At 44.8% G+C, this 142,636-nt stretch overlaps 1 protein-coding gene across 2 annotated transcripts; it reads left to right on the top strand.

The window, feature by feature from the left end:
* The first annotated feature begins 50,835 nt into the window (after positions 1–50,835).
* Positions 50,836–142,366, top strand: SLC4A11 (solute carrier family 4 member 11). Of its 2 annotated transcripts, XM_086747132.1 has the most exons (21): positions 50,836–51,155; positions 63,884–63,934; positions 74,956–75,108; positions 85,714–85,760; positions 90,236–90,467; positions 91,140–91,202; positions 91,750–91,831; positions 100,768–100,891; positions 104,063–104,269; positions 109,184–109,268; positions 116,681–116,806; positions 117,553–117,666; positions 118,534–118,666; positions 118,978–119,051; positions 123,154–123,403; positions 124,162–124,268; positions 125,438–125,606; positions 128,073–128,246; positions 132,971–133,166; positions 135,330–135,499; positions 138,726–142,366. In XM_086747132.1, exons 1-21 carry the CDS (start codon positions 50,930–50,932, stop codon positions 138,787–138,789), a joined length of 2,847 nt encoding a protein of 948 aa, XP_086603258.1. In that variant the 5' UTR covers positions 50,836–50,929; the 3' UTR covers positions 138,790–142,366. The 2 variants fall into 2 exon arrangements, with proteins under 2 accessions (XP_086603258.1, XP_086603259.1); XM_086747133.1 differs by lacking the exon at positions 91,140–91,202.
* The last annotated feature ends 270 nt before the right edge of the window (positions 142,367–142,636 follow it).

Below are 142,636 nucleotides of genomic sequence, written 5' to 3'. Positions count from 1 at the left end.
TATTATGTGATTCAGTTATTGTAAATGTGCATTGCTCTTAAGTGCTCGAGTGCCTATCCTTAGTTAGCTCCCCAAATTTATTCATTCCAGCGCAGTATGGTGAAACTGAAGAAGAAAATGAGGAGCTCAGGGAACAACTGAAAGATTAACTCCTGTCCTTGTCTTATGGATTAGTGTCTTATGGTTGAGTTCTCATGTCTAACTAACGAAGAGATCCAGTGGAAGCTCTTCCTATGATTGACAGTAATGTAGCTCTGTGTGGCTTCTCGACTGTCTATAAAAGGCTCAAGCTCCCCAACATCCTGGTCACCCCTATTTGTCTGGAAGGAATGTTATTTTTTTGAAACCTACAAGTTTCAGCCAGCTTTGGCTCCATGCTGTCAGGCTGTGTCCCACAAGTCCTCAGCTGCAGAGGAGGGAAAGTGAGGCCTTGATTGTTCTCGTCCTCGGATCTTGACCGCATGCTTCACCTCAAAAATATGGCATATTGAGCAGATGGCACTCCCTCATGGTGTGACTGTCTGACCTCCCCCTCCACACACCGCTTCATGGAATAGGCCTAATTTCCTTAGGAAACTGGCTTCTAGGAAAAAAAAAATCCTCTACCTGTTTCTCTCTTTCCTTGGTAATAAAAAAACCCAGTGTATTGTTTCCCTGATCACAGGTTGGAGCTGAAGCAGACAAATCCTCTGGACTCTTCCAAATGAAAAAGAATAGTGACCATAAAGCCTGCTTTACTTTTGGATTAAATCATTGCAAGGATGATATCAGCCTCAGCAGAACGCGTTTCATGAAGGCAAAGTCCCTGCAGAGAGCAGGGCTGGACCAGAGCTGGGATTCACCTGTGTCTGAAGGCGCGAAGTCTGCCTCCACCTAACTCTCCTTTTTGTGCCTCAATGGTATTTATCCTCTGCACTACAGGAGCAAATAACAGTCGTTTCTAGGCATCTCCAGCAGGAAACTGGTGTTTATAGTGTCAAAAATGGAAAATAGGAAACATTATTAGCCTACTTTCCTAATGTAATTTGGTACATAGGAGCATCATGTGAAACATCCGTGCTATTCCTACCCTTTCCTCCCTGGTGTAACTTTTTGCCCCGTTGGCCAATTCCAATCAAACTGAGCCACGAAACTGTTGATTTCCTTCAAGTTCCATGAAAATAGACAACCAAGCAGAGGTGAGAGACCTCAGAAATGTCCTATCCACCCTCCCTTCACCACAATTCTCATCTCTGTGCAGACAGAAGTGCCCACTCGCCCAAAGCCTGTAGGAAAGCAGATATCTATGTTCAGTCACTGCCACAGCTATTACTTTTTCAGTCAGGTTTTATGTGAGAAAGTGGAATTAAGGATGCCAGACTCCGCTATGGGTATAGGTGCTCACACAAGAGCAGCTCAGGTACTCAGTCACTGAGATGCATGTGACGGTATCATCCCACCTTCTTGAGAAGCTATGTGTCCTCATTAAGGAGGCTCTTGAATGAAAGATGCTCCATCTTTCACACTAGGAACATTTATGTGAAGTTATTGATGTTCCTATCAAAAACTGGAAGACAGATCCCAATTAGTGCTTGTAAATGAGACCAGCCAGAGGAAATCCCGCTTGATGGGTGACCTGATCTCTGATCGGAATCCAATCAGGCTGCCGCAAAATGCTGGCACCGGTTGTGATGTATAGCATAACCTAGCTGTCAGGCACAACATGTTTGAGAGCTGAGGTAATTTCCATGCTGGGTGGAAACTATTTTCACAGCGGAATTCTTGCATTTCATTAATTATAAGTTATTTTGCAAAGCAAACGTGTTGGAGGATATCCCCTCTCCGTTCCTGGGAGGTGTGGTGGAGGTGCACAATCAGGGCACGGTGCCCGTGAAGGCAGGGATCAGTCCCTGCAGCAACTTGCCGCAAAATGAAGTCACCTGCAGAAAACGTTGAGCATCTCCCTCTTATCTCCCAGGCTCACTGCAGCAGCTGTACAAAGGAGACGATAACATTATCCCCTAATTTCAGAGCTTTTTGCAAGTCCGTGTATTCTACAATATAAAAAAAAAAAAAAACATGGGGTTTGCTCTCCAAGAAAAGTCATGCCATCTTCACAACAAAATTTGAATAATAGGCTTTAAATAAGACCAACAGCTTCACATCAAGGATATAAAGAAACAGCAAAAACTTTCCTTCTGGTGAAAGAAGAAGAAGAATTTGGGGAGGAACTCCCAATATCTGTAATCAAGCAGATCGAAGTGAAAAGACAGAATAAAATACAGTTGTGGTAAAGCTCATAGCTTTGCAACTTTACTGAAGCTTTTTGATTATTTTTTTCAGACCAAATATAAGCAGCAATTGGTGAACATTCGCACCTCTAACACGAGGGCTGTGTGACACAGCTCTGGGTCGTACAATACAGAAGAATGAGATAGTGTGTCATTTACCATCACTTGAGTGGGTGCTTGGGTGTATATTTTTTTTTTTATCTCCTCAGAAACTGGGATTAAAGCCTCTACCTGAGATGTGGAGTCTCTAATGATACTGACTAGTTGATTTTTTAATGTTTTTTTTATTATTATTTTTTTCTTGACATTTTCGACCTTAGTTATCAGAAGCCCACTATTGTGAGATAAAGTATGAAGAAAAATGCTCTGATACCAGGACAAGTAGTTATTCTGGAGACGTATCTGGAGTGTGGGATTGTGGGAACCCTAGTCACCACCCACAAAAAAAAAAACGTATCTCAGGTCTAACACTGAAAAAGCAAGGAAATATGTAAGAATAAAAACCAAACACAGCCAGGAGGTCTAAGCTCTCCACATCAAGTAGTCCCCTAAACATGTCACAGACACCAATCTCAATTCTTTTGGAGATCTTTCACTCTACTTGTCACTCACAGTGTCTTCTCTAACCCTACCCAATCCGTAGAGGGGATGCTACTGGAAGGAACTTTTGGGGAAGAGCCCTTTCCTGTCTCCCAGTGAACCAAAAGCTTCCCCATCAGGCTGCCCAGCATCACCTGTGCAACCTCCATCCCTCCCCAGTGACTTCTTCCACCCCAGCACCAGCTGTTTCCAAACCCCAGGAAGAATCTGGGAAGCAGCAGTTAAACGATCACTGCTGCTGCACCAACGGAATGCCAAGCAGAACATCTCTAGCTGCTCCTCATTGCCCCATCTCCCTGCCTGGAGGAGAAATATTGCCTGGCAACCTAAAAATTTGAGTGTTAACCTCCCCAGGTAGGTCAAGCCTGGGCTGTTGGACCACTGGGCTTTAACCCAGTCAGCTGAGGATCTTCTCCCCCCACCACAAAGTGCAAATGAGTTAATAGGAAATAGCTGAGGGTAAAGGCTAGGGTGGGTGGGAAGGTCTTCTTCCTCCCCACCCTCATTAAAGGACCTGGCCTGCTTATTGTGTGCCCTCTTCTCTTCTCCAGGGCTGGAGAGGAGCTGTTTCTCCAGGGCTTGTGGTGGGGGTGATGAATGGGGCAACCCTTCTGGGAGCTGGTGGAAAAGGAGAAGAGGGAGGGGGCTGTGCCCTGCATCCCCTGAGCCCTGGGAAGATGAGAACTGAGTTGAAGGAGGTCCTGACTGATGAAAATGGGCTCTCTGCCCAGCAAGGTAGGTTATGGTTTTTGTGTTTTGGTGCTTTCTTGTTTTTTTTTTTTTTGTGGCTGTTTGAAGCGGAGGTGATGCAGTGAGTGGTTAGGATTTGCATGAGGCTGGTAAAGCAAGTGAAGGGGAAAGCTGTTGAAGGCCTTTGTAAAAAGGCATCAGGTCTCTGGTTTGATTTTTTTGGGTTGTGTGGTTTTTTGTTTTGTCTTTATGGAATTGGGATTTATTTTTTTTTTTTTTTTTAAAAACTGTTCTGAAGAAGTCCTGTTTGTTTGTTGTGCCTTTCCTGACAAAAGCAATGCTTAGGGGTGATAACTGTGGAGACTTCATTGTGAGGGGAGGAGGGCGAGTGAGCAAAGCTGTGGGGCAACGTGAAACAATGGAAGGGACAGAGGTGAGGAAAAAATGTTTTTCCGCTTGAATACAAAAGTTGATGTGGGGTGGGTATCACTTGAAACGTCTTCCAATATTAAGTTGCTATTAAAAAACTCCCACCCTGTTATGCGTCCCACAACTAACTTGTACTTTTAGCCCATAAAAAGCTATGGGCAGAGAGACTACCCCACCGCCTGGGTAGTGGGGAAGCCAAGGTGATGAAGGGCTGTGTCTCCTTTCTTGAGCGGCGGCATCTCTAACTGTGCTCTTCAGGAGGAAAGGCGGCTACTGCCAGTAGCACCTGGGAGGAAATTTCCTTGCTGTTGTTCAGAGGAACAGCCGAGAAAGTTCCTTGTGCCTCCTGTGGTAGCGTGGGCTTGTGGTTAGGGTGAAGCTTGAGCTAATGCAGCAAGGTTCTCCTTCCCAGGAGAACCTAAGCGTATGAGTAGAAGACTGGGCAATGATGGTGTTGAGGGATTTCACCTAATTCCTAACAAGAGCCTGGGCTGGAATGGGGTGAAATAAACTGAGTGTGGATGGAGCCACAACTCCATTCTCAGCAGAGATGAGGCCACAAACTGCGTGATGTTGTGCTGAGCACCCTGGTATAGCTGCCTCGGGGGACTGTGTGAGAGAAACTGTGGGGTTGGACCTCATGCAATGATTATTCCTCCTTCCACTTATGAGAGCAGCCTTTGGGCTGTGCCCATTACTTCTGGCTGAAGAGCCACCTTTGAATGAACACTACTGGTGGGGCAATGGGGACACTTCTTGTGCTGTTCCAGGAGTGATTTATCTTCCTTTACTTGCTGTTTCTTCTGGATAGGTCTTGATGGACCAGGCTGCTCCTGAAGTAAAAGAATATGAGGGATGTAGGTAACCACCAGGTGGGAACTTGTACGTAGGAGACATGAAGGGCATTGAATGTTGGGTCCCTTTTTCAGTCAAAGTCCTGGGGTACAGGCAGCTGAGATGAGCTCAATGGAAAATATTCCCAGGTGTGCAGCTGGATGTCTAGGAAAATATCCCTGACCTCTGAGGATGATGTGGGATCCTCTCCTATCTAGAAGTGTGTGTGGTAGCTGGTGGTCTGCTGTTTGGGGGAGGCTCAGGTGTGTTTTATCAAATAGCAGGTAATTCGGTTATCTGCTGTACCCACCTGTGTGTCACTCTTGCTCTGGAGTTCAGATATTCTGTAAACTAGCCAGCTAACACATGTTCCTGCTGCTTAGGACTTGATTCAAGGATAACTGCTGTGAAAATTATATGATTCTGTGAAAAAAGGTGTTTTTCATTCTTCCCAAGGGACCTTGATCTGTCCCTCAGTCCCTTGCTCTTGCTTGGGAGAGGCTACAGAGGAGCAAACTGCCCTACTCCTCCCAAGAGCTAAAAACTTCTTTTTGCATGGCCCTGGGAGAAAACACGAAACTAAACTTCCTCCCAGTTTAATCTTCAAAGCAATAACCTAATTTGCTGAACAGCTGTGAGATACGCAACTGACCCAGAATACTAAATTTTCTCCCGCCCTGCAGTGTGTAGGAGCTACAGTTCAAAAGCCAAAGGCCTCTGTTATCTCCTGTGATGGATGCTCCCTCCTGATGAATGTCTCCTGTGATGCTGCGTACTGTCCCTGCGGATCAAGTTGGGGGGTGGGAGTCACATGAGAGCCCCAAGGGAGGCTCTGGGGAGCAGAGGAGATGCTTTCCTTTCATAAATCAATTGGTCGTGACAGAGGAGCTCCCCTGGGGGAAGTAGTGGTTGGGAATCTTCTAATTAAGTGTGCCCAGCTGGGCTCCCTGTCCTTGGTTCAAAGGGTGGCTTTCAGCTCTGAACTTTAGTTATCTGGTGTTTTGAGTGACTTTATCTAGAACTCCAGTCTACTGCAAGCCTTTTCTTCAAAGAAAGACTGGAATTGAAACTCGGGCCTTAAAATTATCCTTGCCCTCTTGATGGGATAAGGCCTGTGCATCACCTGCTTTGTTCGCAAGTTCCACTCTTGTTTTTGTGGTTGGCCACTGTCATCCACCCCCAAAAAGCCACATCCGAACTCCTCTGTTATTTAACCCACTGACCAATCTTAACTGTATTTAATGGGAACCCAAAGGCATTTGGGTTCTGCCATATCCAATGATTACTTATTCCAAGCACTTCTGTAATTATTCTTTCTGGTCAAGTGGAACTCTAATACTCAGGATTGAGGCTTTCTGCAAAACTCGTCAGTAAAGCGGAGGGAAAGTGGAGCTGGCTTCTCAATTCCTTTCTGGATTGCAAATCTCCAAGGAAGGATTTTCCCTGGCAGAACCAAGGGTGGGTGCTGTCTGTTTTATCATGTAATCAGGCTTTTGACCCTTCGTCCCAGTGACCGATCCAAAATACAGCTCCCTACTTAGACCATGCCTTAGAGAATTTGGCAGTACGGTCACCTGGCAAAAGCTTCCACTTCACACACATGCATGGTACAACTCGGCTAAAGCCTTGCTCAGGGAAAGCTGGAGTGAGCTGCTTGGCCAAGCCCTTCTTCCATCCCAGGACTTACTGGTGTTGATGTAGAACTGCTCAAATCTTGCTCTCCTGGCAGAGCACGAGGTCAAAAGCAAGTGAAGTAGAGTGTAACACAACTATCCCAGCTGCATGCTCATAGCAGGAATTGAGGTAAGGGACGTGCTGATATCCTCAACCATATGAGATATACACGCTAATGTAGGAGACTGGGATGGGGGGCACTCCAGCTTAGCCAAAGGCTACTCCTGGTCTGGGTAGGACACAGAATTGCATAATAGGAGGGCAGGAAGGGCTCCCATCAGGTGGAAATAGTGTCTGGGACTACTCTTATTTATTTCCTCGTGTCTGATTGATGTTTCTGGTGTTATCCCTTGACCTGATGTGTGGTATCTTGACATCAGCTGGAGGGAAATTAGGACAGGGTGTTTTGCCTTATGGGAGAAGAGGGAGAAACACTTAATAGCTTCTGGTCTGGGATATCTGTGGGTAAAAATGGAGGATGGTCTTCTCATGAGACCTCAGATAAATGGTTCTTGGTGGGAGAAACAAGCCACATCCTACTGTTTATCATTGAGTGAAGTGAGTTTGCAGATCTTTCTTCATTTTTCTTTTTTTTTTTTTTTTTAAATGAAGTATTCCCAAGAAGGGAGTTATTATTTTGTGGAAGGAAGGTTGCTGTGTTGTAGGTACCTGCTGACCCCCACCAACCTACTGAGTGGGGATGGAGGGACTGGGCATCGTGGCTGAGCAGCACCAGTGCTGTGTGGGCTGCTCCTCAGTGAGGAAGCTATGTGGGGGTGTGAGCCTCCAGCCACATACCTGGTGCATAGACAAGATGATGTAGCGCTGTTGGGAATTGCATCTGCTGTGTAAATTCTATGGTAGAGCAGCTTGAAAGGTCTGCTGGAGCTCGGAGGGAGCCCTTTGCACATCTCCGCCTCAGCCCTGGCAAGGGGCTGAGTCATTCTTGTGTCTGGGGTTTTCTGATCTATGTGTGGCTCTTTCTAAAAGTTCTGTGCAGTTGGAACTAATGGATGTATATTCCCAGAACAAACAAAAAATGACATCAGCCGTTCCCATAAATGGAATTAAGGCCAAAGCCTCCAGATGTCACACATTTATTTTTTTAATCTCCGTTTGACTATAGGAATTCCTCCTTAACAATTTGCAGCTAATGAATAGAACAAAATGCAGAAATCTGCACTGGGTTATAGAGAAATGAATGTGTTTTTAAAAACATAATGCATGTTGACATGGGTGTGTTGGGGCTTGGGGCTGTATCCATCTAGGCAAGGGGTCTATTAATAACACATGGTAGCTACGAGTGGTGCCTGTAAAACCCATCTCAAGTAGCCTATAGGTACTTCATCTCAAACATCCTTTCGCAGCCCGTGCAAAAGATTTTGATGGTAACTCTCCTCCTGTGGGTGGTACCCATGCTGTCGTGCTCTTGCCCCTGTGACGGCAACGCGATGTGTGTCTGAGCCTGTTAGCTGAAGGACGGGTCAGGATTTGCTGCTCCTGCTGTGAGAACGTCTTGATTGCTAGCTTCCTCGTGCTAATCGAATCAAGCTCACTGCTTAATTTAATTGAAACAAAGAGGGATCTGATATGTGGCATCTGTCAGCAACCTCAGAAGGAGGTAGGGATGCGATTCGTGTGGTAGGCAAGAGCATTTGAAGTATTTCCTAGAATGTCATATTTCATGGGAAATGCCTTTAATTAGGTTTGGACATTTCCATGCTTCCTCAGCACACAGGGAGTGGGTTGCTCAGCCTGATGCCAGTAAGAAATAACGCCTTTGTCAAGTTAAAAAAAAAAAAAAATTACCTGGCCAGGCTTTCCATGGTATCTTCTTTAAAATACAGTAATACATTTCTAATTGGTAATGAGAAAATCCCTATAGCTACTGCATCCATATTAATATGCTTTTTGAGGCAGAGAGGATGAAGGGTGATCTTCCTACCCAGAGTGCTGGCTGAAATCAGAGCCAGTGACATAGGGAGGCTGAAGGCTGTGAAACTTCAAATGTCCTAGTTGGTGAATGCCAGGTGAGGATCCAGCTTCCGACAGGTGAACATGATGCTGATCCATTGCCAAACTGCATGACAGCTGGCCCTGGACTGCCTTCCTGGTTTTGTCATAGGGCAGAAGGAAAACACAGGCTTTATCCTCCCTCAAAAGTCTTTTTGAGAAGCTCAAGTAAATGGGTAGCTGTGTCACAGCAAGAGAGATGCTGCTTGTGTACCCAAGTAACTTCTTCCTCTTGGATGGAGGGATGGGAGCTGAGCAACCTGCAGCTCTCACAGCTGGTAAATGTTACAGGATGTGGTGTCTGCCCCACTGGCCTGAACTTGTGTCAGCTGTGATGTGTGCTGGCTCTCCTGAGTCGTTACGTATCGGCTGAAATTGAACTTGTGTGAACCTGCTTTGAACTGGGAAGCTGGCGCCATGACGTGTGAATGCTTGACTGGACGCAGATTCTTCATAAGACTGTTCTGAGCATTGCTTCCCTAACGCTTCTGTGCTTGGTGGCTCCTGATGTGGGGCTCGGGGATTCTGCTCCTCTGCTGAGGATGGTAGAGCAAAAACGTGCCACAAACGCTGGTCTTGATCACCCAGCACAAAGCCCCAAGTTGCAGGGCAACTCCTGTAAACAGTGCAGGGGGAAGAGGCTGCTGTGATCTGAGCCTGGGAGGCTGCCAAAGGGCAAACCTGCAAGAAGTTTTTTTTTTTTTTGTTCCTCCATGCACTTATTTTATAGAATCGTAGAATGGTTAGGGTTGGAAGGGACCTTCAAAGCCCATCCAGTCCAACCCCCCTGCAAGAAGCAGTGACATCTCCAACCAGATCAGGTTGCTCAGAGCCCCGGCCAACCTGGCCTGGACTGTTTCCAGGGATGGGGCATCCACCACCTCTCTGGGCAACCTGGGCCAGTGTTCCACCACCCTCAGTGTAAAAAAATTTTTCTAATATCTGATCTAAATCTACCTCCCTCTATTTTAAAACCATCACCCCTTGTCCTGTCACAACAGGCCCTACTGAACAGTTTCTCCCCACCTTTCCTTTAGGCTCCCTTGAAGTACTGGGAGGCCACTCTCAGGTCTCCCCGGAGCCTCCTCTTCTCCAGGCTGAACAGCCCCAGCTCTCTCAGCCTGGCCTCACAGGAGAGCTGCTCCAGCCCTCTCATTTTTGTGGCCTCCTCTGGCCACAAAAGGCCAGAGGTCCATGTCCTCCTGATGTTGGGGCTCCAGAGATGGATTTCCTAATGTTTATATATCACTTTAATACTGTGCTAATGGCACAGGCTTTTTCCACACTGATTTAAGTTATCAAAAGGATGATGGCAGATAACTACACTTTCGTGGCTGAGCAGTAAGAAGCCCCGATGGGATAGCTCTGTTTTTCTTAAATTTTCCAAGAGCGTGTTGCAGCTTTAAAGCTCAGGCTGCCCAGTGTTAGAGACCACTTGCACGCTAGAACAATGCGTGAACTCATCTTTGTTTTAACTGAAATCCAGTCTGGGCTGTCGGGAGCTCCTGTTTCTCCTCTTATCCGTGTAAATGTTTTATGAAGTGAGTATAAAGTCAATAAACGCTTCCTGTTTAATGTCTGCCTTGCTGCCTTATGAAAGATGCTTTATAAAAACATCAGATCTCTCACCCGGCACACAGCTTATCTCTGGTTCCCTGCTAAGCACGACATCAGAACTCATCTCGTAGAAAAAAAATAATAATTGCAACCTAAAGAGAAAATAAACTTGTCTTCCTCTTAATGATGCTGCATAGATTACGTGGTAACACAGCATATTGAAATTGCTCTGAAATTGGATTTCAGAGCCAGTTGAGCTTCAGATCCTGATGGGAAGGCTCATGGTGCAGACCAGCTTTCCCTCTAGTACAGAGAACAAGCACCCAGCTTTTTTTCTTCCTGCTTTTCAGCATGACAAACGAAATTTGAATAATTGCTAGGTAAACTGAGAGGAGTTGTTGAATCTTGAGAGGGCTGAAAAATAAGTGCTTTTCAGCTTTGTTTGCGCTGTTGCTGATGTTGATTCACAGTGATCGTGGCCGGAATCTTAATACCGTGGAATACAGCGAGCATTTATATTGTAAATTAGAAGGTAAGGCAGACTCCTGTTTTGCATCACTTCGCAAAGTTGCAGTTGGCAGAATCAAACTGGGCACAGGCTCATGGTCGGGAATGGTCTGGTATTGGTATGAGCTTCATTGTGCCGATGTTTGCCCGCACTTGGGCAAGGCAGTCCATGGGCTGAAGATGGTTGCTGATATACACAACTGATGTGATGCAGCTCCTAACCTTGGATCTGCTCTTCCTTATGTGTGAACTGTTGGCAAGTCTGTCCAGCAGCTATCGGGCTTTGAGTTTGCTTTTCTTGGCCCCTTAGCTTGGGGGAGGGGAAATGAATATATACATATACACACACTCTTCTTTCTTTCTTGTTCTTGGATCTCTACAGTGCTTTCCTTCCTTTAGTTGAGGGATGCGGTCATGATGGGAGATGTTATTTAGACTCTTGCTCTGCTCCATCAGGTGAAGTGTCACCTAAAGGGTGCAGCTAACATGCGACCTAGGAAGCAAGGAAGACAGCTTGGTGAAGGAAAACACCAATATTCTTTTTTTATATGTAATGGTTGTCTGTATCACTTCTAAGGTACCAAAATCTAAATTGGTTTAGTAGAATAAACGTAAGGGAAGAAGTTACTTTTTGTCATCTGGGGAGCTGTTGCTGATCCCCTCAGTTTTGGGAGCCCTCGTGTAGGTGGCACTGTGGGCTGTGCATCCACTGAAGATCTAAAGGGAAAGCACCCATTGTGCTGAGTGGTGCCTGGGGAAATGGAGCTGGGAGATGGGTGCTCTGCCTACCTGTGCCTGATGAAGCTGCTCTGTGCTGTGCAGCATCAGCTCTGACTTCCAGGACTGCTGCACCATGGGCTGTCTCTGCTCAGCAATTCAGAAAACTCAACTTGATTTGCATCTTCACACAAAGTTAAAAAGGACTCCAGCTTTACAGCTTCCAGTAGCTCAGATACTACCAACTCATTTAGTGACTTAAAAAGTCCTGTTTATTCTACCATAAGATCGTGAGGCTTCTTTTCCCTTCTCCATCTAATGCTTGGAAACTGCAACTGAACCTCTCGTGCTCCTATTCTAGCCTGGACTGTTCAGTCACAATGATTGCTCTGAGACCTCCCAGGTAATGACCTCTGTGTTCTGCCCCATGTAGGAGAGACAAGATTAATTTAACAGGCGGCCTGTAGCAGAGATGCTGTTCTATTGCTCTCAAGGTCCTTTGTGCCACTACAGTTAAAATGAAGAGACAGACCTGAGACAATGCCTTCCACTCTGAATGCGCTGTGTCTTGTCAAAGTGAACAAGCTGTGAACAGACAAGGCAGCAAAGCTCTTGGAGATGGAGCTGTCAGGATGATATTACTGTGGATGTCTGACTGCTTGCTAGCTTATGCAAACATGGACTTGAGTTGGGCTGGGCTCCCTCGGTTCAGAGGATATCTGCTCATAGCCTCCCAAATCAGTTGGAGACGGCTCCATGTCCCTCAAGGGCAGGAGAGGAAGGCTGGAGGTAGGAGGTGCTGACAGCATCCCATCCCTTGCAAGGATGGTGACATGCAGCCGTGGTCTGAAAAGATACAATCTGACACCCATTTGGATGTGGTGAGGTCATGTTGACAACAGAGATGCCATGTTTCACAACTCCCATCTCACCAACTCCCAGTCTGAAGGAACTGGGATGCCTGATAGCTGGAGCCTGAAGAGAACTTGCTTTTGAACGGTGCTCTGTCTCAGTGCAGATACAATCTGCTGTTGCCTTTAGAAATGGCTTGCATCCTTCCTCTCTGGAGGAGGGATGAAGCTGACGTGCTTAATGCCGTACCTGGCTGTGGAGCCCATCTTCCCTGACGCCTTTAGGTGATAAGATCTGACAGGTAGGCTCCAGAAACCCTACGGCGAGCCCCAGCTAGCTGCTCTTGCTGGCATCCCGTTTGCAAACCGCAGCGCTGTAAATGCAATGCCCAAGAGACAGTCAAGTGTGGCTCCAGGACAGGCACCAAGCCGCAGTCTAGCCTTGGCTAACACTTTTCTATTTCATGTCTGCGTTCACAGCAGTCTGCAATCGGGCTGCTGTTTGTGGTCTTTTGATCTGGGGCTGTGACACTCCCAGTGTGACCATACCCATCTTCAGAGGCCAGCTCTTCTCTGGCTTCAGAAGGCTGCTGAAATAGCAACTGAATTATTTTTTTTTTTTTGAGTGACTGCTTTTACTTTATCATTTGGTGGCTGTGGGCTCTGTGGAATGCAGGTCAAAAAAAAAAAAACAAACAAAACAAACAAACCAGTTCAAATGAAAATACTAACGTGAGGGTGGCTTGGCTCTTTCTTTGAAAGACCTATCTGTTTTTCATTAGTGTTTTGGGGCTCTAATTTAAATTTCTTTCACTTGTTAAAATCCTTGAGGTTGAAGAGAGAGCTTGTTGGGAAAAGTATGGTGGTGATGGCAGTAGGAAAGTAAATGTTTTGCTTGCCCAAGGCATACAATACGGCAAGGGAAGCTGTTTGTGTGCTCCTCTACCCCTTTTTGGGAAGCCACTGCTGTGTAGCCAGCCTGTTCACGTGGTCTGCCTTGGCTTAAAGTACGCAGGTGCGCAAAAGCAATGTTTTCTTTTTCCTTTTCTTTTCCTCACCTACCCCCAAAGTTTCCTAGCCTTGGCAGACTAACCAATATTGACTGTTGGAGACTTTGCATCCTGGAGTGGAAAAAACCAAACAACAACAAAATACATTCCAAAACTGACAAACTGTCCTATAACTTTGCAGTGTTCTCTGCAAGTGGGCTGTGTTTTCTTCCTCTTGCCCTCCTGGAGGATTGTGTATTGGCTGTCTGCTGGCTGGCTGGGGTCCTCTGAAGAGAAAGGTCAGGAGAGGATATAAGACAAAACAGGGTGTTTGGCAGGGCTTTTCGTAGAAACTACAGATTCATAGAATGGTTAGGGTTGGAAGGGACCTTCAAAGCCCATCCAGTCCAACCCCCCTGCCAGGAGCAGGGACATCTCCAAACAGATCAGGTTGCTCAGAGCCCTGGCCAACCTGGCCTGGAATGTTTCCAGGGATGGGGCTTCCACCAGCTCTCTGGGCAACCTGGGCCAGTGCTCTGCCACCTTCAGCATAAAAGAAAATTATCCTTGTATCTAGTTTGAATTTAACTGCTTTCTCTGCAGGACCAGCGATTGGTATAAAGCTGGGGATGGAATGTTAAGTTGTGGGAGAAGACATGTGAAACTTGTAAATGTTGAGGGCAGCTCATGCTGATCCAGGCTGACAGGGCTGATGTGGTCCTGTGCTGTGGGTCTCTTCACCCCCCCCCACTTTTCTGTGTGTACCGACACCAGGTATCTCCCACAACAAATTCCTGGGGCTGTAGGTTGGACAACAGTACTCACAACAGGGAGTCAGGAGTGGCCCTGGTGGAGTCTAAGCTCTCCAAATTGTGGTGTGCCATACACTTGCATAGCTAAGATTTGTCCAGTGGACAGCCAGCATGTGCAAGCAATGTGATGTTCATGCTCTGTGGAACAGAAGGGCTGTTATGAAAGCTGGCACACAAGCAATCCTCTGCTCCAGCAGAGGTGACCTCTCTGGTGCTGAGACTCAGCCGAGATGCTTGAACGGCCTTAGAGGAACAAGGATATGCAATGCTTTCTTATTTCAGACTCTCCTCAAGAGCTACCAACCTCAGGACAGCTTCCCTGCAGTGCCCATACTGGGAAGCAAGTGTGTGAGATCTTTGCCCCAGCCACTTTGTAACTGAAAAGCAAAAAACCCAACAGCAGCATCCCTGTAGCCCTGTTCTGTACAAAAGTACTTGTCTTGAGGTCGCTTCAGGTAAACTTTCAGGCCTGTCCTTAAGTTTCAGGGAAAGGTACTTTTGTTTGGTCTCGTTCTGTGATGTGACTCACCGGTGCTTTCAGCAGCAAGAATGGCAGAAATAAGCAGCATTTCTTAGTGTGATTATTCTTAATTTGTGCTGGATTGAGAAGTCTGGAGTGGAATTGTACTTCAGCTATGTGGCTGCTGTCCTCAAGGGAAAGTGCCTTTTAATTTCTTGAGAAAAAAATTGACAGTTTTACACTAGTATAAAATTTTTAAACTTAAATTGTGGAATAGATGAGGCTGGAAGAGAGGTCTGGAGGTCTCCCATCCCTCAGTCCAAGACTGGTGTCCTTCAAAGCTAGGTCAGGTTTCCAGGAGCTCTGTCCAGTCAAGCTGAGAGTACTTCCAAGGATGGGAGGCTGCTTTACCTCCCTGAGATCCTGATTCGGAGCTTAATGACTCTTCTTAAGAAAGAGGGGGGGGGAGGAGGGGAAAACTAACCAAATGACCCCACAATGTCACTGAATTGGAATTTCCATTTTTACAGGTAGCATTTTCTTACTGTGCACCTCTGAAATGTCTTCTATATTGCCTTATAGTGGTTGTTTGCAGCAGTGAGATACCTCCTTGGCTATTTCTCCAAGCTGAACAGACCCGCTTCTGCTCTTCTCATACACTGTATGCTCCGGCTCCTACTTGTTCTGGTATTTCATTGCTGGTTTCGCTTCCATTTGTCTTCTCTGCTGGAGAGCCCAAGGCTGGGTGCAGCACTCCTGGTGTGGTCTCACCCCTGCTGAACAGGGGGAGGAATTGTCAGAAAGTTGTAGAAGAGCTTCCACAGCCATGATATCTAGCAGACAGTGCCATGGCCAAAGATGCAAGGTGGAAGTCCGCTGCTTCCTCAGGTCAGAGTTACCGTGTTGTCAAACAGGGGTTTTTTGAGGTGTTGTCAAATAGAAAAATCTGAATTTGGCTCTGTGTTGACTTCTAATGACTGTTTACCACTGTCTTAAAGCAAGCAGGTCTAAAAGCCTCGCAGTACTGTACAAGGGGAGCATAGCTTTACTGCTTGGTCACCTCTTCAAAAGTTCCTCCTGCTCTAGATAAGGCAGAACAAAAAAAAAAGCATAAGATCAGAAGAGCTTAAATCTTACTATGAATCTACAAAGGCATGGTAGTGATGCTACTTTGCCTTGACCTAGGGATAAACACCATGGTGTCTCGGTTGTTTGAAAGGAAAGTGTGCTTCTACGGCAGCCTGGTTCACATGTGTCTGTGCCAAAAGATGTCCCACTGAGATACTTCTCATCCATGACGAGCAAACCCACAGCTTTAGCTGTTTCTCCTGATCTTTCTAGAGCAAGAAAGTAGCTGATGGCATCCTCCAAGATATTTCAAGAATAACAATAACCATCCCACGTCGCTGGTATTGGTACATTCTTTCAATAGTTTTAAATACTGGCATTTCCCCAAATAACTCTCTTCTTCCTGTGTTCCTTTAGGAGAGATGACGCACTTGCTTGTGAGGGAGGTGAACTGATGCTCAGGCTCATTCTTGTCTTACATTTGAGGTGATAAACAAAAGGTTTAAGTCTACAGCAAACAGGCTGTAGCTTGATATCAGCTCTCAGATTAGTCATAATTGAAAGGCGTAAAACTTTATGCACCAGCTGTTGCTTTAGCACTGAAACAATTGGTTTCTCCAGGCAATTAGCCTGTTGACTTTTGAGTTGAAGGCTTTCACCTACACAGTGAGACCAGAGGACTCCTTGGGTGATTTCCTGGATTCCTTTGTAGGTGGCCAGGCTCATTAGTGTGGCAGCTCTGCCTTGGCCCTGCCTTGTTTCCCAATCTGGTGGTAACTTTGGCACAACAGATGCTTCTTTCAAGTACAAGTGTCAGTATCTGACATCTCATTAGGATTTCAGCAGTGTTATGCAAATGTTTGTTATTGTCCTAACACGATGTCTGAACTTGTGTCTATTCAAGTTTGCCTGTGCTTATTTTTGTTAGGAAGTCAGACTTCTTGCTCTGGGTCCAGCTCTGGTCTGATGGGAGCCATTCAAGTATTGATATATTTGCCTATATTCAGTGCTGGTTTTCAATGCATCTGTTTTGATGTCTGGTTGATTGCATGCCAAGGAACATGCCCGAGATCAGAACAGTTGGACAAGGCTGTACGTCTGCTGAAGCTGTCCTCAGGACTGTTTTTCTTACAAGCTAGATAGCTATGTCATCTTGTTTAAATCGCCTAAAATAAGTGAGTGCTGGGGCTTTACCTCTATGGAGTTTTTCCTCAATGTTTGTCCATAATGTTGCTACAGTCCCAAAGCTTCTTTTTCTTCCTGTCCCTCACTGATGCGATTTCCCTCAGCTTCTGAGAACAGGGCAAAGCACTGCAGCTGGTCCTTGGGGCAGAAGTGGTGGGAAGTACGAGTCCCCTCCCCGCCAACATGCCTGGGTTTGCTGGTGTGGATGACAATATCTGTTTGCAATAAGGTCTGGGACTGGAGTCTGATATCTGAGTAGTCGGAGCCTCCACGCATCTACACAGACGTGCTTGTACATAGATATCGTTGTATGTCTGCTTGCACAAAATGATCCTTGGACTAATCCTGGAGGCTGTTGGTTTATTAATCTCTGGATTCCTGTGTTCTTGCTGTTATAGCTTCCTTCAAATTAGCCATTCTTCTCTTGAAAAGCAGGAACGTATCTCCTATGAATAGGAGGGTTTGGCTGTTTGGGCCCCACCAGCCACTGGCTTCCCCCCACCCACGATAAGGGAATTAAGGAGTGAGTTTGTAATAACAAAAACTGCACAGTGATGCCCTGTGCAGCAGAGATGAAATGGCTGCTTTGTGTCCTGGAGGCTTGTAGCTGACAGCTTGCTCAGCCTGGGGATGCCTTTTATTCCAAATCAAAATAAAAATAAATGTCAAAGCCTTCGCAAGCTGTTGTTGTGACTGAACGAGGTACTTCGTCCTCAGAAATGTTCTCCTGGACTTGTGTGTGCCGTGAGCTGTCACAGTCTGTGAAGAATCAAGTTTGAGCCCCCAGCACTGTCTGCATCCAGATTTTGTCACTCCGAGATCTATCGTAGTCTCTGCACTGGGTATTTGAAGTAGGCTAATGACTACGTAGGAGGTGCTCTTAGCTGCTTTGCTAATGAGGACTCTGCCTAGGTTGGGGATCCCAAAAAAAAACCTCGCTTATGAAAGCAATCCCCTTGTAAACAAGCTTTTTAGTCTCCGGAAGGAGACACTAAGTGCTGTGAACTTGCAGATTGTGAAACAGAACTGCAAGGGGCAACATTTAGCTGTAGACTCCTGTTCTCGACAGGTTTCATTACCTTTCTGCAAGCCATTAATTCAATAAATCCATTTCTGCCCCATTTTCCAATGCTATCATATGCTTTTATTGTACCCTGAGTAAGGTATGAAAAACTGTGTGCATGGCAAGCTGACAAGGGCTAGTTAAACAAGATAAAAGCATATAAAACTGACCCTTTTAAGAGTGTGGGCTGATGGAAGAAAAGCGAGCTACTGGGGTCAGAATTGATGTTAAACTTGCATAATGTGTACCTCTACCTGCTTACATTTCTAACATAAACCTCAAAACACTTGACAAAATTCTTTGTCTTTAGCTCAAAAGTGAGATTGAATAAACTGAGGAAACACCATCTCTACAGAAAGAGATGGTACATTACTCTTGATCATGAGTAGATCTTCTGCTTTAAAGATCTGGTATGTTATTGGTTAGAAGCAGGTACACCTGTCTTTCACCAACCAATGGTGAAACTCTTAAATACTGTAATCAGCCTTGGCAGTTGCATTAGCAGAATTTAATTTTAAGTGTGAAATGTCATAGTTGGTTGCTACCAGACTTTGTATGCTTGAAGCTGCTTTGAAGGAAGATGACGAGATCGGAGTTCTGACCCTTCCTACAGCCTCTACCATGCTAGTAGACTGCTTGAAACTTGTGCGTATGTCATTGATGTTGATGTAGCTTAGGACTGGAGATGCATCCTTCATCTCGATGCTCTAGACATTAGATGCCAGGCACTCAGCTGTGTTGTTGTATTTATAACCTTTGCACTCTGCATGGCTAGCATGTGGCTGACTTGAGTCTTTTGGTACCATGTGGACCTCCTCACTAGAGCTGGGAATGTCTGGAGCAATCTATCCATGGTGGTATAACTGGCTGTGGTTAACTTCATGCAGGAAGGTGTGAAGCTTATGTTTTTCCATCTCTGTTCCAAAACATAAAGGCAAACTGAATAGTAATCAGACACGAGGTTATACAAATGTTGAATAAGGCTTAGCAAACACTACCGTTTCCGTTCGCTTTCCCTTTGAGCATAATGCCCAACACTCAACTTGGTGCCAAATTGTTAAAAACGCACAGGCCACAAAACCAGCACTGTAGAGCATAAAATAATGGAACGAAGGCTGTATGGCTTATGGTTGAATAATTAAAGACTGCCTTACACTTTCATTCACAAAATAACAACTTGCAGAAGTTAATTCCTGCCTTGCTACTGCGAAAGTGTTTCTCAGCCTGCCTCTGGTGCTGGTGTTGTCCATCAGCAGGCTTGCATTTCCAGGGCTGCTGGACAGACCCTGCTCCTTAAAACAACTGCAAAGGGCTTTTCCAGTTGAGCAGCATTAGAGACAGAAAATGTCAGTTTGGCCCACTGAGGTCTCCTCATGAAAATGGATGAAATAAGGATTCCTCCATGACACAGAAAGGCATGTTCTGTGGTGGAGCCAGTAGAGCATTTTGGACCGTTTCTGTCCTGACGCTGTCCCTTGTTATAACTCTTTGGTCTTCCCAAGCTGCTACTCTGGTCTACTGGCTTCAAACTTTGGGTTTTGAATGTCCTTCAGTCGCTGTTTCTCTTGGTATGTCTCCTGCTGCTGCATATTTTCTGTTCTTTTTTTTTTACTGGCTCCTATTCCTTGTTACCGCTTGCTTGCCCCATACCTGCTTTCAATTTTACTCGGCAAAGCCAAAACCCTTGAGTCTTAAATTCTGAAGTCTAAGGGTTGTTGAGCATATGCAATTTAGTTGCTCTTTCTCCTCCCCTCAAAAGGCTTATAATTTGCCTAGATTTTTGGCGATGACAAAAATTAAATTTGACACAAAAAGCTATCCCCTACTCATTAAAGTCCCAGTCCTAAATCATGGGTCCAAGGCTTTAAAAAAAAGTCACCAGAAATTGAACAAAACAATGTGTTTATTCCCATGCTGCTTTCTGAGAAGCAGTTGAATTCACATGTTCCAAAAGAGAGCTGCCTGAGGCAGACCCGGCTAGCATGCAAACTCCTATCTTGAACAGCCAGGACTTGGTGAATTTATAAGCAACTGAAAAGAGTACTGGGAAAGGTTAGGCGGCCTTAATAATATTGTCTGAAGATGCAGTCTTGGAAGGAAGATTACCTCTTTAAAAAGTATCCTAGAAAAAAAAAAAATGAAGTTCTGCTGAATTCCCTTAAGAACATGAAGGGTTTAACTCGGACTCTCCACGCTCTTGCGCAGACCTCCGCAGACCCCACATCATTCCTATTTAAATAGCCCAGTATTCTTGAATCTCCCACAATAGCACAAAAGACAAATGGAAGTGATTGTGTGCTTGTGAGTCTATTTTCTTTAATGGATGCATTTCAGGGGTCACGGGCCATGTGGCCCTCCCTTAGATATACAATCAGCCCCTGAAAGAACATTGTCTGCTGGAGGACTTCCTCTGACACACCACCCTGCTGAAACAGCATGACAACAGCCATGTTTCATTTTTCAAAGAGCTGCATTCAGCCAACTTTGTAATTAGGACAATGAGGAATACGTATCTCTAAAGCAGCGTGCCTTTTAATAGTTGATTTATTTTTAAGAATGGGTGTGATTCAACAACTTTTTTTTGAAACTTCATCTCCTACTGTCTGCATCTTAAGGAATAAGCCTGGTGTTGATCTAGTGATTCTTTAAATGGAAGGCTGGAGTTGGCTGACTTGGCTGTTTTGAAGGTATTTTTATCAATGTTACACCAGCATCTGGGTTCTCCAGACTTGCTCCTTGGCCTCTCTTACCGGCAGTCTCGCAGCGTGTTCGTCTGACCTATTCGAGCAAGCGCCTTGCCATGGCGTGTGAGAGGTTAGTGGCATTTGTCGCGTCTGACATCGGTGCGTGAGCTCTGCGATAGCCAGCACGAATGTGAGTGTTGGATAGCTGTGGTGCAAGGGGGCTGTATTCTCCCAAATTTGGGGGCTGAGGGGGAGAGAAGCAGAGTATTCTGGGGCTTTTGTTGCCTGGCTTCCCAGGTAGGGAGTTATGGTGAGAGGATGCTTTTGTATTTTTCATTGGTTTGTTTTTTTCCCCTCCGTTGATTTGGCCATCATTTGTGTAAGGATGGGTGTAGTGTGTTGGCTATTTCTGCAGTCCAAAGTCCTCACAGGCACCGGAGGATGTCTGCCTATCCCTCAGCCCGTATGAGAAAGGGAAGAATGAAGGAATAGAGTAGTTGTGATGCTCAACGGGTACTAGGGGTTCCTCTTCTGCCCTTGCTGGTTTTTTAATGCCAAATCTATAGTACAGGGGCATGAGGGACCTCTGCCCAGATCCTATTCTATGGTTGGACTTTTTGTCCTGTCTCCTTACTAGGAGGTACTGACATGTGAGTAATCCTTTCCATACAACATCTCTGGACTTCTTTTCCCAGGCCTGAATTGTGCTGGCTAATGGGGAAAGCAAGGCATGGAGCTGCCTCAGGTTTTTGGAATGGAGAAGATGAACTGCAGTGGGTCTTCAGTTTTCTGTCAATTCAGCTGCTTCCATGCCCATGAGAAGAACTGTCCTTCAATGCTTCCTGAAGCTTTGGCTACTTGGGTATGGTAGTCAAGCTGTTGTCGTGTACAACTACTGTCTTTAAAACCAAAGCCCTACATTGACGGTTGGACTAGATGATCTTATAGGTCCCATCCAACCATATGATTCTATGATTCTATCTCCTCTTAAGTGCATCAGTGTATCTTTTGCCTTTCTCATTGCTCTTCAAGCTTCTCATGCCCTGATCCATAAATGCAGTTGAGTATTTAATATACAACTTGGGACAAACATGTATGCCAAACTCTGAGAATGAACAAAGTTGACCACCAGCTTCCCCCATCCAGCCTGCTACCTGTTCACTTCAAATTCAAGCTATACTTTGCTGCTGGAAACTTGAGTTGTTCTTGACATCCTGGGTGGGCTGAGCTGTCTCCCAGATAAGTCCTTGAGGGGGTCTTGCTTGTAATAATGTTCCTCAGTGCTTGGCGTGGGCGAACAGCACTGAACTTGCAACAGAGCTCCATGGTAACAAGCTGATGGGATTAACAAGCAAAATAGCCGGTTCTCCTGCTTGCTAGCTCTTAAAAAATAGCCTTGCAGCTCAAGGAGCATGTGCCTGGATAGTATGTGACCTGGGTTCAAACTGGAGAAGCCACTACCACCACTCTGTGGACCCAAAACCCAAGTCTTGTTCCTCTAATACGTGCTCAGTCTGGGGTGAGGTCTACTCTGCAGGGCTCCTCTGGAACTGGAGCAAGTCCAGAAAAGTGACCGTGAAAGAGCAGGCTGTGCGCACAGCGATAAGCATCCATTTTGTGTTCACTCCAGGCATTGCTGACACCTTTGGCACTGGAGCAGTAGAAAAACACACTCTTCGGATTTGGATTTCAGCATGATTGTTTTAAGGAACATGCTATTAGTGTGGCATGGGGAGGAAGCAGGAGAAAGTATAAGGAAATCTTGTTTTCTCAAAGCCCAAGTATTTCAGTTTCTCATTAGAGTGTGGAAATGGCTGTCAAGTGTTGCTGAGAACTTCTTTAATCTCCTCTAAATTTCAGATGCTACTAATAGCATCCTGTACTCTGAAGCTAATTGCTTTCTCAGCAGCCCAGTTTCGTGTTTCTTGGTGCCATTGGGTTGCCTACCTAGAAAGGCTTTAACTTCTGTACTGGATTTAAGGATTTCCCTTGCATACAGGCAGATCTCTCCCTGTGAGTGAACACCTCCAGGTTGGAAGAGACCAGTTCCTGTCTCCTGAAGATGCTGTTCGGTACCTAGAACCTGGCCAGGGCTTCAACTTATTGGGTGGCACAAGAGCTGTATCTAGGTCACAGACTTGGAGATTTTCTACTAATAGTGCATTTGAAATGTTGCTTTACTTGAATCTTTAGCCTCCCAAGGGAAGAGAGTCCTCATGCCTATTGCAGACTAGAGTTGTAAGGATATAATCCAATGGCAAAACAATTGGGGCCACGAGGCACAGCAACCAGTGAGTTTAGGCCCTGAAATGTGAGCCTGGGTTTGGGGTAAACAGTGTAGGATCAGCTTGAGAGGGATTTGGGCACGGTTTTTGAGCAATGCTCTACCTTAAATATCAGAGCACACCCCGGACACAAGTGCTTGGATGCTGACAGCAAGGGGAACTGTTGAAAGTCATTCAACCCCTTGGTGGGCCTGACACGTGGGGGATGTCAGTGTGGCACATCTGGACACGTTTCCATGTTGTGTGGTAGTACGGGGAGAAGAAGGTCAAAAATCAGCATGGGCAAGGAAAGGAACTACTTAAGTGTCCTCTACACAGAAGCGGAGGAATCATTTTGCAATCTGGATTTCTATCAGCAGCAACGGAATGCAATTGCTGATTTTTCTTTAAACTTCAGTAATTTTATTCATGCAGAGTAGAGAAACAGTTAACCTAAATGGTGGAAGCTCTGCTGATGAAGCATTAAATACTCATTTCTGACAAGATTTTTTAATTGTTTCTGGTAATGAATACCTCCTAGGCTGACTGAAGAGCTATGACAAGCCACAGTACTGCTCCCCACTGCGCGTTGTTTAAATGTGTGTGTGACTCCCATCTTGACAATTAGGGCCCAAAAACTGTACAGGTAAGGTACCTCTGATAGAAAGACACTTGAAAGAGACCCTTTCTTTATAATAAACTGAAACCATTTTCCCTGCTTGGATTATCTTGCCTTTTTCTTAAAATGGCTTGCTCTTTTTTTGAGTACTTCATGATGACATTTAAATAACACTTTATGTCTCAAAGGTACTGACTGTGCGCTAAATTCTAACTACCAGGAAATAAAAAGTATGGCTATTGGCAGAAAATGGACGTGATGCTTCTGTATTCGAATCATTTACCACCTGAAATAGTAAACGGTGGGGATCTGGCAGGCAGTTATGCAGCCCAAGTGTGACACACATACATAGTAAGGAGACAAATACAGACAGGCACAGAAAGCTTGACATGATGAGCACCAGTTCTGAGACAGGTTTCTATTAATGTGACTATTTCTTGAGTAATTTTCAGCTGTAGCTCTTGTCTCTCTTCGATGTGGACATATTAAATAGTACACGGTGTACCAGACACTGAGAAATGTACAGGGAAGGGACGTAGCCACGCTGTGGTGTGGACTCTTCCCCCAGCAGATAAGGGTTTATAAAGCAGAACGGCCAAAATACAAAGTTAGAGATAAGCTGTCTGAGCATGTTACCTGTTTTGCTCGAGTTGCTTTTAAATAAGCAAAAAGCTTTTTTTTTTTTCTCAAGCAAACCTGCTTTGGCAGAGGGGAAGAATAGATTTATTGAAATAAGGAGGTTTTAGCTTAACGGGTGTCCTCATCAGTTCATCAGCGCCGCATGTTTGCGGGTGACAGCTCCTTTCTCCTGAAGGAATGATGATATGGGTAGAGATAACACTTTGGTTTTGGTTTTTGTTCATCCCTGTGACTTTGACCTCTTTTTGTCAGCTGGTGCTGATGTCTTGTTACCTTGGTTTATCTCTTTCCCTTTCTGAATACACTACAGTTTTCGCTCCTCTGTCAAGCTGATAAATAGATTCATCCTTAGTTTTTGCTGTATTTTTGTGTTGATATTTGCACATCAAGTGTACCTCATTCCTGTTGCTGATTTCTGTGGAGATACTACAGCACCATAAGTCCCTCTTTTCTTTTTTTTTTTGCTAGCTGCTATTAGTCAAAAGTAGGAATTCAGCTCTTTTCAGGTTGACAAATACATCAGTACATTGTCACTTCCCTGAAGAACTAAAAATCCACCTCTGATGTGTGAAGCAACTATCAACCTGAGCTCAGTGTAGCTTCATCTTCACCACTAGCACTCTTCCCATCATCAAATGCCCCAACCCTCCTGTTCAACTCTTCCAGGGTTTCATGTGCACCATACCTCTTCTATCTTGCTCACTGTCTCTGAGATATGAGCCTTTGCTTGCTCTGATTTCTACATCCTAGAATTGTGGAATGGTTTGAGTTGGAGGGGAATATTAAAGGCCATCCAGTCCAACCCCCCTGCAAGGAGCAGTGACATCTCCAACCAGATCAGGTTGCTCAGAGCCCCGGCCAACCTGGCCTGGAATGTTTCCAGGGATGGGGCATCCACTGCGTCTCTGGGCAACCTGGGCCAGTGTTCCATCACCCTCAGTGTAAAACATTTTTTCCTTATATCTAGTCTGAATAGATCTCCCTCTATTTTGAGACCATGACCCCTTGTCCTGTCACACCAGGCCCTGCTGAAGAGTCTCTCCCCATCTTTCCTGTAGGCCCCTTTAGGCACTGGAAGACCGCTCTAAGGTCTCCCTGGAGCAGGTGGATTGCTTACCAATCTAGATGTAGTGGTTTTTAGTTTTTTTATATATATTCAAGCATCTGTTTATGGTGTTTCTCTCTTGCTATACATGTACTTTACCTGAGAAGCTGGTTAATCGTGATGTCCCTGATGTAAGCCAATTCCTTTTAAGAGCTGGGATAGTGTTTGTTGACTCTGGAGGAAAAAAAAGCTTTTGGAAGGTGAGCCTCTTAAGAAAGCTTAGTTGCCTAGAAATAGGAGTAGCTTTGCTTTCACCTTCAAAAGGCAATAGTTGACATCTCTGTGGCAAATTAATCAGAGTCTGCATGGAATGTCAAGAAACCCAATGCCTTGATCCTGCAATGTCTTGACTACTTGGCATGAACCCTGTGCACTTGGTACCTGCCACATCCTTGATACTGTGTATTTAAAGTTCAGCAGAATCTCTTCAGAGGATTGGAGTCTTTGCGATGTAAGTATTTCCTTGTGAGGCAGAGGAAGTGGTGCCCCTTAGCAAACGTGTTTGCGAAACTCCTCCCAGAGCAAGGCTCGGGATCTCTAGTAGATGGGTGACTTTGTTCCTGGTCAAATTCCAGCTGAGCTCTGACTGCTGGCCAGCTCTGGTAGAATATGGCTGTCATCCTGCACCATATGAATAGTTAGGTGGGTCCTGACATGTTGATGCTGGACTGTTGCCCTCTGTCAAAAATGGTGGAAGGTGTGATGGAGGTCCTGTGTGAAGCAGTGCAAGGACTCTTGGAGGAGAAGAGGTCTGTGCGTGTAACTCTGACCGTGACTCAAAGTTCAGAGGCAGATAAAAATTAACTGGAGACTATTCAAATGTCACGAGTGCACCATGGTCACTTGGTCTCTCCGTCTTTGCAGATGAGAGAATGTGAGAATGACATGTTTTTGGTGGAGTCATAAAGGATAGATTGCTTTGATATTTAAATATGCATCCGGGGAGGGTTGGTCGTTGTGTGTCTTGGAGAAGAATGCAAGAAGTTTATTTGCTTGCTTGGATGATTGCTCGACCACCACTTGTAGCGTGAAATATGAGTTTGGAGAGCAACTAATAGAATGGCTCCAGTGACGGCCGGCAGATGTGGGGTGGGGTGTGCTGCTGCTGATGCCTATTTAACGAGCTCTGTTTTAAAGGTTGGCTATAGAAACACAGCTGCGCATGCACATCCCCTGTAACCCTTGCAAGGCCTTTGGCTGCCAGATCCTTACTTGATTGCAACTTTAGTTATGTGGAGCATGCTTGTGTGAAAGAATTGAGGGGAACCTTGAAAACAGTGTCTTGGGGAGCAGCACTGTAAGTTTAGACCTAGTTTTCCCTTCTGACCAGCTTTTGAGGTTTTTGAAGCCTTAGCTGTTGCTTCAGTGTATAGAAGAAAAATATTGCTTTTACCTTCATGAGGTAAGAAGGAGCAACCTTGTCCCCAGGGTGGCAAGTCAGCCAGCAGCTCTTCACACAGTTACTTCTGAGATGGGGTGACAGGATCTGGACTGTGTCAAAAGCAGCGTGGCCAGCAGGTCGAGGGAGGGGATTGTGCCCCTCTGCTCCGCTCTGGTGAGACCCCACCTGCAGTACTGCGTCCAGCCCTGGAGCCCCCAACATCAGAAGGACATGGACCAGTTGGAGAGGGTCCAGAGGAGGCCAGGAAGGTGATGAGAGGGCTGGAGCAGCTCTGCTGTGAGGCCAGGCTGAGAGAGCTGGGGCTGTTCAGCCTGGAGAAGAGGAGGCTCCAGGGAGACCTGAGAGCAGCTCCCAGTGCCTAAAGGGGGCTGCAGGAAAGGTGGGGAGAGGCTCTTCAGCAGGGCCTGCTGGGACAGGACGAGGGGTGATGGTTTCAAAATAGAGGGAGGTAGATTCAGATTAGATATTAGAAAAAACTTTTTACAATGCAAGTTGTGGAACACTGGCCCAGGTTGCCCAGAGAAGTGGTGGATGCCCCGTCCCTGGAAACATTCCAGGCCAGGTTGGCCGGGGCTCTGAGCAACCTGATCTGGGTGGAGATGTCCCTGCTCCTTGCAGGGGGGTTGGGCTGGGTGGGCTTTGAAGGTCCCTTCCAACCCAAACAATTCTGTGACCTGCTTTACCCGACATCAGGTAAAGATGACCACATAAAGGGCAGTGTGAAGTAACTCTGCACTACAACTTCAGATAAAACATACTGTGTGTATGCAGTTTTGGCTGCATCTAGAATTCAACTAAGAGCCAATCTGGCACTGACAGATTAAAAATGAATCTATGGTAGGATTTTTTTTGTATGCCATCTTACTGTGAATAAATACAGTTGGTCGTCTCTATCCAAGTGCTAGGAAAAGCAGAGCAGGAGATAAAAAACAAAAAGTCAACACCCACCTTATTTTGCCTGAAAACCTCTTAAAAAATGAATAGTGCTACATGATAGACCAAACTATTTTCACTGCACATAAGAGTGGATGGGAAGGAAAAAATATCTGTAATGCCTCTAATATCTTTTTGACCTCTGCTTCCAGGGTGCTCAGCTGCAGGTCCGTGCACGCTCTTAATGTGAAAAGGTAAATGATGTCCACCAGCTAGCCTGGCTGTCGGTCCAAAACAGACTCTGTCACTGCCTGTAGGTCCCTCCATAAGGGTGGGTTTAGAATTCTGAAGGTAAAACCTTTTTATTTGCTCTGGTCACTCATATCTGAGGTAACAACGCTTCCAAAATTAGGAAATAAATCTGCTGACAAGGTGACTTAGTGGGGTACTGTGGTGTTAGTAAGTTTTGTGCCAAATGGCCACTAGTGATGTACTTGGTGAATGTGTTGAGTGGAAAAGTATCAGGCAGTTGGAGTTTAAAACATTTGCATACCCACTTGTATTACCAGGCATTGTCTTAATATAGAAATTCTGGTATCATCTGAGCACTTAAAATTAAGTTTTACTTAAGGGCCCACGTAGGGTAAGGCCATATATCTATTATGTAGCACTCAAAATAACCTCTCTTAAGTGTTTGAAGTTCCCTGCAGATAGCTGAGCCTTTGGCTCATCCTGTTGTGGTGAGAATCTGCTAACCAAAACCTGCCTGACTTAAATCAGTTCTTCCCTCAAAGTCATCAACCATTTGGGTCTCTCCTTCTCCTGAATAATATGTGTGGCCTGCTGGTAGCTCATCTTTTGGGGAGGCTGGGGGAGAAGGGATCAGTGCTGTGGCTTGCGCACTGTAGGTGCTGTAACACTGACCTGAGATGTTCCCTGCTCTCCTCTCTGCTTGCACGTCTCCTCCCGCAGCGCCGGTGTGGCCTTGAGATGCTCTGTGCTGCCGATGAGCACACGTTGCCTGCAGAATGAGGGAGGATGACTGCATTAAGGAAGATTTCTCTGTAACAGGGCATCCCTTTCGCAGAGTAGAAGAGTGGTGAACTGTCTGTGGTTGCACATCTTGCGTGAGCCTTTGGTTAACTAACGCACCTGGACATGTTAGCCTAAAGTGCTCCTTCCATTTTCTGTGGTGGTGGTGTTTCTTTCAATCTCAGTGAACTCTGAGATGAAATGCAAAGCAACTCTTTGAAATTAGAGCTGCTTAAGCTTAAAGCGCTGCAAAAGTCATGCTGGATTGCAAGATAGGCCTGTGTCTGCAACCCTCCCCAAGAAGTCTCCCATGTGAGTAATTTCTGCCTATTAAAAAATTTAAAATTAACCCCTGGAATAAGCATCCCATGCTATGACTGGAGGACAAATGTATCTTTTTCTGAGCACTGAGTGTTTAATTCCCTACAAACTCTCTCCCTTGAGACACAGCTTGGCAACTTATAGCAGATCTGAGACTCTTTTGAACCGGGGCTCCAGAAACACTTTTTGGCTAAATGTTCAGTTTCACATCTGACAGACTTTTAACTTGGAGTGTGTGAAAACAAATTCAGAACTTAGCCATCCGCAATCCAAAAGGGCAAGAGTTCAGGCCCACTTCAGAGGGCTTTTTGTGGAGCAGTCCCACTTATGGGTTTGATGGCCAAATCGTACCACAAGCCTGTAGGCTAAGGTGGTGTTGTTGAGGCGGCATGAGAAGTGGCTGTGATAATGATGTGTGAGGTTGGCGAGGTTGCAGGGGCTAAGTCATGTGTGTAATCTCACAGGAGACTACGCTGTGAAACAACAGATGTCCTAGCAAGGCCAAGAGGGATGCTTGCCAGAACTGAGCGGAGCAGACCATACGTACCTATTCTGGACTGCGTCTTGTTGGCTTACAGAAGCGTGGTTGTTGCTTGGTGGTTGGGGTTCCTCCTCAGGCTGTCCTTGGCTCTTCTGGCTGTACAAACATGACGTCCCCAGAAAAGCCTCTGACACTCAAAGGCGCTCGTGCTGGGAGATGTCAGCTCTCGAAAATGTTCTTTTAGGAAAAAAAAAGCAGAACCCTGCAATTAAATTTAGTCAAATTCAAGATGTGCAGAACAGGAATCCTATGGTGCAGGACAAAGCAAGACATGCTGTGCTGTGTATTCTGCTGGTATTTCCTTTCTTATTAAATGACTTAACAGAAGGAAGTCATAACCACTCAGTGCTCCCTCTTTTGTCTGGAAGAGTTAACTTTTGCAGCATAAAAACAATCCGGTACAGCACAAGGATGGCATTGAGTGCAACGTAGAAATCCTTTTGTTAAATGGTGGCTTTCTCAGTGGTTTTGCAGAATGTTTCTTTCTAAAGAGAAGAGAGGCTTCTATGGGGGTCTACTATGCTACTGTTGGGGGTCTTTTAGATGTAGCAAAGCCTATTTTGACAAATTGAAGACGTTTAGTGTGTGACCTAGCTACAGGCTGCATGACAGTGCAGCTACTTACTGGAATGTCCTCAGTCACCAGCTTGGCTTTGACCACCCCAGGAGCAAGGCTGCATGTGCCAGGATTGAGTGGGCAGGGGGAGCTGGATGCGAAACGCTAGTCGCTAACAAAGTGAGCGAGCGTTGGTTCCTACCTCTAGAAGAAACTCTCAGGTTGTATAAGAGCCTTCTTGCTTCCCTTGGAGAAGACCCTACCAAGAGGAAAACCAGAGTTTATCCAACTCCAGCTGAGAAGCAAAACGCCAGTGGAGGTGGATGAGACCCGTCCAGAGGCAAGGATATAACCAGGAATCAAGAAAGGTGTTGGCAGCCATGATGGCTCTTGGAGATGAGAAGCCCATACGATTTCTCCAAGGTCAGCCAGTGCTGTGCTGTTGGGCTAAAGGCTGCAGAACTTGGGGAAATCTGGAGAGCAATTTTAAATGAAGATGAACTAGCTGTAGATGCTTTTCTGCAGATCACTTGCTTCTGTCTCCACCTGGTTAGACCTCTTTTGGATTTAGGAAAGATTCAGATATTGCCCAGACTGCTTTTGCTTGGTTCTTTTGGCACCTGACAGTTTGTTACAGACAACATACATGCTTAAAAGCAGAAGACAGATTTTCTTTGTGTGCCTCTGGATAGCTGAAAATCTAGAGAGCAGCCTTTGGAGGCCTGCAGCCTGCTCCTGTGCCTGCTACTTTAATATTTCCAAGAACTGAACGCTGTGAGCAGAGTGTCTTTGTGCTGGGAATATTGTGACACTCGGAAGTGACACCCTTAATTGGTATCTGCCCTATAGACAAAACTGTTCAGTAACAAAACACAGTGTTCATTACACACAATTCTTAACATTTTTTTTAATTATTATTATCATTTTTCCTCTTCACCCCCCTGAGTCAGGAAGCTTAAAGTGAATGTGCTGTTCTCAGCTGTAGCTTTTCCCCGTGCTCCTGGTAGGGACAGCCTCTGTCCAAGCAACAGCCCCTCTGTGGGCAATAAAGAAGCAGGGATGGGGATGCTGAGCTTATTCAAGCAAAGAATACAGGGCATTGAAGAGGAGGAAGGATCACCCAGCTGCATAACTGGGACCAAGGAGACTTAAACTTTGTTCCCATTGCTCTATTCTCCTCTTGAACTTAGACACACGGCTGTATTTCTGTCTCAATCTCCTCCAATCTGTTTTTCGTTCAAATCTGGGGGTAGGGGGAAGCCCATGCAGGAGCTGGGGAGCCTCATCAGGAGATGCTGAAAGGATGAGCCACTTCTGGACACTGTTATCTGCTCCGGTGGCTTTGTTCCCGATGCCCCAGCGCAGCCCTTGGGGCTGTCCCTGGACATGGGTAATTGTTTCAAGTGGAGACAAAACGCGGCAGCGTCCTTCGGTTGGGGCTGCCAGCACAAACAGCTTCCCTGGACGGCTGAGCCAGGAAGCCTCTGAGCGAGCACTTCCCCTTGGAGCTCCTTCCGGAGGCAGGGGGTCTTCCTGCACGGGGATGCCGGCCCTTTCCTGGCTATATTTGGAGGATCTGTGCGGCACAGCCCTGTGTAACTCTTGCAGCCTCAGTCCGGTCTTGGAATGCTGTGGTGGGCAGGAGGGGGGGGGGGACACAAAACACCTCCTGGGTTAGGATGAGGTGGTGGAGTGGCCCATGGCCATGGTCTGTCTTCCCTGGTAGAGGTGGTGATGGTAGGGTTGATAACTAGCACTGATTTGTCATGGTGAGGATGGAGGCAAGGATAGCCCTAGGGAATCTGCTCAGCTTGTGTCTTTGTCCTTCCCTCTTAGGATGAGAGGTCCTGAGCGGGCTGTGAAGCAGATGGTGAGAGCTTGTCCTAGTGTGAGTTTACTTTTGTTGCTTTGAAGCTCACTATTAGCTCGATGAAGATAAAATAGAAGATGAGGTGTATCTGCGTGGTGAGTGACCCATGGATCAGACAGATTGCCATGTGGTGGGGCACACGGTTGGGGAGGGGGTCTCTCTGCCCTGCAGAGCTGCAGGATGGGGTGGAGGAGGATGAGGGCTTTGGGAATACCCTGGATAGCTTCAGGAGCTGGCCCTGCAACTTCATTCATGCTCCTAGCGCAGGTATGCAGGCAGCAGCCAAAGTTGGTCACGACTGGGATTCCCAACCCTCATCCTCTCTTGGGAGTTTGGGTTGGCCAGGAGCTGTTTGAAAAGTACCTGGAACCCACCCAAAAAATTGCTGCTCTTAGACTTATGGAGAGCTTCCAGCTTGGAGGAGCTGGCTCCAAATGATGCAGGTAGAAAAGAGTTGCTTTCATGTTTTCCTGTGCCAACAAACCGTGTTCCAAGATTGTAATGGTGTTAAGAGGAGTTTTTTGGCAGCCTTTGGTTCTCCTGGATGTTAGGGGCTACCTGATCATCTTAGACAGATGTGGTGGCTGCAGCCACTTCCCAGCACCATGCTCTGGCAATAGGAATGCTTCCCTGAGGGCACTCTTTGCTCAGAGCACGTGCAAGTCCGTGCTGTAAAGTGTAGGAGTTGTACGGTGTGAGAAGACTTGCTTCTCCTGTCCTGATCCACCCCCTACTCAGCCTGTTCTCAGGGAGGGTTGACTTCGAGTATGTCTGTGTGTATCTCCCTCTAACAGGGAAGCGTTTACCTGCAGGAAGCCTGCTTCAAAGCATCTCAAATGCTTTCCCCGGAGCTCCTCATTCTGTTCTTCTGGGCTGCCATGCTTTGTGCCTTCCAAAAAAAAAAAAAACCACCTCTTCCAGATGGCCAAAATCGCCTCCCTTTGGAGGAGAGGTGCTACTGCTTCATCAAGCACCAAGCTTTTGGAAATCTTTCATGTTTAGCAGCAAGTGTTCTATTAAGGGTTAAATAATTGTCCAGTTATTTTCCTGACTTTGGTCCTGCAGTGCTCCCCCTTTGCACCGTTAATCAACTCTATCTTCATTAAACTGTGCCCTAGTGTCTTTACTGGGGCATAATTCACAGAGGGAAGTAGAACATGAATTTGTGTTACTGAGTCAGATTTGCTTAACCTACCTAAAATAGTCTGTCAAAGCGGATTCCTCCAGGCTACTGCTAATTCTGTTTGTGCTGCTGAAGATCTAAATGACTCTGTATGAGCTGATCTTTGATTTAGAGACTCTCGGTTATGGGAGAGAAGTTTCTCACTTAACCATGCTATAATGGAGAAAAAGCACTGTGACCTCTGGTAGGTAAGGAGAGATGTCCTTATGTGTCTTTGCCCACCTTGTCCCTTGAACCTGCTGGCTCTTGAGATGCTTTTGCTTTCTACCATACCCATAATCAACAATTCCCATTATGTTCAAACATTATGTTCTGATAGCAACCGTACCCCAGGCCTTAGCTCTTTCTGCAGAACCTAAAACCTTGATGGGATGTTTGTGTGGGAAGTGTGGCCAGGAAGACTTGCTCTGTGTGGCTGTTGTAAGGAGATGGGCTGTGTCTTTAGTTGTCTACATCGTGCTCTCTTCCCCAATTCTTACAAAACTCTTCCTTATGTTTTTCGTAGGACTTGCTAAACTCTTTCCTCATAGTTTCTATTGCTTGTTGATGATCCCAACTCTTCTTACAGAGGAAATGTACCAGGTGAACCTCTTAATCTTTCAGAAAGTCAGATAATAACCTTGAACCTGGCTAGGATGGTCCTCTCAGCACTTCAGTACGCTTTGTGGAATTGGGACACAGCTAGTTAGTGATCTCAACCTTTCATGAGTGAGGTTGAAAGCAGTCTGGTGACTCAACCCACACCAGATCTAGGCAGTGATAAGTTGGATATAGACTGTAATTAATTGCATGTGCTAAACTGCTCTGAACAGGAGCATGTACCTTGGGCAATAAGGGATAAGGATTTGATAAGGGTTTGAACTTCTCCAGGGCTGTCAGATCTCATTTACTTTACTCGGGGTACAGCTTGAAACCTGACTTGGTTTTGGTATTGAGATAGAACCAGCCTGTCTTTGGTGAAGACACAAATTTGTTTCTCCAGTCTGCTGCTGGGGGACAGATACCAGAGATGTGATGTCTAGGCAGACTGCCTGGGCAGAATTGCTCATGGTGAAGACATGCAAAGCTGGGTAGTGAGCTCAGGTCAAACCTTCGATGAAGACTGCTTGTTAAAACTAACAAGAGCACTTAATTTAGTGGTGTGGACCAAGATGGTCTGTTGGGCACTGGATGCTTCTATCCTGAGGAGGTGACGAAAGGCCCAGGGAGGTTGTGTTGCTTAATCAATATGACCACAACTGGCTCTCAATGCTTACTAGTCCCTGTGGCGTTGTTTCAGAGCACAGTAAAGTATTCTGACTGATCGTTCAGGTAGTGACCATCAAAATAGCCTGGCTAGGCTAGAGGGGGAGTCCTGGAGCATGTGTTGACAGAAGATGTCTGGCAGTTAACTGCTGTGGTGTTCTCGGTACACAGTCAATAAAATACTTGTAATGGCACATAAGGCCTCTATTCAAACACACCATGGGTATCTGCTTTGTATCTCCAGGCTGAAAACACAGCTCTGCGAGAGCAGCAGCCTGCCTGAGTCACTCTTCAAAAGCTGCCATGATTTCTTTTCTTCTGTTTTTGCCAACAGGCAGCAGCATAGCCTGTTACCAACAGCTCAGTCTGGCAGTGAAAAAAAGATGTGAAGGAATAAAGTTAATATCAACCATGACCTGGATGGGGAGAGATGGGCAGCCATCTTGAAATAGCAGCATGGCCAAGGAGATGAAGTGTGTGCAATTGAACTCCTCATGCAAACACTCTTGCATTGTTTTGGGGAAGAGCAGTGCTAGCTCCTCAATGTACAATATGAGTGCTTGGCATATTGGAGTATAGAAGTTTGTGGACTTCGTTTTTTTTTTTTTTTTAACAAGGTGTCTTCTGTGATCAGCATATTGTGTACCTGGAAGAGGATGGAAGGTCAACCTCCTACCTGGGAAAGGCATCATTGGACCTCTCCTCCCTTAAATTGTATAACTGTATGGGATTATGGTAAACTCGATCAATTAAGGACATCCTCCACTCAGCAGCATAGTGCATTAGTTGGTTTAATAATGTCAACCCTGTGACCCCAATTCTAGCTACTTATCTGGTTCCCAGCAGGACTCAAGTTCACAGCCTCAATGTTCAGAGACAAAACGATCAGAGGCTGGCACTGTCTCGGGGAAAGAAAGTGCTGTGAACAGAGGAGTTGCTCCTAGCTCTGAACTAAAATGTTCCCAATAGGGAAACAGCAAACTGCTGTCTAGCCTACCAGAGTGTAAAAATATTCTCTTGTGGGAATAGCAATTGCAGGCCAGTCTGAGCTGAATCTAGCTGCCTTTCTTCATGTCAGTCTGTTGGAGTTTCTTAGATGCTAGATGTTTTCAGAAGATTTAAGATGCGTGTTTTTTCAGAAGTCTTTTTTTTTATCAGAGGAGTGAGCAAAATTGGAAGACTACCAAGAACATTTCACTTAATTTCAACGGCAAATGGTTGTTCTGTAGTGGGTGTTAAACCAGTGCAAAGGAATGCTCCCTTTCTATTAGGGAAACCCCAGTTTTGGCTGCTCTGGTGCTGAGAGATTGGAAGTGGCATTGAGGCTCCTTCTGCAAACCCATCCTTCTGGCTACTTCAAACTGGTGGAGGACTCTGACCACCACAAAAAAAAAAAATTAAAAAGGAAGAACGTAGTGTTGTGATGGAGTTGTGCTCCTGACGTGCTTGGTCTTTGGGTGTAATTGTTTGCCACATCCTAGGACTTTATGACCTTCTTGCTCACTGGAAGACTGGTCAAAGGGCAGGGCATGTGGGAGCTCCCCAGAGAAGGAAATTACTGTCAAGTCATTCTGTGGCTTAATTTCAGTCTTTTCTACCTACTTCCTCAGGATTCCTAGCCAGGAGCCAGTCTGTCTGCATGAGGAAACCATCTGAATGGATGATAGCGTGCCAGCGTTTCTGTAGGTGGCTTTTTTGAAGCCTCATCCTTATCTTCAGCTAGGACACCCAAAAAATCTAAAGTGGAGGACAGAGGGTAGGTGTTGTAACTGCAGCTGTCTGCAGAACAGGATCTGCAGCTTGGCATACACAAGTCTGTCATGGCAAACAATTATGAATGCAGCTCTCAAACTGGCAAGTAAGGGTTGGGTTTTGTCAGTTTGGTGTATAAAACCCTCTTTCTGTTTGCTGTTGGGGTAAGAGCCCTGCTAACAACAGTACTTTAGGATATTTCATATTATTTGGTGATGTCGAGCAGAGAATGAGGGAAGGAGAGTATGGATGGGCTACAAAAAAAAATATTAAAAGTGGTGGAGTCTCAAACATTAAGCTGTAGCTGTCAAACTTGGCTGGACATTTTGTTGTGCACTGATGCTGAGTGTGCCCGTTCATATCCGTATGAGTTGAAACTGGATGGGTTAGGAACTCTTGCCTAGGTAAGAATGGCTCTTACCAAAGAGCTTGCAGGTGTCTTGAGGTGTCTGTCCATCTGAATGCAGTCATGTAGTCGTGTGCAGTTGCAAAGTTTCAGGAATTAATCCTAGACTGAATATTTTGTGTCCCCTTACATGTAGGGATCCTTCCTGTGATGAGGGAGTAATTTTAAATTCTTCTGGCACAGGACTGATGGTAAGACTGAATTCAGATATAAGAACCACTTATTTTAATTCCAACTCTCTGCTATTAAAAAAAAAAAACCCAAACACCAAAAAAACCCCTTGTTTGCTATATTGCAACCTTTGGGTTTTTCCAGTTTGTGCAGGAATAACACCCTCCTGGGAGAGGATGACTAGCCTGCAGTGTAGCTGGCTTAATTGCTGAAAACTTTCCTGCTAGTCAGCCAAAATTACCTTGCTTAGTTTTGTTCTGTTCCTTTCCAGTTCCTCTGTCGTGAAGCCTCTCCACAATTGCTTTCCTCGCAGGTCAGTTTTCTGAGAAACCGTAATCACTTTATTGTTTGCTGTCAGGATCCTGTTCAGCTCTGCCAACAACGTTGGAGTGAGTGATTCCAACTGCAGGCTTTAAACCCACCTGCCCAAGGCTCCATGCCAAGCAATGGAGCTGAAACTATTAAAACACTGACTATTAATGCTAAGCTGCTTAATTAGAGATATGAATAAGACAAATGTAAGCCCCAAAGCAGGAGCTGTAAAACGTGGGAACCTTACCGCTTACCTGGAAGTGTTAATGGAACAGTTTCTCCTTGAACCCTTTGCAGACTGGCGGGTGATTTCAAGTTTGTTACTGAGGTACCAAATGCTGAAGAGTTTCCCTTTCTGCCTTGCAAAGGCTGAAACAAAAGCTGAAAGCCTCCAGGTCACTCTGAAAGAGTTTCTCCCTGCTACAAAGGGTTGCAGAAAGCAGGATTCCTCATCCCATAGTTGGACTTAGATGATAGTTGTAGGTCCCTTCCAACTGAAAATATTCTATTTTATCTCAAGAATGGCTTGCCCAACTGCTTATTCTTTGCTCCCATGGAAAATTGGAGGTGTGTGGCTGGTGTTGGAGGGAGGGGGGGAAAAACCCAACCAGTGAGGTTGTGGGTGGTTGGTGGGAAAGATGCAGATGGATTTGGCCCAGCCCAGGTGGATCTGTGTGTCTGCAGACCCTCTGCGCTCTTCCTGAAGGTCTCTTCTGAAACCCAGCTTGGCCTTGCTGGAAAGAAACCTATTGCTTAACATCTAGGAAAGCCCTGGGTTGAAAGCAAACTAGCTGGTTCAGCACAGGCCATGGATAGCTCATGTTGGAATGGTGGACTGAAATTGCAAGGTCAAGAAGGAAGGTCCTGAGCTTTGAGTTAACTCTACCTACACTTAAGACAGAGCTTCATGGCATGACTATTTGCACTAACCAGCAGAAGAGAAATGCAAGTGGGTGCTTGAAGAAGAAAGATGCCTATTTGTAATGCTTTTGGACTGTCTTCCTGTGTGGCCTTATACTTTGTCACTATTCACAAGGGGAGCAGATAAGCCCCTGATGACATCAATAGTCTATGGCATTTAAAGCAAAAATATAACTATATGGGTACTGAGCTGCTTCACAATGGCATAAAGGGCTTGCTTTATCCCGTTCTCCAGGCACTGGGAATGCTGCTGGTCCAAACCAGTTTGAAAGAACAAGTGCTATCTAACAGCTTGCGTATTTGAGTCAGCTGGGCTTTTAACATCAAAAGATGTTGGTTTTGTTTAATCTGGCAGTAGGGAGTGTAACTCTTTCTCCTTGTCTGGGAGGTGGATTACAAAATCTTGAATTTGCTGTTGAGAGGTGCTACTAGTGTTTATCCTGGAGTGATGGTGAGGTCCGTGTACCAGCATCCTTAACCGTACTAGGTGATGGTTCCTCTGCAACCTGTGTGTGGAAATGAGGCAAAACTGGCTGTATCCTCAGGCGGTGGCTCCTGCGGTCTACTATGCCACTGATTGTCAAGAAGCTGATTAAGTTTTTTATTAATGGGAATGCTATCTTTAATGGTTCGTGCTTCAGTATGTGCATACCAGGCTACTGCTTTCATGTTCTAATTAGCTCTGAAAGGCTCCCTTGTATAAGGGAGAACTTCTATCTCATATCTGTAGGGCTGGAATAGGATGGGAATGTTTTTATAATTATAAAGACTTGGTTGATTTTAGTTTTTTAAGGAGGTAAATGCTGCCTGGTTGCTCTGTGCTAGAACGCTTCTTACTAAGAAAGATGATGAAGGTGGCTTACACCTCCTTAGATTTGTCCTGCAGATGACCAAAGTGTGTCCCTCCATTCCCTACTTGGGGGTAGGGGATTGCAAGCTAGACAGCTCCATACCTGTGCTTAGTGCCCCCAACCAACCTGAAACAGTTGTTGAGTTTTGTCCTATCTGTGCTATTGAGGTGCACTGGTAACTGCAGCCTGGAAATTGTGTTTGTGCTAATGGTGGGGAGGTGAAGCCATGAGTTGACTGTCCAGAGGTGAGATTTAACTCGCCAGTTAGCTTGGCTTAATCTGAGCATCCGTTCGTAAGCTTAGCATCTCGCATAGCCCCAACAGCTATGAACTTCTGTATCTGACTGGCCAGGAGGTCCTTCAGTCCCTGCAGGGAGCTGGTACGGCATCCACATTCCCTTCCTAACAGGCAAGCCAAGTCCCAAAGCGTAATTCCACTGTTGGGTTGTGCTGTTGCATTAGCTTTGACTGTCACTGCAGTCATTTCAGAGGGCAGGTGTCTCCCTAAAGCTGATGTTGCTTTGAAGTGATGGGTTCCCAAACCTGAGCAGACGTGATAACCCATGGGTATGTGGAGAACCTATGCTCCTGGTGAATCCATAAGGGATAACGATGCCCCTTCTCCACAAGGACCTGAGCAGGAATGCTGCATTTCTCACACTCAACTTAGTCTTTGCTGGCTACTTGGACTTGACATGTTTCTTAAAACGTCTACTGCATCCTTTTGCCAAATACTCAGTTCTGACCTCAGTCTGTGCAGTGTCAAAGCTAGAAGTGTCAACTTGTAATGACTTCAACTTGGAAAACCAGTGCATCCCTGCTACTTGTACCCTACTGCCCCATCACGGGGGGAGGGTGGCACTTCAAGGAGAAAAAAGCGAGAAGCTTTTCATGCTACTTAAGTTAAACAAGCATAGCAAACTGTGAATCTGTTTTATCAATGAGTAAAACGCTATTGGGCTTTGAAGCTTGTTCTGGAACTTGAGGGGGTTTTTCTGTTCTTGTGTGTTTGCTGCCAGCAATTGTATCTGCTCAATGAGATGAAAGCTGTCATCCCAAAGTGTGAAGAATCTTCAGAACCGCACACCAGCATATGATCCTTTTTTTTTTTCTGTTAAAAGTGGGGTTTTTAGCTTGTCTGGAAACTGTTAGTTCCTCCTGACTGCCAGCTTCTTCGTACCACAAGCTCTCATGAACCTGCTGCCGAGTTTGATTAAAAAACTACCTTTTCCCTGGAAAATGTTGGTCTTTGTTAGGCTTCTTTTCATCTCAGCTGCTTCCCGTGTGGAAGGTATGACACCCGTCTTGGTATGAAACTGCCCTGGCGCCCTCCTCTTCTTGGTCATGAAGATTTCAGGTAAATATTGACGTCCGTGGATGTGAGGTGATCTAACTGGAGGTGTTAGGCAAGGGGCTTTGCAAGTGCGTGCAGCTAAGATTTAAGGTTATTCCTCACTGCATGTTTAGATGTTGCTGAGTGTTTCTGTTTTTTATCTGTTGCCCTCAGTTGTGTAATCCTTTATTGCTCCATTACATGACATCATCGGGATCTGCTGCTCTAGTCTGTCCTCTGAGCTTCATAACACGTTTAGCTGAGTCTTGGGTAAGGACCATCATTTATTTCTAAATCCATTAGCGTTCTGAAAATAACTAAATAAACGTCACACTAAACTCCTTATCGCCAGCACGTTGCCTGCAGCAGCAGTGAAAATATTCACAGTTTGGGTCACTGCGAACTGCGGAGGGGAGGCTGGGGTTGCCAGTGGCTGGACTAGTTACTGAGTTGTTTTTTTTCTTTAAATTGTACTCTTGCACAAAAAAAAAAGTCTGGCAAGTGTGTTCTCTTCTGGAACCAACAATCTCTGAATGCTCTGAGGCTAAACTCAGGCTGAAGTCAGCTTTTCAGCTGGGGCTCTGTGTGAGCCTATTGTGTGTTTATCTCTGCCTGAGACCTGCTCATTAGGCTAGCAGGACTCTTAATAGCTGCATCATCATTTAAGCGTAGGCTTTTCGCATGGTCTTACTGATATCGGAACCAAAGTGATGGAGGGAGATGGAGCCCAGGCTCTCTGGTCATTGGTTGACTGAAACTATGGGGCTCAGGGAGCAATGATACAGGTGGAGACACTGTGTCCTGCTGTAATGAGCTATGAAATGGAGATGTGTTTTGATGAGCTCCATGGAGACGTCCTCTTTTTTTTTAATTTCTGCAGAAGGGTAAACTGACACTTGAGCATTAAAGTGGCAGGCGAGAGCTTAAGCTACTGGCTGAGAGATGGATTTCAATGCCACGCTCCCTTAGAAGTAGCTTCTTCCTTTATATGAAAATAACCATGAGCAATGTTCCCTCAAACTCTGGTTCAGATGTTGCCCTCAGGTGGATCATGTCCAGGAGCCTGAGGACAGACCGTAGCTGTAAGAGCAATGAAGTCCACGTGCTGTTGCTCCTCTCTTGAGCTGCTCTCTCTGCATCATCTCCAGCTCTCTTACCCTGTTTAAGTGTGGTGCAACTATCCGTGCCTACAAGAGATAGAAAGACTTGAGATGGCGTTTGGTGTGTTGTAGGACCCCAAGGTCTGGACAGGATTTAATAAGGCTTTGTGTTGGCACTTCCCTGGGGAAATATCTTTTTTTTTTTTTTTTTTTTTTTCTGCCTTCCGTAGCTATCTTGCAGGGAGGCTGGGAGGCCGTGCGACGTGCTGTACCATAGAGGATGTTTTAGTTGTTTGGCCGAGGTGAGTGCATGGAGCTGCACTGTCTAGTGGGAGCTTTTGGTGGCCCCTAGTCCATGCCAGACATACAGCTCACTGGTTGCAGTGTGGGGAGATCTCAAGACAAAAATCTTCCGCTAACTAAACTTTAGCAGACCACAGAATGTCCTTCTTGCTCCCTTTGCTTCCAAGTTAAGCCCAGCTAGTGGGGACTGAAGTCTAAGTCTTGTCTTAGTGTTGTGACTCCACCTTTCTAGTAAGGGATGAGTTTGGCCACTATCACACTGCCTGGTCTCAAAAGTTCCTTGTGAAATGTCTTCTGGAAATAGATGGCTGGATGAGAAGCAACTCTTTGAATGTCCCCACTGAGGAAAAGGCTTATTCGTGCTGCGATCCCCTGCCCCAAATGCGTGCTCCTTAGGAAGGCTGGAGTGGGGGGGGTCTTTGTAGTCAAATCTTCTCCAAGTTGCAGGTCCCTGTTGTGGCATTCAGTTCCCTTCCAAGAAGGCAATGGTTGGATGGGAGTTGCTCACCTTACATGCTTGCAAGGGACCCTTAAATACCTCCTGGAGGTGAGAGCATCGTTGTCCCAAGAGAAACAAAAATAATGCTTTGGGGCATGGGGAGGGGGCTGTGTTTGGGGTAAGGACTGTGCAGCAAACATAATTACGATGTTTGAGCCCTCAGTCCTCCTTGTGTCTCCCTCTTCTAGTTGGTGGTAACGCAAGTTGGCTGCGTGGTCCTGGCCTAATAAAACCTGCATGCTGGCGTGACTTTTGCCAGGGAGTTTCTGCCTCTAGCTCTGCCAGACGTGCTGGAGGGACTGGCTGCCTTCCCCAGGTCCTACCAGTGCCAGGAGGAAATCACCATCTGGGTGCAATCTGCATCTAAAGGAGCCTGCTCCAGCCAGCAGCCCTTGGTTTGAACACCAGCTCTGGTCCTTGCTGGCCCTGCGTAGCTCCAAGCATCTGCAGGAGAGAGCCAGTGGTGCTTGAGGAGCTGTGGGAAGCTGCAGGAAAAAAAAATCTGAGGGGGAGACAAAGGAATGAGTATTTACATACCTCTTAATCAAATCTCACTAATTTCTCCTTTTGTCAGACGTGACCAGCTCTCCCCTTAGTTGTAAATATGAGCAAGGAGAAGATGCAGTGTGGTGTCTGTCTTTCCTAAAGCATCAGGCTTCTGGGTCAACTCCTTGTGCTGCTGCTGCTTAAATTCCTCTGATCCCTTCTGAACTAAAGGGACTCCTGTGCCTCTCCTTGGAGTTGCTTTGTGACTGTTTCTGTGGTCTTCTCTCCTATTCAGATGAGTTTCTGTGGGGGAACTCTTAAAGGGTAACTTGATGGGCTGCTCCCTTGCAACTGGAGGCACTGGTAGGGCTCTGCCTCATGTTTGTTTGTGCCTTTGCTGTGTGCTGGGGGACAGGCATGGGAAAAAAGGTGATAGCTGCTAAACTCAGCCCAGTGTCTCAATCTGCAGGCTGCAGCTGCTCAAACTGCAAGGTCACTGGTTGTCTTGTCCTACGATACTGAGTTTCTTTGACTCTTAAAAGCAAATCTGGTGCCCTAAACCAGCCTGGATCTCTGCAGAGCACTTCAGACGCGCATCCTGAAATGGGATCCTGAGTGCTGTGCTTGAGACCTGCAGGATTCGGCTCCAGGGGTGAGACCTAAGAGCACGGAAGCAAATGATGGTGGGATAAACACATAAAACCCTTCCAAGAGACAAGAACTCGAAAAAGGAGCTGTGATCTGGTGGTTCCCCTCCTGGAGGGGGGTTCCCAGCAGGACATTGTGCTCCCTCTGCTGTGCTGCAGCATTTATTGCACTGTCCTGCAGGCTGAGCTGGCCTCCTGCAGCTGATGCTTCAGAGCAGGCGTGCAACAGGAGCTCGCTTTGCGAAGCAAAGTGATGTTCCACTTGAGTTGTGGTCCAAGCAGCAAGAGGTAGGAGGGGGTTTAAGGAGTTCAGGGCATGATTAAAAAAAAATTTCAAATAATTAAGTACTACCATACCTGCAGTCACAGTTTTATTATGGTTTAATCTCATGAGCAACTTCTTTGCTGTAGTTTAAAGCTTGGCTGTGTCACAGGCATGGCCATCCCAGCAGCACTTCATGCATTGAGTACTGGGGAGGAGTATCTCTGCAACGCTTGGGTCCACCTAGTGTTTCCTGGGCTCCAGACTCTTGCAGTCTCTGATGCTTGCCCACTAGAAAAACCATTGTCTTCACAAAAGCATCCTCCTAAGAAGCAAATATACCTGGTATCCATTCCTGGGTTGGAGAAAACCAACCATCTTCTCTCTGTTGGACCAGGCAATGAGGTCCTATATTGATCTGGTAAAAGGCAAGTAAAATCCCACTGGATTCCCAAACCAGCCTAGGTACAGAGAACTACTTGATGTCAGTCAGAGTCAAGAAGAAATAACTTGCCAAGAGAGGATAATGAACAGCTGCCTTGTAGGGAGGTTGTCCTTGTGCACAAAGTGACCTGCTGGAGGGGAATATTCGGGTGAGGCTCTGCGGAAGGTGAAGGGCGCTCAGAGTAGGGTGAAACTCCTGCTCCTTGGATCTGGCTCCCTCTAGGTCACCATGCTCAGCCAGGCCAGAGCAGACTGGTTGCAAAGAGCAGGTCTGGAGACGCTGGGATAGACCTGATAGCGCCAGACAGAAGGTATCTGATATCTTCTCTGGTGCCCGGCATCATGTGGGATAAGCTGATACCTTCCAGAAAGCTGTACTGGTGGTGGGGCTAATATTTCTAGCAAGGGACACCTGATGCTATAATAATCCTTTATAATCATAGGGAAATGTGGTTTGGGGTATAAAAGGAAATTGAATATGGGGCCCAGTTTTCCACTGTTGGCTGTGTGCGCCTGTAGGATGTATGTCTTGGAGGAACCCTACAAACCCCTCCAGGAGACTTCTGTCAAATACAGCTGGCAAAGCTGTCCTTTTCCATGTGTATTCCCATTGTCCTTTCCCATCTATATCCCCGTATATTCCTGTAGTCCTCTCCTTCCTGGTTGCCTTCTTCCAGGAGGAGCTGGCAAGGTCGCCGCTTGGGAGACTGGGCTCCCAATCACCTGACCTAACTGGAAGCCACACGTTCAACTTGTGCAAGGAGTTAAATGTGTTAAATCCGTAGTTCAGACCAACAAAACAACTATTGACCGTCGGAGGGTCAGTGCAGAACTTCAGCAAACCCACAAACTGTTACTTTAAAATATAACCATCTTCCAAACCAGCGTAGTGGGATTAAAACAGTCTCACTCTTCTTCCCACGATGACTTTTGGGTGGGAATGGGTTTGTCTCAGGAGCCGAAGGAGCTGGCACTTAACATTTGAGACTGGAAAATGAGTTGATTCCTTGAAATCAATCTAGGTGCTAAATGAGCATGAATGCTCTTTTCCTCAGTATTTGCTGGATCTATACGGTTCCTTGAGCCTTCAAATCTTGGCAGGGGGTTTCCAGCCTCCAGCTGAAATGGTGTCAAATGGTTTTCTGGGTGTGGTTTTTTTTTTTTTTCCTGAATGTGATTTGCTGATTTAGAAGATGGGGAAAGGCTCATTCTGGATGCGTTGCCTTGAGACCAAATTCTGGAGCAATCAAAAGCCAAGATATCTTTAATACTACTTTAAACCCCCTTCCCCCAAATGTCCAGATCTCCCAAATTGCTTGCTGCAGCTAGATTAGCACAGACTCTTCTGGAAGAAGGAAAGATTGGGAGATGGAGGAACAAAACAGAGTCCAGCCTTTATGGTAGCGTTGCTATTCATCCTAACATGATACTGCGTACACACTGGAGATGAGGCAAATGTCCTCTTGCCAGTCTCCAATTGCCACTTTCCTTTTATTTCAATTTTTTAAAACTTAATTTTATTTTCCCCAACTGCTTTGGGTTTGGTGCTCCTGGTGCTGGCACCTACCTCCTCCTGGGGAGAGTGATTTGAGCAGGAAGGCAAAAAACCACCAAGGTTTGCTCAGGTTGTGAGCAAACAAGGTAGCAGCAGCTGGGGAAAGCTCACCCCCCACCCCCAAAAAAAAAAAAGCAGCAAAGTCTGTAATAACTTAAATGTGCCTGTGGTGTGTGTGGTTTTTTCCTTTTTTGTGTGTGTGGGTTTTTTTTGGGGGGAAGCAAAGGCTGCAGGTTGAGGAGCATCACTCTGGACCTGCTTTTAAAAACTTTGTTGTTGCTGCTGCTTGGCTTGGTAAAGAAATTTAAGGTACATCACTGCTGTGCCCAGGGACTTATTTTGAAACCCAGCTGGCTGATTTTTGGCTCCAATGTGTCTGCACCAGGTTATTTGGGAAGAAATTTTGAAAGGGCAAAGAAAACTGGTCCAGATGATGTGACCTGGTGCTGTACATCAGCACACTTTTATGGGAGAAGCAAGGTTTGTCAGCTTGATGCTTTTTTTTCCCAGCTCTGAAGTTACTGGCAGAATTTCACCTGCTAATGAAGGACGTGGACGAGTTGGAGAGGGTCCAGAGGAGGCCACTCAGATGCTGAGAGGGCTGGAGCAGCTCTCCTGTGAGGCCAGGCTGAGAGAGCTGGGGCTGTTCAGCCTGGAGAAGAGGAGGCTCTGGGGAGACCTTAGAGCGGCTCCCAGTGCCTAAAGGGGGCTGCAGGAAAGATGAGGGGGAAAGTGTTCAGCAGGACCTGTTGTGATAGGACGAGGGGTGATGGTTTTAAACTAAAAGAGAGTAAACTTAGATTAGATAGAAGGAAGAAATGTTTTATGATGAGGGTGGTGGGACACTGGCCCAGGTTGCCCAGAGAAGCTGTGGATGCCCCATCCCTGGAAGTGTTCGAGGCCAGGCTGGACCGGGCTTTGAGCGACCTGGTCTGGTGGAAGGTGTCCCTGCCCAGAGGTGGGGGTTGGACTGGGTGATCTTTTAAGGTCCCTTCCAACCCAAACCATTCTGTGATTCTAAAAGTGAAAATGGATATTATTATTTTTTTTGTAATTGGAGTGACAAGCCGCAATACGGGAGATGTGTATGGGGGGAGAACTGACTCGAGATCTCCCCTTCCGAGTGCACCCGGGGCTGTGCCGAGGGGCCGGAGCGGGGAGCCCCGAGCGCCTGGGACCGCGATGCGATGGGGCCGGGCCGGAGGGCGGGCGCTAGGACCCGGGCGGGGCCGTGGCACCGCTCCGTCCCTTCCCCTCCCGCCCGCTCCCGCACCGGGAGTTTCTGTGGGGATTTCTTTTTTTTTTTTAAATTATTTTTATTTTTTTACCAAGCTCTCTTTTTTTTTTTACTTTAATGGGGAAAAATAAATAAATAAATAGGAACCTCTCGAAGCCGAGTGTCGAGATGGTGAAGACGTGATGACAGGAAAGGAGAAGGAAAAAAAAAAATAATTACAAAAAACCGAAGCAGCCATGGCAGCGAGACGGGTGTTTCACCTCCAGCCCTGCGGTGAGAGGCAAAGCTGGCACAAGCCCGGGATGGGACGGGGACGTGCCACAAGTGTGATGAGTTTCGCTGGTAGTTTGCGGGGTGTCCTCTCCTCTTTCACCCCGGGGAGGGGTCGGGGCTGGGGATATGGGATGCGATGGGGTGGGGAAGGGTGATCTGATGGGGATGGAGCCTGCTTTTTTCTTTTCTTCGGTGTTTTGTTTTTTTTTTTTTACCCTCTCCTGGAAGGGTGCAAGGGAAAGTGGGCAGAAATGTGTGAAACCTATTTGCATCATTACTCAAGGCTTTTTTGGGGGGTGACACCTCCTAAATCTTGGGCAGCAGCGGGATGTTCCAGCCCAGGGAGCAAAGATGTGGGTGTGGGACAAGTACCGGGGGCTGAAGGAGCGGCGTAAACTTCGGGACTTGTTGGTTTTTGGGGTGGTTTATCCCCTCCCTTCCTGGGACTTGTTTATACCGAACGGGGGGAGGAGGGCACGGGGTGGTGTTCAGCTGCGCTCCGGCGCTTTGCTTGCGGATGCGGTTGCCTGACTTCATGTTGGTGATGGTGTAAAAGCCGCGATAAAAAGAAGAAGAAAAAAAAAAAGAAACTATGGCTCGAGCTGAAGTAGTGTAAAGCGCTTGGGCAGTTGCGTGCATTGGCAAAACCCTAGTGATGTGGATGTGGATTTTTTTTTTTAAAGCTGGGAGAATGGGTTGAAATGCACTTTGATTTTACATTAAACTCTAAAAGTTTATTTTTTCTGAAGTGCCTTCCCCCTGCCTCACGAAAGGAAGCACTTCCTTAATCAGCATGGCTGCGTTAGCGCTGCTTTGACACGAAATTAAGTGTCAGGGACCTGGGTTCGCAGAGGAAAGTTTGTTCTGGAGTAAAAGCAACTGTAGGTGGCACAGCAGCTTTGCTCCCTGGGAGGCTGGTCCTCAAACTTCTCTTGAGGATCTCTTCTCAGGAAAGATTGTGGCTTTTTTTTTTTTTTTTTCCTTCTCTTGGTTTAATGAAGAAGTTTGCCTCAAATCTGATGTTCTTCCTCCAAACTTTCTTCTGTGACACTGTTCTTCGTGTCCGCTCTCCCCTTTAGACCTGATGTGGACTGGTTGTCCACCAGCAACATGCATGTGAATGCTCTCTATTTGGAACATAAAACTTTTTTTTCCTCTTCCCTTAATGTGTGATGTTTGCAGGACTTGTGATGTGGGTTTTCTCTAGGTGTGAACGTAGCCTTGGCCCTCCTTGGCAGAGTTACTGCCCCTCAAGCGTAGCTGAAGCATGGGATAAACTGCTTGACCCATGCAATATTTCAGCCTTCTCATCTGAGTTGATGTTGGAGTTGATTTGTGGCTAGGTTTTTGGTTGGTTTTTTTTTTTGAGACTAGAAGGAAACAGTGATGCAACACTTCAGTCCTGTCTCTGCTGCGACCTCAGTCGCTGCTACCGCTGCCGTGAGCCGCACGAAGACGTTTCCCCGCTAGAATCAAGGCGTTGGCTAATCCATTTCAGCCAGAGCCCCCCTGGTTTGGAAATCTGTGGCTTTTATACAGTTGCCACTCTGTAAGAATTGGGTACCGTGGAGGAAGCTCCTTTCCAGCTCTTGTGTTGTTCCTTGGCGATTTGGATGCTTGAGCTTGGTGAAGTGAACACGGCTAGGAGCATGAGCTGGGTTTTTAATGGAGCGCTCGCTCGACTCCCTCAACGGCATATGAGATCTGTATGTAAACTCGTAGTGCCTTGACTTGGAGTAAAGCTGGAGTAAATCATTTTAAGGCTGTAAACAGATGTTAAAGCAAGCTTTATTTTCATGTTGGGTCAACGTGGAAAAGAGATCCCTTTTTTAAAATAAAAGGATCTGAAATGGAAACTTTCTATATTGCCTTAAAAAAAAAAAGTCAGTGTAAAGTTTGCTGCTTCTTGTAGAAGGGAGCTGGAGACTAGCCGCTAAGTTGGATTTTAGTCCAGAGTTATCAGACTTAGCCTGGTGCCGTTTTATTTGCACGGATAAGACTCAAACCTTGTCCTGGCGGAACTGCGGTGATGCTTTGCATATGTACTTTAGAGAAACACAGAGTGGTTTGAGTTGGAAGGTACCTCCAAAGCCCATCCAGTCCAACCCCCCTGCAAGGAGCAGGGACATCTCCAACCAGATCAGGTTGCTCAGAGCCCCGGCCAACCTGGCCTGGAATGTTTCCAGGGATGGGGCATCCACCACCTCTGGGCAACCTGGGCCAGTGTGCCACCACCCTCAGTGTAAAAAAATTTTTAATATCTAATTTATGCCTAAAGACAGATGCTAAATCACATTACCTAGGGGGAAAGCTGTTCTGTGTGTTTTTTTTTTTTAATGAGTAATTCTAATACTGTGCTGTGATTTTTTTTTTTGGGTGTCTCTGGGAAGCCACAGTGATCGCTAGCCAAAAGCCTTCTGTTGCTCTAGCTTGGGTGGCAGTTGAGCCACCTCTTCATAATGCAAAACCACTTTCATCTTCCTAATGCAAACCCACTTCAACGAAAGTCCAGTTTCTTGATGTGGGAATTCTCGGGGAGTAAACAACTCCCTGGGACACTTAAACTGACTCATCATCATGAAGCTGTCATCTACCCTCTCAATATGCAAATTCCTGCCAGGCACACCAGCAGATACCCAGCACACGTTAAACCCAAGCTGCCTTTGCCACTGGCAGCAGCTGAGGTGTGGCGTGGTACTGTCGCTGCCAAAGGGGGTTAAGAAGCCTGCTGTGAAGGATGCAGAAAGCTTAAAAACTGGGAATTGTGAGGTGATTCCTTAAAGTTCACCCCAGTTTGGGTCTGAGCAGCATTTTGCCATCATTAAGTCTGCAAAGCAGCTCCTCCAGAAAGTTTGTGCTTGGACGTGGTGAAGCCAAAAACTTTTTTAAATGCAATATTCTAAATATGATCCTAGTATAAGCTCCCCATAAAGCTCCTCTTCAGAGCATGGTGACATCCTGGCCTGGAGCAGAGCACTGCAGGCTTCTGCATCTGTCAGTGCTGGCTTTGATATCAAAGCGTTTAGCTGTCACTTATAACTCCATGGGTTTTTCTGCTTCCCCTTTCTAAATTCATCCCTGGCTCTGACTTGGAATTTAGGGGGAAAAAAAAACAACACAAGCAGTATGAAGGGCTTCAATCTAACTGTCGTTGAAGTGTCCGTAAGTTGTGATGGACCAGTGGGTGCTGTGATTTGGGTGGGATGCGGCAGGAATAGAGTCCAGCTTCAATCATCAGAGATGCCCTGCTGAAAAACTGCAAGAAGATGGGGAGGGACAAAGCCTGAAAACCTGATACAAGCCACCGGAGTGGGTAACGCCGACTTTATTTTCATGTTGGGCAGAAACTTTTTTTCCCCCACATGTGCTTTTTTCAGTTCCTAAAGAAGGAGCATGGCAGTAGAAGGGCTTTTGTGGGGCTGTGGCTGCCCCAGTGGCATCCCTGCAGCTGTACCATGGTGGGATGGATGGAGGACAGTGGTAACATGGACTCTGGCAGGGGGGAAAACTCATATTTGAGGCTGATGGAAAGGAGATGTCAGCTGGTCAGTGCTTGGAGCTTGAGCTGGAGCTTTGTCTCGAGATGCTGCGGGTGGGTGTTGAACAGCAATGGTGATGGAGTTGAGTTATTGCTGGGTGCTGCCCACTCATGGGGGCAGACAAGGAGTGGAGGATGAGGAGGACGGGGCAACCTGGGGGCTGAGGATGAGGTGGGCTTCATCCCCTTCTGGTGTTGGGGCAGGTGATGGCATGTGCTTGGGCTCAACCTCTAGGGAATAAAGCACCCCCGGGGGCACAGAGTCGGGCACTGGGTTTGTTCTCCTTTTCCTCTCACCCGCTGCCATCTCCTTCTCCGGGAGTTAAACGCCTCTTCCCCCTGCTCCGAGTCTAATTGCGTCCCCAGGGTTTAACACGCGTGTGTTTGTTTTATTCAACGTGTTGGCTGTTCCCACCGGAACAGGCTGATTTTTTTAGGGATTGGACTTTTTTTTTGCTTATTGTGCACAACAAGCTACCACACAAGACATTAGTTGAGAGGGGAGGAATTGTAGTAATGCCAATACTTCTTGAATATTATAAACCTGGCTTATCAGCCCGACACAGAGCTGGAATTTGTCTCTTCCTGTGCTGCATCTCTGCTTTCTGAGAGGGGCGTTTAAATACAGGCTGGAGACGCAGCCTTTCCAGTGTGCTCTGCCGGGCTGTGACAGCAGCAGCGGGGCTGCTTGAGCAGCTTTTATTTTTTATTTTTTAAATTTTTACTTTTTTTTGCACTAATTCCTCTCCAAAAAGGAACTTCTCGGGGAGAAGGCTCTGAGACTGCATGTCCCAACAGTATCCGTTGAAGGAGGTGAAGGGAGACGCGGTTTGCTTTGTACCTGGCTCTCCTCTCTTCTCCGTCCTAATGGAGCCGGCTTCTTTTTGTTACCCCCGGCTCACTTTTCTCCGCTCACCCTACGGCCAGTTTGGGGCGAGCGCTGGCTCTTCGCAGGATTTGGCCCCGTGGCCGCAACGTTTGGTGACGCAGAGACGGACCAGGCCAGTGGACGGTGCGTGACTGGGGATCAAAAGGGTTGGGGACCGAAGAAGGGTGGTGTAGGGTGGCAGAGAAGCCTGCTGAGATTTGGAGGAGCTTTGGAGATGGTGGGTGAGGAGAGAAGCAGCGCAGGTAGGACTTGGTGGATACATTGGTGTGCTTGCATTGATGTGCTGTCCTCTCGGACCTCTCTTGGTGATGCTCGCTTGGTCACTGTCATCTCCTCCAAGGAGCAGCTCCAGTCCCTGCTACACCCTTGCACCTTGATAAACAACCTCAGCATGGAAAAAAAAAAATAAAAATAGAAACTGATCGCAGCCAGTCTTTTGTTTCATAAGCTTTGTTCACTTGCTGAAATGAATCCAGCAGTGTTTGAAACCTGAAATACCTGCTGGAGGCTCGGCGGGCTCGTCTCACCTTTATGCTGTGATGCTGTCAGCCCTCTCCTTTAAACTGGTATTAAAGGTATCGAGTGTGGGTATAGGGGAAGGTATGGGGATCCTTGACTGGAGACTTGTCCCCCCTCCAAGGAATTATCTTAAAAGTATAAGCTTGCTTCAAAATTTTACACTTTGCTTTACTGCGAAGAATCTAGATGGGGAAACTCAGTAAATTCTGCTGGTTTGGGAGCTGAGCGCTGCTGTTAAGCGCTGAGCCCGAGGATAGGAGTCTTCCCTTTCCCCAAAAAAGTTTTACAGGTCTCAGGCTGGGTGAGATGAGGTCCTGAGCAGCCTGATGGAGCTTTGAGGGTGGTCCTGCCCGGAGGGAGGAGTGGGGCCAGAGACCTCTGAGGGTTTCTTCCACCCTTAAATACTTTCTGAACCATATATTCTTTCTTTACATCTTTATTAGCAGTCTGAATGTGATGTGCCTTACCTGGAAAAGCTCGTCAGGTGGCATAAAAAAAAATAATATGGAGGAGATTGGATGAGCAGTCTCAGCAGAGAAAACGCGTAGGAGGTGTTTAAAAACATGCATTGCCTGTGGTTTCGTGCAGCGGAAACAAGTCTGTAGCAGGGACTGCAAATGAGGGGGGGATACGGCTCTGAATCCCTCTGCGCAGAGCGATGCCTCTTCTCTCGCCTCGCCCTGCGCTGGGAATCGTCGGCTGCCTCCTGGTAAATGCGATCACTGGGAAATCTTTACCGAACTCCCAGTAATTGTCTGAGTTACTGTAGGGGACTTGGAGATGGAAGTGACCCAGTCTTGCCAGCATTTGGACAACTTGCTGTTTATTTCTGTCTTATTTTTAAATTTTTTTTTTAGGTTCTGTCTTTTCTAAGGCTGACTTGATGTTGCTTTGGGGAGTTAGATTTGGTTTTTTTTTTTTGGCCAGCATAGACCGTTCCTCTGGCTTTAAATACCCAGCTGAGGGAGACTTGGCTTATTGTTATGAAAATCTTGAATTGTAAGGAAAGTGAAGCAGTAGAATAGGCTGGAGGGAGGGGGGAGGATGTGGCATCTTCCCCCCTCCAAAGGTTTTTAGGCACTGCACAGCCGAGCGCTGGGCAAGACGGGCTTGGATAGAAGTCTCCTCGGATGAGGTGAGGTCTCTTCAGCTCTATTTTCTGCAACTTGCTCTTAAAACAGAGACTTGCTGCCCCGGTTCTCATTCCCTTAGCAGGCTCCTCACTGAATGCCTGCGTTAACCCTTGCACTGCTGCTGCTGAACTGTCGTGCTGGGTAGCATGGAAAAAAAAAAACATCGGAGCCCAGCCCCACAATCGGGCAGGCACAGCGCTCACAGCGTACAGCATCTGTATCGTTAAGAAATTTGCGATTTCTACCTCTTGGCTGTAATTGTTATCCCTCCTCCTCTTCTTCCCGCATCTTCGCATCCTCTTGTTTTCCTTGTACTTGTGTCTGTAAGGTACAGTATCTTCTCACTTCAGTTGAGCCTGGCTGCTACAAAGCTTTTTTTTCTGGTTTTTTTTTTTTCTTTTTAAGGAGGCACACAAGCTTTCTCCGTACAGCATCCAGCAAAAACCATGGGCTCTGAAGTGCAGGGTCACTTTAATTATTCTTTCTTTTTTTTTTTCTCTCCTCCTTGCAATGAGAGGCAAACAGCTCTTAAAGCAGTGGGATCTGGGTGGCCGGAGGAACCAAACCCAAAGCCCAGCCTTGGCCGAGGCTGCGGTGGCATGCGGGCGCCAAGTTAGCGCTTGGCCGACATCGCTGGTCCGGGTTGGGAGAGCTGGGTTGGAGGTGCCCATCTGGGAGCTAATGGGTTGCATTCTCACTCCACCCATCCGCCGCTCGCCAATTGGAAGTGAGGGAGAAAGATGCTCTGGATGGATTAATGTTGGAGCCATTGAAAAAGCATCAGCCCTTGGCTCCTCGGCCACCTGAGCAAGTGGCATTTGGGAACAAGCGTGGTGGCTCAGAGGGAACAGCCAGGAGGGGAGCGGAGGCTGTTTGAACAGCATCTCTATTGCAGAAGTAGTGCAGGTAAGTTGTGGTCTTGAAAAAAAAAAAAAAATCCCCAAACTGAAGCACTACTGTTGCTGGAAGATGCATTTGCACAGGAAATCTAGAAAACCAGCTCTGCCAGCTCTTTAATTATTTAATTCACTAAAGTAAGGGAGTACTTGATGTATTTTCAATGGGCTTTGCTGCTTAGCGATGATATCTGTTGCCGGATGTCTCTGTGCTGTTGTGTTTAAGGGTGGAGAGTACCTTTTAAATTCAATTTACATTAACAAGAGTGCTGTCTTTCAGGGTCTGAATTTAGTTTCAAGATATGCATGGGGAGATAAGCCCAAGAGATCTTACCTGTTGTGGATTTTCTCTAATTAATGCTAAAACATTCTAACCGCCGGTCTGTGAGGCTTTACATGCTGATGTTTCACGTGGGGGAAGTGCAGTGTTGAGGGAAAACAAAATGCATTCTCTGTCATCTGTCTAAAATGCCAGCAAACATCATCCCTGGTGCTGTAGCCATGGAAGCCACGTAGACGAACCATAAACAATGTCCTAACGAATAACACTCTATCACAGCTTGTCACTCTGCATTTATTTCACCACTGGACCAGAGCTTTTTTTATTTTGGGTTGGTGATGGACAGCAACATCAGATCTGCTGCTGGGTCTTCCCCCACCCTGTGGTGTTGTCACTGCTGCTGTTTCGTGGCTCCTGGACGTCGAAACTGTATGGGGTGGTTTGTGTTATCCTGCCAAGCTTGTTGTGATTTGAAATCCCTGTTTCTGTAGGGGGGGTTGAGGCTGTGGAGGGCAGCTGGGCTGCCATTTGGGTGTTCTTTAGAGGGTTTTAACTTCTGGTGGCAAAAGGAGGCTTTTCCTTTGAGTGTCTTGCCTGGAACCACAACTGAAAATGTGTTTGGTGATCAGGTGGCTGGGATCATTGCTCTGCCTCTGTGTCTTTCTGTGTTTCCTTGGTTTTGACCTAACTTCTGGTTTTGGGTGGGTTTAGAGCTGGTCTCTTATGTCATCCAGATGCCTTTTGGGTGGTGGGAGGTGGGAAGGGGTGCAGGAATAACTTCCCTGCAAAGCTTGGCCCAGCCACTGCTGCCTCTCTAGCAGCTGTTTTCATTTCTGGTGGCAGTAAGACAGGGGATAAAAACTTAATAGTAATGCACTTTGTGTTCCAAAACACCATCCTGGTGCCCTGGGGGGATGCTGGAGTGTGAAACTGGTGGTGCTGGAGCATCTCTGCCACCTGACCCCAAAGCAGAGATCTTACAGCTGTTTACACCTTGCAGCTGCTTAATTTTTATGGCTTTTAACACAACTGAAGGACTGCAGGGAACAGCTCCCTTCCCCTGAATAGCCCCGAGCAAGCGAAACGCTGATGGACTGTCTCGTAACCGTTTTGGCATGTTTTACACAGTACTGCTGCAGATAACTGGCAGGTGGTGGCCTCTGGAAGACCTGCCCTGGACAAGGAAAGCATTTAGCAAAGAAAAATGTCTAACACACCTTTTTCAAGCCACATTCAACCCTGACCAAGATTCAGGGCTGTTGCAGTATTTTTTTTTTTTGAGTGACGAGGTTTTTGATAGGGCCCTGCAAGTGAAAGAGCTGTCTGAAAAGCTGTCAGTAAGAGTTAATGCTTTCTAAATTATTGAAATGTTTCAGGAAAAGTCGACTGAAAAGGCTCAACTGGCCTGTTCCTGGGCCTTTGCCAGCTTGTGGGATCTCTGGAGGTATTTGCTTTCGCTTGTCTCCATGTAGCACTTATGCAAGAAATCCTTGCAAGTCTTAAATCACCTTTTTCAGAGGGTCCAACAAAATGAAACCTCCTTCAACCTGGGGGGAAAAAAAAGGCAAATAGCTCAAACTGTCAGCCAGCCAAATCCCAAAGCATCATCGTTCCCCTGCTTCTCCACTTCTTCTGTTCACCTAGAAGATGTTGGCCAAGAAATCCAGTGGAGGAGGGAAAAATATCCCGTTAGCAAAGCAGCTGCAAGGCTCTTGATTTACGGGGTTGCTTCCTCCTGCGGCTGACCTCTGGGAGGCACCCTCGAATATTAGTTGCTCGGGTGGGCTAAATTGTGATGAGTCAACCTGGACAGCCTGGTGATGGTGTCAGCATCACTGACACCAACATTTAGTGTGCATTGGGTTGATTTTTTTTCCTGGGGGGGCAAGTTCTTTGGTAGCTGGCACTGCCGCAGCCGATGATCTTTCATTAGATGGTTTTATTGGGATGAGTGCTCTGGAGGAAGCTGGGGAGGGGATGAAGAGGGGAATTGTTCAAGGCAGTGAGGAAAACGCTTTGAGAGCAGACATGTCTGATCCTTGAGCTTGTGTGTGGGTGTGTGTTTGCCTGGGAGCGAGCAGGCAGGAGGATGCTTCCTGCTTTATCCTTTCAATATGATGCTTTCTATTTTCACAGCCAGCGACTGTGAAAATTAGTTTTGGGGTTTTGTTTACCGGAGTGGCTGTGCCATGATTTAAGACCTCCTCACACCATTTCCCGTGATCAGAAGAGTATCCAGCTCCTTGCATATCATCCCTGATTTGATACTTCAGTGCCTGCTAAGCCATGGAGATATGAAGTTGTATTTTCCACCTGGATTGGGATTGGCATCCCCCAGGGTGGTCACACGGAGACAGAGGATGCTGTTAAGCTAGGTCCATGGAGAAAAACTTTGTCCAAGTGGCTGGTGCACTGTGGCATAGCTTAGGAAACGTCAGAGGGCTGGTGGTGTGTCCTTCAAAAATCAGAGAAATGGGAGACTTCCCAGAGGTGTCAGAGATGTTTAGTTTTGGGTAGTCCATACCTCTTAGTCCCAAAAGCGGTGATTTGAGGGATGTGAAGCAAAGAAGTGGGTGAAAATCCTTTAGGAATACTTCTGGAATGGGGACAGGGAAGACAAGTGGCTTACCTGTGCAGTTCTGTGGCAAGAAGAGTGTGTCAAACATATATAACTTCTGAAAAGTGCTCTTGACTAACAAACATCATCTCCTGTAAGGATTACTTAGAGGACTTGGCAATGTCTACACTTAAGTGAGGGGACAAGGCTTGTGTCCCTGCAGGTCCGAGTCTCCTGGCTAAAGCAGCAATTTGCCATTGAGCTGGACTATGTAAAAGCACCTTTCTTCTGTCTGCTGTGGCCAGGGCTTTGTCTTGTAAAAGCTTACCAAGGTGAAGGGGTTTGGAGTGGACTTAAATCTCCCCAGGTCATGGCTGTCTTCTAGATTGGTTTCAAGACCTCAAAAGTTGATTTCTTGTAAGTGTCTGCATGCAGACAGTGTTTTAATCAATCCGTTTAGGTAAAGGTCTCCAACAAAAATACTTTCTTTATTACAAAGCGGTGCCAACGCTCGCTGGTGTACCATACCACTGCCTGTGTTAAACCTGTAGGCATGCCATGCGGGGATGAGTCCGTTGGAATAAATGTGCTTGATGGGTTGTGGCCATCCTTCAGTGTCTGGCTGTGTTTTTCAAAGGCTTCGTGAGGAGGAGGATAAGCTGGTAAAGAAACATGAGGGACAGTGGTGCAGAAGGGGAATGTAGACAGGGGAATCTGCCCTTCCTGTGAGCAGTGGTTGGAGTGTGCTCTTAGGATTTCACCATGATGATGGGTACGTTGCTGACTCTTTACTCTACAAACAGTGCTGTAGAAAGAAGTGTTAGGAGGATATTTAGAGGTGTGTGATGGGGCAGGTGAATATAATCCGGGGAGGAGGAACACAGCTGGTCCTTTGTGGAGCTGGGTAGCTTGTGGGGTTCTACTTAGCCTTTCCCTGTGTCTCTGCCACTGAGGTGAATGAAGGAGCAGCTGAGGAGAGAGGGCTCTGGTGTGCCTTGTGAAAGAGGGGTTCATCCCCCTCAGCCTCTGCTTAGGATGGTACGTGGATGGATGTGTGTCTGCACTGAGAAGGCACGTGTGGTGCTCGCAGGGGGAGCAAGGCTGTAGAACTGCCTTCAGCTGATCTTGACTCTAATCCCCTTGAGATAAAACTCCCCGGAAGGTAGCAGACTGCTGGTGTTTCCCACTTAATGACTTAAGAGGGGTAAAAAGGCCTTTCATGAGTTCTGTTATGTTTTCCTTTGCCTTTATTGATGCAAACTGGTGCTTTCTGGGGAAAGGTCTGCGTTTGGGCTTGCTGTGGGCGGCCGTGCTCATACACCGTACTTACCAGGCGCTTTCCTGCCCAAGTATTAACAAGCATGCTATACTCATTTTACACTTCCTTGGATTATGGTGATTGGTTTTGAAACCCTGACTCGTGTGGCTTGTATTTTTTGCTCTTTGACACACCTCCCTAGGTACAGAGAAAAATGGGTAAAATCTCAACTGTTGCCCTGTATATCAACTGTTATTGCCCAGAACAGCAGCGTATGGGCGTGCTTCTTGTCTCTGACTTGCACCAGTATGAGCTGTGCTTTCACCAGCGTTTTCTAGTTGAAGTATGTAGGGTTGTGGGAAAGGAATCAGCTGCTTAATGTGTAGATAGAAATGCGAAGTGGTGAATGTCGTGGTTTTGTTAGTAAGGGGGGGCCTAAGGTGGTGCCCTACCACCTTAGGCCCCCCCTTACTAACAAAACCACGACAGTGACTTAAGGCAAAATAGCTTTTAGCGTGCTGCTGTCCAGTCACTCTTGCTGACTTGGATGGTTTAAAATAATTTGCAGCAAATGTCTCCACCAAGAAAACTCGCTGCTTGGTCCTTCCCTGAAAACTGCCAAAGTCTCCTATTTTATGAGCCCAAGGAGTGCTCTGCAGGAGAATCCAGAAATATTGATATATTTGGAACTGATCAGCCTAGTCAGTGTGATCAGATTTGCTGCCCGTCGAGCTCTTTCCCTCTTCCGTGGTGATGCAGTTGTGTTATGAAAGGAGTTTGAGGCTTTTTGATCTTCCTGCTGAGCTCTTGCTGCTTACAGAGACTTTTAGACTCAATTGCAAGCTCCTTTCAGTCAATGCTCCACATAATTAAAAATAAGTCCTCTCCTGCAGGTTTCCCTTGGGATATTATTCCTTGTGTGCGTGGTTTTTCTGTTAAGTCTGTCTGGTTTTCTGCATACTCTGAGTGGAGGAGGGAAGCTGCATCGTTTGGTGTCTGAAGCACATAAATCGTGGCTCTCCCCCTGGCCCAAACTGCACGAACCTGGGTGCAGCTCCTTGGTCACTTGTGCTGCTGCAGACTTGTTTGAGCTGGACTTGGCCCCAAATCTGTTTGAGGTAGGGCAACCAACTGCTTCGTTCCCCATCATGCAGGGAAGCTGGTACCCAACTATTTAACACCAGTGATGGATGCTTAGCATTGACTGAAACTGCTGGAAGTCAGCCTGAAGTGGGAAAAACCTTGCTTCAAAACAAAAACCCTGCATGTCTTCTGGAGAGTAGATTTCTTTCTGGATAATTGGGCAGTTCAGTCTGTCATGCTGAGACTTGGTCATTCCTCCTGGGAGGAAAGTGGGAAAGGCTAAAGGCTTTTTCAGCTGAACAGGTGATTTTTGTAACTTCTTGCTCAAGTATTTTGCTTTATCAACTTTAAGGCAAGACATTGCATTTGCTGATGAGTTTCAGAAACGTCCAAAGCTTCAGCAGAGCAGTGTTGAAGGTGGCGTGGTGGAAATTGGGATACTGGAGCACACTCTGAGTCAAAGATGGTGAAGGTAACCAACATTTTCCGATCAGTACTTATGGGGCAGCTAAATGTTCCAGATGTACAGGCTGCCTTTGTTCAGAGATAACCCAAGAGCAGCCTGTCAGTGAGAAAGTACCTTTTCCAATAACTCTTTCAAAATGGTGTTGTCTGAAAGTAAACTCCAATTAAACATCAAGACACTACAACTTGGAGAGATTTACTGGAGGGAAGTCATAAAAGTCTGTAAGTACTACTTGTAGAAAACTTGTTAGAGAGTTATGTTTTGCTTCAATATAAGGCTTGTGCTGCAGAGGGCTGTTTACTTGGAAGATGCTAGCAGAAGAACATTGTAATTGAGTTACTGAAGTATCCAGAGAATGTGTTTTTATTTGTAATCCGCTAATATTGCAAGGCTCAAGAGAAATTATTGCTAACCTTAAAACAAGAGAGTTAAAATGAGTTATTAGATCTGAGACGCGTTTCCCGCAGGAATTTAATAACGAAGGAAGGCATGGTAGGGTTTTGTCTGTTTTTGTTGTTAAATGCAAATGTAAAAATGGTAAGAATGTAAGAAATCAGGAAGTATATCCACTTCGTCTGATATGTCCCACAGCAGATCACCTGATTTGTCCTAGTCCTAGCACTAAGCACCTTAAACTACAGCAAACTTGACTGTTAAGTTAAGTTGTAAACTTCATGTACTTCCCCTGGGTGGCTCTTGGAGTCACTGCTATAGCTTCAAGTCAAAGGGCAGTGGCTTACTTATGAAATCTTAAGCTGTATCCCTGAGTCTACAGAAATAGGCTTTGTTTTCCATTTTGCAGCGCTTTAGCTCTCCGCTTTTACTTTGAATTCAGTGTACACAAAGGGATGAGAAACTAGTCAGAAGCTTTCCTTTGAAAAAAAAGCAACTAGGTGGTGATGCTTTTAATGCCTGTCCAATTTAGTCTCATCTAATAGACATCCCTCTAGGGAATAAAGTGGGGTGGCAGTGGAAACTTAGTTGCTGGAGTAAATTAACTCTTAAAAATGAAGAGCACTGCTTAAATTGTCAAAAGAGCTATACCACCTGCTTTTTGGCAGATAATGGAAGATGGCTTCTTGTTCTGCCTTTGGGCAGGGAGAGCAATTGGAGAGTCTGGTTGTCCTCGTAGGTGTTGGAGGAGAAAGCAGAGTTTAGAGAGTGAGGACATGGACCTCTCTGTAAGAGAGAGGCACGAGAGTGAATTTGCTGTGTTGTGTATCTTAGCTCTTCAGGATAATGCTTTCCAGCTTTGTCTCTAGAAGCCTGACCTTCCGTCTTGCTGAAATAGCTTTGCCTGGATTTTAATTGCTGAAATCTGAAAGAAAAGCAGAGGGAAAGGAACTAGCAATGTGAGTTTGGATCTGAGGGAAGTGGTAAACTGGTACGGAGAGGGGCAGCTCCCACCCTGTGGTAAAGTGCTCCCCAGACTGGGGACCGTAAATCATGGGCTGATTTATACTTTATGGAAATGCTTTTGCAATGTCAAGCAAACCCTGGAGCATCTTTAATGTATTTGGGGACTCTTATTCCTGCCCAGGCTTCTCTAAGCTGAACAACCGCATCTCTTGCAGCAGTGTTTCCTAACTGCCCCATAGCTGAACTCTTAATTTCACGAGTGGAGGTGAGATGGGGAGAGGAAATACAGGCTGTGTGTGTCGGGCTGTGGGTATCTTACTGTTAGAGAAAAGAGGACTTGGCCTTGCTGTGAGTTCTGCGCAACTTGAACCCACTGCTCCTGTCTTCAGCAGAACATGATGAGACCTCGGATATTAAAATCTCATGAGCCTTGTGAAAGGAGCGGCATGTGGAGCCCGCTGGTATGTTTGCCTTGGTGACTGCTGCTGAGCATGCACTTGAGCACAGTCTAGCTGGCCTCAGCCTTAGCATCCCATAAACATGAGCTATGCTTGCTTGTGCTGAACTGGTTAGGGAAATATGGAAAGAACAGGGTTGATGCTTGAGGAGGCAAGATATTAATTGACCTGTCCTCCAAACCTGTCTCCTTTGTGCTCAGTTAAGTTAGGTGGATGCTGTATTCTCTAGGTTCTCAGATGCAGGTGATGCAGATGCCAATTTACCCTTCCTACCTCTACTTCTGCCAGTGCTTAAAGGTCTTTAAGCGAGTCCCCTAGCTCCATGCGTGCGTTCTGGACTTGTGTAAGCCCCCCATCACCTTTCACCTCCTGGGCGTGTTACACACCGGTCCTGATGTTAACATGCGTAGCCCCTTCCGTGGGGGTTGTAACAGCTTTTCAAAAGGCTCCAGCAAGACTGTTTTGAAGTCTGAATCCCGTTGACGCTATGGGACAGTATTGCGTAGGGAGAAGACAAATTACCAGGGCTGGACTTTAGCCAGGACATATTAGGGTGAAGCCTGACTTATTTTTTTTTTTTCCCCAAACGTGCCATTGCATCTTTAATTACAAGGTTAAGACCTCTGTTTTATGACTCATCTGAAAAAACAGCACCTCCGACATAATTGCCAGAGCATGTTGCCTAGGGGACTGTTGCTCATTAGTGATCAGAGGAACGAGTGCCACCTAATGAAATGGCACTGCCTGCTGTAACACCCCAGCCTTGCCCTTTTCATGCCTGGTCCAAGCAGTGACCAAAACCAGAGTCTCCTGTAAAGGTGTGATGTCAACCCAGGCAATGCTGCATTTAGAAGGTATTTCTAATGAAGAAGCCAACTAACGCTCAATTCCTGTTAGGCACTATCAACTCAGAAATGTGTGTTCAGTTAAAGAAAAAGCAAACTGTCTCACTTTGCCTGGTAAAGGATGAACATGTGGCTTCAGGCTCCCTCAGAAGCCATAACAGAAATGAGAAACTGATATACCATCTTGGTGGGAATGTCAGTTCCTTGGGTAATCCGTCTGCCTAGGCGTATTTTGTTTGTTTCTCTGAAATACGTAAATGCAATCATTAGACAATAAGAGCCTCTCTTTAAAAAGCTTTCCTTTGATCATTAGCATGCTAATCAGCCTGGATGGATCTTCTCCTTCCCTTCCAGGTGGAGGGAAACAATTGACTCGTGTAATGGGTGCCCTTTGGCCACAGTGCTTTGTTTCTCCAGCATATTGTTCTGGGATGAACTTGGAACATTGTGTTTCTCTCTTGGACCAGACACTTGAATTGCCCTTGAGTTTGTGTGTTGGGTTATTTTTTTTTTTTTTAATGGTCATCAGAGTGTCCCTCCAGGAACCTGTCCAGCCAAATGCTGTCTGCATTGAAAGGTCTGAGCCATGCTGGGCTGTGACAAGTGTTACAGCTGGAAGGTGGTGCCGTCAGCGGTATGGCTTGTATCCGTCCGGCACACAAAGGCTCCCAGTGGACCAGGATGAATTACGATGTTTGAAAATGTGTCATACTGTAAAGAAGAGGGGGGAAAAAAAAGCACATAACCTGTAAGCCGAAAGTTATGGGGTAGAGAAAGTGTCTTTGGGAAACAGTCTCATACCTCAAACAAAGAGCAGGAAGCCTAATCTGTAGAACAATAAAGCAGGCAAAACTTCTTTCCTTGTTGGCCCAAATTCATCCCAGGCTTGCGTAGGTAATGTTTGATTAGCCTAATGAAGTGGGGAAAGACAGAGCAAATCTATTCCTCTTTCTGATTGCGTTTTGGCTGGGAAGCATGGGAAGAGGCAACGTCTAGTCGCAGCTTTCTAAGGGACTGCCTGGGTGACTCTTGCTCAGGGCTGGAAATAAAGAGCTCTGTTAGCTGTAAAACGGGGCGTGCACCTGTACAGAAAAGCCGGTGCTTCTAGCCCACGGAGCCTGAACTGTCAAATACCGTTAGTGTTAAAAACAGCCAGGCTGAGTTTGGGTCCCAGGCTTTGACACCTGAAAGCAGGTGCCCCTATGCTGTTTGAATATCTTGTTGTGTGGCAAATACCCCGTTTGCTGGCAGTTAATTGCAGGGCTGACTCACTAACAAATAAAGCGTGTTCCATGGCGAATCATGGGGATTCGGTCCCGGTGCTGCTGGCTGTGTTTGTGGGTTCGCTCTCGGTCGGCATCACTTCCCCATTTGTGGCTTCCTTGCGAGACCCCGCTGGTGCAGATGGTGTTTGCTGCAGGACCCCAGCTCAGGAAGCGGGCCAAGGAAGGCTACAGTGTTATGGGGCTTATCTTCAAGTGCCAAGCGCTGTGTTGGGATATCCTAATGATTAGGAGCAGCAGGATAGAATATGACATTCCGCTCTCGCCTAAATTGAGTTGGTTTTTTTTTTTCTAAATTAGACTGGTTCTTTTTATCCAAGCATAAGTTACAACCTGGACTTCACTACGGCTTGTATTTTTTAATAAAAGCATCAGAGATGTCTGTCTTATTTTTGGATGCACTTGTTCAGGTTTGATAGGTCACTGAGATGATCAGGCTTGTCCTGATCTTTAGTCTTGCTGTTTTCTGGTCTCAGCCCAGCATGTCTGAGACCACTTAACTTATTTCAAACAGTGACTGTATAGGATACTCTGGTAAATGCTGAAGTCAATAAACAAAACGTTAAAGTTGCCACATCGAGGCGAATCTGATGCCTGTAATATTCTGGGTCTGGCTTTCTGCTGTAATCCAGGCTTTACAGTGTGTTTAGCAGTAAAGTGAAGACATTCAGCATCTTGATGATTCTTATGTTTCCCTCTTTTCTGTCTTTTTAGAGTCTCCACCAGCAGCGATGTCAAGAAATGGATACTTCTTTGAAGAGACTGGCAAGTATTTTTTGACTTTTGTATTGCCTTGTTGGAGGGAGAGCTGTGCTACAGGGTTGGCTGAGGACTTGAAACAGGCGGTACAAAACTCACTGAGCTTAAGCAGCGTGCAAACAGTCCGGCATGGCTAGTTGTGTGAGCTAGTCCTGGAAGCGGACTCTGCATTTTAAAATTCTGTAAATGTTCTAGATGTTCAAAGGAACAAATAATCATCTTCACGTTGTCATCAGCAACTATTCTAGGTGGCTTCTTGTTTTTCAAGTTCTTTCAGGATGTTTTCCTGTAAGGCTGGCAGGTGTATTTCCTTGTCTTTTTCTGGAGTGGAGATCACATGTAGGTGTCATACCTTTGGAGACACCATGCCAAGAACATCAGACAAATGTTGGATGGCTCTGGTAAATGCATCTTTTGGTGTAAAGTGCCCTCAAAGATTTTTTTCTTTTGAATCCAGTTGTGGTGTTTGGAAACCTGTATCATCTGGCTTAACAAAGGTGGCTGAGCATGTGCAGGGAGTTGTTAGGGAGAGATTATGTTGAGATTACAACTTAAGACCAACCTTTTTATGATGTAATTTTGAAGAGCCTGGGGCTTCTTGTCCTTGAAGAAAGTGCAGCGCTTGGACTTCCAAATGGTGAGAGTGGAAGACTAAAATGCTTCAGTTACTTCAGGCCTGTAGATGCTTGTTGCTGTCACAAGTCTCATCTTCCAGGGGGCCAAGTCTTAGGTTGACATCTGAGAAGGGGAAGCTGAATGTCTGCCGGATGTCACTGCAGTAGATGCAGCACTGCTGTTGACGGTGCTTTCTTTGACAATGACTTGCTTGTCTTCTCTGAAAGCATTACATGGAGCTATTTCTAGGAGTAAAAGCATGAAACTGGAAGAAAGTACTCTCAGCTTCAGTAAGAGGTCTCTGAGTTGCAGAAGGGCAGAAATTATTGCCTGACCTCAAGGATGCTTTATTTCTTTGGTATTGACAGGTTTTCTGAGGGCATGTGTGGCATGAGGTCTGGGGAGTCCTGCTCCTACCTTCCCTGGCTTGCTTGTGGCCCCTTGGGATGTCTTGTCTCAATGCCTTGTCTTCCTTGAACTGTCCAAACAAAAAAAAAAGCAGATCTTGATGTTTTCAGAGTACATGTTTGTAGCTGTGGCATTCCGTGTGCAAAGCCTTCCGATGAGATACGCAACTTGGTGCCACGGCAGCGAGCATGTATTTCTGCCCTATTTGTGTTATTACTCAGCTTCCTCTTCTGTCTTAAGGAGATGGCACCTTAGAGCTATGATTAAGAATCTCATGAAACTGTGCATGCTTCTTTCCTGTTACACATCTTCATGGTTTGGGGGAAGGAGGGAAGGTTGCTTGCAAGTTCCTCTTCAGCCTGCATGCAGTATTGGATGCTCTGTTGTGGCTGAAAACACAGTGGACTTCTGGGTTATTTCATGCTCAAATCTGCTGTCATTCTTGCTCCCCGTTACAAACGGACCTTTTTTGAAAGTTCAGTTGCTGTTGAGTGATGACTCACCTTCTGCTGCCCGATTTATCCGAGGGCTTGTGTGCTTCTGCACAGAATACATGGACAGCACGTCTTGGGGCTTACCATATTCACATCCCGCTGCGAGGCAGTGCTTTGACTCTGTACAGAATTTTCATGCACTCAGATCCTTGAAGACTTACCCAAAAAAACTTAATCGGGGCTAGAGGAAACCACAGAGAAAGAAGTTACCTTTTCACATAGTTTCAAAGCTGCTTGTTTTGAAATGGAGCTACGTAATCATCAAGCTGTTTCTTGGCACCGCTTGTTCAGATCTGCCAGTTTATTATGGAGAGCAGGAGATGCTCTTGCCCCACCTTTAAAATTAAAAAAAACAAAACTCAATCCCCTGAGCAGTGTGTTGGGGGAGGCGAAGAAAAAAAAAAACCTCTTCCTTCGATTCCTTTAGCACTTAGATTTTTTTTTCCCCTTTCTCAGTAGAGAAACATTTTTTGATGCTCTTGCACAGTCGAGCTTTTTCCCTATCTCCTCCTGAGATCTTGCATATCCATATGGTTTTCTGTATCCTTAGTAATCAGGATGTTTTTGTTTCTGACCATATCTGAGGCTCTGTTCAGAGTCTGTCTCTGCCAGCTCAGTTTTTTCTTACCCTTGTTGTGTTCGCAGTAGCAGCTGCAGCAATGTTAAAGTTGAGACTTCAGTTTTAAACAATTGTGGTGAGGGTGATCTTGGCTGTAGCACCAAAACAGTGCTTTGTAAGAATCTCATGAATGTTTACTGTTCATAAAATCTTACTGAAGTATTTAATAATCTGTAGCGTTGTTAAGCACTGAGGAGCTGAGGAAAGCCCAGGAAGGATTTTCTGGTGAACGGATGCCAATATTCTGGAAGCTCAGAGTTGTTATGGTCCCACCCAAGTACCAGCCTATTTGATAACATCTTAACCAGCTAAAAATCTGCAAAGTTAATCAAAGGAGCCCATGTCTTTAGCTACAGGTTTCCCATTTCCAGCGTACTCTGATTTTCTCCTGTTGCTGGAAGAACTTGACTGAAGGCCTCTTCTGTGGCTTTTAGTGGCAGAAGGTAAATGCATGCAATACAAGTGGGAGGGGAAAAAAAATAGACAGAGCAAGCTACTAAATAGAGGCAAGATTAAGAGGGCAAAAGACAAGCAAATAACTTTGTGCCTGCCAGTTAGAAGTTTCTGATGGAAAATGTGGCACCAGGTACGATGGCAGTTGATGGCAATGTTGTGTTTTCAACCCATGTTTGTCAGTTTTAATAGTTCTTCTCTGACATCTCTTGCTGATGAAAATCCATGTTTTTACTCTTTTTTTTTTTTTATTTTTATTTATTCTGTGAAACGAGCCTCCTGCACAAGCAAATGAACCAAACCTGGCACGGTCCTGTAGTGTTTGGTATCCCATCAGCAGGCGATGTGTTTAAGCCGCTCAAATCTTCAGCAAGGTTGTTTTCTCAAATGAGTTTTCTGCCTGGCAAATTGAAGTGACAGAGATGGTTGTGTAGACCCAATCCAAACCCGAAGATAACTGGAGTCCTGATGAAATGCGGCTTGGCAATCAACGTTCAGAACAACTACTCATCAAGCCTCATGTTGTCTCTTGGCTGTCGACCTCCTTGGTGGTGGGGGGGGAGAGTATCCAGTGCCTGCTACAAGTGGATTAGCTCTAAAGGCAGTGGTATTAGCTGCAAGTCATTAAATTCTGCTGGTGTGTGATGAGGTTTTTAATTGACCCAAGAACTTTCTCTGATAAATTAGCCTTCATTTTTTTTGTCTTATCTTGCAAAATCCAAAGGAAGGAGTCCCAGCTTAGCGCTGGGTATATCTGAATTGTTGAGCTAGCTTTAAAACAATGGAACAGATATTGCAGCATGAATTTTTGTCTTACAGAGCAAATCCCTCGCTGCTTGGTCTCCTCTGACTTATTAATTGGTTTTGCTGGCACAATAAATTACAGTTGCGTTGAAGGGCCCCAAGGCCCCAGTCTGGCTTGGGATGTTTGGATATATTTTATCTGCTTGTTTTTGTTTTTCAGTTTGCAGTTCGGTTTAGTGTGTGTACTCTGGGATTTTTTTTTTAAATTTGTCTTTATCTGTCTTGTTTGCTGAACTAGAAGATTAATCTGTCTTTGTGAAACAAATCCTTTCGCAATGGGTTTCCCCCGACGAGATGCCCAGTTTACCAGCAGGAGATGCACTGCTTCTACGTATGGAGAGTCCGAGGGGCCAGCTTGCAGGTCTCTTGCAATTTTTTTTTTATTTCTGAGAACTATCTATCAGGAGGCCTATAATAAAATGAACACTCCTGACTTCTGTGGCTTCTGGTACAAGAACTGAAATTCCACGTGCTGCTGTGTTTTGTACAAGCAAAACAAAAAAATAAAAACAAAGCCCCACTGAATTACTTGGAGTATTCACAAGATTTCCTAGAAATCTGGCTGCAAAATACAATACTGGAATTAATTCAAAAGTGCCTGGGTGTTGGTTTTTTTTTTTGTAGCAGATCAGTTCTTTCAGTTCTGTTATGAATTATGACTGAAGTGGCAAGGGAAACTTTATGTTTCCATCTGCCTCTTCATGACAAAAGACCGACTCAAAGAAGGGTTGGAAACGTGCGACTGAAGTTATGGCTGGCCAGTAGTGGAGGGATCTGCTTCTTAAAGGATGCAGGTCTGGTCTTGGTGACTCACCTGCTAGACACTTTCTACCTCTTTCTTTTTCTTTTTTTTTTTCCTTTTACAAGAGGTGGCTGTGGTTTAATCTGTGGTCTCAAAGCTTTAGGTAAGGGATTGACATCTCCATAGCAGGTGTCTGTTTCTCCAAAAGGCCACAAACCCATATCTGATGAGCTTCCAGTGACTGCTTAAGGGCCAAGAAGCATCACCCAACCCTTCCCCAGCTCTGCTGCCTCTCAAACTGCCCGTGGAGGATCTGGGATTGGGGAACACTTCCCTAAATCTCATCTGGATGACCCAGAGAAGTCATTAGTCTACCTGTGTCAACCCATGATGTTTCATTTAATAAAGGAGATCTTCTAACAAAAGCGTTGGGAGGTAAGCTCTGGTCTTCTCTTACCAATTAGTTGTCAGCAGCAAACCCTCATCAGTTCAACAACGTAGTCTGTGGACGTCCCCTACCCTCCCCAGTTGTCTTCTCCGGGGCTGGCACAAACCCTGTCCACGTGGCTGCCTGCCACACGATGGGTAAATCTCCTTAGGACAAATACAGCGAGCCCTGCCAGGGAATCTCTTGACTGCGAACCAAAGGAAAGGCTTAAAAATTCTAGCAAGCATCCAGCTGTAGGCAGAACTGCTTTATTTAATCAGTGTGGCTTAAATTTTTAATTTTGTGGGAGACAGCTTTGCAAAATGTGACTTGATAGCAGCTTTTGGAGGGTATTGCTCTGTGGCTGCAGCACTGCAATTGTTCTTGTCTGTGAAATGGAGTAATTTGTTAGGAAGGAAGGAATTTTTCGTGACTGCTTTCCAGACTCTTGTGATTCAAAATTACAAGTAACCCCTTAAATTTGAAGTTTAACTTCAGCAGGAACACGTGAAATTTAAACAAATCTTTACCTAAAAGATGCTGTTTTATCAATCCAGTTGCTCTTTTTGTCTGAAAAGGGAGAGTTACTTTGGGAAGTAGGTGATTATACTGGAATAAACACACGAGATGTGACCAGAAGCTTGCCTTGGTTAGTGTGTGAGAGTAGGATGCTGTTAAACCCTTTTTTTTTTTTCTAGAATGCTGTGGAGGCTGGAGAAATGATAACACTTGTACAAAGTTCTTCCTAGTCTCTCCTGAATCCTTCGATTGCTTTATCCCTGCCAATATTAACTAACTGTAAGGCTATCTAACCTTTGAAGGCAACTTGAGCCTGTGTTTTTGCGTAGAGTGTAAAGATCAAAGTGGAGGTGGAGGTTCCATTATTAATTGAGTTTTGTTTTGCACCCAGTGTTGGGGATTTGGATATTTTCTGAGGGAATCTTCAAGCCTGCAGTACTTGGGGAACAAAGCAAGCCCTCTGATAACTTAAAGCTCAGGCTGACCACTTTAGCTCACGTTAATTAAAACCTCATGCCTTTCTTGAAAATTAGTGTCTCAAGTTGGTTAGAGCAAGCTGAAACACCATGGGAGTAGAAAAATTGGATGAAGCTGATTTTTTAACTTAATGCCAGTATCATGACTAGTTTTTAGGTAGATAAAAGGTTTAATTCTTTCTTGTGTTCCTTAACGCTGTATTACAGCTAAGTACTGGGATGCTTCAAGAACTAGACCTGATTTTAGGGTAATGCCATGTCCCAGTTGATGTCCCCTTAGCTTTTGAAAGCTGTGGAATATATATTTTTATTCCTTCTGTTGTCCTTCCACACCTGACCTGTAATTCCTCTGAGAAAGTGGATGCAAATAGCTTTTGGGCTCTTCCAAAACAAGAACTTGCAAACTCCTGCGCTTGACTGGCTGCACCGGAGCTGGCTATCTGGCTGCGTGAGGTTTGACTTGAAATGCTAAGAGTGGGGCCAACTGCTGGATTTCAGTTCTGAATGGATCAGGATCAGTGACAAAACTACCTAAAGCAGGGATGTTGGGGATGTTTACCCTGCTTTTCCCCTGGGTAGAATGTCTGAGGCTGCTGAATCCAGCAGGAGCACGATGCATACTGTTGCTCCGATGTTCTGGTGAAGCGGCCACAAATACTGTTTTGTAAAACCAGCAAAAAGGTTTGTACTGCAGTCTGCTGCTTTCTGGGCCTTAAAAATTCATTAGAGAAATCCGAGCTGGCTTTTAGCATGGATAGCTGGTAGCATTGGATCACTGATCATATGAGTTCATAAGAACTCCTTTAATATAACTTTCTTTCTGGCTTTTTGAAGAGACTTCATGAGAGGGGGCAACTATCACTTTGGAAGAAGAGCAGATGCCACCCCGTGGTTCTGGAAGCTGGGGGTTGGATTTGGCAGAGGGAATAGACATTGCTGTGCAAACAGGTGCTATCAATGAGAACGCTTTTTCCAGACTTGTAGTGCAGGCTACCTTGGAAACTGAGGGAAAAATCAGTGGTTACCAGAAAACTGAGTATTTGGAGCATTACCATAGCATATGTGGTCCTTCAGAAACTGAGCCAGCAGCTTTTGCAGAGACTTGGCAGAGGTCAGTAACTTTTGACAAGCTTTGATCTTAGCTAGATTAGCAGGGCAAAATAAGAAAGCTACGTGGTTGTGTACCTTGTCTCATCCGTGTAACTTTTGCTAAATCAGTAGGAGCCGTACATCTGCCTGAACAAGATGTGTAGCATGCGCGCGCCTAGAACTGCGCAACATCTGGCATTTTCCAAAAGGAAAAATGCCCAATCTCCCCGCAAAAACCTCCTCCTCACATGTTTTCTCTGGCTTGCTGTGCTAAACTGAGTCTGTGGCCAAGTGTTGGGTAGGTGCATTTGCACCCTGAACCTCCTGGTTAGTGTGCATGCTTGCAGATGCAGATGTTGGTTTTAAAAAGCCATGATTGGCTTTGTCTCCTCTGAGGCACACCGAGAGGTTGCATTGGGGCTGCATCTGGCGTAAGTCTCATAACCTGGGATGTCAGATGGTGCTGTTCGTAATATAGCTGCTTTCTCCCAGGAAATGATTTGATTAAGATTTTGGTTTTCTCGGAGAAGTTTGCAGCCCCTGGGCTGTGAGTGCTTCTCCCACGGAGCAATTAAGATTTTCTAGGGAACGTATATGACGAAGCTGTGCTTCCTCATAGCTACTACTCCACTGATTTTATTACCCCAGCTGCCAGGTGCCACTAAGGCAGTGGAGGGGAGAGGTAAAGCCACCTCTGACAGCCTCAGCTCGGTTCATTGCTCTTCCTGACAGAGCCCTGGGCTCTTAAAACTCAGCTGAAAAGCAAAATAGCTGCAGGGCAAGAACCTTGTCAGAGTTGTGAGAGGGTTGATAGCAGCAGGACCGGGAAGATGAAGTGGATCTGAGAAGGTGATGGGAGTGAGGAGAGAAGTCTGGGGGTGGATATTGAGATATTGGAGCAAGGCAGGCCTGGGCCAGGCATGAATTACAGGGGAAGGGCTAGAGAAACCACTTTTTTTTTTCCTTCCCAGCACCTGCATAAAACGGGGGATGGCTTATTTTCACATTGCATGTGATGGGCTGAGATATGGAAGGACTTGGGGTCAAGGCATCTGCTGCTTATGGCTGCACAGGGTGAGGAGTTGCTTTTATTTCTGCAACACTGAAGGATGTTACCTGCTCTCCTTGGCGTTGTGCACTTTTCATGCTTTTTCCTTATCTCTTTGCTATGAGATGAGTCCCGCGGGATGGACTTTTCCACCAACACAAGGTGTTCTCAAGGGTGTCGGGGGGCTGCTCTGATCTTCTCAGCCAACCTCAACTCAGTTCCTGACTCTGGCCGCATACCCAGCAAAATCTCTCTTCCCTAGTGCTTTTAGACCGTATTTCAGGCTGAAGTGGTACTTATGTGCTGAGAGATCCGACTCACCCCATCAGTGTAGCTCCTGGCACTTCAGCAAATGCTGCCTTCATGTGAAGGTGACAATCTGCAGCAATAGAGATGGGGGGACACCATTTTGGAGATCTTAAACTCTTCCCCTGCCAATTTGATGTGCAAAGGTGCGTGCCCCTCCTTCCGCCTTTCCAAAGCAACTGCTTATAGCACAGGCTGTGAATCGTTACTGAGACTATGCTTCCATATGGGGACCTGATTGATATTTACACAAATTGTGCAACAGCCACATCAGATCCTGCTCTAAACTTCTGCAAAACACCAACCAAGTTTCCAGAGGAGCTTGAACGGCTTCTGCTGTTGCTTGTGGCATCTGCTGCTGTTCAAGTGATGAGATGGGAAACCAGCTGCTAGGGCTGGAGGCAGCTATTGAGCCGTGCTTAGAGAGGAAGGTGCATCTGCCATGCACACAGCTCATCTTCTCACCTCGAGGTGACCCCATATTTGACAGGATTAAGTCACTCGTGTTTTAAAATGCCTGGCAGACTAGGCTTGCAGGATTCAAAGCAGGAGTGGTTTGAAGCCTTGAGGTGGTTCAGTGACAAAGCAGACACCTGCCTGGGAGCACAGTTCCTGTACAGCCCAGGTTTGGGATTATTTGCAAGCTGAATGTTTTGTCCGTCCCTTGCCCAAGGGACATGCGGCTCCGCTGCCTTTTGTTCTGCTCTTTCCTCCCCTAAAGAGGGAAGGAACAGAGGATGCTTCCCTTGCCAGAGTCCTCGCTGACCTCTGCCCAACCCTCTGATCTTACTCCACCCTTGCCCTTCTCCCAGCTCCTGTGCTGCTCCTCTCCTGTCTCCAGCCCTCTCCGTTTTCAGGGCCCCACTGCTGCTGTGCTCTTACCAAGCTGGTTTTAGTAGCTTTGAGAAGTTAATAAATAGCTTTCCCTGCTTGGCTTTTACCTGTCTGTCTTAATTGCATTAGGACAGTGGGGAAAAAAAACTCGATCATGTTCTCCAAGCTGTGTTTTCAAACCATCTTGCCCCCACGTGCCTCCCATCTGACCCCACTGAGTGGGAAGGATGGAGAAGTGCTAACCTGTTGTGACAGCTTCCCTGGGGCTGCCATCCTGGATACAGCTGAGATGGAAAAGCCAGGATACTGGATTTGAGCTTATCCCAGGCTGATATTTGCTTTGCAGGGCTGCCCAAGCTCCCCTGGCACCACGGGGGTTGCCAGCACTAGTGGGTGCCCTGCTTTGCTGAGGAGATATTATGGTACCCATCACGTGTTTTGGAAGAACCGCACTCCAGATTTGGCAGTTTGAGATGCTTGCATGGGGCTTTGTAGCACTTCCCATGCTAGCAGGCACTTGTCTGGCTGTTGTCCACCCCCCCATGACACAGACTGCCCCTCAATCCTGGCACATCTTCCAGCCCTTGTGCAGATGTTTCACACTCGGTGGTGCCCACAGTGCCACGATGCTTCAGGTATTGTGTTCAGCTGTTTCCTGTGCTTTCCTCACTTCTTTCTGCCTTTCTTTGGACAAGTTTCCATCATGCAGGGATGGAAACAGCTGCCTAAGCTCCACCAGCAGCAGAGGACAGCACTTTTGGTGCATTTTGTTGGCTGTCTGGCAGGCTGGATGGTGGCCAGCAGCAACCTGGACACTTTTTGGAACCTTCAGAGCAGTTCTGATAAGGACAGATTCATGTTTATTCCTGTCAAGCGGGTAGATGAAGGCAGAGATCGGGAGGGAGTTTAATCTGGGATTTTTGTTGCGTTTCCTATGCATCAGACAAGCAGCTCAGAAGTCACCTGAAGGCTTGAAGCTCCCTCCGAGTCCTCCTGGGGAGATGCCGAGCACTTGGGACGCTGCTCACGGCAGGAAGCCCTGCAGCCCCTGTCCTGCATCATCGAGTTCCTGTTTGTGACCTCCCTGCTCGGGGCTTGTTTTCTGCGGTGGTGAGCTGTCAGCTAGAGATCCCTCCAAGACGGCGTGTGCCGCTTTCAGCTGCTGCCTCCTCTACGTTTGCTTATATGAGGCTTTAGAAAAAAAAAAAAGCCATAAATATTTTTAGTTTCCATTCAAGCCCTCTGCCTTGAAGCTCACCCTTTTCATTTTGCTGTAGTGCCTAAAGCAAGCTAATGAAATACATCCCTCTGCTTCAAATTAGGCATAAAAGACTTGTCGGAAGATGGGTAGAAGCTGCTGAATAATCCTGGTAATGTAAAAATTGACATTCTATAATGTCCCTAATTCTCCTAATTGAACATGATACACGAGCACACCACAAGAGTCCTCCAGCTGCTTCGTAATAAAACGTTGCAGTGAACCAGCTTGCAGTTGAACGGGACTAGGTTAAACTCTAATTAGAAGCGTTGCGAAAGGCTAAGGAGTTGTCCGCTGTAATTAAGAAACTTGTCTCGCTTTCTTGATGCTGCTGCCTCCCGCGACCTGTTCCTCTGCCCCATGGCGAGCTGCAGGTCTGTCCATCCATATCGGGTGTCTCATTGGAAACTCTTTTCTTCCCCCCCGGAGTTTCAAATTGCTGAACCACAAGCGAAACGCCTGCCCTGCTGGTGACTTCAGCTGATGAACGTGTTGGGTTTGGGGTGGGCTGGGGGCTGATGCACAGCCCTTGCTTTTGGGTTGCTACTTGGCGCTTTTACGGTTTCCAGTCCAAGTTTTCATCCTGATTTTTTTTTTTTTTTAAATCTGAGAGGAATGAGGCGTACCCCCTTGGATTTGCTGTTGACTTGGTGGGCAGGCTGGCGTGCTGTCGTCCTGCCACGCTCCGGAGTGGCCTTTTGCGCGCGTGCCTGCCTGAGGCCAAATTGAAACGTGCTGGAGCTGATTGCTTATAACTTTGTCCTTATAACTTTGTCCTTGCTAGGCGAGGGGATAAGAGAAACCCCCTCGTGAGGCACTGGGTGCTGTTGAGGCCACCCTGCTGCCATGATCGGTGGGTATGCTCCCACCTCAGTGGCTCTGGGCCCCAATGTGGCCCCCATCCCCGCTCACCGCCCTCCCCGTGTCGTTGGCAGGGTACCTCAAGTGCGACACGGACGATGGCTGCGAGGCCAAGGAGGAGACGGGGGGCGAGGAGCTCTTCGACGCCGTGAACTCCTCCATCGTCTCGGGGGACAGCATCCGCTTCTTCGTCAACGTCAACCTGGAGGTGCCACCCAATGCTGCTGGTGAGTGACCCCCCCCAAAAAAGGGGCTGTGAGACGCAACTGTTCCTTGCTGTGAAATTTTGGAGCTTTTTTTTTTTAAAAAAAAAACCTAATAGAAGTCTGGCTGCTGGGTGAGTCTTTAGCCATCTATATGAAGCATCTTGACTCCTCTTTTCCTCTTTTTTTTTTAAATAAGGCCCCAAGTTTGGGGCCTAGGGCCTTGTTGCTTTTGCTGCTGTGGCCTGGTCACTGGATGAAAGCTGTTTCTAGTGATAAATTGGGATTTTTTTTTTTTTCTTTGGTGCATGTGGCCCCTGTAGAAGCCCAGTTTTATGGCTCTGGGGCTTCTGAAGATTTTTAGACTTTTCTGATCCTGTTTTAATTGAAATGCTGGAGGTGAGTCGGATCTGTGGATTGCCTGGGTCAGTTGCTGCTCTCCACAGCAGCTGGTAAGGGAAGAAAGTGTAGGGGAACTTCTGGGGTTGGACACGTGTCTTTCGGGTTTAATCAACCTGGTTAGAGGCCAGCAATCCCTATGCTTGCTGTGTTGAGGCAGAGAGCAAAAATGAGGAGAAAACCAGCCTGTTAGGCACCTCTGATGGAGGTCAGGCCCACACAGCACATGACTGTGTCTATAGTACAGGGAAGTGCTGTTGTGTGTCAGGCCTTGTTTATAAATGCAAACTACTTGCTCCAGGTGAGGGGCCAAGTGCTAGGCTCCCCAAAATAAGCTTTAGTGGGATCTGACTCTGCTACAAGGCAGCTTTATGTGGGCAAGGAGGATGACAACGTTTGGTGATGGCACCTGCAATGCTGAGGGTGAACCCACCAGCAAAACGCAGCCCTGGGGCTTCCACGCTTAGGGAGCTGCTTTGTCAGCTTTTAGTGGTGGCTTGACTCGTACAGGCCAAGTGTTTTGTGAGAGGAGAGCTGCTTGAAAAGCAAGTGGCAAAAAGTGCTTCACAGGTGGGTGCGAGGACTTTGTATCAGGCTGGTTCTGTTGGCACCCGTGCTGTGCTGCTCCTCGGGGGAGATGGCTGAGAAGGAAGCAGGTGAGTCTGCACATGTTGCAGGTGGACATGCTTGCTCAAAACGGTGCTCTTTGTGTACTCCCTGCCAAGAGAGCAACCTTTAGGAGCTTTGACCAACATGAGGAATAAGGTGGAGGGGACTTCCAAACAGCTGAGTTCAGTGAAGGTATCTAAAACCCTTGCTATTGAGGAAGAGAATCCCTAGATTGCTCTAAGGGGCTGCTTGTTGCCTTCAGCACACCATTTTAACACCCACTGTAATGCTTATGCTAAATAGTGAAGGAGGAGGGGTAGCAAACCTGGCTTTTGAGGTATGTGCCTAGGAAAACGCAGCTCTGGGTCATGGCAGCAGCTTTGGTTTTGTCCCGGCAGCTGGAGGCAGCCTGGAGCCTGCTTGTGTGGGCACTGAGTGCTTTGGAGATTAAATGCAAGGGCTCTGGATTATACTTGCCGTCAGAGTATCGGAGAGTCCTTTCAATTTGTTCAGAGTTATTTTTAGATTACAAGCAAATCCTAATTGATCTAGAGCGAGGAATTATTGGAAACCGTGGTGCAGAATAGGCATGGCCCGGACTGTTGTTTGACTACCTTGAAGTCTACTTTTTTGAATTGGAGCAGTGACTTTAATTTAGGAATAATATCTAGCAATTTTCAAGCCTGCAATTTTACAAATGCCATCATAATTGAAAGATTTTAGGGGAACTGTACTCTGCTATGACAAGTCTGGGCTTAATGCCGTGGGGTGCATTGTTCAGGGATGAGGAATGCAAGTGCTGTGGATTCTTCTGTGTCTGAAGAAGTTGACTTCGCTTGTGTGTCCTCCTGGGCTTTAAGTGTTTTCCCTTCCATTCAAAAGAGGACAAAAAAAAGGCTTCCTCATTTCCCTCAAGCACTGATGCTTGTTATGGTGGTATTAGTTGTATCTTTTTTTTTCAACTGAGATGTTTAGGGTTTTTAAGGAGAAATGAACTTCTGGTATCCTGGAGTCTCCTTTCCAAATGCAAGGATAGAGGTTTTAAAAATGGGTTTCAGGCACAACCAAAGTCCAGATTTTCAATAAAGGCAGGTGTGAAGTGAGATTTATTTTTCTTTTTTTTTTTTCCTATGACAGCGTCAAAGTGGTCCAGGTAGCCAAAATCCAGGTTCTTCTCTGTGAGCGTCAGGCACAGGATTCCTCAGACTCCAGCTGTTTGAGTTACATAGGCTTTCAGCTCTTTCTCAGAGGTGATTTTACTGGAGCATCTTCTAGAGCTGATTTGATATATATAATAAATCAATCTCTGGCTGCAAAGGGCATCGCTGATCCTCCTGGAAAGCTGACTTCTCAGGTGGTTGAAAGTGGCTGAGATGAGCCCCTTAAGCCCTTCTGCTAATGAAAGTAGCCTGAACTGCTAAAAAAAAAAAAATACCCTTTTCACAAGCTTTCTAAGCTCTTCCCAGAAATGAGATTTAACTGTGCTGTGGCCAAGGTATGTCTGGGAGTGTACTGCTCCTTCAGCTCTTCAAGGGGATACCTCTTGAAAATGCCCTTGCATTTCTGCCACGCTCTGGGCATTTTATTTTGTACTCAGGTTTTGTGTTCCTGGAACAAAACTGTGGAGCTGAGCCCTTGCAGTGCTTGTCTCCAGGAAGACAAGCCTGAAAGAAAGGGTGGTGGAGGGGGGAAGAACAGGTCCAGAAAATGCAAGATCCCCCCCACAAACCTCTGATTTCCAACCCCCAAGGGAGCTAGTGCTCCAGGATCCCACAGGATCCTCTGGTGCTCTTTAAAGACAGTGGAAAAGCAATAACATCTTTCTACCCCCAGCTTATTCTCTTGCTTTCTCCAAGCTGGGTGAATCCTTGGTTGAGCTGAAAGGTATCTCTGTGCCAGAGGACTCGATATTGCCCTCTTGTGTCATGCAACCCATTGCAACGCTTGCTGGGGCTTGGGTGGCTGCTGCCTGGCCAGAGCAGGACTGACCACGGGCCATCTTCTGCAAAGGAGGCTCTCCAGTGTTACCTGTGTTGATTTGCTCCCTACTGTGTCACACGTGCTGCATTAAATAAATTTGCTCAGTCTCCAGCAGGAAAAACATCTAAGGTGACTCGAAACGAGATAAATAGCTGCTCTGTGATATCTGTGAGTCTCTGGGTGCAGGTTCTGGTCATTGCAGTTCAGCCTCTTGGCTGAACGTGGTGTCCAAATTCTCTGTCTGGAGACCTTTTCTGGCGAGCTGCTGTGAGGTTGCTGCCCACCTTAGCGTAGGGCTAAAAGGTCAAAAAAAGAACCCATCTGGGGAGGGGATGAGCTGGTACCCCAGGGTCTGGGTGCTGGCAGGCAATGTAAGTGGCATTAGAGACGCAGTGACAGCTCTGCCATCGTCCTGTCGAGCTGTTAATCTCTGTATGATGGATGTACAGCTCGCTATGAGCATAATTGGATGCACTTCACTATAATTCTCTTTTAAAAAGATGGTTGCGTGGGATTAAACGTTGAGCCAAGAAAACATAGCACAGCCCATAAAACTCAATTAACTATTGTCATAAAACACTGGGCTGCATGCACAGCTGTGTATAAAACAGGATAGCTTGAAGAAATCTAGGTTTTAAGGTATGGCCTTATCTCATTTTTAATTAATACTGGCTATTGTCACATGGAATATTGAGCTGAAATCAGTGCAGGCGCCCAGGCGCTAAAATGCTTCTCAGTCTTGACACCTGGGTGGTTTTTTTTCTGGGTGTTTTATTGCTTCCTTGTGGTAGCTAATAAAAGCTATTTTAACTTTTTTTTTTTTAATTCTATTCTGCTCATGATTCTTCCAGCTTAGGTTTTGGTGGCAAGACTTCTGTTTTCTGCTAGTGTTAGTAGCTCCATCCTGAAGGTGGGTCTTTATCTGAAGCTAGATGCTTTTAGACCTGAATTCTGCGTTTTTGGGGGAAGATCAGGATGGGTTTTTAGAGACTGAGACTTGTTCTGAAGTCACAATAAATGTATACAAGTAGAATGCTAGATCTGTGCCCTGCTGCATGTATTTTTGCAGAAGGTAATACTACATTCCTGCCCCAAATGAGGTCCCTTCTCTCTGACACCCTTGCCCTGTGGCTGGAGAGGGAATCCCCCACAGGAGCAGGGACGTTACATTTCCTGGAGGTGGAAAATCCAGCTTGATGCTCTGGTCCCTGGGAATTTGTACAAGAGAGGATGAGGAGCATCAGTGAGTCTGGTGTGTGGTAGAGGGGACCTCTTTCCTCTCCAGACCGATGTGCTTATTTCATAGCTACTGAATTAGCTGTCTAGTGTCTTGCAGGCTCATACACAGCTCTACAACTGCTTTTCCATTCTCTTACCTAGCTAGAAGTGTATTAACTCTCCTGTCTTCACATAGCTGGATGTGAATTTGACTGTCTCTCTGTATAAAATACGTGGGCTTTTCCATAAATCCCTCCAGAGCCTGGGCTGCAGGTGTACATACCTCCATCCCTTCATCCTGTTGCAGAATCATCCAGCTAGGGGATTGAACTGCTTGCTGCTTTATCTGCAGCATGCTTGGAAATAAATCCCTGCAAATGAATACAGCAATTTGGTTTAGGTTGAGCTTTAAAGTTGGTGGACAGACAATGTAAGCCTCTTTTTTTTTTTTTTTTTTTTGCAGCGGGTCTGTGAAGCGTGTGGGGCCACACACTGCCTTGCTGTTGTTCACGGTGTTCTTAGCACTTCGTAGCTCCCTTCAATCAGCCAGGCAAATATATTTGTTATTTGGGCCTTGTTCTTGCAACTCGGGTGTTTAAAACAGTTCACCTTCTCTTCCTTTCCCCAGATTGCAATAGAGGGGCTTGCACAGGATTTTTTCCGAAACTTAGGCATTTGTGGGAGCTGTAGCTTCTCAATTTCTGCAGTATGCATTGCCACTTACAGCTGGTGCTCGTACTGGTGGTTTTAAGCGCAGAGAGGTGCCCAAAGCAGTTTTTTCGGGGCAAGAAGGCAAAAATCCTGATGGCAGTGAAAAGCGAATTGGAAATCAGGATGTGGCTTTCTCAGGGTGTGGGGGGTGGAAATAACAGAACATGATTTACGCTTCAGGAGAAATTAAAGCCTGTTCCACCCTCTGGACAATTGATCATTCCTAGATACGGAGAATCAACAGTTTCCTGTGACCCGCTCCAGAAGCACGCACGTGCACGCCCGCTGCTGCTGCTACGAGCAAAACACGGTGCACGAACTCGTGGCCCAGCCCCTGCCGAGATGACTTTTTTTTTCCCTTTAAGGGGATGAGGAGAAACGCTAGATGCTGGCGCCAAGGATATTCCAGAGAGAGTAGCGTCCAGAGACAAGTGGTCTGGGCCTGAATGGGTATCATTCTGCACACAATAGTCACATTTCCTCACATTAATATCAAGGTCCTTTTTATGTCTCAAGGCACAATGCTGACCCACGCGTTCCATCTGATAACTCCTGTTTCAGCAGTTTGATGTCAGCGTGGGATGTTGGGCTCCCAAAGCTTCCTATACTCTAATGGAAAGTGGATACACCGATTGTGTTGTTGTGGGGGGGAACAGCCTCCTGCCGAATTTCCTGACGAGGGTTTTTTAAAGCGGTGCTTACGAAGCCAAGGGAGGTGCGAGGCGGTTTGGGTAGTGCGAGTGGTTCTGCACGAAGGCAGTGTTCTTCCTTTTAGGCACTTCACCTTGGGTTTGCTTCAGGGCAATTTCCCCTGGGATTTTGAGCACCTTGTCCCTCCAGTTAGCATGGAAAAAAAAAGCAAAAAAAAAAGCACCTTTTTGCCCTGCCCCAAACTTAATGGCAAAACCTATTGCAGCCTTTTTAAAAAAAAAAAAAAAAAATTGTTTTTGTGCTGTGTGCGTGTCTGAGGAGTTGGGTGGTGTGACAAGTGACACAACGCTTGGCATTCTTATCTTGTCCCTGGTTCTGTAAAAGAGCCCTGGTCAGTCTCTGTGCTGTCCGCCTCTCTGATTTCTCCACAATGGTCCAAGAGGAGTGCAAGACAATAATCCTTCTGCCCAGCCATTGCGATGTCCCTTCTGAGCGTTGCTCAGGTGAGGTTTTCCTCCCCACCCTGCCTGCTCTACAAACTTGCAGCTTGATGCTTATCCCCACCTGCCTTTAACCTGGCTGTTGGTTGAAGAGGCATGAACCCAGCTTATTTTAAGCTTTCTGCTGCAGCTCAACCCACCATCCTGTCGTGGGAATGTGGGATAGTTGGGGGGTAATTGTTTAACCAAAAATATTTAACCAAAATTACTCAAGTCTGATAGAGGATGAGGCCAGACTTGACACAGCCACAGCAGGATAACAAAGCAAAGGATCCTCTTGAGATCCTGCTTGTGCAATCCCTTGCTGCTAGTGAAGAGTTATAGTAGTGGAGATACTTCTAACAAGCTCCTCTCATCTTACGTGCTCATGTGTTTGTATTTCTTGTTTTAAGACAACAGATTTTAAAAAGCAGAATGGTTTTTGCTGCTCGCAGTGTGGTTCAGCACAAGTGCTTGAGGCTTAGATTTGCTCAGACCCCTGAAGAAATCACCAATGCCCAGATAAAATAGCTTTTTAAAAAATATAATTAAAAACCCCACAACCCAAAACTTAAACCTTCTGCCAGTTCCTTGATATTTTTCTGATAAAATCATGGAAGTGCTAATGTATTCTGCTCTGATTTATTAACCTACTTACTATGGACATGCTCTGGGGAGTGCACGTAGATCTAAAGGAACGTGCACAGATATCTGCACAGCCAAAAAGTTCCTGCTCTCCAATTTCCACTCCTTTATCCCGAAGGAAAATATGGTCTTAAGATGCTGCAGGTGTCCACTCATGGCTTGACTCTAATGACTTTTAGGTCTTCTCAGGTGTTAAGGGCAGCGCGAGGGAAGTACAGGGGAAGGGATGGAAAGAGGATCTTAAATGAAAGGAGATCTCTTAAGGCAAAAGGTGAAAACCTTAAACTTTGGCATATGACTTTCATGGGTTGTTTTTCAGGGTTGTCTTCGCATAGAAGAAGTCATTATCTGAAGAGGGGGTGGAGGGGAAGCAAGTAGAGGGTTTCATTTCTCCGAGTTGCTTCCAGGGATGTTCTATGAAGGGAAACTGGGATGAAACCGCTTTGGAGCACAGCAAATTTCCTGCTTCATTTCTCACATCCAAGTATTAAATCTTGTTCATATCAAGAAGCTGGATGGGTCCTGTTCTTCTGCAAATGATGGAAGATAAAAAAAATGGAGGCATGCCACAGTGCCCTGGCAGGGCTCTGAATGTGCTGACACGAGGCTACAAGTGTAAGTCTAGTGTTGGCAATTCATCAGCGCTGCTAAAACCCAAGTGAACTCCCAGCGAGTCACTTGTAGCGTACTCGGTAATGCTGCGTGCTTGTGTGCATGCATCCTAGAAATTCGGGATATGCGTGTCGCCTTGATGTGGCTGCCAGGGGATGTCAGAGATGCGTTGCTGACTTTTTGGTTTTCCCCTGGGCAGAACCTGGAGCACAGCCTAACAGATAAGGTCGGCCACCCCTGGCAGCTCTCCTTTAACTATGTGTGAGGACAGAGACAATAATCCCCGTAGCTAGCTAGCTTGCCTGACTTAGATTTTTGCAGCCCACTCTGTCCAGCAAGGGCCACAAACAGAGAAATGAGAACTTTATGTGACCCTGACCTCTTTTTTTTTTTTTTTTTTTTTTTAATCCTGACATTCGGGTGTGAAATCTAGTTATTACTCCTGGTAGTGAGACATAACTGACGATTGATTGGATAGTTTCTTTCTTGGCAGTAGATGGGACATCCACAGTTTTCTATATCAATTTTCTCCACATGATGGACAAGAGGAAATGGCCTCAAGTTGTGGCAGGGGAGGTTTAGGCTGGATATTAGGAAACACTTCTTTACTGAGAGAGTGATCAGGTACTGGAACAGGCTGCCAGGGGAAGTGGTGGGGTCACCATCCCTGGAGGTGTTCAAAGGACATGTAGATGTGGCACTTCAGGACATGGGGTAGCAGGCATGATGGTGTTGGGTTGATGGTTGGACTTGATGATCTTGGAGGTCTCTTCCAACCTTAATATTCTATGATTCTATAATTCATGGAGGTGCAAGTGTCAAAGGTGTTGCATCTTTTTCAGCTTCTCCACAACTGGAGGGAAGCAGTGATAGTGCCATGAAGGAGGAGAAAATGGGTGGCAGGCTGGTGGTGGCTGGTCTTGGGCTTTAGCCAAGCTATCTCCTGGTGGATGTGTCACGGGCAACCTCAAGCAGGGTTTTATCCCATGTTGCCTAGTGGGTTCCCCTGCAGTAAGTGAATGGGTGGTTCGTAAGCCAGGCAGAAGAGCACTCGGGAAGTCTCTCTGTAATTTTTTTCCCCCTTCATTTTTCATGTTCCAGTGGATTTGCTACTATTCTTGAGTAATGGCTTAACACTCCAGTGTGCCTTTAAAAGAAAAACTCGGAGCTGGGATGGCCACATCCAGTTATCTCCTTTCCCTAGATCAAGTCAGCGGTGTGTTGCTTGGATGAGATGATGAATGAGGCTCTGGGCCCTCCAAAGCATCACCTCCGTACCCAGAACAGCTTTTCTGAGAAGTTTGAAAGATCCTGGTCCAACAAATGTAATTAGATGTTTTTGCTTGTATTGATAAAGCAGCACAAGGTGCTCAACCAAGATGAGTACCCAAGAGAGCTGTCAGCAGAGGAGATTGATACACTCTTGGAACTGATAAGAGGAACCAAGAGTTGCTGCATGATAAAAGGACAACACGCATTTCTGTCACGTTTGCATGCATCTGTAAGGACAGACTGCAGATACGCAGATATCTTTTAGCACGTGCTTGCTATTGTTCTGGGGTTTGGGTATTTTTTTTTTCTCCCTAGAACTATTTCTTGCAAGAGCAGAAAAACCAAAACATGTTTTCTCCTCAATGAATATTTATGGCTTCCAAACCTTCCAGCATGCTTTTGCATGTGTAATTAGGCTGTGAGCTGAGCAAGTGAGCGTTGGAAAACTACAAATGTAAGAGCCTGGGGAAAACGCTTGATGTTTCTGGTTTATTTGGGTGCTTGCTTTTTAATAATAAATAGCATTTTTTAGATGAAACAGCTTGTGTTTTTCCAAAAGATGTGTCAAAAGCAGTAACAATTGGGACGGTTGCACCAGCAGACTCATCTAGTTAAGTGATGCTTTTAATCACGTGTACAGCATCCAAGTGAACTTTGGGAGAAGTTGGAAGATGTAAGCCAAGCCTCTGAACAATCTTATTTTGTTTAGTGGGAGAGGAAGGCAGTCCTTTCCCTCTTCTACTGCAGTCAACTCTGCTCCCAGTTTGAGTTGCAGCCTTTTAACCCCACTGTGGCCATGACTTGAATTCCTGTTTGATCAGAGATGGTTTTGGTTAAAGCAGCTTTCTGTGTGCAAGAAATCATTGCTTTTTTTAGAGTTCTGGTGTTTTCATGTGAATTCCATCCTCAGTCAGCTTATTTTTTTGTAGAGTAGCAGCACTGGGCTTGAAGGTGCCTCTGTGTGTGGTCAGCCTGTTAAGTGGGATTGCAGCAATTCTTACAGGTTAGGATTTGGAAGTCCAGATCTGGAAAGGAAGTAAAAATCTTGTCTTAATAGCTGTAACTGTGTTACATCTCTGTACTTTTCCACAGCTTGGCCTCTGGAAAAGTTTTGGTCTTCAGTGGGTTTTTTCCATGCTGTCGCTACACTCATCTGAATGAAAGCTATTCATGCGTTTCCTGCGTAATTGTGGCAGCACCTCAGGTTTGTCGGTTTTTTGGAGAGTGTGAAGATGAGGACTTAAGGAGGAGGATGCACAGACAGTACCTGTGGGTACTAGTGATGCTTCAGAGAAGATGTCTTGGATCCAAGAAGTATGGAGTGGACTTGTGGCAGAAACAACTGGGGTTTATGTTTTTTTTAGCTTATATTTAAAAAATTACTTCATAGATACGCTAAGAACATGTTGATGTTGATGCTTGGAAGTTTGAATGGGGAACTCCCCGGGTACCCCCGTCCCTGTATCTCAGCTGCATATTAAATGACATTTAATAGTCTCTAAACAGCAGTTTTCTTTCCCAAGAGCGCTGTTGCTTTATACTTAGATTTATGGAGGCAGCGTGGTGAGTTGACAGGACATTAATGTGCTCATCTTCGAGTCACTGCGTGTGATCTCTCGCTCCATTGGAAGTGCCTGGGTGTTATTGTTGACTCTTTAACGAGGACAAGAATGGTTTCCAAAGGAGCATGACTCATGCAATCTTAGCCTCAATCTATCAAACAACGATGCATGGGATTAAATGATTACCTAAAGGATTAAGAGTTAGATTTTGGTGAGGGAAAGAGAGGGCAGGGATGAAGGGAATCTGAAAAAAAAAAAAAAAGCTGTAAGACACACACCCTAGCTGATCAGATGATGGCGAAGGCTGCTTCTACACTTGGTTTACACCATGGGAAATGTTGTAAAAATTGAATCTCTGCTTTTCTCTAGAGATCATCCTCTGCCAAGAAAGCAATACTTCACTTTGTTCTGAGCCTTCTGCTTGGTTCCTGCTGCCTGTCAGGTACCTGTGATAGCAATACTGTTCTGACTTATTTTTTTTCCATTTCCAGCTGAAAATGAAAGTGCTGGCTGCGTGCTACTGCACACATCAAGAAAGGTAAGAATGCTATGTGATCAATTTATTTTTTTCTTCATTTAAAGGATCATGAAACACCCCATGAGGATGCGGAGGCGTTTTACTGGCCAAAACAGAAGGCATTTTAGTGCCTCTTTCCTTTAATTCCTGTCTTTCTTAAAACTTGAAAAGCCATGTGCTGCTCATTCTCCAAACAATTTCTGCATAATTTTGATTGTTCTGCTGCTTTTTGTCCCAGACAATTCCTTGACATGTTAATTCATCACTTTCTCTTCTGCAGCTGCCTGCAAAGGGATCCAAGTACACACCGTAGAGATTCAGGCTGCTGAGCTCCTCTCCAGCCGAAAGCAGAAACACCCAGTAGACATTGCTGTGATTTGGTTTCCTGTTTACTCCAGCTAATCAGATCTGCCTTCACGAGGTTCAGCAGGAGTGAATTCCCTGGAAACACGCAGTCTAGGAGGAAGATTAGGAAACAACACTTAGTTTACCCTTGCTCTCAAGACCGTAACTCAATAACAATAAGGTGAAAATGCAAAAAAAAAAAACAAAACCAAAACCTTATGTAGGCTCTATTATTTCAAACCTCTGACTGTGAAATTACCCAAAGCATGCAGAGAGGAAATGGGTTGATATCTAATGCTACGTGAAGTCTTGGTCTTTGAGGCTGTGAGGCATGGCTCGTGGTGCTTTAAGTTGTCTTGACTCTTGCTTTGTCGGCTGGCTGGCTGCGTGAAAACCTGTAGCATTGCCAGTCCTAGTAAATCACACATTGCAGGCTTCGTTGAAGGTTGTAACTTGGATTCTCAAGTCTTTGTACCAAAACCTTAGGCACTTTTTAGGGAATCTCAGAGAGGTCTTTAACTCTACTTTGCTTTAGGCCTCTAAGATCAAATCCTGAGAAGGTATTTCAGCAGGATGAATTAGTAAGGGGAGGAAAATGTGTAATAGCTTTAGTTGAAAAAAAAAATTAAACCCCAAAAAACACTAAAATCCACTATCAACAAAAAAAAATTAAACATTTTTTGTTATTAAGTCATAGAAGTTAAAATAAGCTATTTTGGTGCTCAGGAATGGAAATGTCTTTGTCAATAATTTGTCTTGTCTAATACTAGTGCCAAGGTTCTCTGAGTTGACTGAAAGGCAACACTTGACTGAAAGTAACCTAAGAACTTAATCACTTAAACTGCCAATTTCAAGCCCAAATGCAGGATCTGCCTCTGATAAGAAATAGTTGGAAACTGCTAACACATAAGTGTCTCTTCTATTTTATTTTTCCTTTTCAGAGCTGAAGGATTCTTGCTTTTCTGGCCTCTAGTTCATGCTTGAGTGTTTTAGTGTGCTGTTGAGCAACAAATACCAGAGAGCTAGTATGCTTTAGCAGAGTTTGAGAAAAGATACTATTGACAGATTTTGCCTCCAGGGAGGAGGAGTGGAAGTTTTGCGCTTAAAATGCAAGGGAAGTTAGGATCTGAGTTACAGAGGATGTGACTCCAAGTGTCTGGGAAGGAGGAATTGCTAGCAGAAAAGTGGTTAGGTCAGAAGTTTTGTCTGGAGATGTTTCCCTGATAGGTTTTTCCTGTCTTTGGTGGTAGCTTGTGTTTCTGGTGCCTTTTCAGAAGTGCTGGCATGGCAATCTGTGTCAGGCAAGTTGCTATCTGGCATGGCACTTGGTAGGCATAAATAAGGAGAAGCTCCTTGACACAGTTTGAACTATTTAATTACCATTATGGCATATTTCTGAGGGAATTGGCCCAAGTGACTGTGGCAACAGCACAGGTAGAGCTCTGCTCAGGACAACATGCTTTTTGGGCAGTTCTTCTCATAAGGTCCTTGCAACGTATGTAACTGGAGGTGGTCTCCAGAGTAGCCACCCAGCAGAGAACTTGCATTTTGAGCCTTCTTGGTGAGTGCTGAGAGCTTTTTTTACACAGACAGTGTGTGACTTTGGCCAAGAGACCTGCCTAAAGTCAGGGGATGCTGTTTCAACATATTCCCCCTTCTTTGACACAATGTGCAGCTTTGCAATCAAGGATACTCAATGCTATTAAAATGCCTATTGGGTAACTGTCTTGGGTTTCTTGCTAAGCAGCTTCCAGTACCAAGCGTTGTGATGTAACTTAACTTTCTAGCTCAAAATATTTGAGAAGGAGCAATCATTAATCTCTCTTGAAAACACTGGATGTCCTGACTGGAACGGTTCTGTTTGAGCTGTCTCTAAGGCGTTGCTGTGCCAGTGTTTCCACTAATTTGATTTTGATTTGTCTTGAGGAGTGATGTATTGATATCCTTTCGTAGAGGCTTGCGAGGCTTCGCGCGCCTATCTTCCTCAATGTTTTGGGAGTGATAATAAGGATGGGTATTGCCCCTGTTTCTTATAAAGGATCAGGAGCAGGGGAATAAAACTTTCCAGGACTGAGTCATGGAAAATTATTTACCCAAGATGTTGCCTGAAGCCTGTGGCAGAGCTGGAGCTGAATCCTTATGACTTACAGCAAGCTGCTGACAGCACTGTCCTGCCACAACAAGCGAATGACGCTGTCACGCACAGCTTGGTGGAGGATCAGTGTTGCTTGAGATGATGTGGGCAGATAACAGCCCTCTGAATGCATTTGATTAATTCCTGCTGTCCTTCAGCTATCCCTCAACTTCTCTTTCCACTCTGCTTCTGGTGGCTTCTCTGGTGCATGGGAGAAGTTGGTGATATGAAGCCACTCTTGCCTTTTTTTTTTTTTTTTGAAAGGTCCTTGGCACTGTGGTGTTCCTGATGCTCTTAACCTTCTTCATACCTCTGTGGGTACCTTGTCTGCCATCCACCTTGTTAAATCCTCTCTATGTTGTTATTTGAACCTACATCCTAGGTTGGACTCTGCATGCCAGACAAGCTGAAATGAGTTGCCTTTGGGAGGTGGTTGCTGCTCATGTGGTGACCCCATGAACATGGGAGTTGCAGATGGCGATAAATGTTTTAACCTGCTCTCATGCAGTGACAATTTGAGACTGACTTGACCACTTGCAGTTATATAGTCTAAGTGGAGTTGGAATGTAGCTGTGTCACTGTCTCCTCTCCTAAGAGCAGATGGCAACAAAGCCTTGGGGGGTGGGAGCTGAAATCCTTCAGAGAATCCTCCTTCTCAAGGATGCTGTGTACAAAGTGATTGATGCAGAGTAAAACAGTGCTAATTGCAATGGATGTGTACTGACAACTTGATGGTTGCTGTGATAATTACAGTAATTAGTAAGATATTAGCATTTTTTCCCTGTGTCTAGGCTATAAATGGAAAAGGTAGAGAGGGCATGTGTTGAGAGGAGGGTATCTGTGACTCAGGCTCTGGGGTGGTCTTGTAACTTGGGGGTAATGTGCCAAGGTCCTGGTTGTGGAGGCAACTTGGTGTTAGATTTGTAAAACCAATTCAGAGCTTGATTCTTACAGAGCTTAAGGGGGACTGAGGGTTTAAATGTATCTTGACAATCTGGTTCTCAACATCATGAATTCGAGCCTGGCTGGTTTCCCACCAGAAGGAAGATCGACATAATGAAGTGCAGTTCCCATTTCCTCACTCAGTCTAAAGCTGTTGAAGGAGAGAACAGGATTGTCAGTCCTTGACCGGCACTGTGAGTGCTAACTGTGTGTGTGGACTTTTGAGGGCTGTGAAATGAGAAAGATGCATTTGTAGTTTGATCGCTCTATTAACGAACTTCACAGCTGACAAATACAGACAGGAGCTGAGGTTCTGTAATATAGCACGGCTGTTTCTTCCATCTCAAGGCCAACAAGTCTGGGACGGCAGAGGGAACCAGCAGAGAGCTGACAGTTCCAGCATGTCTGCTGTCTCTTTTTTTAATGCATTGATTCAAAGTGAAATGTTACACACAAAGGAAGAAAACTTCCTTGGGAGTGGGAACAGTAGAAACTTAGGTAGTGTCAGAAAAGGTGATGGGCTGGATGGCATTCATCATCTCCTAACTGGGAGCACTGGGGAAGAGATGGTTCCCAGTTTGAGAGGAATTGTGTTAGGTTGCACTGAGATGCATACTGGTAACTTTTCATGCTGTCAAGCTCAGAGTCCATCTGTTCCAAATAACTTTTCCTATGTTTCTGCAAACGTATTGAATTATTTAAACCTAAATAGGATTTTTAATGCTTCCTTAAACATTTTTGCTTTTAGGCTAACTTCTGTGCTTTATCTTAGGCAACAAAACTACTTATTTTTAATTCTGCTTTTCTATGTCAGAGTGTAAATGGTGCCTAAGTGTTCACCTATGGTGGTGACTCTCTTAGGATAACCCTTCAAAATGCAAGCCTTCAATACATTAATAATATAACAAAAAACTTTTCCTCTGTAGTGTGATCTGAATGGTCAAAGAGATTCCAGAATAATTGGTTTGGTGGCAGTAACCTCAGCAAAACTCTCTGCTTGTGAGCTACACAGACCCTAGTCCTTTGTCAGATATTGTGTACCGCTGTCTAACGCTCTGACCTCTTCTTAACACAGTACCTGAAATTAAAGAATTTTGAGGAGGAAGTTAGAGCACACCGAGACCTGGATGGGTTCTTGGCCAGAGCCAGCATCATCCTTGATGAAACAGCCACCTCCTTGGACGATGTTCTTCGAGAGATGCTGAAACACTTTGCTGAAGATCCTGAGAACATGGAGCCAAGCTGCAACTTTGAAAAAATTATGAGCACTTTATTCACGGATTCAGGGACCCCACGAGAAGGGAATGGTAATCAACTCTTGATTTGCCTTTGCTTGTGGGTTACTGTTAAGTTCTCATCCTTTCCATTGGTGGTGTGTTGAACGCTCTCACTACTGCCTGGTCCCCAGACTTGCATGTTGCATGTGGCACTGGGGGTTTATTTTTCCATGCCACCCAAGCTGAAGGGTCTAATGTCTCTGGGGCATTAAACATAAAAAACCCAGAGACATGATTTATGTTTTGGTGGAGTTTTGCCCCTGTTTCATTAAGATGACACACATGCTCTTTGGGGTGAGAAGTCTACAGCACTGGGGTGTCTTGTCTGTTTGGACCCATTAGGTGTGCTTGTCCTCAGACAAGTGCCTGAAGCTCTTCAGCAAAGAGACGCTTGCTGGTGTCCCTTCAGAAATGGCTTATTTGCCTTGTGATTCTCCATCTGAATTCACACAGACTGAGCAAGTTTGACTGCTTTGGACATGCAATTGGTTGGGGAGGGCTGAGCCTTTGTGTTGCTCCCAGCTCACTGGAAGGAATGAGAGGCCCTTTGGTTTCCCTCAGAAACTTAACTAGGACAGCCCTGGCCAATGTTGTTGGCTCACATGTCGCCTTAAGCTTTCATCAAATGTCATAGTGTGGTCTAAAACGCTGCCTTTTAGCCCAAAATGTAAAGAAGCTTAACTAAGCATTGTTTCTCTGTAGGCACCCATGATGTTTCAGAGTCAACAGGAATGAATATACAAACATGTACATCGCACCTCAAATGTAACTGTCACAGCCTCAGTGAATTTGTTTAACAGATATGTCCAGTCCTGAGCATGTAGTAAGCATGTTCATGCTTTGGTTACTTCTTGCTACCTGTCTTAGAGCTTCGCATTTATAATCTCTTTAATTTAGGCTTTCTGCCAATAAAAAAAAAATTAAGCAGTGCCATAAAATAATATAAGAACTGTAGTTAGGAAGAGGGGGAGATGGGGCAGGGGATTTGGAAGACTATGCATCTTCCAGTCCTGTCTCTGTGTGTGTGTGTTGAATAATGCTAACCTAATAACCTAATACTGCAGTAGGTTGATGTTGGGAGGAGAAAACAGCTGCTTTTCCAAGCTGTGACTTGTTTAAGGACAGAATCCAAAAGCATCAGCACAAATGGGTCCATCTTTCTCTGTCACCCCCCACCCTTGCATCAATCCACTGTGCAGATAAATAAGTATGCTTGGTATTAGTACTCAGCTTCCATTTGAAATGAAATGTTATTTGCGGTTGCAAACCAAACATGGACAGCCTGTAACGTTTCCCTCTGTTCTTTTCCTAGTTCACCTCTTATCAGATACAATTCAAGGGGTCACAGCGACAGTCACAGGGGTGCAGTATCAGCAGTCCTGGCTCTGTATCATGTAAGTACCTGGGCTAAATTAGCTGAATCCACTGGCTGCCTTTTCCTGCTGCTGGGAAGAATAGCAGTTCAGAATGTGCCCTTGTAAGTCAAGATGGTGATGCCCTCACCATCCATCCTGGCCTCTGAGATCTGTCTCAGCATTGGAGTGCTCCTCTTTGCAAATGGACAAAGTAGCCTGGGCAGAGGTGACCACAGTCTTTACAGGGCATTAAGCTGCTGGATGCTGTCGAAATCTGGTGTGAACAAGCTAAGAATGGTGAAAAAAAGTGAGAAAATGCTAGTTACTGAGAAATGTTAATGACAGGATCTTCTGAAAGGGACAAGCAAACTGGTTCATGGACTGCTTTGCCTGCCAAAGTCTGGGAACTTGTACCAAAAGATTTCTTAGGTCCTTTGATGAAAACATCTAAACTTTGTAATTGAAAATTGAAGTCAGAAATTCCAACACTATTTAGACACTGATTACTTTGACAATTAGTTCAGACACTGGTTAATTGTCACCACTGGAGTAGACTCTTAAGACAGTAAGGAGTCTGTCAGCTGGGATTTATGAGACATGGTAGCTTCACCCTGGCTTCCACTTGAACAAACTGGGTTTTGAAATTGTCTCTGTCAAGCATGTTGGGCGAGCCAAACTGTCCCTTCACAGAGGACGGCCAGAACCTGAGTCACTGAGCCAGCCAAAGCAACGCAATTTGAATTCTGTCTGTTGCTTTATGCATAGGCAGCCTCCGAGTCAAGTTGTCAAGAAATATGTTAATTCCCAGACAAATTACTAGGATATATTGGGTAGGTGCCTAAAGGCTCGGGGAGCACACGCACATGTTTTAGCCTTCACAGCCAGTTTGCTAGGATAACTATCACAACAGTTTTCCTTCTACTAGAAGTTCTTCTCCTGTCCTCTGCTTATGGCTGGAGAAAATGTTTTCTGCCCTGGAAATAGATAATTTAAAAAAGGGCAACAAAAAAAACCTTCCATCTTTATTTCTAACCTCTTATGAAAGAGAAAAATATGGTCTATGTAAAAAAAAAAAAAAGGAGGCTATTGCATATCAAGGCTCTCTTCTGTGAAAGAAGTGAACTGGGTAATGTCTGTGCTGCATGTGCTACTGTCAGCTCTACTCTTATACCTGGAGCAGCTTGCGCAAAGAAGGAAATGAGTTCCCACAGTAACATTGTCTTCCTGTGCTGATCAACCAAGAGGGCTTTTCATCAGTTTTCTCCAGTTTTATTTTGGAGACACTGTAGGTAGCATAGTGCCAATGAGGATGCGTGCATCCTACTCCAGGGATGGGTGGAGGCTTCTACTGTGACATGGCTCAATGGAGGGCTTTGGAGAGCGTTGACTTAATAACAAAGCATTTCTAGAGGTCATGATGCAAATACTGTGATTATATACATGGAGCTGAAAAGGGTAGGTTCAGCCTTTCTGTAGAAAGTGTGCCAAAGCTTTAAATGCGTCCATGTGAGTAATACTAGCTTCCATGATGAGACATGAATTGAAAAATAAGCTTTCAGCCTGAAGGTGTCTTGTGCAAAACTTTCCTTGTTTCTTCCTTTTGTTACTCTGAAGAGGAGAGGAAAGTGGTGGGAAAGCAGTGATGAGTTATTAACTATAATTATCTAATTATTGCACTGTAGTTCTGCTGTAGCTATTGTGCAACAGATTGTGAACCATATTTTTAGGTCTTACCTTTTTCTTGAAGTCAGATTGCAAAACAACTTTCAAAACTCTGAAGTAAAAGGAATTTGTTGATGAAAATCTTCAGTATGAGTGGGAAGAACCTTTAAGATAGCTGCTGTTCTTTTTCCTTGCATTTAATCTGTGCTCTTTGCCAAATGCTAAATGAGCACTACTGGATTTTGGGCATCCTGACTAACTTTTTATTCCTAGTGGATGAGATAGGCTTGAGTTTCATGATAGGATTATATTAATGTGGAAAAGTAGCTCAGATATGGTTTTGGCAGTGCTACTTCTGCATTGATTTAGAGGGGAAATATTAGAGCTGAAATTAGCTTAGAGTCAGAAAGAAAAAACTTGTGTAGGCTTTCCGCTGAGTTGTGCAGAGCTTGGCTGCAGAAGAGCATTGCTAATGGACACAAAAAATTATTTCCCTCTTCTGTGCTGGAGAGAGGCCTGCTCTTTGTACCTGACTTATCCTCAGTGGGAAGAGCAGTGGGGGAAACCTGGGGTGAAATACCTCTTCTGCTTCTGTTGGAATCAGTTATTTCCTGACAGTTTCAGGTCTACTGAACCCCCAGCAAGGTCAGCTGTACCGTATGGATCTGGGCTATAGCCACATAGAGAACAAACCGTTGGGGAATTGAAGATCTTGAGGTTTAAATGTTCCACTGAAGTCCAGGAAAACAACTGGCTTATGATTCACAACAAGCTTTATGGCTTTTTTTTTTTGTCAAGAATGACCAAAACTTGATCTTGCTGAAAATAATACCAGGGTATATAAGTTATGCAAACCTGGAGACTCCGTGATTAAAATTGTGTAGCTGAGAGTGGCACAGTACTGCATGCACCATTAACCAGCAGTCTTCAGCTCCAGAAGAGTGAAGGTTTTTAGGAATTTGTGTGTGTGATGGTTTTCTAACTAGAAAGTAAATCTTTAGAGTTACAGGTTAGCTTCCTCAGTCAAGGATATGATGCCATACCTTAGAAACCACGGACTCAACTCTTTCTCCTAGTCATAGTATTTCTTGGAACAGCAAGACACAAACTGACATGGACATCTCTTGCTGCTTCCCTGTGAAGCTGCTGGTTGATTGTTTCATCAGAGAACTTGGGGTGAGGGATAGCCAGACCTGTCCCGGAACAGGGAGTGCTGAACTATTATCCTCAGACTTAATCAGTTATTTAGTGTGAGGAAGCTCTGCTGATGAGTAGGAGCTTAGGGAGGTACCCTGGTACCCCTCCAGCATGCAATGGCTGCAGCAGGGAGATGTACTGCTCAGAGTTCCCCAGGAACCAGCCAGACCCACCGTGATCCAGAGCCTGGAGGGGGTAAACTGGACACTTAGCATGTCTGGATCAGGAAAGGTGGGGAGGAAGCCCCTGTGGGAGCTATTGGTTTTCGTGTTGCACAGCTTTGTGGCTCAAAAAGCCCAAGGAAGGCCTCTCCCTTATCCAAAAGAGATACAGAGAAGTGGTTCTCATCACAAGCGTATAATGCTCAACTGCTTCTTTCAGTGTCTGATGAACTGAGATGCAAATACCTATTTTTTAAAAAAATTATTTTCCCTTGGAGTGAAGGATACCTAGCGCTAAGGATGTTAAAGTAGCTGTTAACTGACTGCCGGGGCGTCTCTCTCCTAGATGTCCGACTGTGTGGGTTGTTGAACAAATGCTTCCTGAGCTGAGTGGGGTTCCCCAGGCATTGCAACTTCCAGACTCTACTCTTCTTGCTAGGAGAGAGAGATAATTGTTTTCTTCCAAAGCTGAAACCTTAGAAAAACATGAAAGCAAACTGCTTTGTAGTTTGGATTGAGCAGTTGAAGAGCCATTTCCTTTGGCTGCCTTGATAAGGCATATGGATTGATGAAGGACTTATTTTCAGTGCATTTAACTGACTTGCTGAAGCTGTTTTAACAGGCAAAGCAGAAAAAAAAAAGCCTTTCTGCAAGCAAAGAGAATGGCTTTGTAGTTTCCTTGCTCTGTGCTGTTATAAAATTGCTTACTCTGATAGAGTGGCATCGCAGTGATTCCTGTGGAGGAGTTTAACTGAGAAAAACCCAAGCAGGCTTTTAAAAACAGGTATTGTGAGGTTATCTTGGCTATCAAGCAAGACCAGTGTTCAAATAGTGAAGTTTGAGTGGTAACATCTCAGATTTAAAGTATAAATTATGTTTGTGTGAAACGTGTTAGTAACGGATCTTTCAACAGTAAAAACAAAGCCTATTTCACGTGTTTGAGAATGTTCAGAGCCAGAGGTTTGTGGGCCTATAGAAAGGCCACGTTGCTTCTGGTTTAGCTGTTGAAAAGATTTCAAATAGAGATACTTCAGTTACTGTGTATTCCTCGGAACAGCGCCGCCTCTTTCAAAGAGCAAAGTGGGATGCTACGGGAAATTAAACAGTTCAACTGTTCAAAATAAATATCCTTTAGAGGAATGATTGCAAGATTTTGAGTCTTGTAAACAAGAGCCTGTTCTCCAAAACTTGCAACCATTGTCTTTCAAGTGTTCTTTGGGTTCAAAGAATGATTAATTTTCTAAGTGCCTGTAGCCTCCCTTGTTGAGCTGTCCTAGGTTATGCTGGAGAACTGAAGCTCTTGAAGTTGCTGTGTTACGAAAAGGAGTTCCCAAATTCAAACCCTCCATTAGGAATTTGGGTCCTGAAGGCGATCTGTTGGAGAGAAGAATTACTCATTTCAGTGCCTGCAGCACGCATGAAGGGAGGAGGAAGTGTCTCCTTATGCATTGACCTGTAGGAAATACTTTCCCCAAGAGAGATGAACTGCTAGAGAGGATGGGTCTTTCTGGAGCCCAGAAAGGGCATTTACCAGTTCAAAATGATACCCAGTTTGGAGCAACTTTGCAGAAACAACCCTATGCCAGGCTGCGGGTGAGCTGGCTTGCTGGTCACAGCTTCATTCCTCACTTGCAAATTCTGGTTTCTGAAAGCTTGTGCCTGGATCTGCTCTGCAGAGGAAGATTTATTTGCGGTGGATGAGAAAAAAAGAAGTGTCATTGTTGTTCTGCATCAAGACAGGAAAAGGCTGGCTAGCTGATTGCCTCTGCTGGGCACTTTTTCTTACTGCAGGGGATAATTTGTTTCTGAATTAACTTCCTCTCTTGCCTTGTTTAAAGAGGGTTTCTGTTTCTCTTGGGTCTCCATAGTTTGACCCTTTTTATGGTTTGTTTGAGAAATGTGTTATTATTCTGATAGCATCTTGGGCGTGGGGCAGACCTGCAGCGCTTGTGACTCGGTGTGTCAGTGGTTTTGGTGGAGCGTTGCCAGTTCTCACCATCCCAGTGCCATGCTCAGCGCTGCTAAATACGCAGCCTGGAAAAGAGAGGAGGACAGCGAAGCAGGGATGTGTGCTATAATTTAAATACCCTTTTTATGAGCTCAATTATTGGAAAATCAAGATAAAATTGCTGAGAACACAACCTGGCATCTCATTAAATCATAGCCCAGTGTTTCCTTGTGTGACTAATAGTGAGTGAAAATAGATTTTTCAGTTTTTTAGCCAAACCAAAGGCGAATTAAATTTAGCTCAACCCAAACCAAAAGGGAACTTGAAGGCTTTTGCCAAACCAGACTTGATTTAGAGTCAGCTGAAAATGTCTTACTAGTTCTCAGGTTTTTTTGGGGCTTTGACTATTTACCCTTCAGATTTTTTTTCTTAGTGGGAATTTACTTAAGTGCTACTTAAAAAAAAGTTACTTGATTTTGAAAGTGTCTTTACTCTTGGCCTGAACTATGCTGAGTTTTACCTGCAGTGTTGCATAACTTGGGATTTCTCCATGTGAACCAAATAACTTTTTTTTTTTCTTTTATCCTTTACAAATATTTGCACAAATCTAGTAGGGACTGCAGTTCTGGTTTGTATTATATTTCTATCTAGATTCTGGGATTAAAACAGAAGTGGGAGCTCTAAGTGCTACCCGAGGGAATAGGATTTGAGTTGGCTAAATAATGGCTTAAATCTGAAGAGGAGCTTGAGGTGCTGAAGGATCCATGGGCAGAAGTGGCTTGGCCTTGCATTAAAAGTACTGAGACACCTTTTTTTTTTTCCTAAACAAACTGATATAACAGAGTGAGACCAAGCATGGTGCAGATGAGGCTGCATTGTGCACAAAGGCACTGTTTCTTCTCTCTCTGCGCAGCAATGCTCGGGTGCATCAGAATTTTCTCTGTGGCACCTCTTTAAATCCAGTTTTACTTTGTTTACCCTCACTAAAACAAATCAGCCTGATTTGTAAAGATATTATTGACTTAAGTCATGTCCATATGTTGACCTAAACCAGGTTGGAAATTCTTAAGTGGTCCACGCTCAGTTTTACTGGCGTCGGTGATACTGGGATTCAGATGCATGTGTCAGTGTCAACAAAGCTCTTCACAGAGTTGGAAGGAACAGTCTCAGATGTGACAAGCCTCAAACTCAAGCACTGTGGCTAAAACTATTTCAGATAAAAATGGATAATAATGAGAGAGGGCATCTTGTGAATGTGCTCAGTATTGCTAAATCTTCCAGTACTGCCTAAACACGGCAAGGTCCTCTTGTTGCACACTCTCCCAGTCCCGCAAGGTAAGGAAATGGTGGACTCCTGATTCAGAGAAACACAAGGTTTTGGCGTGGCTGCCAGGAAAATTAGCTTGTATGTGAATGCGATCCAGTAACAAAGAGCAGCCTCTTAGAGTCAACTTTTCCCCTCCATACTCAAGAAGCTCTTGAGCTGAAGTGATGTTGGACTGGCACTGTTGGCAAGATTGTCATCTCTGGAAAGCACTGCCTTAGAGACAAGTTGCTGAAGCTGAAACATAACCCTGTCATTTCAGGGAGACACTAGCTTACAGAAGAACACGTGGTTTGCTTAATTATTACACTATGTAATAGATTTTTTTTTTTTCAAATAACTTGCTGCTTTGCTACATGACTTCACATATTGTAGCTAGTGGGGCAGAGCCTACTGCATGTTGGCTTTCCTACCTTGGGTAGGAGCAAGCTGAAATTCTGTAGTTTTTGTGAGGTTTCAGTTCTTGGATTTACGCAAAGGGAGTGGGAGCAGGCAAGTGGGTGAGGTGGCTGGTAACTCGTACCCACAACATGTACAAATTTATATTCGTGTCTGTGCCTTGGTATCTTGCCCCATTTTCAGGCACCGGGATGGATGAATCGGCCCTTACCCTGTAATAAGTCTTCTCTGATGCTTTGTGCTTCAGTAGTTCTTGCTAGGTCAGGTGCTGCCTGATAGATGTGGTGGGAAAAGGATGATGTTTGGAAAGTTAGTACAGCTCTGTGAGCGGTAGGTATCTGGTACCTGCTTCTGGCCACCTCTGGGGTGGAAATGATGTTCAAAACGTTCAGCTCAACACCTGAGGTATGAAAATACTGAGAACAGAGCACAAAATAAGGGTCACTTTTACTAATGTTGCATTAACTATTCACTGTTGTTGACCTGTTCACGTGGGGAGGGAAAGAACTGAAGGTGTTGGACCACTTGAAGTTTCTCCTGTTAGTATAAAGCTTGGAGTTCATGTGTATTCCCTGTTGGTTGTTGAACTGTAACACAAGGAGACTTGAATACTGTCCAGCCACAGCAGGATTGCTACTGAGGACTTTGATTTACTTGTGAAAACCAGTGTTGACTGTGCTCGTTGGATCCCTTGGGAGGGAAAGACAAGGACTGTTGCAGATCCAGACTATGGCTTTAGTTAAGAAAATGGCTTGCACTCTATTTTCAATTACTTGAGAAAAGATTTATTCCTAGCCTTAGTACCTGCCTTGATCTTTCTCCCTTCCAATGCTGATTTGAGTAGAAAAAGGACAAGGGGCTGTAGTGGAGGGGAGTTACGAAATAAATGAAATGCTGTCATTTTACTCATGATGTATATTGTTCTAATTAAGCTGTTTGGTAGATCTCAGACAAGTGCCTTTGTCAGATTAATTTGTGTAAGTAAGCTGGTTCCAATCTGTGATCAGGAAGTCAAACTCAATAAGAAAATACTTGATAGTGTGATTTTTGCATGCAAGTTCAGAACTTAATAAAAAATGTGCTCCTGACTAGTACATTTCCAGCAAAAGATCTTCAGGAACTATTACTGGAACCACGTTCCGTCTCTCATGGATGTGAGAATACATGTTAAAAGGAGATAAATGGGCTAGGATTATGGAAGAGAAATTAAAGGAGAGATGACTTAAGGGCTGTGATAGGTGCTTGCTAGATGAAAAGAGAGTAAGCAATCCAAGTGACTTTAAATCAGGAAAAAAAAAATTACTCAGAGGTAGTAAAACACATTTCCACACTTCTGTCAGTGTCAATAGGCAAAATCTATGTATATCTCATCAATGCCTTTCAGAAGAGCTGAGAAGTAGTAGGTGGCTTTAATGGCAACAGGAGATCTGCAGTCCAGGCTGGTGTTAACCTCCTCCTGCAACTGCACCAAGCCACTTTGCTGCTTTGTCAGAAATTCCCAGCAGGAAAAATAATGTCTGCTCAGATCACAGCTCTGTTTTAAGTATCCCAGGGTGGAGGCAGACCTGGGATACTTAAATAGGATGTTTAAATTATATATCTTCCATGGCTTCCACAGGTGATCTCTGTGCTTATTTCAAACAACTTGTTGCTAGTCTTTGGGAGTCAAACAGCTGTCACATACTGAGCAGGGCTGGCTGGATTGCAGCCAAGGATTTCCTTCTGAGCAGTAATCCTGCCTGCCACAGCCTCTGCAGATCTTGAGGAAAGAGGTCAGCTTGGTTTCCGTAACACACCTGTACCAGAAAATGGAAAAATAACTGCTGAGAGCAAAGAGGGAAAGCCGTTCAAATGGCGAGAGATCTGCCCAAGGCAGAAGTGGAAATGGGTTGGTTTGGCATCTTGTCTTAATGTTCGCAAAAGCACTTTGGGAGATCAGGTGAAGTGAAACAAAGGGTCAACTGCTTTCCAGTAATGTCGGTGTTGGGTTTTTTCTAAGAGGCATTCTGTCTTTTGATTTCTTGTCTATTAAAAAGTAGATGGGGGAAGAGTGAGAATACACCTTGAAATCTTGAAAGTTATTTCCTATAAAAACATAGACATTAAAAATCTACAAAACTGCTACCAGAACTGGACTAAAAGTAAAAATTAGTCACAGTTTAAGACTTCAGAAGTGAGCCTTCCACAACCAACACTTGGAGAAATACAAAGTTGGAATGTGTGTTTATAAACCTTGCACGCCAGAAGAGAGTGTTGTGTATAACAATGCTATTTGCCTTGACAGTTGCACTATAAAGTCCCTTCAGCGACGTCACGTTTGCATCAGCCGCCTGGAGAGGCCTCAGAATTGGGGTGAAAACTCCTGCGAAGTGAGATTTGTGATATTAGTCTTGGCTCCTCCTAAAATGGTGAGTATTTGTTGGAGCGCTTCAGAGCGTTCTCCCAAGATTGCTTGTCCTTGATGTCCTTCTAGGGTTAATGACAATGTATTATTTTTAAAATACAATGGGACATGAAAAGGCCTGGGATCTTCTTAGCAGTTGTCAAGATGGTTTATTCGCAGTGTCTGGGAGGGGTAGATGAGTCAGCTGCATCCTTGCCTTATACTGGAGAAGGGCCTGCAGCCTGACTGGGAGGAGAACACTGCAGACAATGTCTGTAGTCCCCATACTTTGCTAGAGCTATCTCCATGATCCACGTAATACTCCACAGATTCCCTCCCCGCCCACCCCTCCCCCAGCTCTACCAGTTTAGCTACTATTTTTAGAGGTAAGGAATGCTATTCCTGCTTCAAGCCATGCCTGGTAGGGGCTCCTGTGAGTCTGCAGCTGATGCCCCACTGCAAAGGTGTGGCTTGCTTCCCAGCAAACTCTCTTGATGGGACTGATGTGGTTGCAGCAGTTGTAGATGGACTGGTGTAACCAAGAGGAACACGTAGTTTTGAGCTCTGTGGCAGTATAAGCAAGACTGGGAGCTGGAGTGCTTGTAAGATCAAGCTGTGCTGAAGTCCTTTGAGATATTTTTATAGCTTTTGGCACTCAAAACAGCAAGGTTAAAGCTTGCGTAATTGGACTTTACTGGTTCTCTGATGTAGACAAGGCCAACAAATGACCTAGTGAAACATATTTAGTGTAGTATCCTGGAGGGCATCAAGGTCAATTGGGAATCGCCGTCCTGCCTTCCTAGAAAGCACTGCCTTGATGAAGATGGTGTGTTCTCCTAGCTAATGATTGAAGGGTTCAAAGCTCAAGACCTTTTCATGCTTGAGCTGGCTGTTTACACCTTGGGCTACTAGGTCTGTGCTTCTGGGAGGTGCTGGAGAGGTTGGAGACCTTGTCTGCAACAGGCCATATCCTGATTCAATTTCCTGCTCTTCAATGCTGCCTGTGTGACCTTGGGACCTTCTGTCTGGTCCGTCCGTCTCCTCCACCACCACCCTTGTTCGAATGGAAATACTGTTGTTTCCTTATTTCCCAGGATTTCTGGCAGATTTTTCCCAACTGAGCAGTTCAACGCTCTTGGCATAGACCTCAAACTCAACAGACTGAAAACATATTGATGTTCCTTATGAAAAGCAGCAGGCAAACAACTGAACCTGCGCGGAATTGCATTGATCTTTCATTGTATGGCAGTTTGCTTATCTCTGGCCAGCTACGTGCAAAGCACCCAGCGAACAGCTCTGCACCCGCTTGTATCCTGAAAGCTTGCAATTCCAACGGACAACATCAAATTAAGGAAAGGGAGCGGAGGCCAAGCAGAGCTGCGGTTGCCAACATGCTTTTTATTTTAAATTAGTTTATCTAGCCAGCTTTAAGTACGCATTTCTGGTACAGCAGTTAAAATAATTAACCTGCTGACAGTAACGAATTAAATGAGCCTTGCTTTGGGGGCAGAGGGAAAAAAGCTCAGAAAACGGGCATCTGTTATGCTGAAGAACCTGGTTCTGTGGCCTTATCTAATATGGATGATGGGGAAAAAAAAAACAACCCTTGGGTTCTCTTGCAAATCTCTGTGCTCTTCCTTCAACCAGTTTATCTCTCTGGGAAAGCAAAGAAAGGGAGCAGCTTTGGGCAGCTCCCTTGGGCATCCAGCCCAAGGATGGTGCTTAGAGGTGAAAGGAGAAGCCTCCCCTGTGATGGCAAATCCAGGCTGGTTCAGTCTGAAAGGACCAAATTTAGAAACTGTAAATCAACTCCTAGAGCGGATTATCTCCACTTAAATCCAACCCCTTCTCTAGAAACTTAAATTGAACATGTCCTAGCAAGCATATCTGAAGGGACATTGCCTATGATGGAGAAGAGCTGGAGGCAGGGCAGGGTGAGTGATGGAGCAAGCATAGGGTTAGTGATGGCTTTGGGACTAGTGCAGTGCCACCCACGCGTCCATGCCTCTGTGTCAAGCCACACTGAATTATTTGGTTGTGTTCATGAAGAAATTGTTCATCTGCTTTGTTATGAATCATGAAAACTAATTCAGATCAATCACATATGCTCGCTAGTACTTCTCGCAGTAACGCGAGGAGCTTGGAGGCTGTCCAAAAGGAAGGGTGGTTGTTTGGGTGTCTCTAGCAGTTGCTGCGTGATGAGTGTTGAGTAAATCTAAGACAGGAGGCTTAAAACTTTGCATCAAAAGGAACTCTTAATGAGCCATACTTCTACATAACTACCTTGGCAAGTATCTTATCTGTCATGACTGAAGTGGTACAAGCAGTGGAGCAGGTCAGGGTTTGAGTGTGGATTTGTGCAGGGATGGGGAGCTCAGTCTCCTTTGCTGTTCCCTTTGTATCTCGTTTCCAAGGCGCTTGGAGCAATAGGAAAGCAGGCTTGGATACGGTTGAGGCTGGACCTTAAAAGATCAGACCTGCTGCTCACAGAAATGTTAAAGTTTGCAAATAGGCACTTGCAAGCACGAAAAAAAGAACAAGTCTCCTGTCCCTTGCAAGCATTTAGTGAAGATAAACTGCTGCTTGCATGCATGCTCAGCTGCTGCTTTTCTATGCTTTCCTCTATGCCAGCAGTTACTTTAGCTGAAAGCTCTAAATCTCCACTTGTGCTGCCAGAGTTGCCCCTGAGAGGCCAAGCGAATTGTTTTAATACCTGGAAAATAGGAAGCTGATGAAGCAGATGTGCACAATAATCTGTCTTCCAGAAAATACATCAGGATGCTTCTACCTGTAAGAATGTTGAGTACAGTATCTCTCCACCCCAGTAGCAGTAATGCTGATATGCTGTAGGATAGCAAAGACTTATTTGTTTAGTCTTAGCAGCGTTGAAGGGGCAAGACTAGGGATAAAATGCATGCTCAGCATGATTCAGTTTGGATCGAGTCCTGGGAAGTTGCTTGAGTAAGACTGATCATTGCTTCTGTTCAGGGCCTTCACAGGATCCTGCTGTGGTTGGTGTGTTTGTATGCAATAGCTTCCACATGTGCCTTTCTCTCCATCAGGTGTCTTTGGGGCCCTGGAAGCCAGGTAGTTTGCTCTTCAGGTGGTGCCGAAGGGGGGCAAATCAGTGGTTTTACCTTTTGGAAGTGAAAGAAAATAGTTTTACAAGGTTTTTTTTTTTTCTTTTTCTGCTCAGAAAAGTACCAAAACTGCCACAGAAGTGGGGAGGACCTTTGCCACAATGTTTTCGGACATAACCTTTCGGCAGAAACTCTTAGAAACTAAAACTGAAGAGGAGTTCAAGGAAGCCTTAGTCCACCAACGTCACTTGTTGACAGTGGTGAATCAGAGACCCTCAGCGATGAGCGATGGGCACAAGTCACACGGTCCTAAGCCACTCAAGGTAAGGCTGGTCAACGTCTCCTGCCATGAAGAAACTGAGGTTACTAAAAACAGCTGCTGTGTGTATGTCCACTTACCTCAGCTCCTGCTGTAAATCTAAAAAAAAGGACTTCAAAGAGGCAGGTGCTGAAGGGATGCAGAGCAGTAGGGAGGTGAAATGGTTACAGGGCTTTGATTCCAGATGCTCAGTCAGGGGTGGGATTAATGGATCACTGTGCGTTGTCGGTCCAAGGTACTTAATCGTTACCATCAGAAGTCTCTGAAGAAGCTGCTGCTTGTCTTTCCCCCAACCAAAAGACTTCTTGGCCATCCCTGTGTGGTAATTTCACTTAAGTTGCTTGTCAGTATTTGGCCTGACTTCTCGCTGTTTGATCTGTAGCTCTGTAAAATGTTACTTGCTTTGTATTTTAAAGTTTGAGGGAAATGCTGTAACTCGGCTTTTTCTGGAATTTCCTGTGTATTGGTCATCACTTTGCTTTTCCGTTCAGAAATTCACTCTTTAACTAGACAGCATACCTGAAAAACAAACTGTGCCATCTCTAGCTTGCTGTTTCTCTCCCTGAATTAGAAATAATCTTAAAGCTTTGGATTGCCTACAGTGCGGAACCTTGTTAATTTACCACTTTTAATCCTGGAATAGATTTAAGGGGTTTTGATCTGCACATCTGGAAATGAGCAAAGCTCGTGTATTTCCTCCAGAATCCCCTTGCTTATGGGTAGCGCTTTGAACTTTTCTAGACCCCATACCTGCTCTTAAGTTTGGAGAACAAGTCCTGAAACCTTCTTTAAACATAAATAATTCAGAGTGGTGATATTTGGAGTGGTTGCAGTAATGTAATTTAGGTAAAGTCGGTTTAACCCTTTGCACTTGGTCTTTCAAAAGAGTTTTTGGTAGAGCAGTTGAAGTGTCTGGCTCTGTCTTGTGCTAAAACCAGCCCTTTTTTAAATATCTGTGGAGGAATTTCTGCCCTGTGGTTTGGTGAACAGGAGGGCTGGATGCAGCTTGTAGGTTTTGGCCCTGAGAAGTGGTGGTTCCTACCTGCCTTGCTGGGCAAGCAGCCTTGGCCAGGCAGACTTTTGACAGCTCTAAGCCGGTGCTGTAGATAATGATGCTTGTTTTCTTAGCACTTGCTCTTGGCATTGACTGTTCTTGGTCTGAATTTGGTAAATCCTTAAAATCCTTTATCCTTCAGCTTTCAGGAAATGCAGCCTCTGTAGTAGTGACTCTGCTTTTTCATGTCTCTTGGAAGAAGCTGTCCCCCACCCTGCCTTGCCAGCATAGATCTCTAGAGTTGGGATGGAGATTTCTTTTCCTGGCAAGGAAAGATTTGCCTGGAGAAGTGAGGTCGATTTGAGATTTGTAGCCTGCATCCCTCCGTTCTTAGGAGAGCCCCCTCCAGCAGCATCTCCTCCCCCTCTGCCTGCTCTGTGCGATGGCCTTCTAGAAAAGGAAGCATTTAATATGAGCACAGACTCATTTGAGACCAGGGGTGTAATTTAAACCTGTGGAGTACCCCCGGTGAAAGAAATACCCTAATCTGGAGCCACTGCATTATTACAAGTGAGGCATCAGGAGGATAAAGCCTTTTGGCAGGATAAAAATGTCTCCCGCCTCCTTTCTTCTCTTGGTCCTGCAATGATGGGGGAGAAATGGGCCTCAAATGCTCTGTGCAAGTGGGCTTTTTGCAAGTGCTCGTTTTTACTTTTGCGAAAATACTGAAGGGGACATGGCGGTTGCATACCACAGCACAGTCTGTTTGCTTTGGCTCGTCTCGGAGGATGCATAATCAAGGCAAGGCTATGTATGCAGTCACAATTAAGTCAGCCTGAAATCCTCTTGCTTGCTGAGGTGTCTGATTGTGATTTTGTTTGTGGAGGAGCCCCTGACAGTTGTGCTGCTTTCTGGCTGCGACTTTGTGTCCGTTCGATACCTGTGTGGGTTTGCTGAGAGGGCTGGGCTATGTTGGCTCAGCATCGGCAGAAGGGATGACAGAGTGTGTTCCTGGTGTGTGTAAAGTAGTTGTTAATCCTCTCAGTACTTTAGGGGAGGACTGAGAAAGGACCAGTGTTGTTGGAGCAGATATTTTCTGTTTGGCTGTGTAACTCATGGTGCTGGTTTAGCCTTTAACCCAAATGGTTGTCGTTTATGGCAAGAAACTCGGAGTGATTTGTGAGATGGAAACTAGAAAATTCATGAACTTCACCTAGGATTTTTTTGCATGCTCCTTCTTGCTGCTCTTTCCTCCCTCGTGTATTAGGAGCAACATGAGCGAAGCACTGAAAGGACTTGCAGAAGAGGATTTGGTGCTGGGTACCTGAGCTGTGGTTCCTAAAGGCTAATAAGCCTTGAGCTTGGTGGGAGCTGCAGCTCTGGGAAAGAAAGCTCTGTCTGGGTAAGGCCACCTGGTATCAGGATGTTAAATGAAGAAGATGACAGGCCCATGACAGAGGTGCCACTATGAATGGGAGTGGAAAGACAATGGATCAGCCAAACTTGACCCACTGAGGGACAAAAAAGCAGGAAATATCAGTCCAAGAAATTCCCAGCACCAGAGGACAGGAGGAAGGAAATAATAAAAGGGTGAGGATGAAGTGTCAGCATTGTCCTTCCCAGGATTTTTGGAAGCCTCCTGAGGCTTCCAGTTCAGAAGATGACAGGAGGTAAAAGACAGATTTAAACACTTCTGGAGTAGAGTTACACGATGAAGATGTATGGTGGATAGGTTGGGGGATAAAAGTAAAACCAAAAAGAGTGGTAACTTCAGAGGTCAGTGAACTTGGTCTTTTCTCTCCTCAGTGCAACTCAAGTTGACTATGAGGTTAGCAGGGCGGAGAGGGAAGTGAGAGGAGGATTAACCATACAGAAGAAACGGCTTTCCCCATACTTAGCTGCTGATGAGATTTAGCTTGACATCCTCATCCTCCACCCTAGGCTTAACTTGTGCATGTGCAAGAAATAAAAACATGAAGGAATCAGGGGTCTCAGACATAACCCACTGCCTCTCCTTCTCTCAAATTCCCTTCAATGTGCTTTGTGGGATAAGAAGCCAAGCAGTGCTTTTTCTCTTCTGCGCGCTCACTGCTGGTTCTGAACAGTCAGTGTACGTGAGTGCCCATTCCCTCTCCCCCGACAACGCTCAGCCCTGGGCCAGCAGCAAGTGTGTGGCTTCTTCCCCAGAAGATGAGATACACCGAGCATCATTTTCCCTGTATTCACTGCAGCAAGACGAGTAAACATATTAGTCATTAAAGCTATTGTGATTCTCTGGCTGACTTGTGCCTTCAGGAATGTCTTTCTGGGGGGGGGGGGGGGGAAATTAAATTGCTTTTCAAGTGCATATGGCTTTGATCTCCAAATATGGTTTAAGCTCATAGCTTTTTTTCAGAAATGCTTAAAATGCAGATGTTATGCTGGTCTCTGCTGTCTTTTCATTATGGTTGTTCAGGCTAGAGAGTTGGAGCTGTCCTGAAATAATACAGGTGCGTTGGCAAAATGCAAAGTGCAACAGAATGACTTCAGTAGGTGAAATAGGAGATGTGATAATCACTGTTAAAGGAGCTGGTCCTCTGAGCAACCTTCTGCACCCCAGACCCTAGTGTTTGCTGTGCCTGATGTATTCCTTCTAAAGGAGAGGTTTCCTTGTTGAGTTTTATCCCTCTGATCTTCCAGGCACTGCAAGGCAGGTGAGCCCCATGAGGAAAAGCAAAGCTACATGTAGTCTGTCAAATAAGCACTGTAGTGTCAAGACATTTCTAAAGCAGTAGCTTTTAGTTTCCACATAAATCAACCAAAGAATTAGGAAGATGTCCAAGCTGTTATAAGTTATTGGTGTAAATTTTGGATCTGTGATTTTTACTTTTTCCCCTCCCTTACGCTCCCTAGCAGAGGTTGTAAGTCTATGTCTAGCGCTGCACCAAACATGAAGTCTTTTAGGTGAGACAGCTGGGGTAATTAGCACTGTATAAAGGTGCATTTGATTTTTAGAGTAGTATGTGTACTCTTCAGTTGAGGATAACAGAAAAACATGCCAGGTGCCTCATTTGCAAGTGTTGCCTGCTCTGATGCTTTCCATGTGCTTTCTGTAAGGCTGTAGCTGTGAGAATTGGGAGGCTGTAAGTCAATAGCAGCTGTCACATTTCTGAAAAGCTCCTTATTGCCTGCGATGTGCATCAGATAGTATAAACAATCATGCTGCACCTCGCAGACCCCCAAACCAGAAATAAAAAGGGAACATGTTGGGTTTTTGGAACCCTTTCACAATGATCTTAACTGCCCCTTAATGGGCAGAAATTACAGTTTGGTTACGTGAAGCTATTCTAGCTTGTCCCCTGTTTGGTGGAGGTTGAGGTGTAGACAGTCTTGGTTCCCTTGCTACCTTGATTTGAGGTCTCCCTTTTCTGTGACAACACTAAGAAAGGGAGCACTTGCTGGGGATCCCCTTTCAGATGCTTCACGTGGATTTGTGGGAACAGGTGTTTGTTGTGGTTTTTTTTTTTGTGGTGGCCCCTAAAGAAAACAGTTGACTAGAAGGATGGGAAAGGCATCTCTGACCTGATGTTTAATGCCATGGTACCCAAGGTCTAATCCTGCTGTTGGCCAGGGTGTTTTCAGCAGGGTCACACTGTGCACCAGCTCCCTCACCTGCGAAGCAGGGATGCAGATATGAATGGGAGGGGAGAAAAGGGAAGGAAGGGAGGAAAACAGGGTGGTCTGGGGATTTTCGTTCTTTTACAATGCTTTTGAGGCTATAAATTGAAGTGCGAAGGGTTTGTTTTTATTATCATTACAAAATCTGATTTGAATGCCCTATTCAAAACGACCAGTTTTGCTCCTATCGGTATTGAATAAGGAGGTTAATCTCTTTAACAATGCATGAGCCTTTAAACTGACACAGCACTTCCTTCCTTTCTTTAGTTGCATGAGTTTCTCAATGTTGGCAAGGGGATTTCTGATGACATTGCACGAAGATTTCCAGTGTACGCTTTGGACTTCACTGACGGTATGTTGGCCAATGTTTATGAAAGCGTTGGCCCTCATTTTGAATTTTTGTGATGCAATGTCCTGTTTACAGTGTGCATTGAATGTGTTCTTTGATATGTGTAATAGCTCTCTTATTTAAAAGGATATTTTGACAAAAGCCTGCGAATAAGCAGCGTGGCACACCATAGATGAGAATTGTGCAGTCTTCCCTTAATGAAGATGCTAGCTGTACGTAGGTGAGGATTTTAATTTTTGTTAAGCAATGAGGCGATTAAATGGATTGATTGTTGTCGTGTGTAGAGACAGATCAACTCATTGCAACCTAATTACTCGGTATTGGCCTAATAGGCCTTTCTGCTGTCTTTGCAAGTCAGCATCAATAGCAATTACGGTGATGCTGTGGGAGATGAGAATGCTTAAACAAAATCCGAGCTGCAGTAACTTCAGCTTGGTGCTTTTAAAAACAGGATGTAGCTTGTCTGCTGTAGGCAGATCACAGGAGCAGCAATACAATGTTTATATTGAGCCTCAGATTTTGGGCTTTATATAGCTCCCACAATGGCCTTGTTGATTTTAAGAGTTACTTTCTCCCTTTTCACTTTCAAACTTTCACTTTCAGAGGTTCTTAAAGGCCGTGAAAAGTCTTCAGGGCAAACCATAATTACAGAACCTCGACTTGACATCAAAACACGTTCAAGTTGGTTAATATATTCAAATATCAAACCCAAAAATTTTGCATAAAATAAAGATGTAGAATGTAGGCAGGGAGAATCTCAGGGCTCTATCAGACACCTTCCTGCTGTTAAATCCTCCTTAGCTCAAACCACAATACCCCAGCCCACCCTTCCCCGCACCTCTCCTGAGTGGAGCCCCATTTTGTAGACAAGGTGCAAAGCCACTTTCCACAGCAGCTTAAGCTTGAGAGCAAGCATGGGCAGGGTATGGATGTGTGTCCTCCACTACATTTCAACAAGGATGGTCACCACCAGCAGAGGAACGGAGATGTTGGCTGTTTGGCTGAAGGAGATGCCAAGCGGTTGCTTTCTACCAAGATCCAGCTTTGTTGACTAGGAATGCTTCATCCACTATGATGCATTTTGCAGTTAGTGGGAAGAATAAAACCAGATGAGATGCTGGCTTAGCACAGCGGTTGTGCTGGGTGCTTTCTCCAGGTGCTTGGTAACTGCTGGGATGAAACTGTTTTCAGGAGGCTTGGGGTGAAAGGAGGACTGGCTCTGTTTGAAATCAAGCTAATGCTACATTCTCTGGCAATTGAGGGTGTGTTGAGGGAGGGGGACAAGAAATTATTTTCAGGGTAGCAGCAAGGAGTCTGATAAAACAGAAAAATATTTATTGGCAAGTGCATCACTGGCACTAGATCTGGCAGGGGACTTAAGCTCCTAATTTGAACACCTCTGGGGTGGGTTCAGGGCATTTCATCTCTTACAGCCCTGCAAAACATCAGACACAAAGTCAAACTTTTCATTATAAAGGGATACTGAAGCACTTCAGAAGGGAAGTGCTACAGGACTGCTGCTCAGGGAGAAGCATCCTGTGGGGACCCGTGTGCATCTCAAGACACAGCAGTGTCTGCTTGCTCTACCTATAGTTGTGAGTGCCTGAGTGCAGCAGGTTCACAGCCACAAACGCATCATACAATGGTCTTACAGCCAATGTTGGCAGATTTGGAAATCTCTTTCAAGGTCCGTGTTCTGGCTCTGCACGCATCCAAAGTAACCTGTGCGTTCTGCCTCTTAGCCCTGGGGTTGTCAGCTATAGCCAGGTCCATGAGCTTTCCATAAACCAATGTTCTTAGCAGGTCAGGTTTGGCCTAAAGAAGGTGCTGCAGTTGCCTGCCTTGAAAGAACTGTTCCTTGGTTGTGTCTTCCCTGCATGATGAAACACTGTTACAGTGAGAATCCAGCATTACAAATACTCCAGAAAAGTGGTTTTGGTATAAAATGCAAGTATAGGTTAAAAAATTTTGTTGCATTGTTATACAATTTCTGAAGAGTAGAAGATGCAGAAATGAGCCAAGGTGAAACCCAAGAACTACTTCAGCTCAAATGTGAAGCACTCACCTTAGGAGCAGTTGTACTTTTTCAAATAGGATATGGGGAAAAGAGGATTTTAAAAAACCTATATATAATTAGGATGTGCCACTTCTTCCCAGAAACCAGAAGTTAAGATGAATTCTTTAAGGGTCTGCTTGGAATGAAAACCAGATGGAGCATAAAGAATCTGCCATAAACCACCAAGACCAAAGGTGATCAGGAATGTGAAATTCCTGGACCATCTCAAAGCAGCAGTGTACCAAATGTTAGGGATTTGACCTATCCAAGTATCTGCACTCCAGACAACCACACGTGCATCATCAGAGAGCTCTGAATTACAAAGATGCCTTTTTTTTTTGAATGTCTCTAAACCCTCAATCTGAGAAGCATCCTGGGATTTTGGTTTAGACAGATAAACCGATTAAGGGCAAGGTGATAAATAATGCTTTTGTAGAGCCAGCAAATGTTTTGTCAGTTGGACTTTTGTGTGATTTAGTCATCTTCACACATTGCACAAAGCTGGCCGTTAAATTATCCTTAACCATCACAATTTGGGAGAGGAAAGTAAAGAATCATCTTTCTATTTTTCTTTTTTCCTCCAGATTAGGAATTTGTCAACTTTAGATCTGCTTTGGATTGTAGAGGTCTTGTGTGCTTCACTGAACACACAAGGAAGAGTTTTTTCTAAAAGGACTTCTGTCATATGGATGACTTGCAATGGGTGTCTTCCAGTGTCTGAAGATGAACAGTTAGATTATTCTGAGCCCAAGACCACCTGTGACTTTCTTTTAAAGTTAAAATTAACACAATCTGGCGTGTAGTCTCCTCTTAATGACTACAATCTTTATTTATGGGATTCTGCTTCAAAGTTTGTACAGGGCCTCATCCTGATCTTGTCAAATAGACTCAAAACGTGTGTGTACCAATATTATTACTCCTTAAGATTCCATTGAACCATAGGAGCTCCCTGATTTTTTTGTTCTTTACAGATGTTCTTTAGAGTTTGGATGAAGGAGAGAATTCTGCTTGGACTCAGCTACAGGTTTCCTGAAAACCCTTAAAATTGTTACCCTTATTCTTCAGTGTGTATTTTCTGGTACAAGCCAGAAATAAACACTTATGACTGTAGTGCCTGGAGTGCACAGGAGAAAATTTGAGGTGTCTGAGGCTTTTATGGTGAGCTTTGATGCTGTGTTCTGCTGTGTCCCTTAGGGAGAGAGGGTGAAGGGAAGGAAGAGCTGGGACTTACTCAGTTTCCCTTGTTTTCCTTGACCTGTGTCCTCGGCACATGGCGGAGATGTGGATTCCTCCCTGTCCTTGGTCCTGCAGAGGGTCCCTAACCAGCTCCTGAGAATAATACGATCGCATCTGCTGGCAGCATCTCTGGGATTTGGTGGTGGTGTTTCGCAGGAGGGACATCTCCAAAGCTCCTTCTAATGCAGGCATGCTTAGAGGCTTGAAGGCACTACAAAAGTGGGATTTGAAAGGCAAATTTTGTCTTCCTGGTTGTCTACGATAGCACAGAGCTTAAACCTGCTAAAACATTTACTGTGAATTGACTGTGGCGTGTGTCAAATCTTCATCGATTCTCCCACCTGGTTGCACTGGCCAACCTTGTTTGGCAGGATTGCATTCTTGGGGGGAGGGGGAAAAATGAAGGGATTGTGAATAGGCTTTTCCCTCTCTCTTGAGTGCCTCTGCGTCCTAGGCTAGATGGTGGGGTAGCTCCTGCAGCCCTTCATTCCTAAATATCACCTGGGTGTAGAAGTTCAATGGCAGCTTGAAGACTGACTTGTTGGATGCTTTGGGGCATCATGACCTGGGTTTGCAGCTGTGATGCTTTTGAAGTCTCTCTGTGTCAGTGGTGGACGGAAATGCATTAAAGGTGCATAAAAGCGTCTTGTTTTGTCTGTGGATGCTTCCTTCCAAGAGAAGAGTACATTACAGGAAATGGGCTGAAAGAAGAGAAGGGCAAGCTGAGCCCTTGATTTGTTTCTTCATGCTTCTCTAGTCTGAGTGTATGCTTGGCTTCTCTGCTCCAGAATCGCTAAGAATGGATTTCCTTTTCCAGCTAAGTTCTTAGTGTCACTTGCACTGTGATTTACTCTTCACAGGACTTTAGGGAAGATTCGTCTTCTGTTCATCTTGAGAAAACTGGGCAAAGTCCAGCAGCTACCTACATAAATGAAAGCCCAGCTTTGAGGACATTATCAGAAGTTTGTAATACTTTGAGTTTTTGACTCAAAACCTGTGAGCATATATCCTTACTGTGTATTTTTACCATTGAAAGGTGATATATTTTTCTTTGAAATTGGGGCTTTAATAGACGCATCCTTGCTGCAGATCAGTTTAATTAAGCTTGTTTTGTGTTGGATATTTCAGAAAATTGGGAAAGAACATTAATAGACATGTCATAGAATGTCCATCTGTCTTGATTTTGATTCAGTAAATGTACAATTAGTGGACTTAAGGAGCTCTAGTCCCAGTCTCTGGGTCTCTTCATGATTAACTTATTGATGCAGAATACCAAGCAAAGTGAGGCCAGCAACGTGGCTGTTTTCTCTGAAACTATAACCTTGTCTTTAAAAAAAAAAATACGACATTTCAGAAATTCAAGCAAGTGAAATAGAACTGTCATGTTGATGAACATAATTGCTTTGCGTTTCAATGTGTAGACATACCTTAATTTCAAGGGATTGCTTCTGTAATAGTCAGCTACTCAAATTTCACAGCTGGACTGAGAGTTGATTTTTCTGCTGCAAATTCACATTATGCTGTTGAGTGACACATTTTTCAATGGCTTTATGAGCCTGCTGCAGATGAAATGCCGTCATAACGCAGCCCACCTTCTTTTAAATGAAGTAGTGTCAGTCCTTGGGTTGCAAATAGGCCCTGAAAATATTTAGCCAGATGTTGACTTGAAAAAGGCAAAAGGTAAAATGTGGTTAACGCTGGATTTTAGTGCTTGTCTCAGGTGAATCTGTACAAGGAGGCGGGATTTGCTCATGATGTTACCTGCAATTAAAGAGTGATTAGTCATGTTTCTGAAAGAGTATGTTTATTCTGATGTAGTTATTGTCTCCGTTATGAAGTGGATTTTGCTTCCCGGTAGAAGGGGTTCTTTGCTCCTTGGATCTCACCTGGCTGATTAAAGCAGAAAGTACTGCTTTGTAGTTTGGACCCAGCCATGATGTGTTCTAAGGACCTCCATGACCAGCAGGGACTCCTACTTGCTTTGCAAGGATTGAAGCTGAAACTGAAAGCCATGTGTGAGCTTTTGTGACGTCCTTCAAGGCATCTCTCTTCCTTCTGCCCTCATACTATGGTTAACCTGTCTTAAAAATTTTCAGGGAGTACCTCATCACCTGTGTAGCTTTCTCTACTCAGCAAATTAACCTCTTGTGGTGTTTCTTTTTTTTTTTCATTAATTGCTTCCCTAGTTCTCATTACCTGCCTTTTATGAATTATTTTAAAGCTGTCAGGCATTGCCTCTGACCTTTCATGTTGGAAAGACTCCTTTGTCCAAAAAGCAGTATTCTGGAGTGGCAGAGTCCTCTGAAGAAGGATGTGACCATTTCTGTTTATAAAACTACCACTCGGTCCAGTGCTTGCCTGGCCAAGTCTTTCCTTTTCTCTAAAGTTCTCAGGCACTTGGGAGTGTGAGGTAGGAGCCTGCAGCTGTTGGACTTGAGATCACGTGAGAGAGCTTCATCTGCAAGAAGTGAATTTCAGGCCTTTTGGTTGCCAAGAGTGGTCAGGAATGTGGTTTGTGGTTTCTGAATCTTCACAATAAATTGAGAGGAATCTGCCTTGGAACAGCTGGTCCTATGACTCCTGGAAGGTCAGGCTCATATTTGCGTGCTTGAGATATCTACTGTCAAGTTTCAGCCCCTGCCCTTCTTAAATTTTACTTTTTTCAAGGATGTTGAGCATCAGGAGTCCTATTTATATCTATTCTCTTGTGTCTGCAAACAGGAACCATCATAACGTGTCTTTTGTGCATATGGCTGCCTGTTGATTACACATCATCTTTGATTTTTGCATCCTACTTCTGTCCGTATCTCTGCACTGCAAATGGTGCAGAAAACAGATGTTAGATGAGATCCCAAAGTCACTGATTGCTTTTCATTCCGGTGATACGGTTAGTCTGTTGTGGCAACGTCCAGATTTTCTCAGTGTTGCACCAGCAACCTCGAATGCAAAGCCCTCCCTTCTCTGATTCAACTCATTGGCTTGTAGCTCTCTCGGCAAGGGATTGATGCAAGCAAAGGCTTGGGTGGGCTTTTGGGAGCTTAGGGGTTTCTGCCTGTGTGAAAGTTTACTGCTCAGGAGACTTCCAGAAAGGGGAATTAGGCAACTCCAAGCTTGTCCAGGTGTCTCAAAGCACGAGTGTCATCAAGGATGCTGCCACAGACAGGTTGAAGGCTTTCTTTGAAGAGGCCTTCTCTGGTGTATCGTCTCTGAAGAATCTGTTCTGTGGAAAAACTTATGTTCTCCTCCAGGAATATCAGCTGTTGTCGTCTCTCATCCTTTCTCCTGTGTGATATGAGCTCACTGGGGATGGACACCAGCCTGAAAACAGGAAAGGGAAAGGAAGCTACTTCAGAGGCCCTTAAATTCATATTATGACACTTTAATTCTCTTTCTGGCTGCTTTTGTTTTGGCCTGGTGTGTTTTTTTCCAATGGAGATGAGAGGGGGCGAGTGGATGGAAAAGAAAGAAGGCATTCTTTCAGAAGGGCTTTTTTTTTTTTTTTTTTACAGCAAAACTCTCAATGTGCGCATTCCTGACCTCTTGTGCTATTTGTTTTTGTAAGTCTGCTAGCACTAATTGGCTCCACATAGCATATTATTGATTCAAGCCTATAACCTCAGATTTCTGCCTAAGGAAAAATGGAGTGCTTCATGTTTTCCTTCCCAAGGCGTCATGAGTTGTGAAGACAAGTGATCATCACGAAGCTCATCAGGACCATAGTTCAGACTACCTATAAAGTTGGTATTAAAAAACAGGAGGTGGTGGGTTTATAAACCCTAAATTTAGGGTTTCTGCTTGATCCTCTTCCAAGCTTTTGAGGCTGGCAAAGCCGAACAAAAGGCTTCCCGTACTTCCTGTTTTGACGATGCCAAAACGTCTGTTGAAGCAGTCTGGTGGCATGTTGATGCTTCTACCTCTGGTCCTAGGTGATCAAAAGAGCGTGGTCATGCAAAATCAAGTGTTAAAGACCTATCTCTATGTTTAAGACCTAAGTGTGGACTGAATTTCTACTTCTGCCTTGCAACATGAAAATAACTAGTGGTACATAGGGCTGATTTGAGTAGAGTTTCAATGCTTTACAAATGGGCAGTACTAACGTGACTCTTGTTATGGTTTACACTAGGTGTTATTGGCAACAACAAAGCTATAGGAAAATACATCACGACTATGATCTTTCTGTATTTTGCCTGCCTCCTTCCTTCCATTGCATTTGGGTCACTCAATGACGAAAACACTGGAGGAGCTATTGGTAAGTTTATCAGTTTTGTGCATTTGTTAATAGGAATCCGTGTGTTCAAATCGGGTGGCTCTGGTCACAGGAAAGATTTGATAGTTTTTATTTACTGAAAAAACTCACCACTGAAGGTTTTTCCAATTGTTACATTCATGACTTTTTCTCAGAACACTAGAAAAACTGAACACTGCTTTGGATAGCATCATCTGGCTTGGACTGGTGATACTTGCTACTGTATTTTAAAATGATGCTCACTTTATAATGACGTATTTATTTGCACATTTTTTCCTAGTACAACTCCTGCGCTTTTGATCTGAGTTTGATTGCCAGTATCCAAACCACTGGTGTAGTGAATGGGTACTGTATCCCAGTTGTGGCCCTGAAGTTCCTACTGTTGTTGCAGTTCCTAGGAGTCTTAGTTGAAATCTGGAAAAAGTGTCCACAAACACTACTTATGGCTTTCATAGCTGTTTAAAATATTTTTTTTAAAAAAAAAAAGTTAAAAACAAACCCCAAAACAACAACAACAAAAATCCCAAACCAAACAAAACCCAACCCAACTTGCATAGTCCAACATCTGGAAACCTGATGGCATCCAAAATTATTGGTACAAGTTTACTGGCAAAGGGTCACTTCTTACTTTCCCCGTGTCTTACCTCTACATTGCTCTTATTAGTGGTTGGCCTCTATGTCCTGTGAATGGTTCCAAGACAGAGAGGTGTTGGTTAAAAACTGTTTCCATCCTTCCTAATTACTTGTAGATGTGCAGAAGACAATCGTCGGCCAGTGTATTGGAGGGCTGCTTTATGCGCTCTTTTCTGGGCAACCTCTCGTTGTACTCCTAACTACGGCTCCTTTAGCACTCTACATTAATGGTAAGTCAATTAAGCGTGTACATAAAGGGACCAATGTGATTGCGATTGGTGGAATGGGACTTGGTACAAGAACCTTGTAATCAAGTTAGAGCTTTAGTTGTGTTTGTTTAAGAAATCGATATTGAAGGGCTGCTTCTGGTGCTGAGGGAAAGGGGAGGCATTTGATTCAGGTTTGATTACAGTTGGTTTCTAAAGGAATAATTTTGCATAGAATAAACATTTTGTGAAAATAAGCATTTCTTCTGCTTCAAGGGGGGAATCTTTCATCTAATGGTTTCTCATGTGGCTGCATTTAACCAACTTGAGGATAAGAGTGTGAGACAAAGTTTTTTCAGGTGGTGGGTTTTTTAATTGATGTGATCAACAGCTTTCCAGTTACGGTGCAAGCTGATATTACTGAGCCCGAGGTGTAAAGGAGCAAACTCGGTATCTATAGGAGCAATCAGGTGGGCTGTGACTAGCTTGAAAGCTTTAAGACATGGGAGATCTTGTCTGCAGTGCAGTGACCGAGTAAACATGATGAAAAGCACGCCCTTGCTCAACAGCATCCCACAGTATCAGCGAGAGCAGATTTCAAGGGCTGAGTTTCTGGCCTTGATCCGTAGGAAAGATGCTCTGAGCAGTGTGGGAGAATATTTTTCTAAGTGCTCCCTATTTCTAGTGGAGGAAGGGGGTAGCAAAGGGGAAAACAGTTTGGATTGATCCAGCTTTCATTTGGCAGTGTAAGAACAGGGGTTTAGTGGTATCTGCCATAAGTGTGTTGGGGTGAAGTCTTGAAATTTATTCTTTTTGCTGTTAAGCAGATGGGAATCACAGGGTGCTAATGACAAAAATCTAATCTGACATGTGAATGCTTAATTTTTGCAGTCATCCGAGGAATCTGTGATGACTACAACTTGGATTTCAGTGCTTTCTATGCCTGGATTGGACTGTGGAACAGCTTTTTCCTTGTGATGTACTCCCTCTTTAATTTCAGTCTTCTGATGAAGCTCTTTAAAAGGTAGCTATTTTCAAGAAGTCATATTTTGATCAGATTATTCAGCAAATGGAAAAATTATACATTCCTCAAGCTCCTTAATTACAAACTTGCTGCGAAATGTATTTTGCGAGACGAGGCTAGTATCATTTCATCTTATTGTTCCAGCTTGAAAGAAGCTTTTAAAGATTCACTGGGTTTTGTTTCCTGAGCTGGAGTGTAACTAAAATTGGTATATTTTCATGTAAATGCATGAATATGCTGATTTTTCCTTTGAGTGGAGTTGAACACAGACTCTGTTAATGGCTATATTAATTCCTGGGATGTTTCCGCAGGTCAACAGAAGAAATAATTGCACTTTTTATATCCATCACGTTTGTGCTTGATGCCTTCAAAGGCATTATTAAAGGTAAGTCTTGCAACAGTGTTTTCCAGTGCAGATTTCTGCTGTGCTTCCTTGTCAAAGGGATATACGAGGCTGCAAATATGCATGACGTTTACTTGTTCCATGCTCATTCAAGGTCTTTGAGGGGAGAAAAAAAAGTGTGTGTGAGATTGAAGCAGACCTGTGTCAGTAGTTTACCTGGATATGTGGAATCTCTATCAGCTTTAATTTCAGTTACATGAGATAGGATTAGTGTCTTAACTCTTACCGAAAGGAGAAACGATATTAATGTTGCTATCTTCCCCGATACCTTTGGTCCTACCAAAAAAACAGTCCAATTTAAATGCAATGTGTCTAGACCTTTTTCCTTGGCCTATTGTTAAAATTATGTGGAGGGGAGTTGAAAGATATGTTGAGGTGACCCATTCTTACACGAGCTCTGAGAGACCTCCCTTCTTCAATGGCAACACAAGGACTCCAGTGCCTTCCAGCATGCTCCTAAAGCTGTTCTGCCATTTCCAGCCACTTGGTCCCTATTTCTAGGTGAAGGTCTAGGTGAGTATCCATGAGCAGCCTTGGGGTTTAACAAATTTCTCTGGCACCCCTCTTCCTCCCAGTCACGATTAGCAGGAGGTATTTATGAAGGTGAAAGATGTTAGCAGAAATACAATGTGGATGGCAATGTTTTTGCTCATCCCAGTGAGGAGCTGGCCAAGTCTATGTTCCTTGTTTGTTATGAGCTGTTGTCCAACAGCCCCAAGTCTGGGCTATCCCCTGAAATCATTCAGGACAAACTTAGCCACACTAAGCACGTCCCCTTTGTTTTCAAGCTCCTCAGACTCTGCTCATTATGGTATCTTGCATGCAAGGAGAACACCTTCAAAGAGCATGTTTGACACTACAAAGTAATTTGAAGTGAGATGTTTCCTCGCTTCATTGGGAAGCCTTAATTTGGCTCCTTGGGCGCACGCTTTGACTGTGCAATCGAATGATTTTTCTCTACGGAACACCTGCATCTTTCAAATATCCTGCTTAGACAAAGCTTGGTGAAAGGGAAAGGTGTTCTGAGATACTCTGCGTCCTCCTTGCTCGATACATAGCTGTGAGTTTTGCTAACGTGTGCTGTTAGTGCCCTGTTCTGGAGGCATGGGACAGTCTCCCTGTGGCACTAAGGTGTTCCTCAACAAAATATTCAACTGTTTGCTGGAACTTTTAGCAAATCAGCCAATGCAAATGTTCATGGTGCTTTTGTAGTAGAGAGCTGATTTCCTTTGGGAGGGACGTGGGGTGCAGGTTAAAAATACAGAGAGCGTCCATTGATCTCGGCTGCCAGACTTTCAGGAACATGCAAGTAATACTTCAGAGTATTGCAGTGGGGACAGGAGAGGATCCTGCTGCTCTTGCTCACATATGTTTTCCTCAGTCTGTTCACAGCCTTGATTTTTTTTGCAAGGTACTCGTCCACATGCAGGAAAGAAGGGGGGAGGGATGCGATACTGCCCAGAGGAATCAAGCCACACACGTTCACGCTATCCTGGTGACACTTTGTTTTTGCCGTGTGGCCCAGCTACCAAAGCTGTGTTTGTTTGATCTTGACATCTGCACTCTACAGGAAATGGCGGAGAACTGGCTGAAGCAAACAAAGCGCGTTAATGTTGTTGGAGAGAAGTTGAGCGTGTGTGCTGGGCTTCAGAATGGTTCTGTTTCAGAGCCACCTGCTTTGCTGCTCTCTCGGAATGTGGGCAACAGGAGTCACTTAGCTCTTTTATAAAAACAAACTATAAATCTGCAGGAATCAAGTACTTCATAGAAAGTCTGTGGTGCAGGATGAAGGCCTCTGCTAGCCATCTTGGTGTGTTCTTGTTGGTTTAACTAAAATCCAAGAATAAAGTCCAACTTTCTTCCCCTACATTCAGGATTGAGTGGAGCAATCCTACTGAATTTTTAGAATTGCAGCCAGAGAGGTAGTACACAGAGATGTAATCAGGCTGAACGCAGTGCACCGAAGATCTGCTCAGCCCTAAATCTATTATTTTGATATAGCCAAGTGTGGAAAATTGAGGTAATTGACAATACCCCCAAAAAACTAACTTATTTCATATTTATTTGAGTCCAAATTTGAATACGGAGGCATGGAAATACATTCTGCATAGTTGGAGTTTTATGTGCTGTGGTTTATCATATGCTTGTCTCTAGGACTTGGTAACGCGTAGGGTCAGCTGAGATGGTGAACAGGCGTTTAGCCCTGGCCAGCTGCTAATCCCCAGGAAACACTGCCATAATAATTATGACAAATATGTCCTTTAACGTTTAGAGCCGGAAACTGCAAGTCTTCCAACAACCTGTTCTGTGCCGATTTGCGGGTCATGGCAGTGCTCTGTGCCTCAGTTTACCTGTTTGCAAAGAAGGCGTGGGTGTCCTGCCTGGGCTGGACACAGCTGCGAGGACGGAGGGAGGAAATGATAGCAGAGCCTCTTCCGTAGCACGCAGTGCAGAAACACGCGGTGCTAACGGAGGTTGTAATGAGGTTGCCTCCTTACTGGGAGAGCTTTTCTCGTGCTTTAAAAGTGCAATGATCTCCTCATTTCTGGCTGCTGCTGAAAGCAAATTGAAAGGTTAAATCTTGAACTGTAAACCATCTATGATCTTTACATTTATACGCAGAGGTATTGAATGTGAAGTAACTGGTCTTTTCTCCTGTGACCTACATGCCTTATTGACCCCATCCGCTTGTTGAATGCCTGGACTTCTTTTAAAACATAAAGGTGGTACAAGCAAGATTATTATTGCTGTTAAAATGGTAGCATGGCTAAACATGGGGCGTTTCACATCAGAGCGAGCTCCAAACCAGCAACACAAACTGTGCTTTGGCCAAATTCAAGGTGGTTGCAAATACGAATTGTGTTTTGCAATAATGTTCAGAGCTTGTTTTTAAATATTTAGTTATGGTTTGTTTTGTTTGTTTTCTCTGTAGCTGCTGCAGATGGAAAAGCTGAGGTGTTTGGGGTTTTCAGAGACTTTATTATTATTTGGCAGTAGAGGGAAATCTTATGGGGAGCATCATGGACTAGGCTTCAGATTGTTGTGGTTTTGCTGAAATAGGATGGTCTTGCCCTAAACTTCTAAGTTTCCCTGAACGAAGTTTGGAGGCATATTTTGATTAAAGCAAAGAAAGAGATATTGCAAAGCTCTTGACATGGTGATTTCCATCCTCCTGTATCTCCCTACTGATAATAGGGAGCGTTGGTGTTGCCTGCTGCCATCTGATCACATAACATGGGAGTATCAAGGCTGCAAAACCCAACTCCCATCTTCTGTTTTCGCTTGCTCCTTCTAGCACCTCAGACTCTTGTTCCCGAAAGAGGTGAAATCATCCCAACACCATGTTTGTATGCCTGAAGCCAGCTGATGCCATAGAAATGGAAACAGCTGTCTAAATGCTCAAAAGCAAGAGTATATTTGCAACTGTTAATGACTTACATAAATGCCTCTGAGCTAACCTAATACATTTGTGGACAATTCCAGAAGCATTACTGGGTGTTTCGCTTGTACAGGTTGACTTCAGGTGCTCCGTAACTCTATTTCAATTTGCAGTGTTAAATATAAATTAAATGTTCTGCCAGGTTTTGCATATCATCAACACTTACCTTTAAAATCTGGACAAAATCCTCCAACCTTGGAGGAAAAGTAATTACTGTAGATTTTGTAGTCCATTTATGGACCTGTGCAGCCTGGCTGCTCTTAATTTTTTCAGAAATCCTGGTGGAATTTGTTTACCGGGCTGCTGAAAGTAGGTGTCTTTTTATATGTTTAAGAGCAGTGATTCCAGTGCTAGCAACAAAAATAACATAAATTATTAGCACTGGAAGTCCTTACAGTTCAGATGTGTTGCTTTAGATCAATTTAACTTTAAGTTAAAATAAGTGAAAAATAAAATTGTGAAGTGCTGGCTTCGTAAGAGAAGCAGCTCTCCTGATTTCTTCTCACTGGTTTGAGGGGTAGAGCTATAAAACTGGTGAAGCGTAATGTTAATACTGCATGGTCAAGCAAGAAAGAACCACTTTATTTTACTTGCTTTGATTGTCACAAACCTATCCTAATGCTTGCCTGTTGGTTGTTTGTACAGTTTTTAAGAAATATTACTACCATGGGTGCACAGGAGACAGTTACTTGGAAAAAACACGAACTGATGCTATTCCAAGCCTCTGCATCAATACCACCTTCTTGATGAATTCATCAGTGAGCAGATCCATGTCCCTAGAGAATCAAACAGGCACGCATGATGTGCATTATGGACGTGAAACTGCCGTCCTTAGTCTCATGTTGATGTTGGGTACCCTTTGGCTTGGTCATACGCTCTATCAGTTTAAGAAAAGGTGAGTTGCTTCAGTCTTAGAGCTCAGACTACTGATTATTTCATATTACCTGTGAGGAATCGCTAATGATTTAGAACTTCAATTATGTAACTCAGAAAAATTAGGTGGAACTCTTCCGTTAGCGGCAGTGGAAGCCAAAGCCAGTGATGAACTTGGCTGGCCACATGGACAACGTCAGCAGCAGAACAAAATGTTTGGTCACTGGATGATGCCTTTCCGTACTCGGTTTGGTGTCGCGAGTGACTTTTTAGAAAGCTTTGGGTGAACCATGTATTTCATGTTGGAACTCCTGTAACTGCCCCAGATAGGCATGGAACCATGTTAGGGGGCAAAAACTTCTGATGGTGCTCGAAGGTCTACTGGGAATGTACCTTCAGTGTGCTCTTCAGAATCAAACGTCCAGCTCTAATTTGGGTTTTACTCCTATTGCCCTTAAAACTCTTCATTTGAAATGTCTGAGTAAGCAATTAAAGTAAAGTGGAAATGAGACACAAATTGGTGCTTGGATGACTCTTTTCCTAACTTGCATCATGGTTTGTTTCTTTATGGATTTTGCTTATGTATCCATCAACCTTCAAAGGCTATAGATTCCAGAGGATTTAGGGTTGAATTAAAGACTAATTCTTCACTGCAAATACCTCTTTAGAATTGCAAGATTGGACTGAATTGTCACTTGTTAAAGCTTTAATGCTATCTGGACTTGAGCGATAGTCCCTACAGTGTGATCTTGATGGAAATTTTTTGTCTTTAAATTGCAGCCCGTATTTACATGCGAGAGTACGTGAAATTCTGTCCGACTGTGCCTTACCGATTTCAGTTCTGACTTTCTCTGTTGTGGGTTCCTATATCTTCAAGGAAATCGAAAGTAAGTTACCTTTCTATTCTCTGGAATACTAAGGGAAGGTATTTAGGGTGTATGAAGAAGAAATTAAATCCTAGCAAGATTTTGCTAAAAAATAGCAAAGTTCTTCCATATAATTTCACAAATGCTGCCTGTACCTCTCACCACCCCAAGAGCTCTGATTTCCTCAGCGTTAGATGTAATTCATTCAAAATCCTGATCAAGTGAGGCTGAGTGAAATTGTTTTTTCTCTAGATAAAATATTCCAGTGTGTCTTTTCATTTGCATATTATTTAAAGTATATATCTTGTACAATAAAGAGGATCAACAAGTTCTGGCAAAAGAACAAAGGGCAGAGTAATTAGCAGACAGGAAGCATTGTTGCCAATTGTACAGACGTAAAGTTGATGATCCCAGTCTGTCCTCTTTGTCTCCACGTTTTCCTAATTCAGGTGAAACAGAGTGGAGTATCTGGACAGTTCTAAGTTACACAAGGAAATCTAAAAATGAGATACCATTCGTTGGCCAAATAGATCAGATTTTCCATATCAGGAAGCGATAATGAGGACAGGAACTGCATTGTCCTGTAGTGACGTGAGTGGGTGATGTGAGGAAATGTATGGAAACAAATAAGAAATGGCTTTTTTTTTTTCTGTGATGGCCATTCCATCCAGTTGGATTGTAAAATCATGTGTGGCCATGTGTGATTTATCCCTAGTCGTGGATTTCTTCCAATGGCAGGAAACTAGGAGCATTTTTTACTAAAATGCCTTGCACAGGTTGTTGGAAATGAGGAAGTTTTAAACTACCTCTGCCAGTTGATTAACAGAGCAGGAGGAGTATACTGCTAGTTAGAAATAAGGTTTTCTAATCTAAAAGTGCCTCACATCTGTGGAAAAACAAGTTTCCCTCTTTTGTTTTGCTCAAATATGTCATGTCTCACTACAACTAGCAGTAATCTGTCGAATCAGGATGGCAGCCAAGTTCTAAGAGGATGGAGGAAAAAAAAATAAACTAAAACAGCCAGATGAGCCCATCTTCCATGACCTTCTGGCTCCCAGATGCCAGAGCATAACACCTGGCTTGCTGCGGTGGTTCTCAATAGTTTGTGGTGTGGGTAAAATATTACTTGGGTCCACATGGATGGTTGGAAAGAAGGTGCCCTTCTAACATCATTCCCCTCCTCTTTCTAGTGTCAAAATTTAACTACAACCCATCTGAGAGCTTGTTTGTGCTGGCTCCAGTCCAGTCCCTCTCCATTGGGTCAGTGATGAGCGCCATGGGGCTGGGGTTCCTCCTGTCAATGCTCTTCTTCATAGAGCAGAACATCGTGGCGTCGCTCACAAATGCCCCGGAGAACAGGTAATGCTTTTGGTACTCATCTTTTTCTGTGGAGGGACATTCTTGAGTCTCTTCCCACCACTGCTTGTCTGATCAGAAAAGATATTCAGGACATGTTCTTCAGAACTTCTCTTGTCACAGATTAATGTAACTCTACTACTTAACTCCTTACCATCCCCAAACCCCAATATTGTTGTGGAGTCTCAAAAATGCAAACCGTAGATGAGCTTATGTCAACCTGTTTCTTCTTTGCCCATGTGTGAATGTTACATAGATATTTTGTATTGCTTGAGGTCTGTGGATGTACCTACAGTTATTTAGGGAGTGTCTGACCTGTGTGGACACTTGCACTGCTCTTGCAGGACAGACAATTTTTTGAAAATGAAAAGTCAAGGACCTGCAGAAATGTCATAGCATGACACAGTGTGGTTGAGCATCAGAAAAGAAGTGTTTGGAGCTGTTAGTCTCCAATTGAAAAGGTGGAAGTGAAGTAAAACTGTATGTCTAATAGGTCTGATTTATGTGCAAACTTGAGTTAAGATTTTGCACTATTAAAATATTGCCTCTGATGTTTTTTGTGCTGACTGCAATCAGATATGCTATCGAGAGCGAACGTGTATGACTCTTCCAGGGAAACCACCATGTCTCAGAGGATTTTTTGCTAATGTAATGCGTGGGAGGGTTCTCTCCTTGCATAACGTACATTAGCATTCTCAGTGCTGTAGTTGGAGTGACGCTGAATTAGGGGAAAGAAGACAAGCTCAAATTCAGTTATACTAATTTGGTTGTTTTTTACCACTTGATTTTTCCTCTTGTCTTTATTATATCCCTTTAAGTAGAGCATTGCATAAATATGTAACATAAGTGGGTCATCTCTTTCCTAACATGAGTTTCTTCTAAACTTTTGGTGTTTTCTGCTGTGGTATCTTTAAGGAATGTAAAATATTCTTTGGAGTTCTTTGTGATTTTTTTCATAATGCCTTGTTACAGGGTTGAGCTTATGCTGATCAGGTATCAGAGCATGGGTTTTTAGAGGTACCACCCATTCTGTGGTACTATCACAGAATAAAAATACCATCATCTATACCAGGCAAATGGAAGAATATCCTGTTTGGTGTCCTCCCCAATGTAGTGATTTCCTTGTGTAGAACAAGCAGGGAAAAGGAGGATGCTTGCCTGAAAGTACACTGATGTGTACTGTGTAAAGAACAATCCAGGCAAGCTGATGGGGCAGTCCAAGGAGTACTGGGCTGGTTGGGCAGTGTGAAGATAACTCAGGATAAGGTATCTAGATCTTTGTGTGTTGTGACTAGACAAACTCAGTGGAGCCTGTCCTTTGGTCAAAGCAGGACTGCGGAGACCAAGCAGTATCCCAAGGGGACTAAACGCTGCTGTTACATGACCTTTGTACATAGAAAACCCTCTGAGATGGGCAGATGTGCTTCATGCCCTAGATGGCTCCAAGTCTCTGCTTAGATATTGAATGGAGCTTGCTTGGGTGGTGTTTAGACACCTAAATGGTGCTTCCTTGCCAGTTGATGGTGCCCAGCAGCAATTCAGCTGATCCCTCATGTTGTGCCAGGGTGAAGACTGCTGTTGGCTCTGATCCCCAGGCAGAAACACAGCTATAGACCTTTAAGTTGGGTATCAAAGTCCAAGAGCTGAATCCTTCCCCAGCCTTTTCCTAAAATTTACTCATGGCACCTGAGCAGTTGGTACCAGATGGCTGTCTTCAGAAAAGAGGCAGACCTTTGCAAGGAATGGTAAGGTTAAACTAGAGGCGAGTTCAGAGTTAGTAGTTGCTCTCTGTAGTCCTTGCAAAGTGAATGTGAAATCATCAGCTTCCTGGGTGAAGGCTGCCAGTTTCCCCCTCTCCTAAGAAACAAAATGGGGGCGGGGGGCTATCCTGCGTTCCTCAAAGTTAGAAATGTATCTCGTTGGTTGACTACCAAGAAGGAGCTGAAGTTTAATGAATTCATGCCCTGTTTTCTTATCATGCAGTAGCAATTGCATAATTAGGGGGTGACTGCAGCATACTGAGCATGTGTTCTGGTTGTAGGGAAGGAGGGAAATTGGGGTTAAAACCAAGAAAGGTGGGAAACTACAGAGTCAGTAGTTTAGCAACCCATGCCCAGGTTTCTAACTGCTTCTTGAACTCTGCTAACAAGTATACGTGTATATCTTGAATAGAGTCTACAACAAATGTAGGAGCAAAATGCTGATGGAATTTTCATGGTCTGTTATTTTAGTGAGTTGCCTTTCTGCTCAGCATCGTTCTTTCCAGGAGATGACTGCTTTGGGAGCAAACAATCAAGTTTCATTACCTTTTGCGTTCACGTAACACAGGCTGTAAAGCAGGAGAATTGTGAAAATGCTTTGTGCATGAGAGTGCACTTTGGTGTTTAGCATTCGAGCTCAAGTTCAGCCAGAGCAGCCTATTACAGTTCACACGGAGTGTAACTGCTGTCAACAAAAACCTTGTTTCAGGTTGGTGAAGGGAACAGCTTATCACTGGGACCTCCTGCTTGTTGCGCTGATCAACACGGGGCTATCGGTCTTCGGCCTCCCGTGGATCCATGCTGCCTTCCCTCACTCCCCAATGCACGTCCGCGCCTTGGCCTACGTGGAGGAGAGGGTTGAAAATGGACACATCTATGAGACGTAAGTAGGAACCGCGGAGCTGTCTTGAATCTCTTTGGTTTCATTTGTGGTTTCCTAATCCTTTGGGTGCAGTGAGTTACGTGACTGAGGAGTTAGCTGTCATCTTGAAGACCTGTGAGATAAGAAGTTGGAGGGGAGATGCACCAAATAAAGCCACCTGAGCCAGCGTAGCCTGTGACCCCGCTTCAGCAAAGCAATTGTTTTAGGACTGTCACAAATTTACACTCTTGTCAGTGGCTGGCAGCAGCCTGCAGAGATTCCACCCACTCCGGTGGAATGCAAATTCTTCTCTGGAAGAGTCAGCCAAGGCCTCTTTCACATTTATCCTTGTGGAAAGCTGAGGAGATGCTTTGGCCAGATCTCCCAGATGTCTTCACCAGAAAAAATCCAGTCTGATTCATTGCCTGAAACCTGTCTGGTGGTTATTACAAAGGGTAGGAAAAATGCAGCATTATTTCAGAGCTCCCATAGCATCTTCCACCATGTTTTGGGAAGGAGAGATGCCTATTAAATTCTCTTGGTTTTAAACAAAAGAGACTGAAGCTATGCCTGGGTCATGACTTTCTATTTAAGACCAGATTTTTTTACTGCTCTGAGTTGTCCAACACGCTCTTATCAGAGATGTAATTTAAAAAAAAAAAAAGAATAAATCTAATTTCTTATGAAACCTGCCTCAAAGTAGAGATTATCTGGTCTGTTTCATCTTAATATGTTACAGTTGAGTGCTTTTTCCTCAGAAGTGGTAATTTCCACTCACATGCCATTAGTTTTAATTATCCTGTCTTGGTTTCCATTTTCAGAGTTGCCACTTATCAAAAGTGAGGCTAAGTGCTCATTTACTTTGAGGGACGAAGTGCGTCTGTCTTAATTTCTGTCTCACCTTCACACTGTTCTTGGTGCCAGCTGGGCCAGCCCAACTTGGCATGGCTGTTTTTTCGGTCCGTAATGGACAGATTTCACCTTCCACACCTGGAAATTGCCAAGTCCTGCTTCTTCCTGCAACAGTTTCACAGACCTTTCCTGGGAAATTCGTCCCTTAAGCTTGTATTCTGTTAGTATGTGATGGTATTGTTGTTCCCACAATTATAACTATCTTAAATAAATGCTAAAGCCTATTAAAAAAAAAACCCAACTTTGTAATTTAGTAATTTTAAGTTCTGTAGGGTTTTAATCTCTTGCTCCTAGTGTCCATGATCTGCTCTGGGACACCTCTGCTCTCCATTTCTTTGTGAGGTGCAGAATTTATACTTTGAAACCCATGTGTCAAGCCTCCTCCTTGTGTCTTCTGCTGCCAGTTTTAACACTCGACGGCTTTTTTTCCTGGTTTGCCACCCACTGTCTTTATTCTGCTCTCTGGCTTCTCCCTGACAAAGTCCAGTTCCCTGCCTGAATTCAGGACTACCTTCTGCCCTTGTCCTCTTATCCTCCACCCAGCTGCCCTGAGGGGTACCTTGATCTCAATAAGTGTGTTCCCTTGTGGCAACGCTGCTCTTGGGGAGGCAAATTGGTACTGAACTGGATATTGGGAGTGAAGAAGGGAACAAGGATTTCCTAGTTATTTGAACTCCCTTTGAGACTGAAGCTTTTTGTTCTCTGCAAAACATTGAGCTATAAACAGGAGGCTCTGAGCAATGTTGTCATCTTTTTTTTTTTTCCTTTCTCAGCCAGCTCTGCTGAAAAAGAAATTTTCTAAAGCTTAATTAGAAAATCAGGAGTTCTTTCAGCACTGTGTCCCTCGGCAGGCTCCTTTCCTCCACTCGAATCAAATCTCTTAGTGAGGACGATGATATAAACAAGAATAAAGATCTGTCACAACGAAAGCAAAATTTTCTTTTCCTATGAGTGACCACTTGAGTTTCACCTGTCAATCTGCAAACAGGCTCTCCTTACTCATATGGAGAAGGTCAGGAATGGCTGATCCTGTGCTAGCTGTATTTAAAGGATTCTGGGGAAATCAACCTGGACTATGCTCTTTAATCTCCATTAATTACTTCATTTCCGTTGCAGCAGAGGCTTTCTGGAGCTGTTTCCTCAAGGCCCAAACCAGATTCTGAACACATGCAAATTACTACATTTCTTCTATTGGCTTAATGTGACTGTTCTTGATGGCCGTACCCTGGAAATAAGAAAGGTGCTAGAATTGGCAGAAGACCAGTTTGAGGCTGGGAACTTCAGTTTTAAAGATATTAAGTTTGGTCAATTTTGAGCAATTTTAACTATGTTGTGATAAGAAATTCCAAACTGCTTTAATAAGTGGCATTAGCAGGAGTTGACAGTAGTAGTTGCAGTACATCTTCTATGTGATCAAAGACTCCTCAGTGCTGCGATTGCTGCACCCCCAAGAGACAACAGGCAGAAAATTTCATGAGCTTAAAAAATCCATTAGCAAAGGGCTGCTACTCCGAGTTGTTCTCGTACTTGCAGACTTGCATCTGGTTGAGATGTGGTGGCGGCTTCATATCGAATTTTGATCCTGAGCTCCTTGATTTGTGTGACTTCACTTGCAAGGAACCTAGCAGACTTGTGTGTGCCCAGACTGACACTTGCAGGTCACAAGCATCCCCAGCAGTGTGTTAGATCTTTGCCTGAAATAGCAGAAATGCTTCCTCTGCAGCTTGGCCAATGATAAAGCTGGGGAGCTCTTACTATACCTGGATGAGGCTAAATCAGCTAGTGCATCCTTTCATTCCTGCTTTACTGGGCTACTTGAAAGGCTTGTAGTGGTTCTGGTAGCTCTGAAGTAGTCTGGCCACCCCTTATCAGACTACTCTAAATTGGTGCTTGCAGTTGCATTTTAAGCTGCATTTAAGCTTGGTCATCTCTGAGAGATCTGTTCTGTGGTGATCCAGACCTGGAGGCAATGAAACGGGTGCCAAACTACATCCACCTACGTGATATCCCAGTTCTTTCAGAGCTGGCAAGAGCAGCCTGCAGGTAAGAGTAGGGAAGTGCTCTACTCTCCTTTGGCCTCTCTAGGCGTTGGCAGGGGCCTGTTGACATAGGAGACTTGCAAGAGGATCTGCACAAAATCTGTTTGGAAGGAGGAACGCTGTAGTTTCTGCTGTTTAAACCTAGCCAGAGGAGGAGAGGTCACTTAGAGGTTAACACCTCCTGCCTCTCTTCTATGCATCCTCTCTTGATAATCCTGGATAATATGTATGACCTGACCCATTATTCAACAAGAATTCAACTGTTGCCCTCAGGACTTTGTGATATCTGTTGTTTTTTTAGGTCTCTTGAGTGCTCTTCTTAATTCTGCCATGTTTTCCAAATCCCAAGGGCAAGCCTTAGGCTGTAACCCTTTCCCTCTCTCTCTGTGGAAGGGTCCTTTATCCCCACAGCTTTGTTATGCTCTTGAGTGTACAAACAGATTTGAAGTTCAACCTAACCTTACTTGTAAGCAAGACTCTCAAACTTAATACTGAAAGAATTCACTGCAAAGCAATGTTCTTGAGGACAGAAGGGATTACAAAGTCCCAGCAGTGCTCATGTAAAAGAGGGAAATGTGTTTTGGTAGATCTTGTGGCTGGCTCTTGTGTTAATCCTCGGAGTATTTTGTGTACAGGGTTAATTCGGAATATGAGGTCTTCCATCCAGGGAATGAGGCCACCAAATGACACCAAAACAGCCTGCGGATAAGAATTTCTTCTGATAACAGGGGGATTTATTCACTGGCTTATTCACTGAATAGGTGGCTTTATCTTCTAAAAAAAAAAAAAAAAGTTCTGTTACGAATCCCCCTTTTCTCTGTTTATAAGTAGTCTTGTACGATGAGTTTTCTTCTCTCCTATCATTTCTGGTAATGTTTTTTCTTAACCTAGAATGAGATGCTCGCAGGTTTAGTTCAAGTGGGAGGAAAAAAAAATAAAAATAAAAATAAAAAAAGCAAACAACTTCCCCTCACCCCCCACAAGTGGGCTCTGAAAGCTCCTGCATGATTTCGTGTCAGTCTTTCCCTGCCCACCTCCCCATTAAAAATAAAAATAAAAATAAATCTGTGGTCTGTCAGCTCTGGAAAATTTGCATTATTTAATTACATGCTTTGCATTGTAATAGGCAATTTTTAGTGCAGCTGTTATTACCCACAGCAGAACTAAATTTCTAGCTCCTCACAGTGCTCTGGGCATTCCCTTCCACATAAACAAGGAGATCCTCACATACATAAAAAATGCTGACTCGCAGTCAAGAGAGTGCAGACTTTTTCTTACAAGAGGTTCGTTAGTTCCCATAGAAGTCAATGAGCTTTCTTTTGGATAAAAGCCAACTGCATATACACTGGGTACATCAAGGAGAGGATTACTGGCCAGAAAGAGGGTTCTTGCCTGGGTTTGTGTGGTGTGGGTTTTGTTTTGTGGGTGGGGTGTTTTGTTTTGTTGGGTTTTTTGGTTTGTTGATTTTTTAATTTTTTTTTCTATGTGCTAAACAGAATTAGTTTAGAGGGCAATCTAGTTCAGGATAGGATTTGTGAAGCTCTGCAGAAGGGGAATTTGGCGTTTTTCCAGCCCCTCTGTTTGAGCTGTGGATTAAGTGCTTGGCCAGGATCCAGCAGAGCTCTGCCTTCTCAGTGTCAGCACGGGGCCAGAAGTGCTGATCTCGGTGCGGTGGAGATGAGTTTCCCTTTCCCGAGCGGCACGTGCCCTGCACCTACGCAGGGTAGTGAGCCCCAGTAATAAGCTTACATGGATACTGGGATATTATCCTAATCTCTGTTTTCTTGCTTTCAGGATTGTGAGCGTGAAGGAGACCCGGCTAACAAGTCTCGTGGCAAACTTCTTGGTTGGCCTCTCGCTCCTGCTCCTTCCTTTCCCTCTCCAGTGGATCCCAAAGCCGGTCCTCTATGGCCTCTTCCTCTACATCGCGTTGACCTCCATTGATGGGAATCAGCTCTTTGAAAGGGTGGCTCTCCTGCTCAAAGAACAGGTACACAAACTGGTGGAGTAGAGAAAGAAATTTTATTTACAGCCTTGGAACCAGCCATTAGCCAGGAGCTAATGTGGAATAGCTGCTGGTGTGGGGAATGGAGTTACCCCCAAAACTCGTGTTCCCAAGAGGCTGATTTCCAGCTCCAGCCTGCACTTTGTATGTCCCGTTCATCTTTCTCTGCAAAGGAGTGAAACTTGATGGTCTCTAGTTTATCCTGGCTGCCACTGAAACATGAGCAAGAGAAATCTTTTACACTAAAGCGGACAAATGAGTGGGAGAATAATGCAGTGTCAGACAACAAAAGCAGCGTGGTTATTCCTGGGTTAAAAGAAAGTGGTAGATGAATTGTTTATAGAATTGCACTGCATCTCATCTGTCTTTCACGTTCTCTGTAAATTGCTTTCTGCATTTCCCTGCCACAAAGGCGTTTGAGCTTTCTTGTTCAGAGCGATGTCTCAGATACCATCCTTCTCTTTTCAGTCTGCTAAGAATGGCTTTGAGCCCCTATTGCCAGAAGGCAAAAATGAGAGTCTGAATGGAGCCAGGATAGCTGCTACCAATGAAGACACCCCTTAAACTGTGTAGAGTGCAAACAAAAAAATACGTACAAACAGTGCCCCTTTAAAAAAACCAATTGCATGAACTGTCACTCACAGAATGTAGAGTGGTTTTAAGTTTTTAAAACCCACTGTGGTGTCTGTCAGCTGCAGAGTCCATTTTAAAATAGAAAAAAAAGTCAGAAAGCACATGCATAATGTCAGTAAATAGTGATCTTTGATTTCCCCGACAAAGCTTCAGCACAGGTTAATTTTTTTTTTTTGCTGTATTTTACACTTTCATTTTGACTTGTGTGAAATACCACGAGAGAGGATTTTAAACTCAAAATGAAATGACTTGCATTATTGAAAGCCTTCTGATGTGGGATGAAAACCAATTGGGAAGACCTGCTTTCAAGCCATGTCTGCTACAGGTGCTAAGAAGGTGTTAGCTTGCAGTGCAGGCAGTACCTGGGAGCGGTGGTGAGTCTCCAGCTCACCTCCTCTTATGTAACAAAGGTCAAGGGCTTAATAAGCCCAACATTTGGCTCAGCATCTCTACTAATCTCTCTTGATCTCTAATATTACCTCCCAGAGGTCAAAACTGTGAAATCAGGGTAAAGATTACATTTGTCATCTCAATTTTTGAGTTGAGGATGGAATAGTTACTGATGGATGTGGAATATTACCTCTGGATTTAGTACAAATTATGTGTGGAATTTTCCGAGCTTTGGTTTGCAAAAGTAAAAAGTATTCTCAAATATGGAGATCTTCCTTTTATGGAAACCTTTTAATGAGTCATGGCACAATCTGAAATCCATTGAGCCTGTATCAGTGCCAGCAGACAGTCGCTCATACTCTTCATTGATGTATAGACAGTGAGTCAAAGCCTGTGCTCAGATATGAGCAAGTAACTGTCAAAAGAAACCATGAGTGATATTTAGCCTATTAATGTCACTTTTTGTTTACCCCGCTTCTTTCTCAAAAATGAATCACTTATACGAGTTGAGAAAATCACTGGAGCCTGAGTATAGCCTCTTCCCACACCTCCCCAGTCTCATCTCCTCGTCTTCCTCTGCTGAGGTTCAGCCGAGAAATGGGACCACCAAGGGCGAGTGTGGAGTATGATCAGCAAAGAACAGGAGGCTATGAAATAATGAGGAGCTGGGCTTCAGGTGGAGAAGCCATCCAGCAGTAACAACACCCAAATGCATCTGCTTACCATCATCCCCCCCTGCACACCCCCTCTAGGCACTTCACATGTTGCTGCAAAGCCCTGATAATCCTACTCTGGGGAATCTCATTACTGTACTTATCAAGATATTTTACTGCACTCCAGATGCTCCCAAAGGCAATCTTAGCTCTGTGGTGTCTTTTCTTCTCCAGGTTCCTAGTGCCCAGTCATCTTCTGTGTGTTGCTGCCAATGCTGAGGTTTAAGGCTCTTGCTTTAACCCTACAAGTCCCGCATTCAGCTGTTGAACCTGTTAAGGACTCTGATGTTGATGCATTCTGTGTGTAAACTGATGTATTCGTTAAAATTCTTGTGTTCAAAAGCCCGTGCCATGTTCTGCAGTCACAAGTCGAGGTCGCTGCATGTCTAATGTGTAATTCTTCTCTTCTCAGACTGCATATCCTCCGACACATTACATCCGCAGAGTGCCCCAGAGGAAGATCCACTATTTCACAGGCTTGCAGGTCCTGCAGCTCCTCATCCTCTGTGGTTTCGGCATGTCACCGTTGCCCTACATGAAGATGATCTTCCCGCTCATCATGATAGGGATGATCCCTATCAGGTATGAAGCTTGGCTGCCTTTTTTTGTCTCCCGTGCCTTTCGTCTTCAGGCCTGGACTGCAGGAAGTCTGAGTGGTCTAGAAGGACATCCAGTACTTTCCTGAGTAGCCAGATCTTGGAAAGTGGGTGATGGTGACCTCTTCTTCACCAGCTGCACAGGCTTGAGGAATAGTGCAGAGAGCCTGCGATTTCACTGGTGCTGGGTGTTGTGCAAAGGGTTTCTGGACTAGCAGGTACTTTTCTTAGAGCTAGCAGAGAAGCAAGTCAGTCTTCTTTTACAGTTTGAGAGATGCCTGATCTTCCTGAGAAGCTGTAGTCCAAGCCTTCCCTCTAGGCTTTTGATGATTTTCCTTGTTGCTTTGCAATTTGATTTCTGAAGACCTGTGCTCAGAGCAGAGCTAGAAACTTTTTCTAAGAGGAATCTCTTATCCAGTGCTGTGGTGGCCTTACAGACCTCCTGACTGCCATTGCAAGTGATCAGTTAGGTCAAACTACCTCATTCAGTCTTAAAATGTATCTTTAAAACTGAGAGGACCCCACAATATCTTGCAGTGTTGAGAGACAGTCGTTGAGAAATTTAACTAATTTCTTCCTTGATGTTCATTAACAGTGACTGCCCATCATTCTCCAGTTAAATCATTCATGCTCTGTCCTTTGGATATAATGAGAAGCCATAATAAGATTTCGGAAGGAACAGATCTGTTTCCAGTCCACTTGATTGTTTTTAGGCCAGCATGGTATCCAGCAATATCTGGTCATCTTTAAGCTTGCAGTCTCAGATTTTCTGTCTGTTCTCAATGTTCAGGGCTACCAATGTGATAATCTGCCAAGGCAGCTATTGTGGGGTTTTCATTGGGTGATAAAGATGGGCCCAGTTCTTCCTAAAACAAAAGCAAATGTCAAGCTACCATGGCTTTCAACAGGATCTGGTTAGAGCTATTTGGGTTGGATTTTTAAAAATAAACAAAATCTTGGAAAACCCTGAAATTATTGTTCCTATGGTAAGAGCCTCTCACCCAGCCTTCATGTAGGTGTCACTTTGGATGACTGGTTAAGTGGCTGGTAAATACTCCAGCTGTGTGCTGTGCTGGATGATTGACTCCTGTGGGAATTGCCAGTCTCAGAACAGAGCAGCTCAGTACAGAAAAGAAAATACAGGACAGTCTTTGCCAAACATTCAAGTATTGGACATAGTGTAATAAGCTAAATTAGTGTGGAGAGAGCGCTGTATTAAAAAACTTGAGTGCAAATATATATCTTTTTTTTTTTTGAGTAAGATACTATCATATTATACTAGTTCTATTGCTAACTCATTCCTCTTTGCAGAGCAGCTTTTCTAGTAGCTGGCTCATCAGCCCTGCTGCTAAAGGGGACATGGTGCTACCTGGCACAATACAAAATTTGCCCTTGGCTTTCCTTTCCCCTGGTTTCTTTTGCCTTCGTGTAGTTTCTGTGGGCTCCAGCTGAGAAGGCAGCGTGATGATGCATGAGCCCTGTAGCTAACAATGACTTCTTCACAAAGATTTGGCATTCTAAATAGATGAGACAGAAGAAATTAAATATCTTTTTTTTCCTCTTTTTTTTTTTTTAAAAAAAAAAGTGAAGAGAGGAAGAGGAGATGGGAGAGTAGCCAAGGGTCAAAGTCAAGAATCAAACCCAGATGAGTGAGTCATGGCTCAGTGTCCTATCCAGAAAACCAGCCATGTTACTTGTCTGTCTCAAAGCCACTTTCCCATCCGTCCGACAGCATTAGATGTGATTTGCATTGTCAGTGATGAGGGACCATCTATTTCCCCTGGTGTAGTGTTAATGGGAAAGATAGTGGATTTCAATGGCTTCTCGTTATTGCGGTGGAGAACAGCCTGTTGGGAGAAAATGTGATCTCTCTGGCTATCTCCAGTTCCTGGCTTTGATTCAGAACTTTGAGACTAGTTTTTGGTTACATTCTAATCCCTGCTCTGAGGAATGCTGAGGTTAAGGCTGCTCAGAGAGGAAGAATCTTCTTTCCAAGTTCTTTGTGATGCTTATCTGTGCTCCCATGGCTCTCAAGCATTTTATGTCGTGACGGGTCTATTTCAGCAGATCTTGGTGCTTCTCAGTAGTCAGTACTGTTTCTATTCTCTTGCACAGCTATTGAAAAGCCCCTTCCAGGTCTTAAACTGGCTTTCTAGTGCTTTGTGCCTTGTTTTAACAGCTGAAGAATAGCTTCCTTGTTAAGCAAGGAAAAGGGTCAAACTAAATCTGCAGTAGGATTTAATGAGAGCGACTTCGTAGCATATTGTTACATATTGTTATTGTTTTTCGCACCCAAAAATATTAATTCATAAGGATGTTTTTATCTATAATAAAAACAAAATTAAAAAAAAAACCAAACAAACAAACCTCAAAAGCAAGGGAATCACTGTCTCCGTGATCCAATGGAGAATCCAGACATTGGGTAGGGATGGAGTCTTACTAGCAGCTGGAGGAATGAATGTCACTGCCCTTCTTAGCATCTTGCCATGATCTCAAGTCTTGCTGATATGCTTGGTGCTTCTTTAAAGACCAAAGCTTCTGGGTTGTCTATTAAAGCTTCTCTGTGGTAAGAGCTGAAAGGAGTGACCTGGGGTACTTGGAGAACTGAAGAGATCCAAGACAAATAACCTTGGTATACAGATCTTTGAGTGAGCCCTGTAAATTCAGAGGAGGGTTTCTCCAGTGAGCTCTCAATGCTTGGTGTTGACAGTGTTGTAATAAGTGTAAGGCTGTGTCAGGTGGGGTTTGTGTGTTGGAAAACTATAGGGAAAGTGGTGAAGAAAGGAGAAGCTAGAAGTAAATGGTGATTATTGACTAGCAAACTGGAGGCAGTAGGGAGCTATTGCCTGCCTCCCCGGCACAAACCAGGAGCACAGCTGTAGGTCAAGTCAGTTCGTACATTTTTGGCACCTTTAAGACTCTGTGGTGATAGTGGGTTCTAGGAAAGATTTTTGTCTTTGAGGATGATCTCTTTCGTCTTCAACTGAAATTAGAAGGCTTCTTCAAGGAGGAGGTCTGTGCTGTTATTCCTATAAATACTGTACTTGTAGGATTGGTTGTTTTTACTTTCCTCCACTTCATCTCTCCTTTAGCTGGGTGAATCTGTTGTATGCATGGCCATGGACAAACTCAACTGAAAAACCTCAGGACAGAAAAATGAAATGTTACGTGACAATAAACGAACACTAATGCTCTCTCTTGTTCAATCTTAGGTATAACCTGCTCCCTAGGATCATTGAAGCAAAGTACTTGGATGCTATGGATGCAGAGCATTAAACAGGAACCTTCATGCACGGAGCAGCTAGGACAGCTCTTTCGGAGTCGGAAGGCAGCTTTGCCGAGGTGTAGAACGATCTATCTGCAGTTCTTTCTTTCACCACTTTCTTTCTGCTCTAGTATGGCGTTGGTAATGCACAAATATCAAGGACAAATTGAGCATTGAAGTGTCAAACCAAAACAGCCTTGGACTTTGGAGACCAATGCTCTTTTGGAGCTGTGAGGCAAGCAAGCTTTATGGAAATACTACTTTCCACATCCCAGAACTGGAAACCCCAAAGATCAGCATGTCCATATGGTTGGAGCATGCATTCTCAGAGTTGTTGTGTGTTCCCTTGTTTTGAGGGGTGGGGGGAAACTCTTTTTTATGCACCACATCCCTTTCTTCCAGAACACTAACGACAGAAACTGACCCTTCTTTTACAGAATGATAGTCCTGTTCTGGCCTTTGAATTTCATTTCCCGTGCATCCAGCATTCTCCCAAATTGGTATTCTGGGTGGGATGGCCTCATGCTAATCCACTGATGTCAGGGGAGATGTCTGGCCATCTCTTCACATTAGCAGGGTTGGAAACAGATATAATTTGTAATACAGTCCACAGCTTTGGATGAATATTTAATTCCTACCAGTGAGCTGGAAATGTTCAGAGGTTGGGCTCGCATGGTGATGTTGATGAAACTGCATCTGGGTCTAAGCTATTTGGGAATTGTTTTGGATCTTTCTGCCATTACTTCCCACTAATCAAACACAGAAGTGTCGTTTGCACAGCTGTAACGTTCTTGCTTGCACCCAGTCAGATGCTGAAACTCGTCAAAGGGCGGTTGGGTTAATGGTTGCCTATACATATGTACAGTAGTGCCTATGTGTACATATATACATATGGATTTGTGTATATATTTTGCATAGATATACAAATAGGCCTGATTCTTTCAAAATATCAAGTGTTTTGTGCAGTCAGTGTTACCCGTGATGTCTTGACCATATACTTGTTCTCTGCTTCAGTGCTGCTTTTTCCTCATTTCAGATCTGGTCACTTTTTTCCTTTTGAAGCTGCTCAGTTACTGGTTTTGTTCATGTGTTGCTTTATTCAAGGTGTTTCTTTGCTTTCCTCTTCTCATGGCTTGAGACCTTCATCATTCTGTCTTGATGCTCAAACATGTGAATTTTGCATTTGATGTACAGCATGCGATGAAAGTTTTCCTCTTTTGCCTAATCAATATTTGTTGGTCATTCCATTGTTTCTGTTTTGTAGCTGTTCTGGTTTTCCCCACTCCCAGACATTATATTATATCTCTGGATGAATCTAACTTCTGCTGTCTTTTATATTTCCGTTTATTTAATTTTGCTTGCACTATGGTCAGTTTTCTTATTTGGAGTACTGTGAAACAAGCTGCCCTTTAGTTCAGTGCTTGCCCTTTGCTGCACACTGCAGATCACAGGTAAAGTGTTGAGAAAAATGTGGACCTCTGAAGATAACGAACTTCGAAACGGTAGAAAAGGAGGAGGAAGGGTAATATAAAATGAAATGCAAATGTATTATTATCACAGAGAAGCATTTCTTATCAATTGCTTGCCTGGTAAATGGATGGTGCAGAGTTTATCAGCACATGCCCTACTGATTGGATGTCCTCTGCATGATGAGGAAGACAATTTCTGTAATGAGGGAGGAAGGCATTGGGTAAAAAGTTCCTATGCTTGAAACTAAGTCAGGCTCAAGCCACTGAAGATTTGGTGCATTTGCACTAAATATCAGGTAGTATTTCATCTTCACGTAGCTGTCCACAGCTTTAAAACGTGTGAAGAACCAAATTTTTATTTTCTTATGAAACTCTTCATCTTTGATACTTGGAGGAGAGCAGTAAGTGTTCCCAAGAACGTGGCCATGGCTGATATCTCCCAGAGCAATCGCAGGGGGAAACTGTCAGCTTAGCAAGCAAAACAGCATTATGTGACCTTTAAAGTATGACCTTCACGTCACACCAGCCAACCCTTGTGGGACTGCTGAGAAGTTTCTGGGTCAGGTTGACGACCCCAGTACGTCAAAGCAGGTAACGCACCAGGCATTTGGCTTTCAGTCAGTCCTGGAAGGCAGCAGGGTCGCTCGTGCCATGTCTGATAAGTGGCAGGACAGCAGGTACAAATCCATGTGTGGTTTCTGGCCACCTTTGTCAGTATTTCCTCAATTTTGAATCATTTCTGTGGTGAGATCACTAATACCAGTTATCAAAGTGTACGTGTAGAAACAGGGAACAAATGGTCAGCCAACGGGATTTTGGGGCAGCGCAAAGGCGGAGGTGGTGAAAGTATGTCTGATCTTCAGTCAACAGAAAAAGAGCAGGTGACAGCAAACAGTTCAGTACCTGTTGTAAGACAGGGAGCACAGAGGGCTGACGATGCTTAAATAACACGCTTTTCCCACGGACGTCAAAAAATTTAAGGTAGAGTGAGAAGCGTCATCCTGTGGTTGAGTAAGCTGTTAAACTCACGTGTCCTGGGATTGCGTTTCTGGTGTCACAGCTCTTGGCAGGAAGGAGTCGCCCTGTGGGCTGGTTTCAGTCATATTGTGGAAGCTGTGGCTGGAGGAAGGAGAGGACTTGCCCAAGGGAACGTGGTTCTGATCCTCTTTGAGGAAGAGCAGAGAAATTTCCTCCAGCACAGAGCACAGTGGGGTGAACTGGCATGCAGATCTCACCAGAAGAAACCATTTTGAGATGTACGTTCCACCCCCCCACTTAGAAGGATGGAAAGTGTCCCCATTTAAAGCCTCTTTGAAAGCATTGATTTCAGATAGTGTCAAATGTTAAAATCCAGATAACTGAACGGTTAAATATCCATCACAACACCTGTTTATAACTTTTATTGCTGTTGCTTTACTGGTATGACTTCAGTGTCTGTATTTTCTTTGTACCACCAACGGGATTCTGTTTTGCAGGATTCTTTTTTTTTCAACAGAGGTCAGGGGCCAAATAATCAACTGATGGGAAATGAGCACAAGTTGGGAAAAGTTGTGCTTAGACTGGTTGAACATATGAACCTATGTCTCGATATATGGGTAGAAAGGAGATGTGAGACTCGAGGCCTCTTGGCTCATAAGGGGCTCAAATGATCCTGCAGAGGAATTTTTTTTTTTAAAGTACCTTTTCTTGTTTGCTTCTGGTTTTGCTGACTTAAACGCAGGCGTCTCCAGGAAGTAGGCTAACCAGGGAAGGAGAGTTTGTTCAGAGTTGATTGAGCACTTTAATACTTCTGTGAAGGTTAAGACAATTAGAATGTAAAAGAAGTTTTATTATAAGCTCTTTATATACGCACAATGCTATGTATAACTGTTGCCAAAGAACTGGGTTTGAAAGATATCGATAGCTGTTAAGAGAATCCATGATGTTCAGCTGGAATCGCAAGGTAGTAAAAGGCTTCTGAAACAAGTGGATTTTGGAGGCTGCCTTTTGACAGCGGCCGAAACGATCAGAAACTGGGGATAGAAGAAACTTCTACTCTCAAACTTGTAGTTTTTGATCCTTGCATTGAATGTAGGACCTAGAAGTTAGCTTGACAATTAAAATTGGATTTATACCTGAATGGTTTTGTTGGTCTGAGATTTATTTTGTTGCCTTTGGAAATACTGTGGGCACGCTGTATGTGGAAATAGATGTGTTTCTCCATGTAAATTAAGGAAATTTGGTGGAAAACATGGACAGTTGAACAGGTGGCATAGCACTTTATAGATTGCTTAGGAAGCAAATCTGACAACCTCACTAGCAGCAATCCCCAAATTCTCTGGCATCGACATTTGAAGGTATTAATAAATGTCAAGCTCTACTTGGATATGCATCATTGCATTGCTGCGGA

This window comes from Chlamydotis macqueenii, chromosome 4 (genome assembly GCF_036417535.1).
Source record: "Chlamydotis macqueenii isolate bChlMac1 chromosome 4, bChlMac1.mat, whole genome shotgun sequence".
Lineage (NCBI taxonomy): Eukaryota > Metazoa > Chordata > Aves > Otidiformes > Otididae > Chlamydotis > Chlamydotis macqueenii.
The sequence above is the reverse complement of the archived record's forward strand: the minus strand, read 5'-3'. Positions and strand labels throughout refer to the sequence as shown.

Bases quoted from the DNA above. Each gene is read 5' to 3' on its own strand.
- SLC4A11 (XM_086747132.1), top strand. From the start codon at position 50,930: ATGTCCCAACAGTATCCGTTGAAGGAGGTGAAGGGAGACGCGGTTTGC. The intron at 125,607-128,072 runs GTAATGCTTTTG...ACCTTGTTTCAG, and splicing joins ACAAATGCCCCGGAGAACAG to GTTGGTGAAGGGAACAGCTT. The intron at 128,247-132,970 runs GTAAGTAGGAAC...TCTTGCTTTCAG, and splicing joins AATGGACACATCTATGAGAC to GATTGTGAGCGTGAAGGAGA.